Genomic DNA, 121,896 nt, shown 5'->3' on the forward strand with positions numbered 1-121,896 from the left:
ATGGTGAATTTTGCTCGTAGCATGAGATCTGTTTTGAGAGATCAACAACTGCCTCTCCCAGTCTTCTGAGTACACACCAGTGTGACTCAGAGTATAATTTGTTTGCTTATGCATAATTAGTTGAGTAGGTTTGAACTATTCCTTTTCATTGTGGAACACATATCTGCTCTAGCGATACTTAAATTGTAATCTGATGCATGCTTACTTGGGACTGAATTCTACTGAGTGGGACTTAATTCAGAGTAAACTATCAAAAGGGTTGTGTTATGCTATGTACAAGAACTGCATGACTTGAGCAGGAGAGCCACTCAGGGAGAGCACTCGCCACTGCCTGTGCAAATGAACAAATCTTCCTCCAGGGTCAAGTTCAGGAAAATCTAGTTCTACTAGGGCTGCTACTCTAGTGTGCACTACAGTATATATAGCTTTCACTGTGGGAGGATTTTGCTTCTTGTCTGTTGATGCACCAACAGTCAAACACAAGAGCGGTAGTCAGGAACAAGACTTGATTTTATACTAATCCCCACTGGCTATGCTGCTTATGGCATCTGTGTCAAATTGGGTGGAGGGGGCACCTGTAATCTAGAAATAACTGGCATTGTTCTCATGGTATTTGTTCATTATGAACAGATGTCGTTCAAAAGGTTAAAATCCTACAAGAATGATACAGGTGACACTTATTGGCTCTATTGTTTCCAAACTGGATTACTGGCATCCTCCCCGAATTCCATACGATCAACTCCTGCGCGACCGTGGATATGCGTGGCACTGGGGAATTATAAAATTCAAACCCAGAAATGCCAGGAGACAGCTGGAGAGTCCTCGTGGCTTGCAAGGAGACCCTCCGCAGAGCACAAAGAGGACGTCAGTGAGGGCAGAGGAAGCCCTGAAGGGACAACAGGGCGTTGTTTACGCTGCTCAGCCTCCCTGCCTAACAGCTGGTGTGTGGGGCAGCACAGCAGCCACTTTCCCATTTATCCTCCAGCTTCCTACCGGCCCCAGAGCTTCAATTATAGCTGTAGATATTTTGGATACAGTACTGTATTAGATTGAAGAGAGAGTGGCAGAGAGGGTGTTTAAAGGGTGTCTAGAAGGTGCCCCCCACTTTATGTGATTTCACTTATGTGTGTGGGCCCCCCAGAATGCACTGAATGTGGGGGCTATAGATGGCCTGCAAATGTCAATTAGTGCAAAATGCAGCCCCCTGAATCCAAATAGGGACCCGAAGGCCTAAACATTTGATCTCACTTCTGTGCCAATTGCCCTGGCTACCAGTGTCTTTCTGAACTAAATTCAAAGTGCTTGTATTAACCTTTAAGACTGTGTATGGGGATTGGTTCCTTAAAGGACTGCCTGCACCTGCATGACCCTGCCCATAATCTAAGAACAGTGTTGGAGGTCCTTCTGCTTGTGTGCCTACTTGTGAAATTGGTTAGGCATGAGACAGGGCCTTCTTGGTAGTGATTCCTCAGTTGTGGAATTCTCTTCCAATTAACATTTGCTGAGTCTCTTTAGTTATGGACTTTCAAGAAAGCCTTAAATATTTTTTTAAAAACTATGTCCTTGCTTTTGGAGAGTTATGTGTTCTAATTCAGTTTGTCTCATGAATCTATTTGTCTGTATCTACTCACGTCTTCATATTCTACTACAATGGTTCCCAATTAGCTGCAGACCCCCTGTTTTTCAAAAGCCAAGTCATGGACCCCTTACTTAAACATTTTTTGATACCTCTATGGTAGTTTTTGTTATTTGACTGGTGCCACGGTCCCTCTGAGTGGGTTACGTGGACCCCCTGGGGTTCATGAACCACCATTTAGGAACCATTGATCTACCATATAGTCAATTGCTTTTATTGCTTTCTGTACATTCATTGTGAGAGTTCTGCTGTAAAAAGGGACAGAAAGATAGTAAGTTAATTTGTTGAATTGATGTGAATAGTAATACTGCTGCTACTGCTGCCACCACACAGCTTTGCCTTAAAAAATATAAAGAACTAGCTGTACCCAGCCACGCGTTGCTGCGGCTCATCCCTGTGACTCCCCCCACCCCGTCCTGACCCATGATCCGTCCTGACCCTGTCCTGCCCCCACTCCCAACCCAGGCGAGCCTCCACCTCCATTCCCTGCAAACCTGAGGAGAGCTGTTTTGGAGAGGGAAGCTTTTCTAGCTGCAGTACCAGTGGAGTCGCTGCTAGAGGGCGATGTTTTGCAGCCCCTCCTGTTCCAGTTTTTCCAGAAAAGTATGTTTTTGCCTGTGAGAGGTGTCACATTTGTATAATCTAAGTTTATACAAACAGTCCCATATTGGACCGTCAACGTTGTGTCAAAATTTCAAGTCAATCGGTCAAGCGGTTTCGGAGCAAGCTGAGCACACACAACCTGGCATTTTACATTTTTATTTATATAGATAGATTGATAGATAGATAGAGGGACAAGAAATAATTGAAATGAATGTTATAGCACCATCTTTCCATATATTTATGATTGACTTTAGAAGCCATTAATCAGGAGTTATGAAACAGTGTTTCCCAAATGGTAGATTGGGTCTAATAGCATATCATATATATTTTGTGACTAATTCATCAATCAAATAGCAGTTGAAGTCAATCTAAAAGCCATATGTTATAGTCAGAGGGTGGTAGATCAAGCTATGTCCAATCCTTAAAGAGCTGGACCAACGGAAACTCCACTGAATTAAAACCAGTTTGTACAGGAAACATACAACTCAATATCACATATTAGCAATTGTGTAGCAAGCCACTCCATGCAAGTAGGCAAGCTCATGTGCAAAGTAGTTTTCAAAAGTTAATCATACCACCCAATCTCATTAATAAACCAAGACTACAAGATATTCACATCAATCTTGGCCAACCGCCTAAAAAAATTTCTATACAAGTTAATAGCCCCAGACCAGACTGGCTTCGTCCCAGGTCGCAATATAACAGACCCCATCAGGAAACTACTGAATCTGATTGAACACAGCAAGACAACTAAATTCCCACTGACAATTAGGTCCCTAGACATCCTCAAAGCTTTTGATTGCCTAGAATGGAAAAACCTACCGGTACTAGCAGTACTAACTAACATGCAATTTGGTCCCAACTTCTTACAAACCCTCAAACAAATCTACTCTCAAGCCTCAGCAAAATGTAGGACTAACAGTATGACTCTAATACCATAGCAATCCAAAGAGGCACAAAACAAGGATGCCCACTGTCTCCCTTCCTACTCACCCTGGCTCTGGAACCTCTAGCAATCCGAATCCGAGCAGCCACAGACATCAAGGGAGTGGAAATAAAAAGCAGAACCTATAAATTAGAAATCTTTGCAGACGACCTAATTGCAACATCAGACCCCATAAACACAGCAACCTTCCTAATCAGAGAACTCGACACATTTGCAATGGTGTCAGGCCTACAGGTAATTTTGCAAAGTGTGAGGCTATGTGCTTCAATACCCACCCTCATACCCCAAAAGAATTCTCCAACATCACCATGATAAAACTTTGCCACACCAAGTTCACATACCTAGGGGTACAAATAACCAGAAACCTCAACAAATTATACCTCCACAACTACAATCCCTTGTGGCGACAAATCAACAAAGACCTGAGGAGATGGAACAACACCAACTTCACTCTCTCAGACAAGATAGCCAAGATCAAAATGATCATCCTCCCAAAATTAACCTACCTATTCCAACCCCCCTGCCAAATCTGGATTATCCCTGCCCAACTTCGCAAATGGCAGAAAAAAATTCATTCATTTATCTTCTCACACAAAAAGCCAAGCCCCAAACACCTGGACTGCCCCTCCTCAGAAGGAGGATGGGGAATCCCCAACACAGAAGCATATTACATCACATACACAGCCCAACAAAACAACGAAACCCCGCCAACAGCATGTGAATCAATCTGGCTAACCTGATTCAAAAACACTCACACACCCCACTCACACACGAAAACAAATTTCACTACAGCCCATCAAAGACAACCAACCACACCCTAGGCCACCCCCAACCTCTCTCACCATCAAAGAAATACAAGCGAAAAGTAAAGAGAACCCACACAAGTGACGCTGACACAAAACCCCACACATACAGTAAGTAGAATAGAAGCATTGCCACCCACTCACCATTCCCCTGTTGCTCGGTCCCAGCTCCTGCCAACCTAGCAGTTCAAAAACACATCAAAGTTCAAGTAGATAAATAGGTACCACTCTGGCAGGAAGGTAAATGGCGTTTCCATGAAGTGGATTTTGCCAGAAGTGGCTTAGTCATGCTGGCCACATGACCCGGAAGCTGTCTGCGGACAAACGCTGGCTCCCTCAGCCTATAGAGCAAGATGAGCGTGCCACCCCAGAGTTGTCCGCGACTGGACTGAATGGTCAGGGGTCCTTTACCTTTATAGCTTGTTTATACAGTCCACAGTGTGGTAAAAAATGTTTCATGCAATCAACAGCCTGGGAACATAAACAGAGTCTATTCTGGTAAGGTATACCAGTCAGTCTGCCATTTAGGCCTTCAGATGGGAATACATTTAATCTAGCTTTGGTAAATGACAGTAACAAGGTACTGACAAATTTGTAAGATAGGAGGGTAATGAGAAAACATGCCCATACTGAATTCTGGATGCAAATGGTCCTCAGGTTACATATGACTGATAATGAAGATCGCTGTATGCAATATCTGCCATAGCCTCTGCCTCAAGGATTTAAGGGCTATCTATATCATAACCCAAATGAGATAAAAAGGATGGTGAGAGCCCAGTTGAGGAGGCTTTCTGGGCCATACTTTTCAACCAAGGTCTGATAAGCCCCTCATTGGATAAATGTCCCAGAAATCCCTTATCCAGGCCGAAAACTGACATCTTTAACCAGTTCAGTTGTACCTTGGTTCTTGAACGCAATCAGTTCTGAAAGTCCGTTTGACTTCCAAAACGTTCAAAAACCAAGGCACAGCTTCCAATTGGCTGCAGGAGCTTCCTGCACTCAAGTGGAAGCTGCATTGGACATTCGGCTTCCAAAAAATGTTCCAAAACTTGCTTCTAGGTTTTCAGTGTTCGGGAGCCAAAACGTATGAGTACCGAGGCGTCCGATAATCAAGGTATGACTGTACAGTGGTACCTTGGTTTTCGAACAGCTTAGTTCATTAACAACTTGGAACTCACACACTGCAAACCCGGAAGTAGGTGTTCCAGTTTGCAAACTTTGCCTCGGAAGCCGAATGTCCGGCACAGCTTCCGACTGGCTGCTGGACGCTCCTGCAGCCAATCGGAAGCCACGTCTTGGTTTCCAAACATTTCGGAAGTTTAACGGACTGTTTGAAAACCAAGGTACGACTGTGTTTCAAAACAGCCCACCATGCTTGGATGGAAAGAAGACTCATCAGTTTCCAGAAACAGAATTGAATCAGGAACACAATTTGGGATCTGAAATAGGGATCAAAATAACTTTGCCTGGAACCTCTCTAGCTTTGGAAATGAACCGTAGCGTTTAGGAGTTAGGAAACAGATTTTGCATTAAAAACTCTTACAACTGATGGAACATACTGAACTCCATTTGAGGGGGGTGGGAACAGAGCATCTAGCAAGTTTGCTCATCTCCATCTTCTGACAGCTAATCTGCCAGAAGAAATTCCAAGACTTTGTGCGGTGAAGCAACTTGGGTTGCCAGACTCAATAGAGGACAGGACCTCTGTGCCTTTAATTGCCCTGCTCTCTTTTGAGTCTGGAAACCTTAAAGAGAAACCAGCAGACCCTTTGCTTGGAAATTAAACAAAGGGTCTGCTGGTTTCTCTTTAAGGTTTCCAGACTCTAAAGAGCAGGACAATTAAAGGCACAGAAGTCCTGTCCTCTATTGAGTCTGGCAACCCTAGAAGCAACAACCCTAAGTACCGGAAACATTTAGTCTGTTCTAAATTATGGCTGTCTAATACCTAGCAGTTCGAAAGCACGTCAAAATGCAAGTAGATAAATAGGAACCGCTCCAGCGGGAAGGAAAACGGCGTTTCCATGTACTGCTCTGGTTTGCCAGAAGCAGCTTTGTCATGCTGGCCACATGACCTGGAAGCTATACGCCGGCTCCCTCGGCCAATAATGCGAGATGAGCGCGCAACCCCAGAGTCGGTCACGACTGGACCTAATGGTCAGGGGTCCCTTTACCTTTACCTAATACCCATTTAGAAGGAGAATAACTTTCATTGAAAACAGGTGCTAGGAGCACCCTTGGAGGTAGCTTCAGGCAGGCTTTGCATGTCATTTGCCTGAGTTCTGTGAAAAAGCCCCACCTTCCACAACTGGAAGCAAGTGAGAAAACTAGGCATGTCGCCTGGTAATATGTTATTTCTGAATGAGCACCTCACTAAGTACAAAATTGTGCATGTGTACAAATCTGTTGTCAAAGCAAATGTTCCTGTAAACAACTTCAACAGCATCTGTATGTACCCTCAACACTTTCTCATAGCTGCTGTCTTGAATAATTCTAGGCACATCTCCTTGTTACCCTTACGCCAGAACCTTCTCCCTTGCCCTTATCCATCTCTTATTTTTAGGTTTAGGCCGTCTTAACCATACGCGTTACTGGCGTGGGGAGCCAGGGCGCTGGGCACTCAGGGGCACCTGGCCGAGAGTCCGATGCCGAGATTTGGAGTCTGGGGAAGAGCCCGTCAGAGCGCCGCAGGCTGTTCTGCTACGGGCAGCTCTGCTCGAGTTCGGGGTGGGGGCAAGCAAGGCAAGGTGGTCAGCCAGCTCTGTCCTGGGCACCTGGGAGGGGGAGGGGGAGAGAGAGGCGGTGGTAGGACTCTAGCCCTGTAAGTACATAAAGCAGTGAAGGGCAGGACTTAGCCTGGCGCTGATTTAACAGGAGTGGGGGGAGCTGCCCAGCGGAGCATCCAATTGGTTAGGGTGAGGGAAGGACTGGGAGAATCCTGCTCTGATCGACAGGCGGTGGGGCGGGGCTTGAGCAGAATGGTGGCAGCTGTGGCTGCAGCTGCAGCAGTGGCTCTGGGCAGTGGGTGGCAGTTCTGAGGTCCATTCACAGGCTGCGGCAGGCTGCTCTGCCCAGGCGAGCGCTACTGCATGGAGCTGCTGCAGCCTGCAAAGAGCTTTCCCCCGCCCAGATTCCTCCTACTCGGGGCTCAGATTTTTCATGAGCTCCCTATCAGTAGATTCCCCACCCCCCATTAGATGCAAGGATTTCACATTTTAGGGAAAGTGAGGAGAAGGAACAGGGAGAATGCAGGAGAAGCAGCACGCGAGGCTGCAATCTTACACCTGCTTACTAGGGAGTAAGTTCAGTTGAGCACAGTGGGGCTTACTTCTGAGTAGACATGCTTGGCAATGAACTATCAGTTTATTAACATTACACTAGAAAAAGAAGCTGTCAATAGAGTACTTTCCATCTTTATAAGTACAGTGGAACCTCAGTTTACGAACACCTCGATTTATGAATTTTCAGTAGTGCTGAGACCCACTGTGGGAGAGAGAGTTATAGCTCCTTTCCCCCAGAATTATAGTATGTTAGAGTTGGAAGGGACCCTCTTGCGGGTCATCTAGTGACAGTCCGACCCTCTGTGATGCAGGAATATGCAGCTATCCCATCATTTTGTTGTCAGCCTCATTTTCCCTTCTCCTATGTAAAAGTTACATATATCTCTCCCTCCCTCCTATATATATCACACATACAGGTTACCTACTCAGAGTCCTACTCAGAGTAGACTCACTAAAATTAATTAAAAATCCAAACATTAATTTCAAAGGGTCTGCCCTAAGTAGGTTTTAGATCAGGGGTCCCCAGACTTACCGGCGTTTGGGCCGGTTCCCACCGCGCCGATCGCGCGGCGGGCCAGAGGACGGTCGAGCGCGCGCCTGTGCGGGCCGGCGGGCGGGGGAGTGCGCATGCGCACGGGGGCTTACTGGCGCGGCGGCGCGCTTCCAGGGTGGAAAAAGCGCCGAAAATCCGTTGTGCGCATGCGTATGGGCCTCCCCCGACCCGGAAGTGCACCAGAAATGACCTCTTCCGGGTCGGGAGAGGCCCATACGCATGCGCACAAAGGATTTTCGGCGCTTTTTTCCTGACCCGGAATAGCGCTGCCGCGCTGCGTGCCATAAGAGCGGGCGGCGGGGGTCGTCGCGGGCCGGATTGGCAGGCCAATTGGGCCGCATCCGGCCCCCGGGCCGTAGTTTGGTGACCCCCGTTTTAGATGGATGTAGCCTGTTGTTATGACCAAAGTATCTCACCCAAAACTATCTGCACAAACCAGTTTACTTGAGTGCATTATTCTCAGGGTGGGGGGGACTCATTTATTTATAATTGCACAATCATATGGGACTAAATTGCATTATGTTGTAAGGACCTTTTATTAAATCTTAGAATTGTAAAGTTGGAAGGGACCCAAGGGTCATCTAGTCCAACCCACTGCAATGCCTAGAACCTGGCGTTGGGCTGCAAGAATGTACAGTGGTACCTCTACTTACGAATTTAATGCATTCCAAACGCACATTTGTAAGTCGAAAAAATTTGTAAGTCGAATCCCATAGGAAAGCATTGGGAGAATTACAGCAAGATTTTGATATTAGGATTAGGATGGCAGTGTTAACAGCGTTCTAGAATCCCAGGACTTTGGAGCATGGGGAGTCTGATTTTTTTTTTTTTAGGATTTGGCATAATATTTGGCTTAATTGATATGTATATGTATAATTGGATATAACTGAAATAATTGAATTGGGTTTTTTTAATTGGAAAATTTAATAAAAAGTATTTTTTTAAAAAGGAATGCATTGGGAGAAAAAATTTGTAAGTAGAAGCAACCCTATCTAAAAATTCGTAAGTAGAAAAAATCCTATCTAAACCGCATCCAAGATGGCGGACGGAGCTCCATTCATAAGTAGAAACATTCATAAGTAGAGTTATTCGTAAGTAGAGGTACCACTGTACTGTAACTATCACATTTTAAAAACGTCTGATAGCCAACTTCCACTACTTTTCACAGGCTGGGAATAGTGGCTCCCTCAGATTGTACCCACTTTGGAATTAGACTTGAAAAGAAAGTTTGTGTTGTGGATATGCTACTTCCATAGTTTACTTGACATGGTTCAGACTGACCAATGCATTGTTTTCAGTGACAGTCTGTAGCAGTTGAAGCTGTGAAATGTGCCAGAGGCAAGCATTTTTGTTGTTGTGGATTCTATTGGTTAACGTTATCTGACCAATAGTATGCAAAATCTCTTAACTGGTATTTGAAGCATACAGTATGTGTTAATGAGATGAAAGCAAACTAATGGTGGCTCCAATTGAGAAAATGTTTGATATACAGTACATTGACTTTTAGTGACTTTTTTTGTGGGTTGATTCATTTTCCACATTGATCAAAAGGTCGACAGCTCTGGGAAACCTTTCCTAAAAAAGGTCAACAACTTTGGGGTTCCACCCCTAGAAAAAAGTCAACAACTCTGGGAAACGGGGGTGGGGTGGGGCAGAGGGATCTTGCATGCTTAAGACGGCCCTGCCCTTATCTCTGGCTTATCTCAGGAAGCTTCAACTCTAACTATAGGCAGCTACTTCCACCGCCCTCACTGACGTTATGACACTCACTTCTCCCCCTGTTTCTGATGGCTACCCTCGTATCTTCCTTTATTATTACTTCTATTATTACCAGTAGTGCCCATGGCCCATTACGGAGTCACTCAAAGCAGAGGGATTCCTGGGATCTGTTATGTTCCGCTCTCCTGCAAAAACTTAGCCCGCGTCACCTGCTCAGTGAGGAAAGACTTCGCTGGAGGCATTCATTCGCCTTTGTCCTAATATTGCGGTGCAGCTTCGACAGGTTTTTTAATGTCTACACATGGTTTGAATGGATGCAGGAATGGTAAAATGCTTAAAACACATGTTCAAAAACTTGGGCTTACTTGTGAGGAAGAGAGAGGTGGTTGCACAAAGCGCTGCCGTCCTATGTCCGCTTCTTACCACGGGAGTAATGCCACTGAACTGGGGGTTGGGGGTGGGGTGGGGGTGGTCTGACTTGCGAGTTAGCGGAAGGCGCCTCAGTCCAGGAGAAGGCAAGCTCCTCGGGGCAGAGACCCTTACGGAAGCCACGAGGACCCAAAGGCTCTCGGCCGCTGCGCGAGCGTCTTCCTCGGGATGGCAGCGAGGGAGCGAAAGGCGGCGCCGGCGCCGGGAAACGGACGGACCCCGTGGCGGCTGCCTCTTCTTCTTCGCCCGTCAGGGTCGCCTCCTCCCCCGCAGCCCCTTACCCCGCCTCCTCTCTGGCGGAGCCGCTGGAGGAGCCGTTAAGGGCTGCGCGCCTCCCCACGGAGGAGAGAAAGGGGTTCCCGAAAGACACAAAGGCGGAGGGGGGGAAGGGGGCGGGGCGACTCTCGCCGGAGCCGCGCGCGAGAACAAAGAGCTTCTCCCGCCTCCCTTTCCCGCCCCGCACGTGGGGGGCCGAGTAGGCGCCCCGCCCCTGGCCCCGCCTCCCGCGGCCGCCGGTTGGTGGGCTGTGCGGCGCGCGGGCGGGCGGGCCCGTCCAATCGGGGCGCCGGCAGGCCCTCGCCAAGGAGCGCGCTGCCCATTGGGCCGCCGCCGCCGCCGCCACCGCCGAGTTTGCCGCTCGCGCTCTTGTCCTGGGCGGGAGGAGGAGGAGGAGGGAAAAGGGCGCGCGGGAGACGCGGGCGGAGAGCGCGCCGGAGGGGAGAGACCGAGACCGGCGGCGGCGGCAGAGGGCGCGAGGGTGAGCGACGGGCGGCCGCCTGAGGGGGCTCGAGGGGGGGCACAGGCGTCGCTTGGGGGGGCAGGGGGCCCTGAGGGGCGGGGCCTGCCCTCCGGGAGAGAGCGCCCCTCCCCCTGTAACTGCCATGGGGCGGGGGGGGGCAGGAGCGAGGGAGTCTCGGGGCGCCGCCTCTTCTCCTCGGAGCAGCAGGTAGGGAGGCGGGCGGGCGCCTGGCCAGCCTAGGGCATTGGGGGGGGGGGTCCGGAGCCTCCTTCCCTCCCGGTGTGGGGCAGACAGGGGCGCTTCCTCCGGGGCGCCAGGCACTGCCCAGCCCCGGACGCGGCGACGGCGACGGCGGGAGGGGAGGCGCTGGGCTTCGGCGCCGAACTGTCCTTTGTTTGAATGGGCGCCGCCTCTGCCCGCGGAGCCTCTGCGCGCCGGAGGAAGCTGCCGAGTGGGAAGCCCGGCTCCGGGCGGGAGACGTCCCTTGCCTGCTTCATTCCGGGTCGGTGGGTGGGTGGGTTGGAGGGTGGGGGACCTCTTCGCACCTTGCGGGCGCACGGAGCAAGGGGGGCTTCCATGCATTCGTTGTGCGATGGCTGCTCCTCAGACGTGCTCTTTTTCAGTGTCAGAATGCTAATCGGTCTAATCTGGATTTGCCTTTTCTCGGGGGGAATCCAGTAAGTGTAAATCCCGCCTCTGAGTCACTTCAGTAGTGCCCCCGCGTCAGAGCACCCCAGGACGCTTCAACCTTTTGAATCGAAGGTGCTTTCCCACTTTACCAGAAGCATGATGGGTGATGCCAGTGGAAGAATTTTGAAGAAGTTGTTGCCGCCGCTACTATTTCCAAAATTGAAAAGCCTTGCCTATCAAAGCAGAATTCCTATACACGTGTACTTCAAAATAGACATGCATAGGATTGTGCTGCAAGTCTTTTGTGTGACTGGTATTGGTAGAAAAGATTAATACAGGCATCCCCAAACTTCGGCCCTCCAGATGTTTTGGACTACAATTCCCATCTTCCCTGACCACTGGTCCTGTTAGCTTGGGATCATGGGAGTTATAGGCCAAAACATCTGGCGGGCCGCAGTTTGGGGATGCCTGGATTAATATACAATTTTGTTAACTCAAAGGATGGATTTAAGTAGATTCAGTCCTGCTGATGGCAGTGATAGTTCTTAATTTTTTTGTGGCTGGTGTGAAGCCTGAAAATGGCGTGTAGCCCATTCTGGGCTTTCACTAGAATTTTCATCAGTGGAAGTCCTGACATTCATGGAGTACCATCTGATGGCTGCAACTGTGTTTGAAGGTGTCACCTGACCAAACAAACAATGGATGGATTTTTTGTCTGCAAATAAATGAGCAACATGGAAAGGAAAAGAAAACATTTGCTTTTAGACAATGCCTGTATATGTCACAATAGGTACCATCTCAGAAGAAGTATTTTAATTAATAAATAACCGTGTGTAGAGTGGGGAGTGATTGGTTTTGTTTATTACGATGTTAGTATTCTTGTTTTTATATTGTAAACCAACCTGTGATCCTCAGGTGAAGGGTGATACAGAAATTTAATAAATAAAGCAAAAATTTATTGCTGTGTATGTAAGGTAAGGAAGAATTCCTATTCTAAAAAGCTAGCTGTCATCAGCGGTTTTTGTAAGTTTTATATGAAATAGAAATCAGACTGGAGTCCTAGGCATACATTACTTCAGAGCTTTCCAAACTGTGTGTCATAACACACTAGGCTGCAGTGTGTAGGTGTGTTGCGCAAATGCCCCCCCCCCCAGGCTAGAAAGGTGTTAGTTAACCTCTGGTTTGCTGGTAAAATTGAATTACTGTGTCAAGAAATGATGCATGTCCTAAAAGTGTGTCACCAACATGAATAGTTTGGAAAGCTCTGCATTACTTGCTAAGGAGTAGGCCTTACTTAAGAGTTGACAGGTGTATGGTTGTATTATCAGTTTCTTTAAAAAAATGTGCTGCCAAGTTGATCAGGAATAATGGATCAGAAATTTTTTGGTTGGTCAACCAGTTAACAAACATTGCAAGCTTTATTAAACTGGTATCACTTTCTAGCCCAATTTAATATGTTCCCACAAAGTTTATTCTTGCACAATATAAAAATATTTTTTTCTCCCCCCAGTATGTTTAATAGGTATAACAATTTGATGCTTTTAAAATGGGTAGGCTAATGAAATGAACAAAATGAGCAGGATACTTAAAAGGAAATAGCACGTCCAACTGTCTTTCTTTGTGGTTTTTAAAGGTACCACATTGTGAAGATAGACATTACTTTTCTTAGGCAGCAACACTAATATTGAGAGAAGCCAACTTAACTGTGTCCTAGTGCCACTGTTACTCATTGTGGAAAAGTCACAAGGAGGATGTTTAGTTTTATGCACGTTTATAAAGGTAAAGGGACCCCTGACCATTAGGTCCAGTTGTGACCAACTGGGGTTGTGGCACTCATCTCACTCTATTGGCCAAGGGAGCCGGCGTACAGCTTCTGTGTCATGTGGCCAGCATGAATAAGCCGCTTCTGGCGAACCAGAGCAGCACACGGAAACGCTGTTTACCTTCCCGCCAGAGCAGTACTATTTATCTAATTGCACTTTGACATGCTTTTGAGTTGCTAGGTTGGCAGGAGCTGGGACTGAGCCATGGGAGCTCACCCCGTTGCTGGGATTTGAACTGCCAACCTTTTGATCGGCAAGCCCTAGGCTATGTGGTTTAACCCACAGCACCATCCGTGTCCCTCCTATGCACGTTTATAGGGTATGACTAATTGGCTGTGACTTTCTATCATCTGATATATTCCCAGTATATACTGCCAACATACACACGTTTCACTTGTGCAAATTCAGCTTGGCCAAATATGTATGCATACTGTATGCATCTTGGGAGAGCATTCAGAGGTGCAGGTAGAGTACATTTTTTGACAATATGCAATTTTGGCTTTGTGTGCTATCCCTGGAACATAGCCCCCGTGTAAAATAATCTTAAATCCAAAAAGTAGTATTTTATAAAAAGAGCAGGTAGAGACACTTGCTTGATCAGCTGCTTGTGCGGTGGATTGGTGCAGAAACAAAATTGAGCACCCTATGCATGCAAGAGTTCTCCACAGGTTCCCCTCTCATGGACCTGAAGCTTGCAAAAAGCAGGATTGAAACCCCTTTCCACCCCATCAGCTGCTGCATGCAAAGTTCAGCTCTATTTGGTTCCTATCTCCCTCTGCCCTTGCCACCCAACTTTGACAGGTGGGGCCCTGCCTATCCAAGTTGACCAGTGGGGTGAGGGGAGATAAGGATCTGGATCACCAGGGCCAAAATATTCCTTACCCCTGTTTGAAGTGTTTGCATGCTAAACTGTGTGATCATTGTTGACCTGAAAATACTTATGCAAATCCACTATCCTGCTTTCTCTACCCCAACAGTTGCAGTCTTTTTTCTGACCACTGTACTGTAAAGCAGGTGTGCCTATTTAGTTACCTACCATGTTGAACATATTTTGTGGTCTGCCAGTTTTTTGATGCCCATCCCCCAATTTGGCAGCCACAAACGTGTGGCCAAAACAGAAGGTTTATCAAGACCCTTGTAGGCTGCCATCTGTGGCTGATAGACTGCATTTGGATTTGGCAGTCACAAATTCTGTGAATACATTCGAAAGCAACTGCATTCATTTCACGTCACAGTTTCTCATTTAGGGGAAGTTTTTGACAATTGCTGAGTATTGCGGGGCGTGGTGGCATCTTTTGATGCTAGCCCCATAATTCCTATTGTGTTCTTGACTAACATCTGTGTTCATAATCCACTAAATCTTTTTAAACTTGATGGTGTAATAACAGAGCTTCCTTTTTCTAAATAATCAGCAAGCTATTATTGTAATAAACTGAAAACAAGTGTACATTGCATTTTGGTATGCAAGGGGAGCGAGATCCATAGCACCCAGAAATTGCGTCCTGTTTTCTCTTCCATATTTTCCCATTCTTCTTGGTGGTAACGTCAAGATTTGGGTCAGAATCCAGGTAGCAGTACCTGGCCCTCTTGAAGCAGAGTGATAATTTAGCTAGCTGATGTGACAAAATGGCAGAGTTCAAAGTATGACTTGGTTGCTTTTGGATAAAGTGTTTCTGTATGGAATTGGGGGAGAGGAAGGAATACAGACTTAATGGCCAGTGGGGTGTGCAGAGAACAAGAGCCGGAAGCTATTAGTTTATCACACAGTTTTTGTAAAAATATATGATCCTGCTTATTCCAAGAGTATGTGTGTAGGTAGTTTTAAAAAGTAGTTTTAAAAACTGTTAGTCATATTTTAAAATCTGACAAACCTTGTTTAAAATGAGCCTTTTAAGAGTTCCTTTAAAAAAAAGAAGTCCCTTGTCTTCTAAATTTCCTTTTCTTTCTCTTTTAACCTCTCTTCTATTTCTTTTTAAAAATATCTCTCTTACTCTATTCCTTTCTTTTCCCCACCCCAATGTTTTTATTGTATTTGGATCAAAATCATAGTTTGTACAAAAAATGGGAAATGATATTTGATATTAAGTTTTGTATTTTTCTCTATAAAGCCTGATAAAATGGTGTGTGTGTTTTTTAAGTGTTTCTCTTGGAGCATACCTGTGTAGTATTTCAAAACAATTGAGTTCCATTATCAGGATCTAACTTGTGCCTAATAGGAGCAAAATAGAGCTTAAAAGGGAAGGGAGAGAAGTTGTTGGCTTGGCCCCTGTTACTAGTTGTTAAGTCTGGCATTTAGATTTTGCTGCTGTTAATCAATAGTCTGGACTGCATGGTGTTGCATTGCGAGCCACATACAGCCTCTGGTGGTCCCGTTTGTTGGTTGACTCAACATAGCATACATGTGGTGGCCATTAGGCAGGGTTTTTTATTCTTAAGAAAAGCAAAACAAATGGCTGAATATTTAAGGTGAACCAGAATGGTTATCGAAATTAAGACAGCATGGCATGTTAGACAATAGTTGTTCTTGCAGTCATGAGATGTGCAGATTTCAGCCCAATAAGTATGCAAAGAAACAGTACTCCCAAGTACTGTTATTGAAAGGATAATCACCAGGGCCAAGAGTTTAAGAAGAGGGCATTGTGTTTCTTTGCATATTTATTGGGTTGAAATCTTGCACATCTCATGACTGGAAGGCCAGCAAGTGAAATTGAGCCAGGAAATGAATAGGAACTTAGCATAGGGTAATAAAATAAGGTACCTAGGGATCTTGATTTGAGTTCTTCAGTTAACCTACACTGCTGGTTGTCATTTCCAAAAAGACCTATAATTGTAATTTTAATGAAATAGCATTTCATTTTATCTTTGTGTCTGTTTTGGACATTCCTCAATCTGTTCAAATAAATTGAGCAGCTCAGCGTGCATCAGTGGTGCAAGCCCCTATACTAGCTGCTTCTACCACTGTATGCCAATTCCATATATTTATTAAAATAGCTACCAAAACTTGCTTATTTCAGATGCAATTATAATGTCTTCGTTATTACAACCCAGGGCATAGGTTGGGGGAGGAAGCTGAGTCCCTGAAGCCTGACAGAACATGAAGAAGCAGATCTACTAATTACATAGTCATTAATGTGTGTGGCCTATTTCAATTTGGAATCTAATTAGGAAAGAAGCTATATTCCCCATACTATGAAAAGCTTTCACTTTTATCATCCCTTTCCAAAAAGGTAGCAGCTGCCTGCAGTCATACTGTATGTTTTCAGCTACTCACCTTCATAGAATCATGGAATTGCACAAATTGGAAGGGACTACTAGGGTCATCTAGTCCAACCCCCTGCAATGCAGGAATCTTTTGCCCACATGGGGCTTGAACCCACAACCCTGAGATTAAGAATCTCACGCTCTCCTGACTGAGCTATCCCAGTTCTCAATTGTAGGTAAAGTATTATCTTAATATTCTTATAAAAGCCTATTACGTTTAAAATAAATAAATGAGGGGTATCAGCTACTACCATCAGATCACTTATTTTAAGAATCTGAAGGAAAGGCTCGTGCACTATCAACTTTTTATTTATTTATTACATTTATATACCGCTGTTTTCTTCCAACGAGCTCAATGTGGTCCACATTTCATCCTCACAACAACTTTGTGAAGTAGGTTAGACTAGATGATGACTGGCCAATGTCGCCCAGTGAGCTGCAGGGCTGAGTGGGGATTTGAACCCTAGTCTCCCATGTCCTAGTCCAACACACTAACCATTATGCCACACTGGCTCTTACCGTGTTATTCTTGCTTAGTTGTAATGAATTTAGTTTTGAAAAGAAGGCAAAGACTCTGAGCTCTTTGGAGATAGATGGGGTACATGTAAAATACAATGATAATGTGATATCCAGTTATATTTATTATTGCATCTCAGGCCATATATATCTTCCAGCATTCCATTGTTTGCTTACTGTATAGGATTTAACTTTAAAAATTGTTACACATACCTTTCTGTATCTGTACAGAAATAAATTTACAAACGTTAAAGGTAGTCCTGTTTTCCCATAAGGGGGGAAAAAAATCAAAATTCATATTAGCACAGTAACTGTTTATTTGCTCAAAGCATGGGCAAGATAAAGAAGTGAGACCTAAAGGAATATCATGACAGTTCATCTCCTTCCCTGTTTGTTTTGAACATGCATATTTTCAAGAAAAAGCAGTTGCCTTTCAGATCCTGTTGAAAAGTATAAACATAGTATATGCAGAACTTTCAAACACCTATCATACCAACTATTTACATTAGAAAAAAATCAAATTAATTCTGGTACCTTTTGTAGTCTACATCTAAAACTGAAAACTTTTATTCTGATGAGGTTTTATTGCTAAAATTGGTATGTCACTAAAAAGGCACCAACCTTCTCATTGCTATTGCAGTCGTCACATAGATCATTTGCATCTTCTGCCTTGGCCACTGTCTCATCTTTCTTTTATCTTTACTGACGGACTTCCGGTGGAGCTGCGGCCATCACGAGGAGCGCAGAAAAACCTCTCAAGGGGATTCCGAGTGATACATTGGATTTAGGGGGTCTTGCCAAGACCAGGCAGACCTGGTTGCTTCAGGGGGAGTTACCCTGAAGTTCGGGGTACCAAGCGGCGTCCTTGGCAGCTCTCCTTCTTGGGTTCCTGGCTTAGGAGCACGAGGGGGGATCGAGCAGCAAATGCGAGGGGGGTGCATCGCCGAACCTGTATCACACAGTCTCAGGCTCCAGATGAAAAGCAGCCCACTTCCGAAAAGGAGAAAGCTGGAATTATGATAGATTTTCTATATACCTGAGGAATTTACTTGACCCAACTGGAAAAACAGTGGGGCGCAAAAAGGGATTCCTTCCTCACATTGGTGTTGAAAATCAGTGGGAGGTTGCAGGAAAAAGCTGACTAAGACGTTCCTACGAAGTGTGAGTAAGAACTTTACTAAAACTCCAAAGACTTATTTGGGTCTTGGGGGGCAAGGAAGGAGGCTGAATATCCCTTTTACTGTGGTAAAAGGAGATTGAGAGACTGAAAAAAGTTATTTATGAAACTTACTGCGCTTTTTGAGAAAAGAAAAGACTACATACCGGTATTTCGTACTCTCCTAGGATACTGAAGCCATATATAATAAAGACTTTAATGCATGGACGGCCCACGGATATAAAATGGAAAAGAAATGATTGACAGAATTATAAACTTTTTGGGGGGAGACAGCCAAAGAAGACGTGCTAAAGGGACATTTAGAAAACGAAGAGGACGATTTAAAGCGAAGGACTTTTCCCGGTTTATTTCTCTGTTTCCTGGTCCTTAGGAGGTCTGATTGTGGGAGGCAGAACTGATCACAGAGCAGAAACACTAAAGAACTTAACTTTTATTTACACCTCTTAATTGTACTCTCCAACTGCAAGAAACAAGCAAAGTCATCAAGATATAAAACACGTTAAAGCTTGCAGAGGAGACGTCACTGGATAAAAACTGAGTATACAAGCAGCGGGGACTTTGGGGGGGGGGGAAGACTATAAACGGAACTTAATCTCTCCAGGGTACAGCGGGGTTGGATTGGGGAAACTGTCCTGGAATTAAAGGCATTTGCAATGTTTGTAACAAGCAGTGTATGAAGACTAAGGTCTGGTGATACAAATGTATTACAAAGTAATTGAGGGTAACTCGTGGGGAGGGCAAAGGAATATAGAGGGAAGAAACCGAAATTGAGTGCCATCTAGTGGACATAGACATAATTGCAACTGTTATCTGAAAAATTAGAGAAATTGCGACCCCTAGTGGAGAATATAAAATAACAGAAAATAAAATGAAGGGAGCAAAAACAGCAGCAACCCCAGGAGAAAGAAGGGCATCTAGACAGGAAGAAGGTAAAGAATGGGAGGGACTCCTAAATGAGATTAGGAAGGTAATCAAGCAAAGCTCAATAGACCAAAAATTTGAAAAAGTAGTGGGGGAATTGTCTCAGCAAATAAAGGAAATAACAGTTAAATCTAAAGCAATAGAAACTACTAGAAGGGTCCAAAGAGAAGTAAAGGAAACAAAGAAGGAGACAGATTGTACGAAAGAGGAGATAGATAAATTGAAAAAGGAAAAGGAATACATTCTAGATAGTATAGCCTTAATGGAACTGAGGCAAAAACAACTGAATTTAAAATTCCGGGGGCTCCCAGAAGAGCCAAATGAAAATATTAGAGAGAAATTGACTGTAGAAATAGTGAATTGGATGGGTCTGAAAATAGAAGAAATAGAAGTTGCAATTATGAATGCCTTTAGAATTAAGGTAAAATCGGCAAAAGCAAAGAAACTCCCGGGAGATTGCCTAGTGATATTTAATTCCATGGATATGAGAAATGCAATCTTGAGACAAAGTTTTATGCAGAAATTAGTTATTGAAGGGAGAGAAATAATCATATTTAAAGAGGTCCCGACAAGAATGTTGTGCAAGAGAAATAAATTCCGAGAAATTACAGGGGGTTTGATGAGAGATGGAATCAGCTTTAGGTGGGAAATACCAGATGGGGTCTCCTATTTCAAAGAAAAAAGATTTACAATTAAAAATCAGCATGAAATTGATACATTTAGGAGAAAGTATGAGCAAATACTGGGGATGGGAAGGAGAAAGGAAGAAGGTGTGGTAGGAGGGGAAGAGAAGAAAAAATGAGAAGAGGACGAGGAGAGTGCAGAAGAAGGAGGAGAAGAGGAAATAAATATAGAAATGTATAATGACACCCAGTCATAAAAATATAAGAAGATAGATATAATAATTGAATAAAAATATGGCATTGAAAATCAAGTCTTGGAATGTGAATGGTTTAAACAGTAAAAGTAAAAGGAACAAATTTGAGTATGTACTGACTAAAGAAAATTTAGACATAATATGTTTACAAGAAATGCATATTTCAAGGAAACACAAAAGGCTATTAATAAATAAAAAATTGGGCATAGATTTTGCAACTTTAGATGAAAAGAAAAAAAAGAGGGGTAGTGGTATATATAAAAGAGAAATATGAACCAAACCTGATTTATAAAGATGAGGAGGGAAGGGTAATAATAGTCCAAATGATGGGATGGGGGGGGGATTACTGATAGTAGGAGTGTATGCTCCAAACCAGAGGAGGACGGAATTTTATAAAAAGTTGGAGAAAAACTTATTGGAATATATGGGGGACTTAAATGGAGTAGTAAGACCAGAGATGGACAGGACTACTAGAAGGAAAGACACCACCGAAGGTAAGCTACCAAAAACTTTTTTTACGTTGGTGGAGAACTTAGGTTTAGTGGATAGCTGGAGGTATAAAAACCCGACTGCTAAACAATTCACGTTCTTCTCCGAGCCCAATCAAAGTTCGGGGAGAATAGATTATATCTGGGTATCTAAAGAATTAATTTCAAGAATAAACAAAATAGATCTACCCCCGAGAACACTCTCTGACCATAACCCAATTTATTTGGAATTACAGAAGGAACAAGCCCCTTATAGGTGGAAAATGAATAAATGACTTTTTAATGACAAAGTGGAAAGAGCAAAGGAGACAATTGGAATATTTTGAGCTGAATGTGAACAAAGGAACACACACAAACGTAGTCTGGGATGCTGGAAAAGCTGTAATGAGGGGTTTTTTGATCCAGCAGAACAGCATTAAAAGGAAGGAAAGAGAGAAGAAGAAGGAAGAAATAATGAAACACCTTATGGAGAATGAGAAATTGTTGATCTCCAAACCAGGAGATTTACAGATAAAACAAAATATTAGGATGTTACAAACTCAATTTTCTATGTTAATAAATCAGGAGGTGGAATGGAAATTAAAATGGATAAAACAAAGAAATTTTAAATATGCTAACAAAAGTGGCAAATTGCTACCTTGGCAATTAAAGAAGCAACAAAAACAAAATACTATAAACAAAATAAGAAAAGAAGAGACTGTAACTGAAAACCCAAAAGAAATTAGAAAAGTATTCCAGAAATTTTACAAAGAACCGTTTCAAAAAGGAAAGGAGGATGAGAATGAAATGGAGAAATATCTAAGAAATCATAAACCAAAAATAGTCTCAAAAGAACAGAGTAATCAGATAAATGTTCCAATAACCCCAATAGAATTACAAGAGGCGATAAAAAGAACAAAATTAGGGAAGGCCCCAGGACCAGAAGGCCTACCAGCAAAATATTATAAAGAACTAGTAGATCAGGTAACACCAGTGTTAGTAAAGGTGATGAATGATATTTTGGTAAAAGGACAAATACCAAAATCATGGAAAGATGCCTACATAACCCTAATACCAAAAGAAAACACGGATCTGCTGAACGTAAAAAATTACCACCCAATCTCTCTCTTAAATATCAACTATAAACTCTTTGTGGACATTAAGGCAAATAGACTGAAAACGGTCCTAAATGAAACAACCCATAAGGATCAATCGGGATTCTTGCCAGGTTGGCAGATGAGGAATAATGTAAGAACGGTGGTTGATATAATTGAATACTTAGAGATCAGAATAGATAAGAAGGCAGCGTTGATATTTGTCGACGCCGAGAAAGCCTTCGACAACATATCCTGGAAATATATGAAAAAATGTGAGGATATAATGGGTTTAGGAGAAAGCTTCTTAAAGGGCATCAATGCAATATATTCAGAACAGAGGGCAAAGCTGATCGTAAATAATGCAGTAACGGAAGACCTAGAAATAACAAAGGGCACCAGACGGGGTGCCCCTTATCACCTTTACTGTTTATAACAGCGTTGGAGGTCCTAATGGAAAGCATGAGGGAAAACAAGGCCATAAAAGGGATAAGAATTGGAACTAAAGAGTATAAACAAAAAGCCTTTGCGGATGACCTTGTATTAATGCTGGAAGAACCACAAAATAGTATGGAGGAGATGATGAAGGAAATGGATGAATTCGGGAGATTGGCAGGTTTTTAATTGAATAAAGAAAAGACTAAAAAGCTGGTGAAAAATTTGAGTAAAAAAGAGACCGAGGATCTACAAGAAAAATTTGGCATCATGGCTGCCAAAAAAGTCAAATATTTAGGAATATGGCTGACCTCTAAAAATATAAATTTATTTGACAACTATATAGTAATTTGGAAAGACATTAAGAAAGACCTAGAGACTTGGAATAATCTGAATTTATCATTATGGGGAAGAATAGCTACCGTCAAGATGAACGTCTTACCGAGGATGTTCTTCTTTTTACAAATGTTACCTACAGTCAAGGGGACGGGACAATTTGAGGAATGGAGGAAAATAATATCAACATTCATTTGGCAGGGGAAACCACCGAGAATAAAACACAAACTGCTGAAAGATAAGAAGGAAAGAGGTGGTTTCACCCTACCTGGTCTAAAAACCTATTTCGGGTTGTGCTGCCTGGTATGGCTAAGGGACTGGATAACATTGAGGGACACGGATTTACTAGACTTAGAAGGATTCAGCAATTTATATGGGTGGCACTCATACCTGTGGTATAACAAAGTAAAAGTCCACAAAGGTTTTCTGACCCATGTAATAAGGAAAGCACTGTATGAGGTGTGGCAAAGATATAAAAATTTACTGGAGAGAAAAACACCCAGGTGGTTGTCGCCCACAGCAGCACTGACTATTAAAAAAAAAAGAATATGGAATCCAATTGGTTAAAATATGTGACCTGGCTTGCCCATCCATCGCCTTCCTCTTTTTCTTTAGAGCCCCAACAGTGAAAGAGGGTTTCGTGCGTGTCTTCCTGTGTTCCAGGGGTAGCCCCTGTGGGCACCCCGGCTTTGTTGGGCACAGGGATGGTTCCCTGGGCCTGGATTAGTAATGCCCCTTCCTCTGTTCCCCTTGCAGGCACTCTTCCCATTGGCCCAGCAGCCTTTGCGAACCTAGTGGCTGGGCTCCCTCTGGCTGCCTGGCTGCCTTCCCTGGCCGCCCTCCCATAGCACACACCAATGCTGGTTCTCATGCTGACACTGCTCTGGGTAACCACAGATGCCTCCAATGCAGCTGTGAGGCACAACCTGAGTGGCCAGTGGTGACTGTGGTAGAGTTGCACAGAGACATTGTGGTGGGGCTCTCTCCTCGTTGCAATGGGGGGGGGGGTTCTGTGGTAGGGGAAGGTGGTGGTGCCATGCCTGGTGCTGAGCAGGCTGTGGAGCCAGGCAATAGTCCACATTTGCATGAAGCATTTGTTTGCAGTAAAGGCTTGTTTTTGCATTGACCCCTGTGAAGTGACAGGTTTCCTTGATCTGATGTGGGGATCATTGAGTGCTTGCGCTGCTGGCAGAGCCATGTGCATGATTTCTGCGTGTGCTGATGGTTGGCCACATGTGTTTTCAGTGAGGCAAGTGTTCCTATTAGGTGGTGTGTTTGGATTGGCTGGCAATGGCAGCATTGCTGTGAATGTCATGGGCCTGTATTTGGGGCTTCTGCTGAGCTCTTAAGTTTTTAGCTGGCTTCAGATTCTTTTTTTCTCTGGCAGAGCGCATGATTTTTTTTAAAGCAAATACTAAATACTAAAGGCCCTTGTCTGTTTAATTGATATATCCTAATATTTTAAATTTCCTGTAATTCAAACTTTAAAAGCACACAGGCTTACTCAGCTCTGCAACCTTGTAAATTTCTGTTGTACCTTTCTTTCTAACACAAGCTTCCATGGCAGCTATCAACATTTCTTCAACAGTAAAAAAATATATATACAAAACTTTAAAATGATTTATAATTGGGAGGCCCAGATTAAGTTATCTAGTAGCCTTAGCACTGAGCTCATCTCATGTTTAAGAGTGAGGATTAATGTTCATTATATCTCTGCTAATAGCAGGTGCCTTTCCCCCACTCCTTGTGAGCACTCTGCATTTGTGACTAATGAATTGCTGGCGTTATTTGTCATGACCAGAAACTGCAATCTCTTATCAACACGCAACCCACATTTGTAAGATTTGCAGTGGTGAGTCTAAGGAACAGAGCAGAAAGCAGCTGCCTCACACTGACCCTCAACCTAAATGTCAAGGATTATATCTTGATACTTCTGTGGCTTCTGGAACCCATACTATTAGGATGGAGTTCCTAGACTTACTTACTACTAAGGCAGGGTTAAGGATAGGACTCTGGAGTATACTGTCATTTGAATTTTCCAGTGAAAAAGTAGCACTCTAATTTTGGAAATGAGTGCTACAGACGGGCTATAGCCCATTTCATATATAGACTCCTTTGCATGCATAAAGAGGCCCTTGGCCATAGAATAGATACCAGCCACTTAGTAGGCCTGACTGTGTTTGATCTTATATCTAGGTTCTATTCCTTGCAGGGATAATCATGGGTCAGACCGGAAAGAAATCTGAGAAAGGACCAATTTGCTGGAGGAAGCGTGTAAAATCAGAATATATGCGACTTAGGCAACTCAAGAGATTCAGACGGGCAGATGAAGTAAAGGTAACTAAGACACCTAATCCCAATAATAAGGTATTAAGATGACTCTTTTTCAGTATGAATTTGTTTTTATACTGTAGTTTTGTAGTAAAATATTTTATTTTGCTTTTGACTTTCACCCTGTATTGGTTCTGATAAAAGGGCAACCATGAGAGCATTCAGTAATAAAATGAGGCTGTCTCTCGTTGAGTTTCAACAATTGCTCATGTTGTGATCTATTTAGTTCTGATGACACCCTGACTCTGGAATACCCTCCTAGGGAGTCTTAACCAGTGCTGGCATTACAATTTTTTCAGAACACTAGGTTAAAAAAGTTATTCACTCGGGCATTGTAAATTGTTGTTATGGCCTCTGTTCTGCCTTTGTATCTCTGTTCTGTTTTGTATTTTTATTGTCTCCCAATGTTATCAATGTTTGAGGGATATTCTGTTGCATTAGAATTATAATGTATTTTTATTGTTGTACTTTGTTGGTAATATTGTGCCCTGAGCAACATTTGGTGTGTGCCCCCTCCCCCATTTCTTATTTTCACAGTAATTAATTAATTAATTAATTTATTATTATTGCATCCCCTTGGCTCGGTGTCCTGTGCAGGGGAACTGCTTGCACAACCCTAAATCTAGCACTGCCTAGGATCCATTTGAGCAAAGGGCAGTCTGGACATTTTAAAAATATGTAAATAAATAAACAGCTGTTTTCCATTCAGTATTGTTGTCCCTTTTAGAATGATTCATATACTGTATTGGCATTAGAAAAAGTTTTGCTTGTATATGCAAAGTGCATAATATCTTACCACCCTCAGTATAGAATTTGGATTTTTGCAACAGAACAACTATAAAGAGCCCAGTGGGATTTCTGACTTTGAAGAGTGGACACCCATGCCGCCATATTGCAAACTACTTTTGAAAGTGTTGTCAATTTCTGAAGGGCTCTGCTAAGTGCAATGCAGGGCTGCTGTTTGAAAAACACAATCCCCAAGGGCATCTTGGGTTCATTGGCCAGCCCCAAATTATAATGGCCATATAATGCTAGTGGAGTAAGCTGGATGAATGGTGTCCTGCAAAATTTCATTTAAAATATTATATTTGTTGAACACAAATTTAAGTACCTTCTAAAGGTGATGCTTTATTAAAACAGCTTTCATCTTTTCAAACTGTTTATTCACTTTAATATTGTTTGGAAAGAACTACTTTTTCTGAATTGTTTTGGTGAGGTCAGATAAGCTGCTTTGCAAGATTAATGTCCACATTATAGACCACCTGTGATTATCTCCATAAAGTTCTCCACATTTTGCTGGATCAATAGAGCTTCTGCATGTACTGTGTAACTTTTCAGGACCTATTTCCCATAACAACAGTCAACCCTCCCGTTGCCAGTTGCACCTAGAAGTCTGGGAACATGGAGTGGCACCTGGTACAGTGTGAGGGGCTGCGGTCAGAAATCAAAGTTGTAGACAGTCCAATGCTCTAGGTGCAAACATGTGTTTCTTTAGTCATTATCTTAAAACAATAACCCTGATGGTAAGCTAATATTACCCATACAGTATATTGCAAGGGGTGTGGGCTACGAGAGAGGGTTGCCCAAAGCTGCCTGGAGAGATTCCTAGTTCATAAGTCATGTTCTTAACTCTACATGACACTAGTTCACACTTGGTTTTGCTGTCTATAGCACTGACATAATGAAGTATGGTATTGTATGTGCATAGCTCTTGTTCCATCTTTATATGCTGCTTAGCAAGTCTTGCAATTGTTCATAGTAGAATTCCTAAATTAGTTTATCTCTCATTTTGTCAGATGCAATGAAAATATTCTAGTGGACTATTTTTGAAAAACGGTGTGTCTGAAAATCAGTACGGGTCAAGAGTTCTTAAGCATCACTGTTTTGAGGACCTTGAGAACTTGAAGGGTGAAAGATAAGAATCCTCACGGTTCTGCACATCTTGTTTTAAGCTCCTGGAGTCCAGCATTTTGTCATTATTTGCTTTTGAAAAATATATTAGTTGTTTTCTTTCATTTGTTTTGTTGTCAGAGACCATTTGAAAATATACTGTGGGCCACAGTTTAAGCACTCTTAAGGTAGATGATAAAATACCCTTGCCTCCTGAAATAGCTGAACCATAATGAAACCTCTAGCAGGTTTGGTTAGATGCCTATGGCATAGTCTTCAGAAGCTGCTTTATGCCGAGTCCGATCATTGGCCGTGGGTGTCAGGGCTGAACCTGGGTCTTCTGTGTGCAAAGCATGTGCTCTACCACTGAAGTCAAACTGCAGTGGTTCAGATGAGAGACTTTCCCAGTCCTGCTTGACAATGTTGGGGCTTGAATCTGAGAGCTTCTGCATGCAAAATAGATGTTCTGCTGTGGAGCTATATCCCTTGCCTGTCTTTCACAGTCAGATGAGCATTGTTTTTAGATACCCAAATAACTTTACAAATGCTTGTGGGTTCTCGGTTCTTAAAACATTATTTTATTTCTAGAGCATGTTTAATTCTAATCGTCAGAAGATCCAAGAAAGAACAGAAATATTAAATCAAGAATGGAAACAACGCCGGATACAACCTGTGCACATCATGACTTCTGTGAGCTCATTGCGTGGGACCAGGGAGGTTGGTTAACATGATGTGTTTGCTTGAAATGTTGTTAGAAAGTAGGCATTACCTATGCTATGTATGGTGTGCGCCATACCTAAGGAACAACCCTATCCGAGTAAAAGCAAACATTTATAAGCACTTTTCAATGTTAGCATTTCTTTTTGAATTAAAACTGTTCACTTTATCCCTTGGAAATGCACACCTTTGTTTGTCAAGTCAGGTTTTTGCTGCTGTTTGAAAACAACGTACTACTAGTAGTGTAATTGTATCTCTTCTTCCAGTGTTCAGTCACCAGTGACTTAGATTTTCCAAAGCAAGTGATTCCCCTCAAGACTCTGAATGCTGTTGCTTCAGTACCCATAATGTACTCTTGGTCTCCCCTTCAGCAAAACTTTATGGTAAGTGAAATACGGACACTAACACCCCTGACAATAAATAAAAAAATCATCCATTAAAACCAGCATAAAACTAAACAGAAAAAATGAAGGGCAGTATGAAATGTGTAAATAATGCTGGAGTTACCATGTCAGTTGAGCAGCTTGCAATAGATAAAACTGATTTATAGAATTGCATTGACTGTAGCAGGTATATAGTTTTGGTTTAGAAGAAATAAGCCAAATGCACCCCTTTCCCTTTTCTCTACATATACAGTGGTACCTCGGTTTAAGAACAGTCCTGTTTACGAACGATTCGGTTTATGAACGCTGCAAAACCAGAAGTAGTGTCCCGGTTTGCAAACTTTACCTTGGTCTAAGAACGGAATCTGAACGGTGGAAGGGCATCAGGGAAAGTGTGCCTCAGTTTAAGAATGAACTTCTGGAATGGATTAAGTTCCTAAACCGAGGTACCACTGTATAGAGAAAATTTATTTGAATAAAGGTAGCAGCACAAAAAATAGTATAATCACAGAATAAATATTTTATGCAACATTTTCAGTAAGGGCATTCCTTAATACAGAGGTATGGAGACTTTCGCCTTGTGGGATCTACTTTATTTATTTTCCCCAGAACCTATATAGAGAAAAAAGAAATACATTTAGCTGTGTCCAGGTATTTTGTTTTGTTTTCAGGAACTGAACTGAGCTCAGTCATCCCAAGCAAAAATCCACTTCTGGTTACCACTAGCTAGCAGTATAATTTAGAGCAGGGAGACTTCAGCTGGGAGTCCTTGCTAATCTTTGCAAATTACCTAGAGATCTATCAATAAATTCCAATCTACCTTCTGCTCACCCCTACCTAAATAAATATGTTTTTAAAAGCATTGTTTAACTATACTTTTATGTATTCATAGACAAACACACACACACACATTCGATTATAAAATGCTATATGCCTTTTATGTCTTAATATGAGTACAGAGCTGTTTAATATATGCAAATGATTAACTACAGAAGGTCAACCTTCCCTCACTCTTCCCGCAGGAACACACACAGAAATGCTGTTACATGAGCTTCTGCCTCACATGGTGCCTGTATACTGCATATGACTTCTGTAATGCACATGACTATGGCATTTGGAAAAAAATTCCACTGAAATGTCTGCTAAAGAAATTGCTCTGGCCCTTTGTGTATATTCTACAAGATCACTCCTGACTCCACCCCTTCCAATGTCCCTCCTGCACTTTTGTAGGGTCACAAAGTATGAACTAAGCAATAGTTTAGCTTATAAAACAGTTCATTACAGTGAATGCTCATTGCGCAGCAATATCTACCACAAGCCTAAAGGAAAACGAGTAAAGACCATTTAGGCCATTGCCCAATCCAGATTCTAGCATGTGTGCTGGCCTCTTTGTTTCAATGGGAAAATCTCATCCATGTGTACAAAGGAAGGTGCAGGTGGCTTTGCTGATTCTGTTCTTAATGAAAGGGGCATCGCTTTCAGATGAGAGGAGGAAGTAGAGATGAGGTACTATTCTTAGGAGACCTTGCTATATAGAAGTACCATATATTACTGGACAGCCATGGAATTTTGATTTAGTATCCATGGAATTTTTGCTTTTGATGTGACTTGTTGGTTGCTTTGCTTTTTGACTTTGCCATGCCAGGGATTGATGAGTGATCAAAATTCGTGCTTGTGGTGAGAGACTATTATTATTATTATTTTATTATTATTTTATTATTATTCTTACCTTATGTCTAGGTAGAGGATGAGACAGTTTTACATAACATTCCTTACATGGGAGATGAAGTGCTTGACCAGGATGGAACTTTTATTGAAGAATTAATCAAAAACTATGATGGAAAGGTGCACGGAGACAGAGGTGAGTTAGGATGTGTGCGTTTGTAAGTTGCCTGCTACTGATGGCCAGTCTGGGTGGCCTGTGCTGGTCGACTGTGCTGTGCTGAGCTTAACTACCTAAAAAGCCCACCAGGATATACAATCACAATTATTTTGCTTCATACAGAATGAGAAACGCATGATTCAGTACAATAATTATGCCTTTGGAAATAAACATCAATTCTCATATTTAAAAACAAGAATGAGAAGTAATACATATTTCCAAAAATGTAGTAATTATTCTAAATCACATGTTTTCAATGAAGCAAAATAATTCCAGATAGTTGGCTCCACCTGCAGAATACAGGAATATACCCTCTGCAGAGCTCATTCAAGGAGCTTGTAAAACCAGGCTAGAGTTTCGACATGTGCCCCACCTTTGTATCCCTTCAAAGCAGGTGGTTCTTTCCTTCTCACTTTTTACCACAGCAGTCGCTTGTTCAGAAAGCACTTTGGGCCTGGAACGTTCTGAGAAGGTTCTGGAACGTTCTGCACCCAGTCGGCTGAGAGTGCTTTCCCATGGCCAGTGTTGATGATGTCAGAGTCCACGGCCGGCCCAGTCAGCTTCTGCAGCATCTTATCCTTTGCCTCAGGAAGCAAAATGTCTTTGTCCAACCTTGTCATTTACCCATTTGCAGGGACAATGAGCAACTTTCTTGGTGTGAGTTTATTTGGCAGCTGTTTCTGTTCACAAGCAACATTTTAGTTGTAATAGCATGTGCTCTGGGAGCAAGTGAGGTCTGACCACTATAACTTTGCTCTGTATTGGGGTGGAGTGCTTGTTGAGACCTGGCGTTTTCCTCCTCCTAAACCTTATCATTGTTCCTCCTCCCTTGTCCTACCCGTATTTCCTCAAAGCCTGGTTTTGGACATAAAGAGGGCTTTAGATAACTTGGATCTGAGCCCTCTTTTTACTTGGATAGGATTGATGTGTTAGGGGGAGTTGGTGGCAGTTCATCTGCTATGAAGATGGCAAGAAGAATGAACCTCTACCCAACATTTTGCTTCTGGATTTAATTGAAGGTTTACCTCCACAATGAGCTTGGCAAAGCTCTCTGTTCTGGAGCAAGTCTAATCTTACTCCACTAGGGTGTTTTCCTCAAGAGTCCTGCTGATGGACTTCTGCTGTGCTAACTCTGTCAGGAGTATGGGCAGGAGTCAGGCTCTGGGGCCTGTAGTGCTTTGCAGGACTGGGGCATGCCTCAACTTGTGCTGGAGAAGCAAGGCGTGGCCACACAGGTGAAGTCCTCAGCTTGTGCTGGAGAAGCAAGGAGTAATCACCCAGGTGAGGCCACTTGAGATCTCACTGCACCTGGTGGCAGGAGCTGGGAGGGATAAAAGCCCAGCATTTCCCTTCAGCTCTTTGCCACAGCAACGCTATCCCTGCCTGGTTGCATCTGGCCTCCTGTTCCTTGGACCCTTGCCTTGTTGCTGCCGTGCTTCTTGGACCCCTGCCTCACCTTCGCCTTGCTCCTGCCCCGTGGACCTTTGCCTTGCTTCTCGTTCCTGGATCCTTCGCCTTGCTCCTTGCTCCTTGGACCATTGCTTCGCCTTCGCCTTGCTCCTGCCCCGTGGACCTTCGCCTTGCTTCTTGTTCCTGGATCCTTCGTCTTGCTTCTTGTTCCTGGACCCTCACTTTGCCTTCGCCCTGCTTCGTGCCCCGTGGACCTTCGCCTCTGCCTTCGACCCTGCTTCTTCACCACCATCTTGCCTCTGGTCCTGACGCCCGCCGACCGGACCGTGACAAACTCTAGGTTTCTATTGGAAAATAATATATATAATAAGAATAATATAGGAGATAACTGGGTATTGAAACTTGCTTAATCTAAATCATATATCCCAGTTTCCAGCGGCCCTTTAAAGTACGCTTCACGCAGAGTATACGCAGTCAGACGTTGACCTGGCTAAGAAAACACCACCAAGAACATAGGGTATTATTTCCCTTATATGAAACCCCTTACTAGCTGCACACTTGTAAAAGTATACAGATGAAAATACAAACGGTTGGGTTTCTTTAACTGAAAAACAAACTGAATCTAAAGAGACTTTAAACTAAAGATAAATGCTTTCTCCCACATTCCAAACCTCCCACAAACTCCCACATAACTCCCATTAAACTACCTGAGAATTAACAGCAAACTAGCATTATAACTAAGCAATCGTACTAAGATTCAACTAAGGAATCTCTTAAACTGAGAACAACTGAGAGAGTGACCTACGAGATGAATCAAACTGAAAGATCTAACTAAGAGATACAGAAGGCTTTCTGGCGGTAGAGCCTTATATACAAGGAGCAGAGCCCACGCCTGTGAGCAGAACAGAAACACTGGCACCTGTTTCTCTTAAACAGACAGTATTTACATTAGACCGGCTCTAAAGTAACTTGACTTCAAAAAATCCAACAGTTTCAGCCTTTATTCATCTGCCATTTCTGACTTTATCTGAAAACCTGGGCAGATGACTTCTTTGAAAGGACCATGCTCAACTCTTTCATTTCATAACACGTGCCTTGCATCTGGTAAGTGAGCTTACTACTGCACCTGTATATGGGGCTAGACAAAGACCACGAGAAAGAATACATTGCTCCCTTGTCTATATACAGGTGAAACTCTGAAAATTAGAATATCGTCGAAAAGTGCATTTATTTCAGTAATGAAACTTATTGTTTTTTATTTTTATTTTAACTTTTACAAATGCTTTCTTTTGGAAATTCCACAGGAATAAAACAAATAGTTACAACAATACAAAAATAAACATCGCTATTACATTTCATTAATTACTTTCCATTTATAATTGACCCGTCTAACGACAAATAATCACAATGACAACAAATAAAGGCTTGATATATCTTGCTTTGCATGTCATGCATCTATCTCATAGATTGGTTTCACCTTTTAAGTTGCGTTACTAAAATAAATGCACTTTTGACAATATTCTAATTTTCTGAGTTTCACCTGTAGTTGCACAACCCACCTGCCTCACCCGCTGCATGTGCTGCTGTGCCTGTTGCCCTTCCACTCCCTCTCCTGCAGGGCTGCTATGTCAGTCCAAAAATGGAGCTGAGTGGGGAATTGGGAAAAACACTTCTTAATGCATGCACATGGAAGAGCCAGGTGGAGTTCCTGTCAAAACTCTAGCCCAGTTTTGAGTTCTGCACAAGCACAGAACCCATATCATGGCTAAACAGATGACTGCTTTAATAACTAGATGTACAACCTGTTCTTTATAGCACAATCCTATTCATGTCTGCTCAAAAGTATGTCCCATTAAGTTCAACAAGACTTATTCCCAGGTAAATGGACTAGGATTGCAAAAATAATGCTGCTCTGAATTATCTGTGATTAGGGATAGCAATGATAATGAAATATTAAATATCTTTCTGTCTTTGGCTTGGCTGCTCTCTCATTTTCTGCAAGAGAATTGTCCCAGGACTCAGCTATAAAGTTGCAAATATAACGTTTTAAGTGCATTATACAAATGTGACACTAGATGGCGATGGTGAGCTAATGGGAAATTCAATATACAATATATATTACAACTTTTTCTTTAAAAAAGGCATGTTCACAGTATTTTTATATATGTCTAGATTCAGCCCAAATAAAGTTCTCTCTTGTGTCCTGAAAGACTAAAAAAGCATAGTTGAAGAGCAAATAACTACAATATTTTATCTGTGTTTCCAAAGTTAATTTACTTTTATTTATTTTTCTGCATAGTGAGCTATGCTACCTGAGGATATGCACAGCCTGTTAGCAAATGCATGACTCTTCCATTTATGTCTTTACCTGATTTCAGAATGTGGGTTTATCAATGACGAGATATTTGTGGAGCTGGTCAATGCTCTTGGGCAGTATAGTGATGACGAAGACGACGAAGATGACGACGACGATGGCTGTGGTGAAGACGACAATCTTGATGGGAGAAATGAAAAGCAAATGAACCGAGAGGCCAGCAGAATAGGTAGGTTAATAGGGTGCAAATACGTTTCAATGCCTTTCCCCTTCTGCAGAGGTGGGAATGTATTAGAATGGTCCGCTCTCAGATGGTGATGGATCCAAATAATTTTCAGATGGCTCTGGGGGATTTTCCAGCTGATATATATGGCTGGCTCTCCTGTAGAAGCCCTGGTTGATTTGTGGAATACAGAGGACCTAGACCAGGCATCCCTAAACTGTGGCCCTCCAGATGTTTTGGCTTACAACTCCCATGATCCCTAGCTAACAGGACCAGTCCAAAAACATATGGAGGGCCGAAGTTTGGGGATGCCTGACCTAGACCATGGACATAATTGCTTCTGAAGGCCTTCCTCCTGTTGGATAGAGCCTGAGGGGGGCCTGAGCTGAGGGCAATAAAACAAGCTGTGAGAAGGGTTGAATGTGGGTGGAGCAAAACACCAGGTGAATGCAACCAAACACCAGTGAGGGCTAATTATTGAGCATACTTGGTGACAGCGAAGACAATGAAGAAGAACCACTTGGTTGTTTTTATTGCTTTGTTCCTATGATGCCTAGAGTGGCTTTTCTTGGTAGTACAGGGCCTCTTACAGTCTCACCTGAAGGGGAAAGGAACTGATGGTGGCCTGCACTGACTTCTTTGTGAAGCATTTGGAGGACATCTGCTGGGACTTGAGTTGACTGTTCCATCAGATGAATTTCCAGAGGCATCTGGAACACTTTCTAGGCTTCTTGTGTTGGATAAGTTTCAGTTAGTATGGCTTGAGGACACAGACAAGTTTCGGTTAACTGCTTCTGATCTTGCCCCTCATGGCTGATTAAATCTAGCAAGGCGGGACCGCTTGTTACAGTCAAAGCCTCCGTTGGGGAGGTTGTCCCTGCCTGCCTAAATCAGGCAATGGTAAGAAACTTTCAGAAAACTTCTATGGACCAGAAAATCTAAGCAATCAGTTGCTAGTGTCCCCTTCTTGGACAAGGTTCTTGAGTGTGTGGTCACAGGCCACATCCAGGCTCTCTTAGATGAGATTTGATATTCTAGATCAGGCAACCCCAAGCTTCGGCCCTCCAGATGTTTTGGACTACAATTCCCATCTTCCCTGACCACTGGTCCTGTTAGCTAGGGATCATGGGAGTTGTAGGCCAAAACACCTAGAGGGCCACAGTTTGGGGATGCTTGTTCTAGATCAACTTCAATTGGAGTTTCAGCCCTAGTCACTCTGTATTATTATTTTTGTTGGGAGTGTATTCCTGTTAATTCTCCTTTATCTCTCAACGGCTTTCAATACCATCAACCCTTGTATTCTTCTGCAATGATATTCATTGTATTCTTGAATGGGTGGTTCCAGAGGTTCCAATCCTACTTAGATGGCTGTCTCCAGGGGTGGCGCTTTCAGTATGGAGTGCCACAGGGGTCGATTCTATCCCCTATGCTGTTCATTATCTACACGAAACTTCTGAGTGGGGTCATCTGGAGCTTTGGAGTGCGTTGTCAGCGCTATGCTGATGATACGCAGCTCTATTTCTCCTTTACATCTGCAGGTGTAGCAGTGGAAGTGCTAGACCGGTGTCTGGCCTTGGTAATGGACTGGATGAGAGCCAGTAAACTGAAGCTTAATCCAGGTAAGGCTGAGGTGCTGGTGGTAGTGCGTAGTTACTGAGACTGGATAGGTTTATGTTCAGTCGGCTCTGGAAGGGGTTACATTCCCGCCGAAGGAGCAGGCGTGTTACTCTGGAGTCATGACTGTCACTTGAGACACTAGTGGCCTCTGTGGTGTGGAGTGCTTTTCATCTGCTTTGACAATGGCCCAGCTGCAACCCTGGCTGGTCAGGGTTAGCCTTGCTTTGGTTGTCTGAGCTCTCCAGTAATGGAATCAAGAAGATACCAATGTATTATACCTGGGGTTGCCTTGGAAGACCCTGCGGAAACTACAGCTAGTGCAGAATTCAGGGGCCAGATTACTAACTGCGATCAGAAAGCTTGAGCATATTACACAGATTCTGACTTGACAGCACTTGCTATTGATTAGATTCTGGGCTCAATTCAAAGTGTGTGCTTGATGTATAAAATAGCCTTATGCTGCTCAGGACTGCACTGCCCCAAGGAGCCCCTTTTGTCACATGAACCAGTCTGGACCCTGCAGTCTTCACCCGAGGCTCTTCTTCCTCATGGGCCTCACCTGAAGGGGGTGCAAAGGGTGGCTTTTTCAGTGGTAGCTCACCATCCTTGGAATGCTTTCCCCCGGAAGCACACCCAGGGCCATTCTTCTCAGACATTCTTATTTGCCCAGGCTCTTTGTGGTTAAGTTGGCCTCTACGTCTTGCTCCTCATTAAGTGGGGTGGGGGCAGTACTTCTCCTTCCTATTGTATTGTTGGATGAGCATTTGGGGAATTTTGAGTTATAACTTGAAACATGGCTTTAATGGATTTTATCTGTTGATATTTTCTTTGGTTAAGTTGATTTGAGGTACTTCTTTTTTGTATAAAGCAATTTACAATGCAATAAATAGTAATAACAGTATGCTGACTTGTCTAAATACACACATTCTAATTTCACTGTGTGACAAAGACCCTCAAAAAAATTGTAACATGCAAAATATGTAGTACGTCCTTACAAAATAGAGTGCTGAACTTGGAAATGACTTCAAATTTTGTCTGTCATCCACTGCTATTACGCTATAGAATTTAATTTTAAAATAAGGGGAAAAAATCTGCGGCCCTAATTAAATTATGAACACATCTAAATTTTTGATGATGTTGTTATTCTATAGCCAGATGATTCTGTAGTTTGCTTCTGGAGGATCCCTTACTAATGTGCAGCAGAAATCTACAAGCATGCCAGGACTCTGCTTTTCCATGGTAGAAATACCTTGGTGAAACCGCTACCCATATTCATCACCCATATTGGGTGGCAAAAAAATCTAGATATGATCCAAGAAATGTATTTCTAGAGACATGTTACACTCCATAGGTTTATAAGCAGCTAGAAGTTTGCTGACAATTGTTTCATAGTCTTGGGTCTTAAAAATTCCAAGAAATTGGTAACAATGTGTTTAAATGCTTTCCATTCTCAGCTTTTTCAGCTTCGTCTAGCATCAAATGCATTGCTTGCTCTTAGTTGTAGACCTACAAATACCCTTTCCTTGCTCATCTTGGGAATTTTTCTTTTAGGTAAAGGAAGCCATTGCTTTGACAAAGGCAGGAATATATTGTTTTAGGATGAAGCAGTGGCACATTGGCAACATTTCTTTGACCAAGCGGTCTTAAAGTAGATGGCTAATTCAGATATTGTACAGAATATTTAGATTATGACCTAGTATATTTGTCAAGCAGAAATAGCAATTTGTGATGTGGTCTTTCAGCTCACTTCATGACATCATTACAACAAACTGCATTCTATAAGTTCCATCTTTTAGCCAGGCTGTCAACAGTGTTACACATGTTTTAAAACATATACAGTATGTGGGGCCCATGGTTTGTCTTGATCTCCTACCTTGATACCAAAATAAAGTTCACACATGCCTTTTGTACAAGTGGAGTAAATTTAAATTCTCCAAACAAATAGCAGAAACTCAGTGATTAACGCACATGGCTTTCTAGAATTAGAGGACAATGAAAGCCATTGGCCCTGCCATATAGGGCCAATGACATGTTGGGACAGCTCCATGGTCATCATGGCAGTCATGAAGTCCTGAGCCACCCCAGAGCCAGTCACCTTGGCATGGACCCTCAGAACCAGCAGTCTGGGGCTTCCGGTTCCAGCTGCCTTAATGGAGCCAGCTCCCACAACAACGGGGTGATTGAGGGTAATGGTCCTTGCAAACTCCCCCAGGGACAGGGGGAACAGGCTGCACTTGCATCTTGTCATCTTGTCTGGGTACCTGGCTTTTGCTCCGGCATAGGAGGCAGGGAGGCGCTTGCCTGTTGGCAACCTTCCCACGACATCATTAAGAAGCAGGGGTGGTTCTTAAAGATTATTTGAGACTAATGTACAGACGTATGCTGGAGAAGTTGGGATAAAATCACAAACTGTTGAATTGAAACAGCTACAGGGTTGTTAAGATTTGAATTGGAAAGAAGACTTCATTCGATGCAAAAGATGGTATGTGGGCAGGGAGCCTACAGCTTTTTATATATATCTTTTGTTATATAAATGACTCAGCAACCTTATACAGCAAGTGAATATGAGGGGGAACAGGAGTACAGATATGGATTACAATGCCAAATGGAATTTTGTGTGTGAATAATAGAATAAAATAATAGAATTATTTTAAAAGGACTTGGAATTCTTAATAGCTGGACAGAGTTAGCTTTCACTTTATCTCTGGCTGAGTGGAGAAATGATTGGAGCTTGAGGACTTGCCAAGGCTTTGGCGGGGTGCCAGGCTACTCCTTTAATTAGATTGAAAAGAAATGGCGGAGAGTGGTGAGATAGTTTTGCAACTACAGCTAGAGGTGCTGAAAACAAAGGAAGAGAGATTTCTTTAGAACGACATTGAGACAACAATGGCGCAAGGCATGGTGAGGATCAGGAATAACCAAGATAGACATAATATTCGGCAAGGACAAAAAGGAACAATATAGTTAAACACCCATACAGGAAGAAGAAAGGAGTTCACTTGCAGATCATAAATTATGTTGACACAATTCATGTGTCAACATGAATTGAAGTTAAAAACATTGTAGCTGTTTTGTAAGGAATTATTACTAAAATTGGATTGTAATTGGATTGAATAACAGTTTGGAACAGAATTAAAGGGAATTATTAAACCTTGAATTCTAACACATGGGGGGCCCACTTAAATTGTGTGATTGGATATTTGACTGATTGGTGTTTGAATTGGTATTGTAATTCGGTATTGATATAATAAGGCTTATATTGAATTTTTGTAATTGAAAAGTAATATAATTTTTTTTAAAAAAGAACCAGCACTCTGTGAGTTCTCAACACAGCCTCTGAGACCAGCTCAGGCAGGGAGGCTGCTGGGCAGCTAGGCGGGCAGTAATCAAGCAGAATCCCCAATCAGTCCCAATTGCTTAACACCAGGAACACACATTCTAGATCTCGCGCCCCCCTCCCCCCCCCAAAAAAAACTGGATGGAGAGCCTGGCAAGAGAAAGAGAATCTCTAGACCACAGCAACTCCCCTCCCCGATCCTCAAGTCTGACCTAATGCTGCACTGAGTACCCAGGGCACAACTGTTTGTGCTGTGTGCCCCTTGCCTGGCCTGCTCCACATTCTGTATGTTCCTCCCCATGCCCTGAACCATTGCAATGCCCCCTCCGCTCTCCCCAGCTCCGCTCCTCCCAGACACATCTCTTCTCCCTCAATGAAAACAAACAACAACATTAAAGGTATTACAGTGGGAGTGGGACGCATATCATATAAACTTAAGGCATTTGCAGACGACCTGGTAATAACGGTAGAAAACCCCTTGGAAAGTATACCAAGGGTTTTGGATAAGATTAATCTATTTGGCCAAGTTGCAGTTCTCAAACTGAATAAAACTAAAACTAAATTGTTGGTAAAAAATATATGACAGAACAGAAGGAAAAATGATAACAGATAACAGAGCTGGGCATAGAAAAGGAGAAATATTTAGGGGGGTGGCTGACAGCAAAAAAAATATTTTTAAAGATAATTATATAAAAGTGGAATGATATTAAGATAAATATGGAAATATGGGGAAGAATGAAACTATCATTATGGGAAAGAATCTTGGTAATAAAAATGTATTGCCAAGAATTTTATTTTTATTTCAATCTATACCGTTAGTCAGCGGAACAGGACACTTCAAACAATGGTAGAGAGATATCCAAGTTTATTTGGCAGGGGAAGAAACCCGGGATTAAGTATAAGTTATTAACAGATGCGGATTTGCCCTACGGAATTAAAATTATATTATGAGGCTTTGCTGGCTACAAGAATGGATGGCTTTGAGGAATCCAGATATCTTAGATCTAGAAGACCATGACAGTAGATTTGGGGGGGGGGCATATCTTTGGTATGGAAAATTGAAAGTTCATAAGGGATTTCTAAACCATATTGTTAGAAAATCAATTCATGCTGTTTGGGGAAAATATAAGAATTTATTAGAGAATGAAACCCCATGGTAGATATCACCATTGGAAGCGTTGTCAGTTAAAACAATAAATATGGAAAAAGAATGGGCAATGTATAATGAGTTGTTAACCGAGGAGGGAAATCAATTGAAAGTGAAAAAGTTTGAAGACATAAGACATCTGTTAACTGATTGGCTCCAATATCGCCAATTAAATGACATCTTTAGGTTGAATAAAGGAGTTGGTTTTGGTAAAGAATTTTCGAGATTACAGAAAGAACTGTTGGGAAATAATGAAAAGGTTCTGTCGAAAATGGAATTGGAAACAAAAGATGAGGAAGTAAAATCTGTAATGATATACTGGGCAAAAGATGTGGGATATAATATACAACTTGCTTCATGGGAGAAGTTATGGAATGAGGATTTAAAATTTACAGCCTGCTGTACATTAAAAGAGAATTATATGAAAATGATATTTGTTGTTGTTTAGTCGTTTAGTCGTGTCCGACTCTTCATGACCCTATGGACCGGAGCACGCCAGGCACTCCTGTCTCCCACTGCCTCCCGCAGTTTGGTCAGACTCATGTTGGTAGCTTCGAGAACACTGTCCAACCATCTCGTCCTCTGTCGTCCCCTTCTCCTTGTGCCCTCAATCTTTCCCAACATCAGGGTCTTTTCCAGGGAGTCTTCTCTTCTCATGAGGTGGCCAAAGTATTGGAGCCTCAGCTTCAGGATCTGTCCTTCCAGTGAGCACTCAGGGCTGATTTCCTTCAGAATGGATAGGTTTGATTTTCTTGCAGTCCATGGGATTCTCAAGAGTCTCCTTCAGCACCATAATTCAAAACTGAAAGTACTCAAAGCGAAGCGTACTTAAACCGAGGTATGACTGTACCTCATTAGGCAGTCACGTGATGTCTGCAAACTTGACTCACACACTTCTGTAGCCTTTGCTACAGAAGATCCTTTCTCCTACACACAGCTACTTAACCTGTCCATCCAAAGTTAAGTAGTGGATATCCCATTGGGAACATAACTGAATATTGATTCTGATTTCAGTTCCTTGGAGGTGTTGAAGGCCCACCTTTGTAGGTGCCTCCAACTGATCACAGGGACCACTTTTCTGGATCAGGGTCTTGAGCCCTCAGTTTTCTCTCTGTTTTCACCTTTCCTTTTCCACGGCTCCAGTGCCTCCTGCTTGGCTTTCATCCAAAATATTACTGTAAGTCCAGCCCAGGGAGAGGCTACAAGCAACAGTAACAACTCCCTGACCTCCTTTCCTGTCTTCTGAGGCTGCTCATAAGACTCTTCCCAGGAATCCACCTTCACAATAGGATTCAAATAATCCTGTCTGGGCAGCTCCCAGTGGCCGTGGTCTCATGGTGATGGTTGAGTGCACCTGATCTAGGTATAAAACGTGAACTTGCTGTAACCCCAGAGGATAGAGTGGGACACAAATTCTAATAAGTGTGCTCATCTGCGTAATGAGATGAGAGTTAATTAAGCAATCGGCTGTTTTCTATATATATAAAAATGTAGGCATTGCGCGCGCAGAGGTCACAGCCTTTCTCCGTAACTGCAGAACCAAATTGCATCAAATTAGGAGAAAGCGTACCTTGTCCATCAGTGAGGGATCTGGCATAAAAATTTTAAAAAATCCAAAAAAGCACAGCTTTCATACCTTAAATAGTGATTAAACGCAAAAAGTGGCGCACAAATTAGACATCACTAGCAAAAGCTCTGAAAACTCCAGCAGCATCCAATAGAAAGGCAGATTGCATGCTGTCACCAGCAAAAGCTCTGAAGGGTGGTGCCAAATAGTGACATCAACCAAGCACCTGAAACCACTAAGGCGGCCATTACCAGACCCCTAGGCCCCTGCCAGGCTGCTAGGCCACCACTAGGCCCGGGGGGGAGGGCGAGCGCCCGGATCGAAGGCCGCAGCACGGCCTTTGTTTTATGTAGGCCCCTGCCAGGCCGCCAGGCCCCCACTGGGCCCGGGGGGGTAACCCACAGCAACGCACTTGGGAGCATGGCAAGGGGTTTTTACTTTAAAATTTAGCGGGCGTTGTGTCACATATGAGGCTCTGGCGGCTATTTTAAGTAAGGGCAGTCGTTTTAACCTAGGCTTTTATGCTATGACTGATTGCAAGCCTCTGCGTCTTTAAAAACAACCACCACCATGCACTTTCTCTCCCCAGTTTAAGTCCTCGGATATTTGCAGTGGCCAATTCCCCCCCCCCCCCGATTTACAATCTCCTACCTTTCCCTTGCCACTTCCTGGGTTTTTTATGGACCCGAACAGCTCGGGCGCTTCGGAACTCGCCTTCTGTTGCTATGGGGCTGTGGGTCTTCACTATTTGATCTCCCCCCCCCCCCGGGTTGGGATTATTAAAGTAGTTCTCTGGGTCACCTACCCCAAAATTTAAAAATCCAAATAAATAAATAAATTAAAACACACAACCCCCCCCAAAAAACACAAATCATACAGTACCCACCAAAATAAATGACAACCCCAAAAATAAAATTAAACAATAATAACTTCTGCTTCTCATGTTCTTATTTCAAAAAAGTTAATCTAAATATATAAAAATGTTCACGATGCGTGTGCAGGGGCCAATGTATGGAGATACAGCGGGGAGGGGACAACACTCCGGGGAAAACAGAGGGAAGGGTATCCTACCGAAACACAGGGATGAGCCAGGCGGTTGGAGGGAGGAGGGACGGGATATGTCATGGATCGGGTCAGGGTGGGGGGAATCACAGGGATGACCCACAGCAACGCGTGGCCGGGCCAGCTAGTAGAAGAATAAAAAGAGATTGCTTCTGATACCTCAAATTCTCATTTTCTCTCTCTCCATCAATGCCATGGCAAAACAATAGAATAGCTTGGAACTTTGTCTGAGTGTTGGCATAGGGGAGCAAATTGCCCATACTCCATAGCAACTCTGTCAAAGCAGTCATAAGTCAAGGAAATAAGAACAGGTAGGGCATTCTTTGACAATAAAAAAGCCAGATTGCTTGACTACGTGTACCTGGTCTTGCCCTTGTTCTGGAAGGCACAGATTAAAAGCAAGCGGAATGAGGAAGCCAAGCCCTCTGTCAGCAGCTGCCTTCAGTTTCTAAAGTAGGGGAAAAGCGAATGCCTTGTTCATTCCTAGCACTTCCATTTTTGTTGACCCTGGGGTGAATGAGATGTCAGTGTGGAATTCTGCGTCTGACACAATTCAGCTTGCCTGCCCCTTTGAGAAACAATGTGGGAAGATTCTATTCTTTTTATATATATATTTATTTATTAATTTTCAGTGTTTTACATACTGTTGTACAATATCTATATACAAATTGTATTTTCCCTTGCTCCTTAGAGCTGGCTTCCCTTCTTCCGCCTTCTGTCTTTTTAATAGCATCTCTTCCTTATACGCATTATTTTAACATTCATGAGAATCTGTCTCATTCTTTTAAGTGCTAATTACATAGTATTAATTGTGTCTAATATACCATTCCTGTACAGTCATCTATCTGTTACACAGTATTTGTAGATTCCATTTGTGCTTTGAAATGTATTCATTATATAATATCTTATTATTATTCTTTCAATAAAAATAATTTGAAGTCCAGTTGTGAGGTTTGATTCATTCTGCTGGCAATTATTGCTTTAACACATTTGAGCAATACAGTCATACCTCGGTTTAAGTACGCCTTGGTTTGAGTACTTTCAGTTTAAGTACTCCATGGACTGTCTGGAACAGATTAATCCACTTTCCATTACTTTCAATGGGAAAGTTCACTTCAGGTTAAGTATGCTTCAGGTCAGGGCCGGCTCTAAGGCAAGGTTGGGTGGCGCAATGCGCAGGGGGGCGCCGTGCTGCGAAATGGGGGGGGGGCGTCGCCGGAGGGATCTTCGCACCAGGGCGCCAGATAAGTACAGACTTCCGGAACCAATTGTGTACTTAAACCGAGGTACCACTGTATAGTCTAAAAAATTTCCCCATTCTTTTCGAAAGGTTTCGCTGCCCTGCTGCCTTACTTTTGCAGTTAGATTAGCTATTTCCATATATTCAATCATTTTCTGTCGCCACTCCTCCACTGTAGCTGTTTGCTGCTACTTCCATACCCAAGCCAATATTATTCTCGCCCCTGTTGTTGCATAGAGGAACAATGTGGGAAGATTCTAAGCTTTAGAGAACATTAACTCATTGCCTGTGTTTTTGTTTCTATGTAGATAAAGAGAGCCATCCTCCTCGGAAATTTCCTTCCGACAAGATATTTGAAGCCATTTCCTCAATGTTTCCAGATAAGGGTACAGCTGAGGAACTGAAAGAAAAGTAAGATGTATTTTATTTATTTCATAAAATCTATACACCGTTTGAACATGGGCGTAGCCAAGGGGGCAGGGAGAGGCAGCTGCCCCCCATTAGTAAAAAACCTCATTTTTAATTTGGAATTGTTGACCAAGTTTTGTACAAAGGTTTACTTTGGTATGGAATATGGAATATAAGTAATTGTGAGGTGACTGGGTAGGGAGTCACTTTAATGGAACCCTGTTTAGTTTTATTCTTTTTTAATTAAAACATCTCATGGGTGCAGCTGTATCCTCACAAAGGCTATTTCTCTAGATTTATTAAATTACCAGAATGAATTATTGCAAGCAGGCATGATCCAGCAAAGTTAAGGAATTCAAAGGCCCATTGATATTGATAGGTTGCTGAGCACCTTTATAATTCCCTCCCCCGAAACAAATAGAATTTGGCTATAGCAATGCCATCCTCATAGCATTTAAAGAATGTCAGTGTTGGCTATTTGATTGGGCAACTTCTTCCCTTTTCTTTACAGCATCACAGATCAATGAAATAAGCAGTGATGTTAATGGTTTTAGCCAGACAAATGTCATTTATGTCAATGCATTAACTGCATAAGCTGTACTTTTCCTGCAAGGACAATAAAGCCAGGCTTTTGGCATATAAAATAGGAACGTTTTTACTACTTCCGTAGATACAAAGAACTTACAGAACAGCAGCTTCCAGGAGCTCTTCCTCCCGAGTGCACACCAAACATAGATGGACCAAATGCTAAATCTGTTCAGAGGGAGCAGAGTCTACACTCCTTCCATACTCTCTTCTGTAGACGATGTTTCAAATATGATTGCTTCTTACATCGTAAGTACTAAAGTATTTAAGTCTGTCCCTTGTATTCAAGAAAGTTGAGATATTTTGCTTCATCTGCACCAAGCCTTGGGCTGCCTATGTCCTTTTAAACATGTTTGTGGGAGGGGATGTTGGTTTGTTTTTGTTTTTATTATGTATTTTTAATTCTCGTCTTATTTTTTATGTTGTGAACCAGCCTGTGATCTTTGGATGAAGGGCAGTATAAAGATTTAATAAATAAATTTTAAGTAAGCAAGTCATGGCTACCCCAGCTGTTAAAATCAATAGAAAAGGCTGTATATTAATTGGAACCTTTAAGTGTGCATGATTTATGTCAGCTGCCTAATCGACCCACTTTTGTGAGATGATTAAAGTTTGATTTTATGCCCTTTCCCAGAAATAATAATAATAATAATAATAATAATAATAATAATAATAATAATAATATATTTATACCCCACCCATCTGGCTGGGTTTCCCCAGCCACTCTGGGCGGCTTCCAACAGAAGAATAAAATAATCTATTAAACATTAAAAGCCTCTCTAAACAGGGCTGCCTTCATATGTCTTCTAAAAATCTGGTAGCTGTTTTTCTCTTTGACATCTGCTGGGAGGTCGTTCCACAGGGCGGGTGCCACTACCGAGAAGGCCCTCTGCCTGGTTCCCTGCAACTTGGCTTCTCGCAACGAGGGAACCGCCAGAAGGCCCTCGGTGCTGGACCTCAGAGTGGACCGCAGAACGATGGGGGTGGAGACGCTCCTTCAGGTATACTGGACCGAGGTCATTTAGGGCTTTAAAGGTCAGCACCAACACTTTGAAATGTGCTCGAAAACTTACTGGGAGCCAATGTAGATATTTCAAGACTGGTGTTATGTGGTCTCAGTGTCCGCTCCCAGTTACCAGTCTAGCTGCCGCATTCTGGATTAGTTGTAGTTTCCGGGTCACCTTCAAAGGTAGCCCCACGTAGAGCGCAAGTACTCCCCTACAACTGTATATAACAGGTTAAAGTACAATATATCTTATCTTATATATATATAAAAGTAAAGGGGGCATGTTTGTGGGTCTCCACCTTTCACCGAAACCGCTTGACTGATTGTGTACAAATTTGGACACAACATCACATGCAATTGGGCAAGGGACCACATACCGTTTACGTAGACAGATGCCACAACTGTGACATGTAAATTAGGAAAAATGCACTGTTTCAGACCTCAATACTCAGAAAGCCAGGGATGCTGGGAAATTCTATCCAGAACCTCTGCCCTCTCAACACAGTGTCATCTATTGGCCAATTACTATAATACATGACTCAGACAGCTCCTTTTCCAAGGGTGGGGGGCAAGGTATGGAGATGCACTCCCCGGGGACAACAGAGGGAGGAGTATCCTACCGTCCTCCACTGGGGTACGGGGGCCTTGACTGGGCCACAGCAACGCGTGGCCGGGTCCCGCTAGTGTTAAATAAAAGAAACAAAAATCCCACAATCAGTTATGCCGCACAGTGTGATGTACAACCAGAGAAGAGAGAGAATGCATAAAATCTGGGAGCAAAATAAAAGACAAGTATTATAAAAAGCCTGATTGAAGAGGATGGTTTTCACTTTTTGTCAGAATGAGGAAAGAAAGGAGGCTGAGGGAAGGCATTCCTGAGCCCAGCAACTGGGATAAAAACCTCACCACTGCTTTCTGTCTCCTACTTAGGCAGGGCACAATTTGATGCAGGGTTGGATTCTTTCTTCACGAGCAGGGAACCACACATCCCTCCAGACCACATCCAGCCTTTCACCCTAGAAAATGGTCTAGAAAAAAAATGGTCTAGAAAAAAACACACACACCCCACTCAGAGAAACAGACAAACAACTCCACAAATAAAAGCATTGCCAATTTTTTTTAAAAAATGTGTTAAAAGCATACTGTGGAACAACTGCATGGTGACTAGCGCTGCATGCGGGGGGGGGGGGGCTTTGCCACAGGAAAGCCATAATGAAAAACCGAGCGGCACTTCCAGCCTCTTACTTTCTGTGAGGATGCTGTGTCACTGGGTTTCACAGATCACCTTTAACTGCTGTATCAATAAACAACAGTAACATCTCTGGCCTGAGATAATTACCTTTAGCTGCTAGATTGATGAAAAATGTGAGCATCTCTGATCTGTGACTTTTGACGGCTAGTCCCAGTTATTATTCTCTAATGGGGGAGAGATGCACTCCATCTGGTCCCAAATGCATGTATCCGTTGCTGCTTTTGATGCCCCATATACAAACAGGGCCGTCTTAAGCGCCCCTGGCGCGACGGATCCCTTCGGCACCCGTTTCCCAGCGCGGCGAGTGGGTGTCGCGCGCAGCGCGGCTGTCACAGGCGCTGCTGCACGGCGGGCGGGCAGGCACAGCGTGGTTGCCGTGGGCGCAGCTGCGCGGCGGACCAGCCGGCCAGCGGGCGGGCAGGCGCAGCTGCGGGGCCCCCCTGGCGGGTGGGCGCCGTGGTGCCCTGCACCACCCAGCTTGGCCATAGGGCCAGCCCTGTATACAAAACCCTCTAATTCAGAGCAAGCTTGGGCTTGCTCTCCTGGGTGTTGAATCAAGTCAAGGTGTGCATGTGTGGGTTTGTAAGGGTGTGTGTGTTTTGAATCAAATAAAGGGGGTGTTGAATAAACTCAAGGGGTGTGTGTGTGTGTGTGTGTGTGTGTGTGTGTGTGTGTGTGGAATCAAGTCAAGGTGTGTGTGTGTATTTGTAGGGGGGTGTTGAATCAAATAAAGAGGTGGGGGTGTTGAATAAACTCAAGGGCTGTGTGTGTGCTGAATCAAGCCAAGGGGTGTGTGTTTTTGTGTGTGGGCCAGTAAATGGGTGTTGAAGAGAAGCTCAAGGGCTGTGTGTGTGTGTGTGTGTGTGTGTTGGGGGAGCCCTGGGCTGAGTCTGTCCCCCGTGTTCAACAAAGAGCAGCTGCTTCCTTTGAAATCCTGTAAATTTCCGGGATATCTAACAATCCGGGATTGCAGCGGGAAATGGATTTAAATCCAGGGGTTTCCCGCCAAAAATGGGAAGGTTAACAGCTATGGTTAAAAGCTTTTAAGAGAGCACATCGTGTTTTCTTGACTAAACCGATTGGTTTACTTAAATGTTCCTCTCAATTTTTTTTTAAATTTTTTTTTCTTCATGTAACCATATTTTGTTCACTTGTTTGCCTATTTATTTAAAACATTTGTAAACTAATGTTTTTAAAAATCTCTAAGCAGTATACAATATAAAAACAATAAACAATATAATTAGAAGAAAAATAAAACATAACATAAAACCAGTAAAATCCTAGTATAAAGGCATATACAGTCAATCCTAATTTTCCGCTCCAGACCCCTGTCCATGTCAGCAGGGTGCACATAAGCCCTCTCTGGCACTTTGCATGAGATTTTATGACCTATTGGGGCTACTTCTGGGTTTGGCATGTGTTTGCAGTCACACATCATTTGAACACAGCTAAACAAAAACAGTGCCCAATCTCTTGAGTGAGGAAACGTTGGAACAAAAGGCTACATCTTGATCAGATGCCTCAAGCGTCTCATGTGCGGCAGAAGGAAGGACATTCTATGTTACAGGGACAAGAGTGGGAGACTCCCATTTTGGGGTCACCAACCTAGGACATTTTATGGAGCACAGAACCACAAGTCGAATTTGGATCTTCCATCAGGGGTGGCCATTGGGGGGGGGAATACCTGCAGGTGCTGTTGGACTACCACTTCCATCATTCCTGATCTTTCACTCTGGCTGGGCTGATGGAAGTTGCAGTCCAGTAGCATCTGGGGGAAACCACCTTGGCTTTGCTCAGTCCAAGTGTTATTACCGTTCTGTACCATTCTGCTAGGTGGTCTTCCAGGTAATTTCACTTTTAATATAATTTCTCCTTACAGATATTAAGTTTGTTCTTCCTTGCATCTTTCAGCAAGCAAGTGCTCATGGCCAACACCAAGAATTAATTAAACAAACATCACCGCCACCCCCAGTTCAGCTGGAGGCTTCTCCATCAATAATGTGGGGCATAGCTTTTCACAGAAAGATGCGTTAAAGAAAACGATTTCTAAAGAAAGAAGGGAAGCTCTGGATTGTAGCTTGTTATGCAAAGGGTTTTCTTAAAATTGTGGTGTAGCCATTATTATCCCAGCAATGCAAAATAGCCTGTAAAATCCTGGGTGCCTATAATTTATTACATTGTTTTTATACTGTTTCATGCTGCTTGGAGAGAGACTCTTTGTTTAAATGAAGATTCATTATCAACTTTTTCAGTATTATGGTCTTTGAAGGTAAACGGCTTATTCTTCTTTTTAAACAATTTTCTGTAGCATTCCATGCAACTCCTAATACTTACAAACGGAAAAATACGGAAACAGCAATAGATAATAAACCTTGTGGGCCACACTGTTATCAACATCTGGTAAGACAAATGTTCCTTTGGCTTGACAGTTAATTAGCTTTCTTTTTCACTCTTGGAATAGAAAGAAAGGTATAGCTGATGATAAAGTTGATTTTATTTAGCTGTCCCAGGAAAAAAGTGTTGGAATCAAATAGGATTTATGATTTGCTGAATGCTAACATCTTTATGTGAAAATTCCTGAGGAACCTCCTACGGGCTTTGAACAGTATCTTTGCCTTATCCTCGTGTCGATTGAGCTTTCATTTGGGTAGAGATGGGGCTGAATAAACTAGCACCGTTCTTCTGATCATTGCGTGTTGCTGTTGCTGCCAACTAATTTGTGAATTCTTCAACAAAAACTCAAAACTCTGTATTTTTCAAATTCTATGGTTAGGATGCATGATTTTAAAAAAGGTTGACCTAATTTGGCTTACACCTCCCACTTTCACACTTTGGGGTTTTCTTGACCATGTGCTGTCTGCACATGGTCAGAGAGACCAGTATGTGTTGATCCTGGGATATTTCTTCAGAGCTAGGGCACACTTAGAGTTTTGTGTTGGCAGTGTTGGAATACCAAATTTTGTGATGAAGCTAATATTTACCGTTGCTTCTTTCCTGGTACGGTAGCAGTGTGTGTTTTTCTGAGCTAAACCATTTCTCACTCATAACTGATTCATATTACACTGAGGGTATTTGTAGGAATATAAAGGCAGTAATATTTGTAGGAATATAAAGGCAATATACATTGCAGTGCTTCTTATGCAAGGCTAGGTGGCTTTTCAGTTCCTCTTTTATTTCAGCCATTTATTTGACCAGCAGTAATCGTCTTCCTGCTTTGTTTAATCCTGAAGGCCATGATCCATTCATTCTTCTCACACCCAATAAAAATTCTGTAGCTCACAAACTGAACTCTCTGGGTTACCCCTCCTACTTATCACCTTTCTATAGGTTGATCTGTGTCTCATGACCCCCCCTTGGCTTAAAACGTTTTACTTCCAGATTTTGTATGTGCCCAAAACAACAATTTGTTCTTTAGAGAGAAGAGAAGAACAAATGAGCTGTCTTCCCTTTGTCCTTGTGGAGGCAGCATGTCAAGTGGCTAAGTCTGAAAAAGCAGATTTCATGCTTTTCTGTCTTAAAAAATCTGTCATGTGATGAGAGGAGTATCTTCACTTTCAGTAACAAAGATATGATGCCAGATAATCTTAGTTCTTTGGAAGGATCGTTCTCTCGTCAGAGTTTCACCACTTTCATATCTTCCTTTCTATACGAGGGATTTGCTTTTCATTCTTCAATCAGTGAGATCAGATGGTGTACACTAGATGAAAAGAAATTACCGACAAGTGAAAGGGCCTGGAAAGTAGCTGATCACAGGAATGCCCTCCCATTGTCACTTCAGCTGCTCAGTAGTTCAGACCCTGAAAGCCTCCTAACACTGAGGCTTCTAAGACTTGAGAAGCCTGGACTCTCCTTGTATGACGAGACTGGACTGCTTTTCAAGAACTTCATCAGCTTAGGGCGTTAATGAGAATCACCCCATGTGTTGAATGAACAAATCATGCAGCCACTTATATGAATAGCATTTATACTGAACTTTTATTTGTTTGTTTTGCACAAAAATATTGCTCAGAACATAACTAAAGAGAGAATGTAGGGGGACTACTAAAATGAAAGCTACATAAACGAATATTTCTTAATAGTGCATACCTCTTGTGTAGCACATATCCTTGTGAGCATGAGGTTGAGTGGCCATCTGACATGGATGCTTTAGTTGAGATTCCTGCATTGCAGGGGGTTGGACTAGAGGACCCTCAGGGTCCCTTCCATGTATACAGTTCTAGGATTCTATGAAAATTATCCTGAGTTGAAATTTAGCTAAGCAGTTGCATTTACAAGCACTCAAGATTTGCTGTCTAAACAATATAACTTCAGCCAAAGAGCTGACTACCACTGAGCAGCCAAGGAAGGTTGAACTTGGATTTTTCATGAGCAGTGTTACATTTTAAGGTCTGGCATGGAAGTAAGCATCTGTTTTCCAAAGGGGCAGCAAGCAAGCAAGCAAGCAGGAAATCACCCTGGGCACCTGTTGTAGCTCTTTAGCTCTGGTCAGCCTATTTTCAGCTAGGATACATCAGTCATACTTTTTTCTCCTTTCCTTAAAAATCCATGTCGTGCAAATGTTTCTATTCCTACGTAGGAAGGAGCCAAAGAGTTTGCAGCTGCTTTGACTGCTGAGCGAATAAAAACGCCGCCAAAACGCCCAGGAGGTCGTCGAAGGGGAAGGCTCCCAAATAACACCAGCAGGCCTAGCACTCCCACTATAAATGTGCTGGAATCTAAGGATACAGACAGTGACAGAGAAGCTGGGACTGAAACAGGAGGTGAAAATAACGACAAGGAAGAGGAAGAGAAGAAAGATGAGACTTCAAGCTCCTCTGGTGAGACAAATGTGGAGGGTTGCTGATTTTACCAAAAATAGTCATATTTTTAAATGCTTGTTTCTTCCAGTCATAACAACAGCTACAGTTTTATTATTTGTACCCCGCCCATCTGACTAGGTTGCCCCAGCCACTCCATATTTGGTGTGTGTGTGTTTGATGGACGGGAGGTTCCCTACAGATTTTTATATTCAAGAAACTTTAAAATTGATTTGCAGCACTTTAATTCCTTGCATTGTCTTGCTATAAATTCTGTAGAGAATGAGAGTTTGAAGGGCTAAGTTGAACTCCAGACAGTTCAAGTTTATGTTTCAGGTTTCAGTGCTCCAAAGGATATGATCTCCTTGTGTACAGGGCCCTGAGTGAACAGGAAACTCTTCCTGGGATGCTGAGGTTTAAAACCAAGAGGTCAAGTATGGCAATTAGTCCATGCAGATCTGCAGGGACTGTCAAAAAACTAGATTAGTCATTCCCCAACTGTGTATTGAGGCATGCAAGTGTGACTTCAGAGAATCATAGAATCATAGAGTTGGAAGAGACCACAAGGGCCATCCAGTCCAACCCCCTGCCAAGCAGGAAACACCACCAAAGCATTCTTGACATATGGCTGTCAAGCCTCTGCTTAAAGACCTCCAAAGAAGGAGACTCCACCACACTTCCTTGGCAGCAAATTCCACTGTCGAACAGCTCTTACTGTCAGGCCACTCTTCAGTAAGAACCTCTGGGGTACCATGAGAAATCAATTTAATTACACACTTAAAGGTTCCCCATAGACTTCAGCCATGCCTCCTTCTAGTCTGACTCTCTGAATCTCTGAATCAGGTATGAATGAACAATATGAGGATTGTCTCCCACCAGGGAAATTGCTGTGTCGCTGCTCTGGGTGTGCTGCCAGTATAAACTCAAAATATTGTGTCCCTCAGCTGACAGATGTTTTGGGAACCCTGAGCTGGGCTACCTTTTAGGAGCCCAGCTGGGGTCAAAGTCAAGTCAAATCATGTGCTTTTATATATGAAGCAGCAGCCTATTCCATATCTGGTCTCTGTTTTTTTGTACATGGGTGTTATTTCGGGAGTCTTTTAAGAACTGCGTCAGTGTTTTGTTTTTGATATTACAGAAGCAAATTCCAGGTGTCAAACACCAATCAAGATGAAGCCAAATATTGAGCCTCCTGAGAATGTGGAGTGGAGTGGAGCCGAAGCTTCCATGTTTAGAGTTCTCATTGGAACCTACTATGACAATTTCTGTGCAATTGCGAGGTTAATTGGGACCAAAACGTGTAGGCAGGTAAGAGTAGAATGGTAACTAAAAGAGAATGTTTTCCAACTGAGTAGTGCCTTGATACTTTGCATTTTTTGTAGAGTACAAGCAAATGACACACTGTTTAAATAAAAACCTAGTTGTTCCAGGCTCTAAAGCCACTGTTCCCTCCCTGCCCACCTCTGCTCCCTAGGGCTGTGTAGTTGCTCCACTCGGTAGGTCTGCCTCTTTCTTTGCTGCCTCTGGGGTTGTGGTGAGTTTCCTCCTGCGACCGCTGCTCACTGCTGCTCTGCTTGCCTCTCTCCCACCTGTCGCCTTCTGTGGAGGCAGAGGCTGTGTTAGCGAATTCATTCAGTTCCTGCAGCCACACCAAGTCCCTTCTGGTTTACACATGCCAGATGTAGCACAGTGCGGTGATCAAGGTCACCCTGGATACCTCCCCAAAGTAGAGAAATAACTTTTAACAACAGGATTAATTAATAGAATTAATTAATTCATTATGTTAATATATTGCCCATGTAAATATGCAGTCTCAGCCAAGGTGGAAGAAGCACATATATGCTCATGGGAATTGGCTGACTTCTGCCATTGAGGATCTACCCCCCGGTATGTTTGTCTTTACAGGTTTATGAATTTAGAGTAAAGGAATCTAATATTATTGCTCCTGCACCAGCTGAAGATGTTGATACTCCTCCAAGAAAGAAGAAGAGGAAACACAGGTAAACCAATGGACTGCCGGCTTCCTGGCAAACTGAGGGCTAAGGCTTTTTAAGGGGAAAGAACAGCACTGAAAAAGTAATGCCACAATCAAACAGGTGGGGGACTAAAAAAATATTAACTTTCCAATGTTGAAAACACATTTTTAATTGTATTTGCATGTTTTATGGCCTGATCACAAAACTTTCTGTACATGAATATAAGTGCCTTTGGTAGATCGGCCACAAACCTGCCCATAAAATGACCAATGCAGTGTTTGTTCAGGCATTGCAAGCAAATCCTAGTGGGATTTTTGTTCCCGGAAATCCCAACTTATGTTTGTGGTCTTGTACCGGTACTAATATTTTTTCTCTTTACGGATCACTGCCTTGTCGTGGCGAAGGGGCTTGAATAACTCAGAGAAGCTATGAGCTATGCCATGCAGGGCCACCCAAGACGGACAGGTCATAGCTGAGAGTTTAGACTAAATGTGATCCACCTGGAGAAGGAACTGGCAAGCCATTCCAGCATCCCTGCCAAGAAAACTCCATGGACAAAGACAACAGGCATATAAAAGTTATGACGCTGGAAGATGAGCCCCCCAGGTCGGAAGGCGTCCAACATGCTACTGAGGAAGAGCGGAGGACAAGTACAAGTAGATTTAGAGCTGATGAAGCGGCTGGGCCAAAGCCGAAAGGTCGCTCAGTTGCGGATATGCCTGGAAGCGAAAGGAAAGTCTGATGCTGTAAAGAAAAATATTGCATAGGAACCTGGAATGTAAGAACCATGAATGGAGGTAAGCTGGTGGTGATCAAAAAGGAGATGGCAAGAATAAATATTGACATCGTGGGCATCAGTGAACTAAAATGGACAGGAATGGGCAAATTCAGTTCGGATGATAATCATATCTACTACTGTGGGCAAGAATCCCATAGAAGAAATGGAGTGGCCCTCATAGTCAACAAAAGAGTGGCGAAAGCTGTACTGGGATGCAATCTCAAAAATGATAGAATGCTTTCGATACGAATCCAAGGCAGACCTTTTAACATCACAGGAATCCAAGTTTATGCACCAACTACCGGTGCTGAAGAAAGTGAAATTGACCAGTTCTATGAAGACTTACAACACCTTCTAGAAATGACATCAAAGAAGGATGTTCTTCTCATTACAGGGGATTGGAATGCTAAAGTAGGGAATCAAGAGATAGAAGGAACAACCGGCAAGTTTGGCCTTGGAGTTCAAAATGAAGCAGGGCAAAGGCTAATAGAGTTCTGCCAAGAGAACAAGCTGGTCATCACAAACACTCTCTTCCAACAACACAAGAGATGACTCTACACATGGATATCACCAAATGGGCAGCATCGAAACCAGATTGATTATATTCTCTGCAGCCAAAGATGGAGAAGCTCTGTACAGTCAGCAAAAACAAGACCTGGAGCTGACTGTGGCTCAGATCACCAGCTTCTTATAGCAAAATTCCAGCTTAAACTGAAGGAAGTAGGAACAACCACTGGGCCAGTAAGATACAATCTAAATCAAGTCCACTATGAATACACAGTGGAAGTGAGGAACAGGTTTAAGGATTTAGATTTGGTGGACAGAGTGCCTGAAGAACTATGGATGGAGGCTCGTAACATTATACAGGAGGCAGCAATGAAAACCATCCCAAGGAAAAGGAAATGCAGGAAAGCAAAATGGCTGTCCAACGAGGCCTTACAAATAGCGGGGGAGAGGAGGCAAGCAAAATGCGAGGGAGATAGGGAAAGATACGGGAAACTGAATGCAGATTTCCAAAAAACAGCAAGGAGAGACAAGAGGGCCTTCTTAAACAAGCAATGCAAAGAAATAAAGGAAAACAACAGAATGGGAAAAACCAGATTTGTTCAAGAAAATTGGAGATATAAAAGGAACATTTCGTACAAAGATTACCATAATAATAAAGAGTGGAAAGGACCTAACAGAAGCAGAAGACATCAAGAAGAGGTGGCAAGAATACACAGAGGAATTATACCAGAAATATATGGAGGTATCGTACACCCCAAGTAGTATGGTTGCTGACCTTGAGCCAGACATCCTGGAGAGTGAAGTCAAATGGGCCTTAGAAAGCACTGCTAATAACAAGGCCAGTGGAAGTGATGATATTCCAGCTGAACTATTTAAAATTTTAAAAAATGATGCTGTCAAGGTGCTACACCCAATATGCCAGCAAGTTTGGAAAACTCAGCTTTTTCTGCTTCATTGACTACGCAAAAGCCTTTGACTGTGTTGACCACAGCAAACTATGGCAAGTTCTTAAAGAAATGGGAGTGCCTGATCATCTCATCTGTCTCCTGAGAAATCTCTATGTGGGACAAGAAGCTACAGTTAGAACTGGATATGGAATAACTGATTGTTTCAAAATTGAGAAAAGAGTACGACGAGGCTGTATATTGTCTCCCTGCTTATTTAACTTATATGCAGAATTTATCATGTGAAAGGCTTTAATTGATTAATTAATTAATTGATTAATTAATTTAATTGATTAATTGATTAAGGCTGGAATTGATTAATCCCAAAATGGAATTAAGATTGCCGGAAGAAATATCAACAACCTCAGATATGCTGATGACACAACCTTGATGGCAGAAAGTGAGGAGGAATTAAAGAACCTTTTAATGTGGGTGAAAGAGAAGAGCGCAAAATATGAAATTAAAAGATGCCTGCTTCTTGGGAGAAAAGCAATGACAAACCTAGACAGCATCTTAAAAAGCAGAGACATCACCTTGCTGACAAAGGTCCGTATAGTTAAAGCTATGGTTTTCCCAGTAGTGATGTATGGAAGTGAGAGCTGGACCATCAAGAAGGCTGATCGCCGAAGGATTGATGCTTTTGAATTATGGTGCTGGAGGAGACTCTTGAGAGTCCCGTGGACTGCAGGAAGATCAAACCTATCCATTCTGAAGGAAATCAGCCCTGAGTGCTCCCTGGAAGGACAGATCGTGAAGCTGAGGCTCCAATACTTTGGCCACCTCATGAGAAGAGAAGACTCCCTGGAAAAGACCCTGATGCTGGGAAAGATTGAGGGCACTAGGAGAAGGGGACGACAGAGGACAAGATGGTTGGACAGTGTTCTCAAAGCTACCAACATGAGTCTGACCAAACTGCGCGAGGCAGTGCAAGACAGGAGTGCGTGGCGTGCTCTGGTCCATGGGGTCACAAAGAGCCGGACACGACTAAACAACAAAATAAGAGAGGAAGCCACCAGCTTTTTCTCAGCTATCTAAATGACTCTGTCACTATCTTTCTCATTAACATTCCCTATCCACTTTGGAGAAGCAGAAAATTCAAATTAGTACTCTGATTTTGATGTTTAGGCAATCACTGCCAATATCAATTTGAATCTGACCAGGAAGTGGTCTGACTATGATAGTGAGGTCATCAGAACCCGCCTAATTGCAGAGCACCTCTCCCCCGTCCTGTGGCAAACACCAGATAAAGGCACTGCCTGTGCTACATGTTGGAGCCCTGATTTACGGAAACAGCTCTCTGGCATCCATGGAGTCCTAAAATAGCCCACTGAAGGCATCCTTGGTGTGGATGCTGCAGTCCCTCAGAGCAAGCTTGTAGCCACCCAGACACTTTATGGAGGGGCAGGACAAGGACCTGACTGGCCTGACCCAGCTGCTGGGTCAGGAAACTGATATTAGATGAAACATTCAGCTGAGGCTCCCCAATCCCAGTGCCACACCACAGCTGTAATAGTTCTGATAGATCCTCTTAGTAAATAGGAAGCAAGTGCCTACGCCACCAGCATCAGAGGGCACCATAAATATTCTTAAAATGCAAAGCTCAATAAAAACTAATTTGCAGCAAGCTATAAAACAGGCAGTAAAGTAAAACTAATTTCTGGGCATCAGGGATGGTGGCCAAAATGTTAAACCAACTAGCATACATAGATATACACATACACAGCTATGCCACCCATTCCAGCAACATCCAATTCACCCTTTCTTTCCAGGAGATCCCCTTTCCCATTAAGCCCCTCACGCTTACTAAGGAGACAACGAATCCCAGTCACTGGTTGTGCTATAAGACTTTCACCCTAACAGGCCTCCTTCAATAGGACAGGCCTCTCACGCCTCCACTTCAGATATCCTGTCTGATTTTGAGTGTAAGCCAAATCAGAGAAGGCTTGCGTGGGTGGAGAGAACTTTAGAGACACTATTGGTTCAGTAGATACTGTGTTGATATGACTTCTTTTCTTTATAACGAGTAGAAAAGAGTGCAAAACTCAGTAACGTACCTGAAAGCAGTTTGATATGTATCTTTCAATTTCAGTGCTTAATTCATTGTCCAACCAAGTAAAGTGCCAAGTATGATGTAAATAAATTAAATCTGGCTTCATAGTTTAGGAAATATTATATATAAGATGCCATGTACCCCAGGGAATCCATCCATAAAGTTCCATGTCTGTGTTGATAAACTTAAGTTTTTGCCTCAATTTCCCAGCTGTAGAGTTAATGATTTATGATAGCGTTGACTTTCAAAGAGGAAGACTCATATACAGTGGCAACTTCCGGTTGCGCATGGGTCAGATCCCGAGGTGTGTGTATCCGGAGATGCTGTTTCTGCGCATGCACACGCATATCGAAACCCTGAAAAATACTTCCAGGTTGGCCGCGCACGTATCCCGAAGGATACGTAACCGGAGGTGAATGCAAATAGAGGTACCACTGTACTGAACAAGTATCCAAAGTGAAGCGTATGCTTAAATGTGTTTAAGCCCACTGAAATCGATGGACAAGCATCCCTAACTGAATTGGATTGTGCTTGAAATGACTGGTTCAAATTGTAAGAATATTAAGATATGCACTGAAGATATTACACCCACAGCATACAGAATCATAGGACTTCCTGCTTCCATTTTCAGTCATCATTCTATTCAAACATTTATTGTTGTCTTAGTACATTTGTATAGCCAAGGAGAGACTGTTTGCATAGAGAAAGTATTGTGTGATCTAGCCCTGTATTGCAGCGTTTCTCAACCGCTGTTCCACGGCACACTACTGTGCCGCGAGACGCGGGCTGCTGTGCCGCCACGTGCGGCGATGAGAAGGGCGATTTGCAGCCCGGCCAGGTGGCAAGCCATGTCCCGGTACACATGGCTGTTGCGAAAGTTGCCGTCCAAGGCGCTCTGCACATCCGCCTCCCCCCAGATCTCCAGCAGAGCTCGAGTCTCCAGCGCGATCGGACGGGAAGGGGCGATCAATGGCAGGCAGGCGGGGGCCAGCCGCCCGCCCGCCTCGCCGCAGCCCCTCCTCCCGCAGCTCCCCCTCTCAGCGTCCCCGGCAAGGCGGCAGTTGCGGCGGCCGAGATCCCATCCCTTCTCTCGCCTGGCTTTCCTCAGCCTCGTCTGCGGCTGTCGCTCCCTCGCCTCAGGTGGCGGGAGCTCGGTGGTGCTGGTGGCGGCGGAGGGGGCTGCGCTTCGAGGCCCATCGCCTTGCGGAGGCCGCGGGGCTCGGAGAAGAAGCAGCGGCTGCCGAGAAGAAGGCGGGCGCCGAGGCTGAGCAGCACCGGCGCGGTCTCTTTCCCCTCTCCGCTCGCTCCCCGGCGGGCCCAAGCCGGCCCGGCGTCAGCAGCGCGCATTGCGCTCCAGCTGCCCCCTCCCCTTCGTGTGCGCGCACACTCACATCAATCCACACACACACGCCAGTTGCCCAGGTTCACACACAAAGCAGCGAGGGTGTCTGTCGCACAACTTCAGTGGTGGTGGGAAGAGGGGGGCAGGATGGCGAGAACAATAGGCAACAGTCTCGTCCCGAGGAAAAGGCGTCGCGTACCTATAGGGCGGCACAGAGTTGGTGTGCCTCGTGATTTTTTTCATGGAACAAGTGTGCCGTGGCCCAAAAAAGGTTAAGAAACACTGCTGTATTGAATAGAAAGTTGACAGAATTCTGCACCCCAAAAAAGGTGTCCCTGTTCATTTGAAATATTAACTGATGGTTCCTGGGTAACAGTGTTTGTTTGTTGAAGTTTTTTATTTACTAGTAAAAATACATATACAGTATTCAGATAGGTTTCTTTAAAAAATGGAACCTATTGAAATCTCTTGGTATCTTGACTTTATTTAGGCTAGCAAAAATAAACTAGATATGTAAATAGAAATTTTGTTGTTGTTAGCTTCGAGAACACTGTCCAACCACCTCGTCCTCTGTCGTCCCCTTCTCCTTGTGCCCTCCATCTTTCCCAACATCAGAGTCTTTTCCAGGGAGTCTTCTCTTCTCCTGAGGTGGCCAAACTATTGGAGCCTCAGCTTCACGATCTGTCCATCCAGTGAGCACTCAGGGTTGATTTCCTTAAGAATGAGGCTCTCAAGAGTCTCCTCCAGCACCATAATTCAAAAGCATCAATTCTTCGGCGATCAGCCTTCTTTATAGTCCAGCTCTCACTTCCATACATCACTACTGGGAAAACCATAGCTTTAACTATACGGACCTTTGTCGGCAAGGTGATGTCTCTGCTTTTTAAGATGCTGTCTAGGTTTGTCATTGCTTTTCTCCCAAGAAGCAGGCGTCTTTTAATTTCGTGACTGCTGTCACCATCTGCAGTGATCAAGGAGCCCAAGAAAGAAAGAAAGAAAGAAAGAAAGAAAGAAAGAAAGAAAGAAAGAAAGAAAGAAAGAAAGAAAGAAAGAAAGAAAGAAAGAAAGAAAGAAAGAAAGAAAGAAAGAAAGAAAGAAAGAAAGAAAGAAAGAAAGAAAGAAATACAAAGGGTCAAAAGCCTTTTCATGGTTGAACTTTGAAATCTTAACCTCTAACTTAACTTTAGTATGATTAAATGCTGCAGAATAGTTTGACTAGTGAAAATATTTATTCAACCTAACTTCAGAGCAAATTTAGATTTCTGATAACATTTTAATAAATTTTATCTTTACAGGATATTTTATTACCCACATGTAGAAAATGGTAATTTCTCTCTGTGTTTAGCTTGTTGTTTTTCTTGTGCAAGATGGACTCTCAAAGACACTTTCTGAGATTCAGCTGGACAGCTGTATTTTCCAGCTCATTTTCCAGCCTGCCAACCTCATGGTCCGTTTGTGTTTTTACAGGTTGTGGGCTGCTCATTGCAGAAAGATACAGCTGAAAAAGGGTAAGCATCTTTACATTCTACTTTATGTCCAGAAATTCTCAGATGCTGTTTCTTTAAAAATAATAATAATACTAACAACCTGGGGAAGCAGAGCTTACAAATCCCTCTTCCAGGGAATCCTTGTAAACCAGCGTTCTCCCTTTCACACATGGCAGTTTCCTGCCTCTGAGGGCTTCCCAGTTGATTTCAAGGAAGGAAACTGTCTCTCCCTAGGAAGGAATGTTTGCATAGGAACGTGGGTCCTGGTGAGCGGGAAGATTTATATGTCTGTATTACAGGTGGGGTGCTGAATTGCAAAGAGGTGGTAGGCTTTAACGATAGTTTGAGAGAGATGAAAAAGTGTAAGATGCTGTCTTGTTAATTGTGACTTCTCTATATATACATGTGTTCTGCCTCTGTAGGTTTTTGAGTCTAAAAATAAAATTGTGGCTTTGTCATCTAGATTTGCCTTATCTATCTGTTATGCTGCATGTACGCTGTGAAATAGACGTGTTTGCAGCCATTATGTTAATTTACAAACATGAAAATGCTTTGTCTGTAATACATTCATAACGGTGTAACCTTAATACAGTGGTACCTCGCAAGACGAAATTAATTCATTCCATGAGTCGTTTTGTGTTGCAATAATTGCGTCTTGCAAAGCGCGGTTTCCCATAGGAATGCATTGAAATTTAATTCATGGGTTCCTATGGGGGGGGAGCGCAAAAAAAGGTGCCGACTCACCCGCCACAGCCGGAAGTTTTTCAGGGGGAAGCAGGAGGAGGGCCAGGGAGAGGCTCCCTCCTTCCCCAGCAGCCGGACCCTCGCGCCCAACCAGACAGACAGCCCGTTCGCACACAGGCAGGCTTAAGGTGAGGGGGGGATCCGGCTGCTGTGGAAGCCGGGCAATGGCAGCGGCGGAAGCACGAAGCGGGTGGGCTCTGGGCGATGGCGGAAGCGCAAGGCGGGTGGGCTCTCGGTCTGACTTTCTCCTCATGGCACCCTGCTTCATCTTGCGAAGTTTTCTATGGCACGGTCTTGCAAGTCTGCCAAAAAATCGCAAAACGCTTTCGTTTTGCAATTTTTTCGTGCCACGAGGCGTTCATCTAGCGAGGTACCACTGTACATTGTAAAGTAATGAGTCCAAGACAAATAAACTCGGTTAAAGTCCCAAGTTCATTTTAGAGTATGTTCATCTGTTCCAACTTGAAACTGTTTAAGTATTATAGCTACAGTTTTCAGAGGATCTTTTCTATCAAATGCCATTTTCTTAAATTTGTCTTAATGTTATTTTTTTATTCAGATGGGTCATCCAATCATGTTTACAACTACCAGCCATGTGATCACCCACGTCAGCCTTGTGACAGCTCATGTCCCTGTGTAATTGCTCAAAATTTCTGTGAGAAGTTCTGTCAGTGCAGTTCAGAATGTAAGTCATTTTAGAAATGGGTATATTGTATGAGAGTCAAAGCTTCAATGAATTGGTAGAATTTAAAAGCTCTGGAAAGTTTCATGTCTTGTAGGGAGGGAAGTGTTCAGACCAAACTAGATGTAATGTGATATGTAACCAAATATGAAGACGGCTCCAGCTATGTACAGGCAACTCCCCATTTGCATGTGTTCAAGGCACACACAACCACCGACATGTGCACTGTTTCCGGATCCGGAAGGGGTGGGAGGAGGCGGGCTGACACACATGGTGCCTCAGGACACAACCCCCACGCAAATGGAGAGTTGCCTGTAGATGATTGCCACCCCAGCATCTGGGGGGCAGAGGCCTGATAGTTGAAAAGACAGTCTGCCACTTCAAAGATTTATCAGGTCTCATGTTGCATGAAATAAATTTACTGGTGTGAAAGTAATTTTATTTTAATGTGCTAAGCATGTCAAATTGAAGCTTAAATGACATTTGTAACTTTTCAGATGACAAAATTCAGGTACAGGGCAGGTCTGTTCCATGCAAAATACAATGTTGGCCGAGCTGCTCATTCTTCCTGCTTTGTTCTTCTTAAAGGCCAAAACAGGTTCCCCGGGTGCCGCTGCAAAGCTCAATGCAACACGAAGCAGTGTCCTTGCTACTTGGCTGTACGTGAGTGTGATCCAGACCTTTGCTTGACATGCGGAGCAGCAGATCACTGGGACAGCAAAAATGTGTCTTGCAAGAACTGCAGCATTCAGCGAGGATCCAAAAAGGTGCTTCCGCTTTTTATGCTAACCCCCAGCAGCTCAGGAAAATGCCTACCACGTATAAAAGCAGGGGGGCTCAAGTGCTTTCTTGACCCAACAGTTTGGAATATGGCTTCTACTTAAACCAAATTGTATAGCGCCACGTAGATTGCTTTAGAACTTTCACATGGGCTGTTTCTAGTTTTTGACCCCAAGGGTGATTAACACTTGTAATTTATTTCATGGGACCCTGGTAACAGTGAATTGGGTATTTCCTCTCACATGACCTCAGGCAGGAGCCAAGACTTGTGGGAGGCTGGCACTTCCTCAGTTTTTTCTCCTGCCTGACTCATTGGTATGTTTCGCCTGGCTCTCCTGCTGCTTCAGATAAGTTTTTCAATTTGGATTGTTGCTTTATTTTATCTAATCTTCCTTAGTTTTAGCAACTTAACCCCTGTCTTTGAGTCTTGCATGCATACACACACAAAAAAAAACACACAAAATATTTTTTAGAATATATATCTTCCCCCAAAAAATATGTTTTTTCCTTTAGCAACCTTAGTTCTTCTCTTTTTTAGTTTATTTAGTTTACTTTATTGCAGAGTGTCCCTGTATACAGCTCTCCTACAGGGTCGCTGAATATGCTCGTTTTTCACACCCTGTGGCTCCATTTTGCCGTGTGCCATTTTACAGATCAGAATTAAAGATAAGTGGGGGGCGGAATCCTGTTCGAGGTTTTTTGCGATCGCAGCTCACTTTCAGTGGTGGCTGGCTCCATATCACAGATATTTCTTTGGAGATTTCTACAGCCTTTAGACATTATTTTCTGTATCATTTAAGGTTTCATAAGGCTTCATATTGACTGCACTCCTGGTCCGCGGTACGGCAGAAGGAGTTGGGGTTATTGTTCCTCAGCAGTATATTCTCCTCCCGGTTCGCAGTTGTGGCGATGGAGTGAGCAGGCACTGATAGACTGCTTCTGAACCTCCTAGTTAAGGAGTGATTCATTCATTATTATTATTCTTTACACTTACTATTCTGTGGCTTGCAGTCTATTTCCTCCTAGTCCATTGAAGAGACGTATATTTGTGCCTTTTCCCACAGTCCACTTTTGTGGTATTGGAAGTGAACGCTACTCAGTCTGCCCTGTGTAGCTGCGTTCAGAACACCTTCATTTATTTCCATTTATTGATTTATTATGGAGCCTATACAAGGAGCCTCTGAACCTCTTCCCAAACACACTAAACAAAAACTTAAACACATCCTGCCCTCTAAGGGAAATAGATGCAGTGAAGCTTCTACTACTTCTGGTTCCCCAAGAAAAAATAGTTCAGCTGCAGTTTTATTGCAAGCTAATGAGCCTGGCCCTCAGTCTGTGTGTGTTGCTATTGATTCTGCTCTTCCACCCTATGTTACTGGAAGGCATGTTATAGAAGATATATTTGATTCTGAACCAGAAATGTTAGGATTCACAGATGTCCAAGAAACCCAGGGTGCAAAAGGGTCTTTAACATCAGACTCTCAGACCAGGCCGGCCTCCTCAGCTACCCTTTCCAGCCACTCTAATTGAACAGTTGAAATAGGCACTTGTTGCTTCATTATTAGAGGATTTACAGCTTAACATGCAACCTAAAAAATCTACCTCTGTGGTTAAAAAGGTGATCTCCTCTCAACATGTGGCTAATTCAAGGGGGGGGCTCTTCACCAAATCCATTTACTTCTATGGGGGAGCATTTATCTGATGCTGAGGATGTAGCACTTTCTTCCCAAATATCTTTTCTAGAGTCAGAAATTGAGGCAGAGTGGGGTGATAGCTCTGTCCAAGAGGAATCTATTTCCACTAGATTGTTCCAGGAAACTAATGTTCCTGTTTTAAAATGCAAAATAATGCATGCACTGGAAATGGCCCCCAAACCTATCACAATTCCCAGTCCTGCCTCTAATAGAGTCCAGTTACTTTGCTCATTGAGAACCGCACAAAATCTAACTATATGCTAGTTCCTTCAGTGCTAAAAACAGTAGTCAAATCAGAGTTGGATTCCCTTATGCAGCCCAAAAAGAAGTTATCTCTAGCAGGTAAACTATATGACCTGGATCCTGACTCCATGCCATATATTAAGACACATAAAGTAGACAGTCCTGTTTTACTTTTGTCTTCTTGGAATCTTGTTCCTAAAGAAAGAGACGCCCAATTGAAGGATATAACTGATAGGAAGTTGGAGTTTGCACTTCAAAAAATCTGTGCTGCAGCTGCCCTATCTCTAAGGGCATCTTGCGCAGCATCTTCCTCTGCCCCCCCTTGCATTGTGTGGCTTGAGGACCTTTTGCACTCCCTTCCCCCAGGTGCCATTCGCCAACGCCAAACCATTTCTAAACTTTTACAAGCACAAGCCTTTATGGCAGATGCAACTATGGACACACAATTTGCAACTAGAGCTATGGCCTCTCAAATAGTGGCACACTGCACACTTTGGCTTAAGAACTGGCAGGCTGATGCCGCGTCCAAAGTAAAGCTCTCTACTGTGTCCTTTCTTTAGGAGCTAGAGGGATAAGGGTGTGCATTTTCTTAGCTCATGATACTATGAAATTGCCCCACCCACCTCATATTTTGCTCATTTCTCTGGGTCAGCCTCGACTTTTGCAGCCTTTATGTCTGATGCCACTTTAATAGAGATTTGTATGGCAGCCACTTGATCGCCTCCTTCCACTTTCACTAGGCGTTGAAAGTTAAACTAAATGTCTTCAGCTCAGGCGGCTTTTGGCCATACAGTGTATACCAAGTTTGGTAATCAGTGCTTCAGCAGTGTGGACCCACCCAGTTATAGGGAAGTTCCCTGCGTCCCATGAAATAAATAGAACGATTGGCTTACCTGAAGTGTAGATTTGTGAAATGGGGATGTGGGGACAATGGAAACCTCCCTATGATGGTCTGCAGTCAGACTGGTTTTTTTCCCCTTTAGGAGGGGTTACTGTTGACTCAGTTTACTCTATTTATTGATTTATGAGCCGCGAAGGGAGGCAGGCTGCTATTCTTCTTTCAGGTGCTTTGGTGAACATTGCTGCTTGGCAAATCCAAAAAACTGAGGAAGTGTCTGCCTCCCACAAGTCATGTGAGAGAAAATGCCCAATCCACTGTCCCCAGTGTCCCCATTTCACAAATCTTTCTTTTTAACTGCTTAATTATGACAACAGCAAGTGGTGATTTGTACAGACACCACTACATGTGATTGTAGTTTCATGCATGTGTGAACTGCTTATGTGCAAAAACCACCTGCACTCTAATAAGGATTGGTCCATAATACTGCCAAATATGGGATAACTACCTCCCCATCCAAATTTAATCCTAGGCCATCTGGGGATGCAGGTGGCGCTGTGGGTTAAACCACTGAGCCTAGGGCTTGCTGATCAGAAGGTCAGCGGTTCGAATCCCCGCGATGGGGTGAGCTCCTGTTGCTTGGTCCCAGCTTCTGCCAACCTAGCAGTTCGAAAGCATGTCAAAGTGCAAGTAGATAAATAGGTACCGCTACAGCGGGAAGGTAAACGGGGTTTCCGTGCGCTGCTCTGGTTCCCCAGAAGTGGCTTTGTCATGCTGGCCACATGACCTGGAACCTGTACGCCGGCTCCCTCAGCCAATAAAGTGAGATGAGCGCTGCAACCCCAGAGTCGGTCATAACTGGACCTAATGGTCAAGGGTCCCTTTACCTTTACCCCCCCCCAATCCAAATTTAATCCTAGGCCACTTCTGAAGAATTTGTTCATGATAGCTCATGGTTTGTCTTGCTCTAGATATAACATGAGCAGTAAGCAAGGTTTGTTCTTACAACTTGAGGTTTCTGGGGACAGCAAGCTTGGGTTCAGGTGTAATGCTAAGACAAGCCATAAACTTTAGCCCCAGGTAGAATGGCCTGGGAGGGGGCTGCTGCTGCTGCTGCTGCAATCCTTGCTCCAGGAACCCACAAATGTGTTTGTTCACACCAAGCTGTGGTTTGTCTTATTGTTATGTGTGAACTGGGCAGGAAACTGGGGGGAGGGGAGCATTCAAGAACCGGCTTTGCACTTGCTGTTGAATTTCTGCTCCCATCAGCCCCAGCCACTGAGGCCAGGGGTCAGGGGTCAGGGCTGGTGGGAGCCGCAGCCCATGTCAGGAGAGTCACAGATCCCCTGCTCTACATTAATTTCAGCAGAAATTAGCAGATTCCGAATTCTTGTAAACAGGTAGTTCTGAAGTAACATAACTACCGAGAAGACTGCTACCTAATCTTTCATTTGTCAATTGCAATGCCCTTCCTCCATCCCCACTTACTGCAGCGCTAGAGATCTCTACAGCAGAGATGCACAGCTCAAAAACTTCTAAGTTTCGTTCATTATTTAATGTCTGAAAAGTTGCCAGACACTTTTTAAATAATAATTTTATGTATTTAAATAAAACCAGAATTAGAGGTTATGGCAATATAATTCACATATGATTAATGTCCAGATACTGATTTTGGTGGGAAAATGAAATAAATGACGGTGAAGCTGTGAACACACACAGCCGCAGAGGTGAGCTAGTTTTATAAAACAAATGCTATACAGTGCTAGAAGAATGGTCTGTGGCCTGCCTTACATGGGAACATGCTCTGCAGGGATTAACTCTTGGGGTTGTTCTGTAGCACCTGAGACAGTGGTTGTATGCCCACCCAGGCTCCATTCCTGGTGGCGTGGCTTGCAGAGCAGGACTCATTCTAGCAAGGAAGCTTTGGGGAGGAGATGCTCCTATGGAACATGCCAGCCTTTCTGTGAGTCTCGACCAGAGTGCGACACTATTCACCTGAATAGACTGATGACAGGAACATTTGTCTGAGCAAAGCAAGTGTTAATTTACTCCAGCTGGTTTCCTTTTCTGTAACAGCCGCATAGGTATTTGGATAGAGTTACATCTTTTCTGCATGTTTAAGGGGCTTCCTTTTTCATTCTTGCTAGCATTTGCTGCTAGCACCTTCTGATGTGGCAGGCTGGGGCATTTTCATTAAGGATCCAGTGCAGAAAAACGAATTCATCTCTGAATATTGTGGTGAGGTAAGAAACAAAATTTGAATAAAGTTAGTCTTTTTGTATACTACTTCATAATCCAATCTTCAGGAAAGTCCTCTGTATTGCATGTCTCTTAGTTAATACAGTTGACTCTCCAGATATGAACTTAATTTGTCCCGGGGGTCCATACTTACCCCAAAAAGTCCATATCCGGAGGTGCCACTTCTGTGCATACACTTCCGGGTTTTGCCGCGTTTGTAACTCGAAATTACGTTACCAGAAGGTAACTACCACTGTAATCCTACTGTAAGTCAAGCTGCAGTTCTCCAGCCCTTTTTCAAATAAATCATGACTTTGAGGGACAGCAAGGACAGATGTCAAAAAGAGAGTAAGTTTATTTTTATGCTGCTGGTGCAGATAGCCTAAAGCAGTAGCAGACTTGCAAATGCTGACGGAATGTAGGGGTGGAGGATGATAAATTACTATTTTTAAAAAAATCCCACTTTCCTATTTACATGATGGTAAGATGCCAATAAGCAATACAGATCTTCAATAAAAATGTATAACTTTATTGTTTTGACACATCAGCATGAAGTACTGCACGCCAAGGTTTAAACTGAGTATTAGGATACCCTTTTCCTATAATCTTATAAAAAGTCAATTTTGGCATGCAACTGCTGGAAATATCTAAATATAGTGTTACCTTGGTTCCCGAACTCAATCCATTCTGGAAGTCCGTTCGACTTTCAAAACGTTCATAAACCAAGGCGCGGCTTCTGATTGGCTGATTGACTCTGGAAACAATGCCAATAGCTGAAATGGACATTCGGGTTCCAAAAAACGTTTGCAAGCCAGAACACTTACTTCCGGGTTTGCGCCATTCGGGAGCCAATTTGTTTAGGAACTAAGCTGTTTGGGAACCAAGGTACCACTGTATCTGAATGCACCTGCTTAGAAGGCACACGGGTTTGATCCAGCTTTGAGTCCTGTGAGACTTTCTGCAAAAGTTGCCAAAAGGCAGTTTCTCTACTCAACTGCCGAATCAGCAATCGTGTAAAGATAGCTGGTACCGTAATTTGGGGGATGAGAGACAGTTCTGTTTGTGCATGTTACCAAAACAATGTCAAATAAATATTCCTTTCAGATCATTTCTCAGGATGAAGCAGACAGACGAGGGAAAGTATATGACAAATATATGTGCAGCTTTCTCTTCAATCTGAATAACGGTATGTGTGTTAATCCCTCCACTATTTATCCTCTCTTGGGATATGAAAAATTGCTTGTTTTCATGTGAGGGGCATGGGATCAGAACAGCATATATATTTAAATAAGCTACCTTGTTGGGGGTGTCAACATTTAGTCCAGACTTGCATAGATAGTCATATCAAAGCTTTTTAGGTGGTGTGATAAACAGGGCTCTTATATCAGGAAAGCAGAGCAGTGATGTAGCCTATGGGGGTGGGGGGCACAGGAGTGGTTGCTGTTGAAAACAGCTTCTCCATGACCAGGAAGTGACCTCTCCAGACAATGGAACACCTTTTCTTATCTGCGGTTGCAAACTCCTGGGTGATGCAGATGCCAGTTAGGCAGTTGAATGCGCAGGCGCACTCCATCCGTTTCCCTCCCACCCTCTGAGCGGCCCTTGCCCCTGGCAACCCAGGCCGCTGAAGCAGAGAAAGTGTTTCATTAAAAAACATCCATTGCCTGAAATTAAAAACTTTTTAAAACCTGTGTAAGATAAGCCTCTTGTATAGCTTTAGACACATATGTAAGATTACAAGTAAACATTTTCATAGATAAACTGGCTGTGTTCAATGTTATTACAAGTTAAGCCAGAGACAATAGCATTTTAACTGTAGTGACAGTCTTCCAGATAGCAATTTCAGTGAATATTGCCATAGTATCCACTTTTCAGTCTGTTGCAAACATTTTAACAACAGCTTTTTTTATTTAGATTTTGTGGTTGATGCAACAAGGAAGGGTAACAAAATAAGATTTGCAAACCATTCAGTCAATCCCAACTGCTATGCAAAAGGTGAGTGTTTATACATTTTATGGGAGTATAGCTAAATGAGCAAGGAATCCAATTAGCACTCAAGATATTTAAAAAGGAGAGAGGTTTATAAAGCCTTGCACCAACTTCACTTTTTGTTTTACAGTTATGATGGTTAATGGAGATCACAGAATAGGTATATTTGCTAAGAGAGCCATTCAGACTGGTGAAGAACTGTTTTTTGATTATAGGTACGTATAGCATGTTCAATACCAACCACATTTCTCATTCAATGGCCCAAATTTATCAAGTGTTTCAGCATTTAGGTCTTGGGAATACAACCTGCTTATTATTTTACCAAGAAGGAAATGCCGAAAGTGTGGTAGCCAAAGAACTGGCAGATGACAGAAATTATTGACTACAGGAGTCATTTCTACCGTGTTTCTCCGAAAATAAGCCATACCCCGAAAATAAGCCATAGTGATACCATACTTAATATTAAAAAAAAAAAGACATCCCCTGAAAATAAGCCGGTTTTGTGGGGGGGGGGGGCGTTAGGAAAAATAAATATAAGACGGTGTCTTATTTTTTGAGAAGCACGGTATGCCATCCAAAAAATGCTTCTGCCCTCTGACACCCAACAGCACTTGCTCCAGCCTGGAGCAACCGCCCTGCTAATCTGACTTGACATGTGTAGAGAATTTGAGTGGTAAACTCAAATTGCAGACAATTTGCTTTCCGTTTGCCAGAAGCGGCTTTGTCATGCTGGCCACATGACCCGGACGCTGTGCGTCGGCTCCCTCGGCCAATAAAGCGAGATGAGCGCCGCAATCCCAATCAGTCACAGCTGGACCTAATGGTCAGGGGTCCCTTTACCTTTACCTTAACAAATGATTTTGTACTTTGTTTCAGATACAGCCAGGCTGATGCCCTCAAGTATGTAGGCATTGAAAGAGAAATGGAAATCCCTTGATACCAGCTACCTCTTCTGTAAAACAGCTGCCTTATCTTCAGAAGTTTCTAGTACTGTGGGCAATTTTTTTGAAGATTGACTTGATGCAATTTCAAATGCAGAATTTGCAAAGTACTGTACCTGTAATTTATAGTGACAAATTTTAAATCAACTTTTTATTGCCTTCTCACCAGCTGCAACCCTGTTTTGTACCATTGAACTTTTGCAATAATGCAGTATGGTACATTTTTAAACCTTGAATAAAGGATACTTGAACTTTGAATTTAAGTGGTCTACTTCTATCATTAATCCAGGTCCAAGACTGGATGAAAGTGTGTTCGAGCTTTTGGGTGAGAAAAAGCTCATGTTAGGTACTGGCCATGGCAGATCAAACTGAATGTAATGGCATTCACCTGTAATGGCATTCACTATCATTTGCAGCTACTGGTAGCAAACTTTAACTGGCCTGCCTCCTAAAATGGAAGAATGTTGAATCAAAAACATACTTGAGTTTACAGCCGGGGTGGATTCAACCTAAGATTACAACAAGAATCAGTATGCTGTGGCAGAACTCGGAGGCATAGGTTCAAATCCATGGGCCCCCATTAAACTTTCACCGGCAACCGCCCTTCATTTGATTTTTTTAAAAGCAGAGGTTGGAAGGCCACCTGTCCTGGATGCTTTAGTTGACGATTCCTGAATTGCAGCGTGTTGGACAAGATGACCCTCGGGGTCACTTCCAACTTTGATTCTATTCTTACAGGTTTGCAATTTTCATCCCTTTCCCCATCTTCAATCAACAGCACAATGAGCAGTGAGGGCCTCAAATATAGATGTCCTTTTCTTGATCACACAGCTGACTTTGTCTCCCTAAACATCTGCTTGATTGTAGAGGGGCTAAAGTAAGAATAAATGTTTTCATAATTTTGTGGTATTTGACATTTATCCACTGAACTTAAAAGTATCAATGCATCTTTGTGAAGACATCTCTGTAAAACACCCAACAAATAAGAACTAATTTTAAATCTTCCCAGAATACCCAAGGATTTGTGTATTATCATAGAATCATCCAATCTCTTCATAAAAACCTCCAAGGCACTGGCTGTTGACGTTCAAGAGCAGGCTGGTTAGACTTGGGCAAACTGAGCGGGCATAACAGTGGAGTTATTAACATTGGAATACATAATAGGAGCTTGAAGAAGGGCTAGCTGCAGATTCTGGATAGACTCGCACAATTTGGCTGAGCTTGCCCCAAGAAATGCCTCCACCTTTGTAGTACTTCTGTAGTAGTAAATGAGACAGGAGGAGGAGGAGGAAGGCAAGGCATCAGATCCACGACAGGCTCCCTGTTGTTACTGGGAGGATCAAAGCAGCTGATGCTTTAGAAAAGGCAAATTTGGAGTGTGCTTTGGTGGCAGCAAGCCTTATTCCAAGCAGTGAGATTGGGAGTATCACAGCAACCGTGTTTGATGCTGCCACCATAGCAGGCCTCACAGATGACCAGGGCTGCTCAGGGCTGTTCTAGAGAACAAAGCAGCTGCCATTAAGCTGTTAAAAACAAGTGTGGCTGCTGCTGCCAAGTCAGCACACACACTTGAGACTCATGAAACACACAGTATTAGTCCTAAGGACTTAAGTAAAAAGCAGACTGAAAAAACCAGCTGCCCTGATAAAAAGCAGGAAATGGACTGGGGATATTCAGTGGCCCTACTTCCTTGAATATGTGTGCATTTCCTGCCTTGGACGCTAGGTAGCCACAATAGCCCCTTTGATGGACCATCATCCACTAAGAATGCTCCAACCATTAAGTTCGATAACCTGAACAATCTTAATCAGCATGGATTTATTATTAACTGAAATAGTTTTACCTTGTGTCCAAATTTCTACCTGATTTCTATGCAGTGTTTATATGCAACTGACAAACTTCAAAATTTCTAAAAATTAGAATTGCAAAGCTGTCTCTGTATTTTAATGACCATGAACTGTGTTCATATCATCTTGTCATGAGTCACTATGCTTGAATTTTGAATCAACTGCAATGCCATGCCACAAACATGTCCCTGTATCTGTAAGTAATCATGGTGTGTTTCCATATACAGTACCATGCTGCAGCTTTAAAGACACTGTGTGTAATACGGCCAGGCAGCTGCTTTGTGTGCCCCACGTGCTAAATATCACATGCCGCCTGTGGGGAGCACGAGATAAAGAACACAGCGGGAGACAGAATGTGGATCGGAAGGTCGCCCAGAATGAAAGCAGGCACCCCCTTTTATTGTAAAGTTTCAGAACTGTCAATGATTAACTAGAGGTGCATCCTTCATCCAATGACAAGTGGTCAACTCCAAAAGAGGTGGTGTCCTTGCATAGGTCACATCCTGCCAACACCCCAAAACTCCGCCATAGAGGAAGTGCCTGGTCCTCACATACTCCTCAGACCTCGCCCTGTCACATGCCTACTCCTCAAACATCCCCCTCCTCTCAATCTTGTGATCCTTGGGGTTTTTCCACCACTCTGCCATTTTCCCATTGTCTTCCTCCTAACCTGGGTCTGACCCTTCAGGCTTGAACCAGCCTCCCCTGTTCTAACCTGCTCTAACTGGTTCCATCAGGATCCTCCCAACTCTGGCCAGCCCAGTAGTGACCTGCTGCCCTCTAATGTCCCCCTGACCCAACTTGTGGATGCGTGTTTGTGCATACTGACGTACAGGAAGGTTTGCCAGCACTGTACGTTGTGTTGATAGCTGAGGGTTTTGATAGCTAGCTTTTATCTGATGCGGTTTGCCAGCATCAATCTAAAATCACTGCTACACCGCCATACCTGGTAATTATGATGATGGGCATAATTAGTGCTTCTATGAAAGTGCATGATTATTGGGGAAAACGTTGGGTTCGTAACACCAATATTAATTTCAAATGGAAGATGGATTTTCTGGCCAAGGAAATATTCCTTTAACCCCCCACTCCCACTTTTCACATTGCAATAAAAGTTTTGGGCAAACTTCACTTTTCCAGTACCTGCAACCAGACTTTGACATCATTAGAAGCAATACAACAAGCAAAACAAGACTAGTTTATCTGGCTTTCATAATTATACCTTTTATTTACATTTAAGAAAGAACTCATGGAACTTAACAATAAAACCAAATCCAACTTGTACAGAAAGTTTTAAGTTTTTATTTATCACACATTAAAAAATGAAACACACTATACAAATGATTTTATAGCAGATTACACATGGGCCAAATTAGACTCTCTCAAACTGCTGCCAACATGTATGTATAAATGCTGCCTGGCAACAACTGTTTGCTGTGTAGCCAATGTATTGATTTAAATGCAAGTAGCATGCAACCTCCAAGGGAGGTTTCAGATTCCTTTCTGTTCTTAAATTAGGTTAAATGGCATTGGTGTCCATATTTACATACTTGAAATGTATCAATCCTGAGCAGGTCTGATGTAAGTCCAAGACTGGCAGATGGAAGTCCTAGTCTTGGTTATAAAAATGGAGGTCCAGACGGCAGCAGGCCAACAAATTCTGTTCTCATTTTTTCAATGACTTAACTACTCGCCACCCAGACAGCTGCTGAGAACCATTAAGCCAAGTAACTGTAGGTGTCCTTCTCGCCATCCACTCGCTCCAAGTATTCCTTCTCTATTAGAATGTCAATGCACTTCTGAAAACGGAAAGATGTGACATTGTTCATAGCCATCTTAGGGGGGGGGATAAAAAGTACCGTATTTTTCCATCTATAAGACAGAATTGGGGGGTCATTTAAGAAAATGAGGGAAAATCTTATCTGTGTATATGACACCCCCAAACTTTGGACATTATTTTTTAGGTAAAAAACCTAGTCATACACGGGAAAATACAGTACGTAAAATATAGCACTATGCTGTAGTACAACTTCAGTATTGTAGTATTTTTTTAATGGGACTTGGGTAGCAATAGAGGGGGAACAGGCTAGACTAGGCAGTAGCACCAGCATCCCAAGTCTGGACCAAGTTCAGTGTCCTAAGAGACGACAGAAGCGCAGCAGGCACTGCAGGGAGCCAGGGGGTTCTGCTGGGTCTCATCTCCTGAGCTTAGACGCATTTAGCCTGTGCACATTCATTTTCACATGCAAAATAGTAATAAAATGAAAAGAGGGTGGGGATCTGGGGAAAAAAGACTGGGCAATCCCACCTGCCATTGCTCCCAATATATTTTGACTATACACAATTTTGGCTTTAGGCACAATCCCCTGTGTAAGTTGAGGGCTTACTGTATTCAAAAAAGAATTTACAGTCATGGGAAAAAGAAAGCACACTCTTGAATTCTGTGGTTTTACATATGAGGGCATAACAACAACCATCTTATTCCTTAGCAAGTCTTAAATTTAGGTAAATACAACCTCAGATGAACAACACATGACGTATTACACTGTGTCATGATTTATTTCCCCAATACTAGCAGTCATCTGCATTTGATTCTTCGTTACAGCTTATAAAAAGTGTTTGTAAGAGTGCATAGAGCAACTTTAATAAAGAAAAAACACAACAACAATCATGGCTTTCCAGAAGAACCATCTATGTAATTATAGTAGCTATGAAATTATATAATTATTGTGCACACACAAACGGGGGGAAGGGAGAGCAAGATATTTTATAGGGCAGGAAACCTTTCCAACTTGGGTGGCACTATTTTTCCTGATTCCCTGCAAGGCATCAGACGGAATACTGAAAAGAGTGAAGTCCTTTTTGAAATCCTCCAAAAGGCAGGCAACTTTTGCAAAAGAACAGCTGGTGCTGTTGTAACAAAAAATAGTCAAAGACAATATATTGGGAGGTAAGGAACGGTTGTCTCTATGTGGTGCTCTTGCACAAGAGCCTGAGGTGCGTGTCCAGGAGTCACCTGATCCTAGGTCAGATTGCCAAAACTGCAGTTTTTCCTTGCCATACACCGTGGGCCTGGTCCATTTTTAAACAGCCACCCTTTATTTCACTGCCACTGCCCCATGACCCCAAGCACTGAAATGCTAGACGAAGCTGCCTTATAGGAACACCTTATAGCATTGGTGGATCTACCTCTGTCTTTGTCTACACTGACCACCAGCAGCTCTCCAGGATTTCAGGCAGGATTCTCCCCCCAACTGACCAGGAGATGCTTCTGGGGGGTTGGACCTGGATCTCCTTGCAAGGCAAGCGCTCGGCCACTGAGCTACGGCCTTCCCAAAACCTGAAGTATCTACTGTGTGGGGATCTTGAGGAAGCAGCTCCTCCAAAAAAGGGCTGCTGAAATTTGGAGCTCTCCTCAGGATGAAGGAATTGGTGGAAATGGGCACACTGGGCAGCTTGTGTCCAAAGGAGGAGCAAACCGTGGTAGTGTGGAGAAAGAGGTCACCCTGAACTGTAGCCACACGTGACCAACCCCACCAAAAATGCACTAACCAGCTTCTAGACAAGCACAGACTGCAGATGCTGATTTTATTTCTTGGATTTGCTGCAGGAAGGGAAAATCCCTATTTAAATGGGGCAGTATGAGCTGTGATTTGGATGAAGGTGGTGTGAGATTAGACACTATGGAAACCTGTCATGTGGAAGCACCCTTTAAAGTGTTGCTGAAAGTTTTACACTGAAATATAATGAAACAGGATCAGACAGAGTCATAATTCTACTTGAAGCTTGGCGTATTTTATGCTAATCCCTATTTTTCTGTATGTGGAAAGGGCTGCAAATGTGTACTGGTACTTCAGAAGAAAGATTCGTTTTTCCAACTACAAGATGGCTCTTTAGACAAACCTTTATTACTGGAACTCGTGGCTTGAACCTTGATGATAGTTGTGTGAGAACTTCTCCCAGTAACTGCTGGTGTTTCAGGACTTTTCTCATCTTCATAATCCTTACAATGGCAGCCTAGCATGCAAAGGGGGGGGGGAGAATCATTTTAGTTATCCAAGATCAGCCACTGACTACCAAAGACCAATCACCGAAAAGCTTTCTTAGTTGTTATTATGGAGACCGTGTTTTACAGCAAAAAAAATCTATTTGGCTGTAGGAACATTTCAGCAGAAACAGCCAATCTTATAGATTTTCCCCCTTCTTACTTTATTTCATAAAATTTATATACTGCAGTTTAAATGTTGCTCACTTATGTGTTTGGAACACACAATCTTAAACTTCTAGATGGCAGAATATTTCCTATATAGTATCACCTGAACGAAGTAAATTTAAAAGCCAGCTCTGCATCAGATATCCCACAAGATCAATGAGCAATTCCCTCAGTCTAGTCAAGAGACTGACCTTCCCCCTGGCTGTTGCATGGAGGAACCTGCCCTTTGGGACGGAGAGCTGGAAGTTAATGTGGGAGTCACTACCTGGGCAAGTGCCACCATTCTACTGCCTCAAAAAACCTTGGTTTGTTTGTTTAGATAAGCTGAAGCAGACATGTGCTTTTACATGTGCATATGCTTTTAAAACTGTTGGTATTTGTTTTGTCTACTTTTTCTAAACTGTTTTCATTGCCATTTTAATGAGCATTTTCTACCATTTTATAAAACAGGTAGGTAGCCGTGTTGTATCTGAAGAAGTGTGCATGCACACGAAAGCTCACACCAATGACAAACTTAGTTGGTCTCTGAGGTGCTACTGGAAGGAATTTTTTGCATTTTATAAAAGGTATTTAAATCCTGCAGGCATGTATTCTGCCCCATGAACAGTTCTATAAGATCCGGGGCACACCTAGTTGGAGGCCTCAGGCAGCTGGCCTGGGAAAGATTGGAGGTTTTCAAGAGCCCGTCTGAATGGACTATCCGGAGCAAGACGGAGCAATGGGTCCAACTATGGCATTTTCCTTCCTGCTTATAGCCATGAATCTGTACACTTCTGACACAAACCTCTGCCCAATGTGTTACAATCCTGGGAATTGAAGCCCCTTTAGCTCTTGTGGGGCTCCTCCAAAAAGAGTCTTCTGTAATTTCACTTTGCTAATCACTGATATTAACCATTGCAGAGGTAAGTTCTGTTAAAAGCAAAATTATTTCATAATTCTGCCAGCCATGAGAACAAGGAGAATCTCACTAGATAAAGATCAGCAATATTCAGAACTTCTGCACATGGCCCAAGTTCCTGAGCTACCTATTGCAAGTCACCTGGATTAGTAGTTTTCGATCTTCCTCTATATTCTTATGTGTAGCTTCCTGTTCTTGTTTCTGCTCAGTCTTCATTGGCACATTTATGTTCACTCGCAATTTTTTGCTGCCAGGAGAAAGGCAGATAAATAACTTTACAACGCACAAATAAAGAAAAACAACTATAGAACTGCCTGGAATTTTTACTAGATAAAAAAATGTATGAGCCTACAAAGTTATTTTCAAATATGACTAAACAAGGGCATTCCCAGTGAAGTTGTGGAACTCCCTCCCCAGAGGTGTGTCTAGCACCTTTGCTAAACAATTTCCTGCAACTATACCTTGAGGTGTATATTTTTATTTTTTATTTTTTATAATTATTTATTAAATTTTCCAAAATAAACACATTTAAAACATTATACAAGACAAACAAACACATAAACAAACATTCAAAAATACAAACATCCCAAAAAAACATGCTCCGCCGAGCTTGACTTCCCTCCCTCCCCTCAAAAGGTTTTCTAATCAGTTCTTATCTCGCAGTTCCTTTGTATCTAATCTTTAGGGTCAATTCGTAGGATTTATTTCACGCCTGCAAGTGTCTTTAAACCTTTACAGTTCATTTCCATATAGTCCACAAATTTACTCCAATCCCTTAGAAACCTTGTCTCCCTCTGGTTTCGAATCCTGCTAGTCAGTCTCGCTAATTCTGCATATTCAATCATCTTTGTCTGCCAGTCTCCAATTGTCGGTAAGTCCTGGGTTTTCCATTTTTGGGCTAATAATGTCCTCGCCGCGGTTGTCGCATATAAGAAAAGGGTACTATCCTCCCTAGTTATCTCTTGGCCTATCAGTCCTAACAGAAAGGCCTCTGGTCTTTTGGGAAAAGTATATTTAAATATCTTTTTCAGTTGGTGTATATTTTTAGGACCTCTTCTACTTTTGTCATTGAAATTTCTTTTAAACTGTTTTTTAATGCTGTGCTTGAAATTGTTGTGGCCTGGCACCTGTACCCAGGGCACCTTAGGGTGTAGGGCAGGTAACAAATCAAATTATTAATGATAACAGTAAAATAATAATAATAATAATAATAATAATAATAATAATAATAATAGCAGCAGCAATCACTAGTCTTCCAACAAGTAGCATTTGCCAGAAGCACTAATCCACCCTATGGCAGATTCAAAAGGCTTTTTATCCCATCATTATATTATTATTATTATTATTATTATTATTATTATTATTATTATTTATTAAAATTGTAAAGGTAAAGGACCCCTGACCATTAAGTCCAGTCGCGGACGACTCTGGGGTTGCAGCGCTCATCTCGCTTTACTGGCCGAGGGAGCCGGCGTTTTCCCGCTGACAGCTTCTGGGTCATGTGGCCAGCATGACTAAGCCGCTTCTGGCAAAACCAGAGCAGCGCACGGAAACACCGTTTACCTTCCCGCCGCAGCAGTACCTATTTATCTACTTGGACTCTGACATGCTTTCAAACTGCTAGGTTGGCAGGAGCTGGGGCAGAGCAACGAAAGCACACAAGGTATTTCAAAATTAATTGTAAAACAGTATTTCAAATTCTAAAAATATACTGCAACAAATTACACAGTTCTAAGAAAGAAATCTTCTATGGTTATGCATAAATGGTTTATATTAGTTGATCTTCCTTACTTTTTGTAACCAAGATAAAGTTTTATTAAGGTATCTGGCTTCAACTCCACCTCGTCGACATTTGCATTTTCATCTTCCAACACCTACAGACAATAGAAACAATGCAGGAAAATGTTGTCAACAAATCATTTCTCTCATATCCTACCCCAAGAAATCAAGAGGACTTACCAGCAACTTTGACTTTAGCAAAATCTGTAGAACTTGTCCCAAAATATCCTAAAAGACGAGGGGAAGGGGAAAATATTACTCCTTCATTCCATTTATAGTTCGGAGCACACATACTTATTTTGAAGCTGGTGGGGAAGAAAGCAGAGCACTTCTCTGCAAGTGCATAGCTGTGTTTATGCATGTGTTAGGTTTCCCTCCCTCAAATATTATATCCTAAAGAAAGGCAAAATTAAGAAAAGCAAAATGTCATCCTGGGCTCTGCACTGTGAAGAAGGGCTGGATATAAAATGAACAATAATAAAATTTATGCTTGAAGGTAACCCAAATTCAACATCAACAAAAGTGGAATGGTGCAGATTAAGTATTTTACTTCACTTCTACTACAGTAGATATGGGAAAGGTCAAAGAGTTCATTATCTAGGGCACTCCAGATGCATCTTCCTCAACCAAATCCAACAAGAACCTTTCATGGCTTTGAAGGTTTCCCTGATCCTTCACCATATTATTATTTAATAATAATAATAATAATAATTATTATTATTATTATTATTTATTTATACCCCGCCCATCTGGCTGGGTTTCCCCAGCCACTCTGAGCGGCTTACAACAGAATATTAAAATACAATAATCTATTAAACATTAAAAGCTTCCCTAAACAGGGCTGCCTTCAGATGTCTTCTAAAAGTCTGGTACAGTGGTGCCTCGACTTACGAATTTAATCCGTTCCGAAGGCACCTTCGTAGGTCGAAAAATTCGTAAGTTGAAAAGCGCCATTGGAAACGCGGTTTCCCATAGGAATGCATTGGAAACAGAAAAATTCGTAAGTCGAAGCAACCTTATCTAAAAATTCGTAAGTCAAAAAATTCCCATCTAAAACAGCCGCGGTTTCCTTTCGGATGTCGAGACATTTGTAAGTGCACGGCCATTTGCCCCATTCTCAAGTCGAAAAATTCAGTTGTCGAGTTGTTCGTAAATCGAGGTACCACTGTAGTTGTTTTTCTCTTTGACATCTGCTGGGAGGGCGTTCCACAGGGCAGGCGCCACTACCGAGAAGGCCCTCTGCCTGGTTCCCTGCAACTTGGCTTCTCGCAGGGAGGGAACCGCCAGAAGGCCCTCGGTACTGGACCTCAGTGGCTGGGCAGAACGATGGGGGAGGAGACGCTCCTTCAGGTATACTGGACCGAGGCCATTATATTAATGTTTTTCAAGTCTGCCATTAGTCATCAGAGCTAAGAAGCCTGTTTTCTTTTTAAAATGAAAGACAAAATTTTATTCCCATTGTCATTGGAATAAAAAAAAAGCCTCCAAGAGTGCAATAAAAGCAAGGATATTGTTGGGTTTCCAGAGGCTACAGTAAAAACAAATGCTTGGGAAACCTACTGTGAACGTAACAAACGCTGCTTACCATTTTTATCTGAGTACTGTCTGTCAGTTGTTGAACAGTGTAGGCATCTTCTGTGTTATATTGCAGCAAGATTGCCATTTGGAATGTAGATGCCTTCAAGAAAAAAATGGGACAAATGTTGTATTTGAAATAAAATCCAATTCAAGCAACTCAGAAATGATTTTACTGCTTCATACGAAAAGCAAAGCAAACTCTAGAACAAACCTGTTCTCCTAGACTCAGCTGTTCTGCTTTTCGTACAAATCCCCTTCCTCCTAGGAACTGATCATTATATATAAATATATAAACTGGACATGTGGGTTAGTCTCAACTTTTCTTCAAAACCGCTTGACCGATTGCGTTCAAATTTGGACACAATGTCACATGCCAATATGCGAGTGTTTGTATGCACTTTGTGTAGACAGGTGTCACACCTGTGGCAGGTAAAGCAGATAAAACCCAGTTCGGCACACAAAACAGCGCCCTCTAGCGATGGCTACACTGGTACTGCACCTAGGAAAGCTTCCCTCTCCACAGAGACTGGGCCGAGGGGGCGGGATAGGTCATGGGTCGGGACAGGGTGTGGCCAGTCACAGGGATGTGGGGGGAAGAGGGGGCAGAATAGGTCATGGGTTGGGGTGTCACAGGGTCGGGCCAGCTAGTTATGAATAAAAGCCTATTCATGAAATGTTCCAAAAGACTTTCTCTCCACCAAGAGCCTCAGGACACAAAGCAGACAAATGAACAGAAGAGCTTGTCTGCATTTCAGTCCCTTTCCAGGGGCGTCCAAACTTTTTTCAGCGGGACAGATTCGATGAAGTGAACATGCCAAAGTTGTTAACCTTTTTTAAGGATTGAAGTTGGACATGCCTGCTTTTATCAAACAAATGGATTCAAATGAGCCAACTGGAAGAGTCAGCTATTTTGGCTTTACAGAGTACTCTTCGCCAAGGACTCCTAAAATGGGCACATGGGTGCATGTGTATGCTCAGGGCTTTGCTATCAAGAGCCAGCCAAGAGCCTTATAGAAGGGAGAACGATGCGGGGGGGGGGGGGGGGAGAGAAGAAAGTAGAAAGTGGCTATTCAAAGCTATTAACGGGCAGTATAAAAATGAACACGGGGAGAGCTGCAGCTCCTGTCTCTCACTCCTTCACATCTAACCAGACCTCACTCCTCATTCCAGCCTATAGATTTCCTTATTCTGGGAGATAAAGCAGCTTCCGCACGCTGCTCTCCCTATGCAAATGTAACTCTAAGAGCAGCAGTCAAGTACAGATTTCTAAATTTGTGGAATGGACTCTCACAAGAGCTAGTGGCCTCTCCTTCCTTGGAGGTTTTTAAGCAGAGGTTGGGTGGTCATCTGTCCTGGATGCTTTGGCTGAGATTCCTGCATTGCAGGGGGTTGGACTAGAGGACCCTTGGGGTCCCTTCCAACTCTACATTCCTATGATCCTACGAACTCTGTACTCAGTTACTGATTACTTGTAGAAGCTTCATATCAGCAGCACAAGGGGTACCTTACCTGTAAAGTGTATCTGTTTTTGAAGCAATTGGTAACCAGTTCCCCTTTGGAGAGCTGATACAACCAGGTCAGTTTTCTTCCACTATGGCGACTAGCATAAAAAGCAGTAAATCTCTGGTAACTGCGCTCCAGCTACATATTGCAAAGCAAAGCAAAAACACAGCCATGTAAATGTCACATTTTCAGTCTTATTTTACCAACCTAGTTTTAAAATCAGATTAGACCTTTTATGAGCGTGTGAGTTTAGACGAGGCATAGGCAACCTTGGCTCTCCAGATGTTTTGGAACTACAACTCCCATGATTCCTAACAGGGCCAGTGGTCAGGGATCATGGGAGTTGTAGTTCCAAAACATCTGGAGAGCCAAGGTTGCCTATGCCTGGTTTAGACTTCCCTTAAAATACCTGCTGCCATTAGCCACTGACTTAAGATAGCAGAATTCTCCCTTTATATTTTTACTCCAATACACAGCTAACCCAGACAGTTGGAGAGAGAGAGTCCCCTTGGAATCCACCCAGACCAGAAGACAGTCAGTTCCAAATAAATACACTAGTTTAATGAAGGAGCCTAATTACATTCAGAATATGCCTTCTTTACACAGTTACTATAGTTCCAGATTCCTGATCTAACATAACTGCCCAGCTTATGTCACTGACTATAATAAAAAGGATATCTTAGGTTTCAGAATAGCATCCTATTTAAAATATGTTGTTTCACCCCCCTTCCTTACAGCTACACTTTCCAGCCAGTTGCTCATTTTGACTCCTCCCCACATCCTCTTCCACTCCCCCCTATTGTGAAACATTCATCCACCAGCAATTCTGCAAGAACTGCCTGGTTCTTTCTTGTTTTTTCAAATGATATTTATTCGTTTTAATCAAAGAAATCAGACAAAGGTGTTTAAGGAGCAATTTAGACGGCTCTCATCCAGACTGAACATATTGTAGTAAGTGCTCACTGAACTGTACACCTCATAGATGTGGGAAGCGGGGAAGCCACCTGTCAGGGGGTCTCTTTATAAAGAGCCCCCACCTATCATTTTCACCAGCTCATCACCCAGCGTCAGCACCAGTAGCGAGTCAGAGGAGAGGAATGCGGAAATGAGCGGAGTGGAGAGAGGGCTGTCATATTCTACAGAGCCCTTGCACCACTCTGAGGGAGAGCTAGGGGAGGAGGAGCTAAGAGAGCCTTCGGACACAGGACATCTGTTTCCCCCAACACCTGAATTGAGGCGTGCTAGCACCCGTACCCGTAGGGCAAGGGGGGAGTTTTGGGGGGCCCAAGCTGTTATGCTGGGCGAAGACCAGGAAGAAGCCATTGCGAAGTTCTGACACGGACTGAGCAGTCATGTTTCCTGATACTTTTGCACAGTAAATAGCATGCACAATAAAACTCTGAAAGAAACGACGGAGTGGAGCGTCTTTGTTCATGGGTAGCCACAACCTTCTCTGACACCACCTTTATAAACTGCACAAAGCACCTTGGCTTAATCAGACTTCATTGGTCCCACAGATTACAACTCTCATGTAAATGGAAATGCAAGCTTAAAACACAAATACACCCACCTCTGAGGGGAGAGCAAATGCACAAGACATTTGGAAGGGCCAAGATCCGGAGCTCAGAACCTGTATGCTAAAGTCCACTGGAAGAGAAAAAAGGAAAACACATAAACACTCTTTCTTTCAGTATTTATATACTGAATATATAAAAACAGAGCCTTCTATTCTTTCAAATAAAGATTAAATAAGCTTATATTTAAAACTTAGGGTCTAATAGATCACATTTTGAATTACAATGGCTCTTGCCAAATTAGACCAAATATGAGCCAGTTTTAACAGCTGCACAAATAATATGCCCAATGCACTTCTGAGTTAACCAAACCTACAAGACGACCAACACCTCTGGCACGAGAAACTTTGCTCGACTCAAACACATTTTACCAACACTTGAGAGCAAGAATGGTCATTTCTTCATCAATTGTTCACTTTCATCACATAAAAAAAGAAATATGGCTACTCAAGGATTCAGGTTTTAAAACAAATAGTTAGATTAACTTACAATCCAATGGCTCCGAATTGGACAGGTGCTTTTTAAACTGTTCATTCAAGTCTTTGCTTACACCAATATCTTGGAACATCCTCTGAAGCTTTGAGGTGTATTCAAAGCCACAAGCTTGCTGTAATTAACCACAGAACAGTATATAAAAGAGGGGGAAAGACCCACACATCTTACAGCAGGACCCAGTTTCCAAAATTATCCAATGGTAGAAACTACCGACAACAAAACCCACCTATATAAAAGGCCGAAAATTCCAGAGGTAAGGCAGCCCTAGCAAAGCCAACAGAAAGAGCTTCCACACAGCGATCAGTTTGTAACCTGTCATGGTTGAGGTCTACCTCAAGTTGCAGAAGACCGACACACAAGTGTTATGATCCCCCCTCTTGTTATTTTGTCCCCACCAGTCACTGGGCTAGAATGGGTTCCCCAAGGGCAAACCTAATGGGAAAGTTGGATTGTTGCTTCACCTCCCTCACTTTTGCTTTTCACAGGCATGTAGACAATTGAGAAAAGCCCAGACTGTCACTTTTGTGAGCATACTTGATATGCCGTAGCTCAGTGGCAGAAAACGGGCTTCACATGTAGAAGGTCTTTAAAAAAAACCCAAAATGGCAGGGCTGGAAAATATCTCTGACTTGAGACTGCAGAGCTGACACCAGTCAGCATTGACAGTTTGATACTATACCTAAGAGCTTCATGGTTCATATGCTGTTTAATTATCCTGAATAAACCCCAAACTAAGACCCCAGTGTGGCAGCCACTGTGCAGGCTCTTCCCAGCCATTAGCAGCCACACAAATGAATCACCAGGAGTCGCTGTGTGACAGAATTTGTAGAGGCTCTTTGGCCTAGGGATGCTTCGGCGGTTTGGAGGCCGATTACTATTCAACAGCCATCGAACTCTAGTAAAGGAAGTATGTAAGAATCCCAGTACATAAAAAAGAGAAAATCCAACCAGCATGCTTATGTATTTTTCTCGGGGAGCCTTATTTGTCTTCCACTAGTCTCCACCAGCATAGCTGACGGTCAGGGGGATGGAAACTGCATTCTAGCACCTTCTGGAGGGGCTGCTTTGCAGTGTAATCCTGGAAAGGAAGGTGGTGAAGCAGAGGGAGAGGCCCAGGCACAACTCACCTTCAATTTGGAGATCATGCTTGCCTCAGCATCATCACTAGCACTGTTCTGGTGCACAAGCCGTTTTGCCAACATTTTGGCATAGAATTTTTGAAATACATCTTTGTCTTCAATATACTTAAAGACAACCATCTGGAAAAAGCATGTATTCTTAGCATTAATTTCTAAATGCAAACTATTCAAAAGTATTCAAAGGCAAAATCACAACTTTCAGCTCACTAAAATATTATAACTCTTTTAAAAACATTTAAGAAGGGAAATCTGGTGTTTCAAATCATTCAGAACATGTAGCACAATATAAATTGACATAAATGTAAGCATACACAAACCAATGTTCACTTTAATTATTTTTAAGGGTTGTGACAAATGGTTTAAAACATATGCACGGATGTTGATAAGTTTTCTTCCACGATTCTCTCAATCTTCATTCAATTTTCTTTCTAAAGAAGTCTGCAAAAAGAATTACTTGAATGCAGAATACAGCTTGTGAGTAAAGAGTGAGTAAGAAACTTACCACTTGATTGAGTGTGTCTTCAAGCTCGGCTTCCTCTGGATTCTTTGAGCTGTGGTAAAAAGGGCATCATTTTTGTTACAGTTCAGCATGCTTACCATTTGGACTCATAAAATCTCCTTTACTTTCCAGTACAACAAGCTTGGGATACGCACAGCTTAGTTGCAGCAATAAAACTCTCCAAAAGGCAGCAGGTTACAACAATTAAGCTGCATCTAACCGTTCCCAAGCATTGTACCAATAGGAATGTTAGTCTTCCCCAGACAGACTGGACACTGATCTCTCAACTGAACTGCTGCTCCTTTCCCTACCCTCTTTACTGCTGTGAGTCATGAATGAATGAACCAGGAAATCCTGCAGATATTTTAGCGCAATATTGTTCTTAATCCTGGAAGACTGCATCCTCATTAAAGAGTACACAGTTTCAGTCTCTCCCTGGGGAAAATCCTGAGTCAAAGAGGGGCCCCAGAAAGGTAATGTAGCTGAATATTTCTAACAAATTTTTTCTGTGTGTAAGGGATTGAAGGAGGTTAACATGTAGGAATAACCAAACTGAAACCTACAAATACGTTTTCACAGCTACAGGCAAAGATTAGAAGTCTGCACAAGATTCCTTGATCAACAGTTAGAATGGCGTTTCATTTCATGAATGGTGTGTGAACAACTCTAGTCTACTACTAACTTGCAGAAGTCACAGAGTTCCCCATGGAACACATACCTTTTCTTTAGCAGAGAGTCACAATACCGTGCCAACAGCTCTGGGGATTTACTGGATGACTGGGCCATTTTTGTCACTGCGTTGTTATTTATAAATCGACCACAAGCCTGTGATACACACAAAGAAGTTAAACCTGCAGAAATCCTCAAATGAGTAATTATCAATAACAACTACAAAGTTTAAGTCCATTTACCTTGTCTAGAGCAGCCACAAAGCCAGCATCATTGTTGAAAGCAGACATGACCAGTGCATTGTATTTCTTATGGACATCCAACACGGTCTGAACATACATTTTGGGATCCTAGAAATTAGAGGGGGTGATGAAAAACTTGCCGTATGTTCAGAATACTCTCACAGCTACAGATTTTAGGGCAACATTTTCAGCACTTAAACAACTATCAAACAATAAAGACATTTCAAAAGCAGCACCCACCCTGTGGAACGCCCTCCCAGCAGACGTCAAGGCAATAAGCAATTATTTTACTTTTATAAGACAACTGAAGGAAGCCCTGTTTTGGGAAGTTTTTAATAATAATAATAATAAATAATAATAATATATGATTATGATGATGATTAAGCAGTAATTGAAAATAAGAAAATGCTTATAGCCACAATATCTTCAACGAGTCACTTATCTACCTCCTTAGGGCAAGTTCACTGGCCAAGGATCTCACATACAATGACCCCCTTTTTATCAAAGAAAAAATGCTCAAGGTTAGATGAAGTAAGAACATCAGTCTATTATCAGGCAGAGATGCATTTAAGCTTTTTAAAGCCGTATTTTGAAGCCATCAATTCTATGTAGCTCAGTTTGTATCACAGCATGAGACTACAACCTGAGAGGTCATGGGGCACCCGCCCCCCCCCCCAGCCATAACTCCCTGCTTGCATATACTGTCACCGCCTATTACAGACCCAGTCCCGAATCAGCAATGTTTGAAGTCCATGTAGATATTCCTGACCCTGCAGGAAAAGTCTAGTAATTCTTACACTGCAGTTGGTCTCTCTTGCTCTTTCAACTCCTTATCAAACATATGGTGAATCTGGGAAATGTGCCCAGATAATCAAGCTATCAAAGTTCCTTTCGAAGAAATACTTGCATTAAGAGCAGCTTCTCCACACTTTTCAATGGCAGAGAGACCCTGGCTGTGGATGTGTGTTTCCAAAAGTCTTTTCAGCTCCCCAAGGCCATCTTGGATTCGAGACACAAGGCTGTACATGCGCCCCAAGTCTGGAAAAGAGGAAACAGATCCTTTCAGTTGTACGAACTTCAGTTCTGCATCTGAGAACTGCTCGGGAAACGAGCAATACATTTGCAAACATATCAGAACCATCTAAACCATTGCGACTCCAAAGCAGGACAACTTTAAAACCTTAAAGCTTAAATTTAACTATTGTCAATGTTAACCAAAATCATGAATAAGGAGGTACCACTGTATCATATTTTGTCCTCCTTACTTAATTCGTTCTGGAGGTCCTTTCTTAAACTGAAACTGTTCTTAACCTGAGGTAACAGGTTAACGGGGCCTCCCGCTACCGCGGTGCGATTTCTGTTCTCGTCCTGAAGCAAAGTTCTTAACCTGAGGTACTATTTCTGGGTTAGTGGAGTCTGTAACCTGAAGAGTCTGTAACCTGAGGTACCACTGTATTGAGTTTTGACTTGATGACAAATGACACGAGTGGTGCTCCATATAACACTAAGGGTTCCCCTCCCAATAGCAGAATCCTGATAAATTTAAGGCAAGTGGACAGGCAAGTGAAAGAGATGCCTGCCAACAAAATCCTTCAGTAGGTCTAGAGCTAGCAATCAAAAAACATTTTTAGGAAAATGTTGGTTTTGAGGGATATAAACTTTGTAGTTTTTAAAAATCAAACCACCAATGTTGTAAGGCAAATGACTAAATTCTATAAGCCCACATTAAGTTTATTCATCCTTTTATGGATAACTATTACATTACATGTAATAGTATTGCTCAGTACTGCTCCACACAAACACAGTGGACTCAGTTTTAAATTGCTCAAAACCAGTGAAGTTGTGTGGAAAACTTTTAGAGGTAATACACATTGCTTTCATAAAATTTACAGTGAGGGGATCCCCTAGTAAATTTGCCCATTTGCCCGCTGACGACGAAATGACCAGTCCATAATTCTAATGGTAGGTTTATTTTAGCTGTGAGAGACAGCTTAACAACAGGAAAACCCCCAGAAACCCAGAAGACAAGAGTCAGAGATTGATGTGCATTATGAGTGAAATAAGTATTTGATCCCCTATCAACCAACCAGATGTCAGGCTTCCTGGTATCTTCACTGTATGTAACAAGCTGAGATTAGAAGCACCTGCTGTAAGGGAGAGGTCTTACCTGTAATCCCAGCTCATTACAGTACCTGTACAAAAGTCACCTGTTGGCAGAAGCAATCAATCCAGCAGATTCCAAAGTAGCCACCCTGACCAAGACCAAAGAGCTGTCCAAGGATGTCAGGGACCAGATTGTAGACCTGCACAAGGCTGGACTGGGCTACAAGACTATTGCCAAGCAGCTTGGTGAGAAGGTGACAGTAATTTGCAAATGGAAGAAACACAAAATAACTGTCAACCTCCCTCAGTCAGGGGCTCCATGCAAGATCTCATCTCGTGGACTTGCAACAATCATGAGAATAGTGATGAAGCAGCCCAGAACTACACGGGGGGGACTTGTCAATGATCTCAGGGCAATAAAACTACCATTACAATTATGGACTGGTCATTTCTTCGTCAGAGGGCAAATGGGCAAATTTAGCAGGGGATCAAATACTCCCCCCCCCCAATTGTATTTGCAGCATAATGAATGGATATAACATGAGTCAAACTAGGCAATTACAAAGTATACAATACCATTCAAATCTAAATTAAAACATAACAAACTTTTCAGATGACCATCCCTCCAAAACAAACTTTGTTGTGCATTACTTTTTAGTATGAAAAACATGTCAATGTTTTACAGTGCCTTAATTTTCATCTTGAAAATTTAAATTATTCTGTCATGTCACGGGGAAATGGTGGTCTAAACCAGTGTTTCTGAACCGCTGTTCCGCGGCACACTAGTGTGCCGCGAGACGCTGGCTGGTCCGCCGCAACGTGCGGCGGCGAGAAGGGCGATTTGCATTGTCACGTGCCTAGCGGCCGCCAATAATCAGCACTGACCCGCCGGAAAGGAAGCCGGCCGGGTCACGATGCGGGGCGAGCGCAGCTCTCAACAGCCACCACCACGGGAGGGTGGTTTTAGACAAACTTAAAGAAGCTGGCTGGATGAGCTCAACCTGAAACTTGCTGAGCAAAGGATTGTGCTGGCAGAGAAATCAGCGGCTTGTGAAGCCTTATTACAGGAGATTGCAACCAACACAGCAATTGGCAAGTGTTTCTTACAGTCATAATTATATAGTCAATATAGGGTGGCACAGAGTTAAATTTTTTAACTTTTTTAATGGTGGTGTGCCTCGTGATTTTTTTCATGGAACAAGTGTGCCTTGGCACAAAAAAGGTTGAGAAACACTGGTCTAAACTACAGAGCTAGGGCTTGCCAATCAGAAGGTCGGCAGTTCGAATCCCCGCGACAGAGTGAGCTCCTGTTGCTCTGTCCCAGCTCCTGCCCACCTAGCAGCTCAAAAGCACGTCAAAGTGCAAGTAGATAAATAGGTATCGCTCCGGCGGGAAGATAAACGGCGTTTCCGTGCACTGCTCTTGTTTCACCAGAAGCGGCTTAGTCATGCTGGCCACATGACCCGGAAGCTGTCAGCGGGAAAACGTCGGCTCCCTCGACCAATAAAGCGAGATGAGCGCCGCAACCCCAGAGTCAGTCACGACCTTTAATTTTCATCTTGAAAATGTAAATTATTCTGTCATGTCTAAAAATGTTCAGAAATAGTCCAATAAAAATGTTATTTGCATGAAAATCTACACTACACTAAGTGCATTTACAGTGGTACCTCGGTTTACAAACACAATTGGTTCTGGAAGTCCGTACTTAACCTGAAGCGTACTTAACCTGAAGCGAACTTTCCCATTGAAAGTAATGGAAAGTGGATTAATCCGTTCCAGACAGGTCCGCGGAGTACTTAAACTGTAAATACTGAAACCAAGGCGTACTTAAACCAAGGTATGACTTTACTGAATTTTATCCTAATCACATATTTCAGTTCAACTAATTTTGGCTATGGAAAAAAACTTGAAATATAAATAAATGAATGTAAAATGAACATGGCATCCGTTTTAAACTTGTTACCCCAAACCAGACATCCCCAAACTTCGGCCCTCCAGATGTTTTGGACTACAATTCCCATCTTCCCCGACCACTGGTCCTGTTAGCTAGGGATCATGGGAGTTGTAGGCCAAAACATCTGGTGGGCCGCAGTTTGGGGATGCCTGCCCTAAACTATATCCACTCACTGATTAATTTTATGGAAAAAATGTGGTTTTGAACAACTGCAAAATATTCTGCTGAAGAATTCTGCATCAGAAACATTTCCACCCCACCATCACTGACATCTGATGACATGGCAGGTGACCTAAAACCCATCCTATAGAAAGTGTCTTCACAATTCTTTCAGGCCAAGCTATAAATAACACCTTTAGGTAAACATTTTTATCGCAATGCCTTTTAAACAGCCTGGAAAGTCCATCATGTCTAACAAATACCCTGTTTCTCATATTTTAAGACATACCCATAAAATAAGCCATAGCAGGATTTTTAAGCATTCAAGGAATATAAGCCATACCCCGAAAATAAGACATAGTGATAGGCGCAGCAGCAATGCCGGCCGCGGCAGGAGGAGGAGGAAAAAAATAAGACGCCCCTGAAAATAAGCCATAGTGTGTTTTTTTGAGGAAAAAATAAATATAAGACGTGTCTTATAATATGAGAAACACGGTACAGTGGTACCTCTACTTACAAATTTAATGCGTTCCGAACGCACATTTGTAAGTCGAAAAAGTCGAAAAAAATTGTAAGTCGAATGCACTGGGAGAAAAAAATTGCAACCCTATCTAACAATTCGTAAGTAGAAAAAATCCTATCTAAACCGCATCCAAGATGGCGGACGGAGCGCCATTCGTAAGTAGAAACAATTGTAAGTAGAGTTATTCGTAAGTAGAGGTACCACTGTACTGAAGTTTTCAATCAGACCCATGAAACTAATATCCTATACCACACACATAAAAATCCCCCTATTTGCATATTTTAACCCATTTTCCTATGCTTAGTGTCTGGCAGTATTTATAGCTAGGCCAAACTGAATTTGTCTACTAATGCAAGTGATAGTTAGCTTAAAATCCTTGCCATTTAATTTTAAAAGCTATTAATCACAGAAATTGAAAGTAGATTTTTCATATGGCAAAATTACACTCCTATGCATTGTAATTCTTTGAAAAATTGCAAATCAAGTGTTTTTAAATGTGTTCTTCTCCCCCACACCCAATTTTATGTACATTTTAAGCAAAGGAAACCACCCTGAGCAAAGGTCTATCACATTATTCCCATTACTCATAAATGTCTAGAAGTCAAGCTCGAGAACGCTAACCTTCATTTTTGTCAGCATCCAACAGGTTCTGAAATTCTGTATGAAATATCTCCAAGTGTTTTTCAATCAGTACTTGTTCACATTTCCGAGCTAGCTCATCTTGCGTGCTCTCGTGGAGATACACCTGAACCCTCCTCTGCTCCTCCAGGAGGCGGGCTTCGGCCTGCAAATAAGCAAAGACTTAAAAGCAAAGTCTGAAATGGTCCTAATGTCCAAGTTGCAAGAAGTTGCAAGTAGTTCTGCTCCTCTTTCTATGATGAAATGCTATGAATTAATATTTGAAGAAGCAGAACAAGTTTTCAAACCCTTTCCCACTGGCACTTATATGTCCCTACCTTAGACTCAGATCACTGATCTATCTAGCTCAATACTGTTGAAATGGAATCAGTTTTCAACAAGTCTCAGGATTTATTATTGCTGTTAATTATTTATTGATTATATTTCTAAGCTGCCCTTCATCCCAAAAGAACCCCAAGGTGGCATATAAAAAGGAATAAATACCAAACAGGTGGGGGTAGGGGTGGGTATGAAATAATGGGTGGGGAACCTGATAGAACATGTGTTTCTAGAGACAAACAGGAAATGGCCATTACCCCTCATGACAAGGTTGTGACCTTCTAAGGCAGGCGTCCTAAAACTACGGCCACGTCGGGGTTACCTCAGTGCGCGGGGACTGACTGAGGCTCTGAAAGCACCTCAAGCAGCAGCAACTCTGCCAATGAAACACCGTGGTGGGTTGCATAGGAATTCGATCATATTTGTTTCAAAATATAGTCCGGCCCCCAACAGTGTCTGAGGGACAGTGAACCGGCTCCAGGTTTAAAAAGTTTGAGGATCCCGGAGTTAGACATTTGGGGGGGGGGGGGGAGACAGTGCAACAACAACAACAACAACAACAAAACCTAAACTACAGGAATTATGAATAGAAGATGAGGGATTCAGCTTGACTAGAACTAAGTAACCCCTCGAACCTCTACCATGCAAAAACAATCCTATTACTTCTAATACCATAAGCAGTTTCAAGATCTAAGCAGCAAGTACTGCAAGTGTACTTACTTTTTTCATGTATTCTGTAACTGGATTCTGTTGCAAAAATTCAGTGCTCTCTCTTGTGTAGAACCTCTCTGTGTCAGCAAGAAACTGAGACTCAAAGGACTCCTTATACACTGTCAGTGTAGGGCCCTTAGCAAAAGTATCATCTTCATTCAGACCTAGCTCCACTAGAAACATAGGAACAAAGCAAATAAATAAATCATACAAGTGTGCATGCACACGACAGCTCATACCAATAACAAACTTAGTTGGTCTCTAAGGTGCTACTGGAAGGATTTGTTTGTTTGTTTCTACTATAGCAGACCAACACGGCTACCTACCTGTAAATTAATCATAGTTATTCTGCTGAATAGGAAAGGTTCTATGATTGTACCTATGCCTAATGAACTGCAAAATTATCAATCCATTCAGAAAGATTCCATCAACTTTATCTAAGAATGCCAAAAGTGGGTTGAAGAACCTGCAACTAAAATTACAAGATTGCACGCTTCTGCAGTTGAAGCCAGTCTCACAGCACAGCATATCACCATGGCTATAAATTCTAATACAGTGGTACCTCTGGTTAAGAACTTTATTCATTCCGGAGGTCCGTTCTTAACCTGAAGCACCACTTTAGCTAATGGGGCCTCCTGCTGCCGCCATGCCTCTGGAGCATGATTTCTGTTCTCATCCTGAAGCAAAGTTCTTAACCCGAGGTACTATTTCTGGGTTAACGGAGTCTGTAACCTGAAGCGTTTGTAACCCGAGGTACCACTGTAATTTTGTTTTGTTTGCAGAGGTGTTTTTTAAAAATTCAAAATGGTAAATATTTTCTCTTTTAAATTTAGACAAAGTAGTTTTCATTTGTGGCAGCTGCATCACAACATGTTTCCTCCCAAAACAACCTTGTTTATCAGGCAAAAGTGGCTTCCTGAAAAGGCTTTTCTCTGCCACATACCTTTATAGTGCTCATGTCTCTTGCTTCTACATCTAAAGCGAGCTCTGTCTTCCACATCATAGTTGAAGCTGTCCACAAGGCTTAGCGCAGAAGTGTGTAACTTTTGCTCCAATTCTTTCTTTCAGCACAATCCTAGCCACGTCTACTCAGATGTACTACTGAATTCAGTGCTTACCCCCTGGTAAGTGGGGTTAGGATTGCAGACTTTTTCTTCCTTCAATTCTCTGTTGCTCTATTCTAGGCATCCCCAAACTTCGGCCCTCCAGATGTTTTGGACTACATTTCCCATCTTCCCCGACCACTGGTCCTGTTAGCTAGGGATCATGGGAGTTGTAGGCCAAAACATCTGGAGGGCCAGAGTTTGGGGATGCCTGCTCTATTCCTACCTCTCTCCCCTGCTGTTTAAACTCTTCGATGGATCATTGTTTGATTTACAGTGGTACCTTGGTTTACGAACTTAATCCGTTCTAGAAGTCCGTTCTTAAACCAAAGCGTTCTTTTTTTGGGGTGTTATTATTATTAATTATAACAATCTATACAATCCATCTTATACATTAATTTCAAAGAAAAAAATACCAACAAAAATATAATACAAGCAAAGAACATAATACAATACACCACCCTCCACCATTCCCCCTCCCCCCTCTGACTTCCCTCCAGTCTACTCGACTTCTGTTTCTATCATTATTTTAATTCTGTAAATTCTATTATCTATATATTCCTATAAATATATATCTCTGCATGCATTCTATTTTCATATATTTCTATATCTGTATCCTTTTTATCTCCAATTTTATCCTCTTGTGTAACTTCATATCTTTCATTCTAAGCATGAAAGCCTATTATCCTTTGAATGATATTTTTTCATATATTCATCATAGCATTTCCATTCGCTTCTTAGCTTTTGTTTTGATTGACTTCTCACTGCTGTTGTCAATTTAGCCATCAATAAATACTCAGTGACTTTGCTAATCCACTCCTCCTTTCTTGGTATTTTTTGTGTTTTCCAATATGTGGCTATTACCATCCTGGCTGCTGTGCTAGCATATAAACACAATTTTTTATTCTCCTTTGGTATCTCCTCATTTAATAGTCCTAGTAAATAAATCTCTGGTTTTTTATTATTGATTTTTTCATCTTTTTTTTAATACCTCGTGCACAACTAGCCAGAACTTTTTGATTTCTTGACATGTCCACCACATATGTATAAATGTTCCAGGTTCTTTGTTACATCTCCAACAAAGATTAGTTTTTAATTGATATATTTTAGCCAATTTTGTAGGTGTTAAATGCCAGCTATGGTAGATCTTAACGAAATTTTCTTTTATGCTATACGAAGCTGTAAATTTAATATCTTGACTCCACAATTTCTCCCATTGATCTATATGTATTATATGGCCGAGATCCTTAGACCACTTGATCATTTGTTGTCCCTTCTTCCATCAAATCCCACTCCAATAGGAGATTATATGTTTTGGATAATAGTTTCCTTTTGTTTTGAATCACTTCATTTCGAATTTGGAATTTATTTTTGCAAAACCTTTCTTTTTATCTGCATTAAATATACTAATCAACTGCATATATTGCCAATTATCTATTCCAAAAAAATTTAAATTTTCATATGTCTTTAATTTATAATCACCTTGACATTATTCTAACAATTGTCTATATGTGGGCCAATTTGTCCTAGTATTCAATTTCTTGATAGCATGAGCTTCTATTGGTGAAATCCACCACGGCGTATGGAATTCTGCATATCTTTTATATTTGTTCCATACCTTATATAACGTGCCTCTTAATATGTGATTAGAAAATTCTTTATTTATTTTGGCTTTTTCGTAATTTAGATATGCATGCCAACCGAAACCAAAGCGTTCTTAAACCAAGGCGTGCTTTCCCATAGCAGCGGGGGACTCAATTTACAAATGGAACACACTCAACAGGAAGCGAAACATGTTCTGCTTCCAAGGCAAAGTTCACAAACCAAAACACCTAGTTGGATCAAGCGTTCTTGATCCAAGTTGTTCTTAAACTAAGCTGTTCTTAAACCAAGGTACCTCTGTACTGTGTTTAGCAAGCAGCCATTACACACATAAAAATAAGAAGAATACTGCTAACAATAGTGGTTTACATTTCTACTCCCCGAGTTTTACACGAAAAGTAATTTCCCATTCCCCCTTTTAAGTTTTATTACACAAATTGGTAAAGTCTTGGCAAGAAATTTGTATGGTCTAAAGGTGCTGTGGGTTAAACCACAGAGTCTAGGGCTTGCTGATCAGAAGGTCGGCGGTTCAAATCCCTACAATGGGGTGAGCTCCCATTGCTCGGTCCCAGCTCCTGCCAACCCAGCAGTTCGAAAGCACGTCAAAGTGCAAATAGATAAATAGGTACCACTATGGCAGGAAGGTAAATGGTGTTTCCGTGTGCTGCTCTGGTTCGCCAGAAGCAGCTTCGTCATGCTGGCCACATGACCTGGAAGCTGTACGCCGGCTCCCTCGGCCAATAACGCGAGATGAGCGCTGCAACCCCAGAGTCGGTCACGACTGGACCTAATGGTCAGGGGTCCCTTTACCTTTACCTTAAAGCAGTGGTTCCCAACAGGTGGTCCGCGGACCCCCAGGGGTCCGCGAGCTATGCCAGAGGGGTCCGCAAGATGCTATTAGAATAAAAAATATATTAAATATATTTCGTATGATAGCAGATTTTTTGTTTGGGCCGCTTCCTGCATGAGCAGAGTCTAGCGCAAAACTAGAATTAGATAGAGGCAGTAGTTCTGCTGTATGCCGTTAGGTGGAGCTTTACAAACACTACTGTTTTGCAAAGAGGCAGCGCGCACATTCTACTAACGCTCACCTCCCCAAGATGCTTTGCGTGCGTCGGCTTCATTTGTGCGCTACTGCGCAGGTACCCTGTCTTCTCCATTCCCCTCCCTCCTCCCTGGCGCGCGCTGCCTCTTTGCAAAACAGTAGTGTTTGTAAACAAAGCGTTGTTCTTCGCGGAAGCTACAGTTCGCGTAGTTAAAAATGGACCGTTGGTTAAAAAGTGGTTCATCTCATTAAGAACTGAAAATTTAAACTAACTGTATACTGATGGAGTACTCTGTTGTAACTGTAAAAAACGTATAAATATAAAATATAAAAAGATTCTTAATTTGGCTCTCACTTTTTAATTTTAGGATTAGGAATTAATGGGGGTCCTTGTCACAATAGCGGCTTGATGAGGGGTCCTCAAGAAAATTTTGTTGGGAACCCCTGCCTTAAAGGATATATACCACTCTACATTAGACAACAAAAAACAGGTCTTTGCAAGAGATGTCCTTTCCTTCTGCCATCTTAACAATGGGTGGATGTAATTGTTTCTAAGGTCATTATAAAAAGGGCATTCAATATAAACAACATATAAAGCTTTCACTCTCCCAGCTATTTACACACCGAGAGTAGGCAGGTATATTGAACTTCATGACAAAGCAGGCATTAGACCCAGATTGTGCCATACAGTTTGTTGTTGCAATGAAGTCTTAAACACGAGGCTATGCAACTTAACTGATTGGCTGAAGCAGCTGAAAAAGCTGATATTCTGCTAACTCTTCAACTCTACAACTCTAACACCAGGCATGGGGTGGGGAAAGGACTGCAAATAAGGGCTGTTTCAAATTCGTCCACAGGGTTGCACATAGTTTGGAGTTGTACAGGTCTGGCATGGAGAAGTTAGCAATAAAAAAATATTTTACCATAAGACTGCACAACTCCACTGATCAGTCTTGTATTGATTGTTTCACCATTTCTTTCCTTTTCAATCAGCTTCAGCACAGCATTTGTTACCTTAAAAAAGGAAATTAAGTGAAGACAAACTAGTTATTTAAACAAATTACAGAGAGCACCCATGCATACATTTGAAAGCCTAGGGTCACCCAAAAAATCCTTACAGTTCAAAATCAAATATGAATATTAATTATTTTCATCTTTATTGTTTTCCTCTGGAACATGTTTAGCTCTCTTGAATCATGTGTAACCATCCAATCTTCAGAAGCATTCTGCCTCCAGGTAGATGGCATGTGACTCAAGTGGCTGCTGGGGAAGGACATCGCCAAACACTGGCCTCCCATCAGCCATGCTTACTGGGCTTACTGGGAGATGGGGGAGGTCCAGAGCGGTGCAAGCACAGCAGTGGAGTCAATCTGGTGCTACCACCTCTACACCAACCTCTCCTCCCCTGAGAACAGTAGTGCGGCTGAGGGAGACCAGTCCCATGGCAATGCCCCCTTCCCATGCCGACCCATTTCAGCCCTTTCATTCTTACAGCTTCCTATAGGGATATAAGGACTGAAAAGTAAAATGATTAAAAATGCATTTCCAAAGTATGCTGGTATCAGGAGCTATCAAGATGCCTATGATATAAAACATATTTGTTTTTTGTTTTTAAAACATTATAGTTAGAACTATGAACTTATATAACATTATTGTATGCTATTAATAACACAGAATACTTATGTACAATCAAATGCAATTAACTACTTTTTAAGGCAGCTATTAACTATATGCATAATGATAAACTACTTTTCAGCAGACAATTTTTTTAAAGATTTAAATGAGAACATTAACATTAATGCAAAGATAGAGGTTAGGTGTGCAAGGATATAACCAGCTAATCCTTATTCTGCATATCTCTTTTCTGGGCAAGATACTGACTTATTTGACAAGTTATAACTTTTACTTAAGGAATATGGAAATATATATATATACTATTAGTCCTATAAATAATCCATTACTCCTATAAATAATTAAGGCAAACCTTATAAGAAAATACAGGAATCACTGCAAATACCTACCTGCTTATTTAAAGGCCTGAACAAACAGTCCCTCCAGGTGACAAGGGCAAGCTAGGATTTAACAGAAGAAAATAGAAGTTTGTGAGGTCTACAACATAGCTTGCGCTGCACACTGTGCTTTTCAGAACTTTCTTCTTTCAACAAACATTTTCTAAGGAGCATTGTCTTTCAAGGGATTCCCAAGTCCTTTAAAACTGTATGGGGGCTGCCTACTAAGTGGACTTATTGAGCAACACCTCTGCCTTAGGGCAAGGCTGGACAGACTGCAGGCTTTCTGGAATGTGGGGTTTCTTTGTTTTTAATTAGAACCCGATGTTCTATCACCTACAATCAGGTGCAAAATAGTGAACTGCAGGAGAAGGAAAAGGGAGTGAGCATAAGCTTGTAGTACAATCCTATGTATGCTTACTAAAATGTCCAGGAAATTGTTTTCAGTGTCTGAATTACACTTTCACAGAAAAAACCAATTGTGGCCTTTCCCTTAAGCTTTCTGTTTCTCCAGCCTAATTTCGGAGGCACTTCATGCACAAAACCTATGCCATAATGCATTTATTATTTTTCGAGAGAGAGTACAAGACTCTTTTACTGTCACATATCAGTGAATGGCCAAGATACAGAAACTCTGCAAATTACCCAGAGATTCAACAGGAGGTCCCAATGATGTTCAAATGCAGCCACTGAGAGGTCCAGAAGACAAGGAACATAATTGCCCCTCTCATGCCAGTAGTGCATGTTCTATTTTATAGCAGAAGTGTGACCCTCCAGGAGTTGCTGAACTCCAGCCCTATCAGTGCAAGCCAGAATGGCCAATGATCAGGGATGAGCCCAAAAACTTGTGGATTGCCACAGGCTAACCGCTCATGTTTCATAGCGGTAGAGCATTCATAATAAAAAAAAATTATGTGATGCCGTAGTAGAAACAAAGCCACACAAAGCTCTTGTGTCTACCCATTTAAAAACAAACAAGTTACCCCACAAATACTTTTCCATTGAAAGCTACCACCTTCTTGGAATACTTACTGAATAGATTTCATATATTCCCTTGCGGCCTTCATCACACTCACGACGAACCCAGTGTCGATTGAGGTAGGCACAAATCCCATTCAGCACTTTGCTTGAAAACCTATAATCCTCCCATTGTTGAGTGTAGAATTTCAACACACTTTCATCCATCAAGTCTTCACCATCCTGAAAGAGAAATGCGGGGGGGGGGCATAATGCCAGACACAAGCAGGACGTCGGTGATATGCCCGAGGTCAGAGTACAGCAGGAGCCTTAGCAATCCTTGATTGCTTCTCACAGTGATTTGGATCAGAAGGAGACACATTTTCCAAGGCATGAGACCATGTCCATCTTTGCTTCTTGCAAAGTCATAGGCTTATAGAATTTCTTCAGTTTTTATAATTTTGGAAAACCAGTTCCAACTCTCCATCATCTCAGATAGCCAGAGATGTTTCTGCAACTGTTGCCATATTATTTATGTGCTTAAACCCCACTCTCCACGTTAAGCATTTCTTTGTTCTTATAATTAAGACCAGAGGGCTTACTCCGAATTGACACTGGGAATGCACCCACTGGGCAGAAAGGTAGCACCAATTTTATGAGAGACAACAGACATCTTAATACTTCTGTACCTGAGCAGAACAACGACAGTTCAATTTAAATCATCTTTAGGAAAGTGCCTCTTTAATTCATTCCAACTGGAATGGCAAAAGCTTGCTGGGAACAGGTCTGTGAAGAACAGACAAGCATTTGAAAAAATGTTTGGTGGGATCAACGTGTACCTATTTAATCCTATTGCTGAATACTATGTTTCAGAGCAGTCTATGGACCAGGAGTAGGCAAACTAAGGCCCGCGGATGATCTGGGAATCAGCGTTTTTTTACATGAGTAGAATGTGTCCTTTTATTTAAAATGCATGTCTGGGTTATTTGTGGAGCATGGGAATTCTTTCATTTCCCCCCCCCCCCAAAAAAAGTCTGACCCACCACATGGTCTGAGAGACGGTGTACCGGCCCACAGCTGAAAAAGGTTGCTGACCCCTGCTATGGACTAACGAGAGGCGCCAAGCACTGTAATTCAGAATCTGAGATTCCAGAGACTGGCAGGCCCAGAGCAGGTGTTATGCCAAACCACGATTGCTATGGGCCCAAGCAGTAGCGGCACAAGGCACCTGCTCTTAAAACCAATACAGTAGAGAGTTTCTCATTACATCCAAATTGGGGGAACTCTGAATAATCTAAGCAGGAAGCAAAAGCCTTCTTCTGGTATGCCCCACAGAGGACCTTACGGTCTGCTAACAACACCTTGAAGATCCCAGGCCCCAGGGAAATTAGACTGATCTCGACTAGAGCCAGGGCGTTTTCAGCCGTGGCCCCAGCCTGGTGGAACACTCTCCCACAAGAGACCAGGGCCCTGCGGGATTTGACATCTTTCTGCAGGACCTGCAAGACGGAGCTGTTCTGCCTGGCCTTTGGGCAATATTGTTGATCCAGAGTAGATTTCAATGTATAGTTAGCAGAGTAAAAACTTAAACACGTTGCAGGATTCCCAAAAAGTAGACCAGAGGCAATAGTATTTCATTCAGCAGAGCTTTGCTGCTACTGAAGGCAAATGAGCATAATGGGTCACAAATCCAATACATTCAGGATTTGCACTGTCCATAGGAAATCCAGTTGTAGCAGACTTAACTTAGACTTATAATAACTTATAATAAGTCTAAACCTTAACACTATACAGTGGTACCTTGGGTTGCGGACCCGATCCATTCCGGGGTGCCATTTGCAGCCCAAAAAGTCCACAACCCGAGTGGCGCTTCTGCACATGCAGCGAAACCCGAAAGAAAAAAACACTTCCAGGTCCGCCGCATTCACAACCTGGAAAAACGCAACCCGCAGGGGACACATGAGGTATGGCTGTATACAGAAACCACAGCAGAAGAGATAGAAAGAGAAAGTGAAATCCAGGCTCCTTCTGGCCCTACTTTTATAGTCAGCATGACATGGACAGAAGAGATAAGAGAACTAGTGTAAGTCAGCTGTACTCAGCTTCTCTGAAGGAATAACCCAAACATCATGAACCTTCTGCTTGTTTCTTTCACACAGAGAAGCTTCCAGAAGCCTCTTGAATTAAGTAGAATAGGAAGTATCCTCTACACATCAAATCAATACTTCCTGCACTAAGAAATGCAAACTGACATATACATCAGGATGAACTTTCAGGTGGTAACAGCTGTTCTGACAGTGGAATGGACTCCCTGAGGAGGTGGTGGACTTTCCTTCCTTGGAAGTTTTTAAGCAGAGGTTGGATGGTCACCTGCCATGGATGCTTTAGCTGAGATTCCTGCATTGCAGGGGGTTGGACTAGAGGACCCTTGGGGTCCCTTTCCAACTCTATAATTCTATGATTCTAAGCCTCGGGAAGTAGATACTTTAAATAAATAATAAAAGGCAAAAATCTGTATAACTTCAGGCTTATCACCCACTGACACCAACCGCTTTTATTTCACTCCATTCACAAAATAATCTTTAATTTAGCAATCTCCCATGAAGTAAGGGAAGGTGCTTTTCACCAATGACCCTTCCACAGTTCGGGCCTTAAACAGGGCTGTCAGACCCTTTGGAAGAAATTAAGATTTGGTATGAAGGGTTGCAGAAGGGGGACTCTGAACAGATTGCCTGTCTTTCACTTCCATCCACACAACACGCTGTTGGATCAAAGTGACCTAACCTTATGTGTCCCCTCCACTGACTTCAGGCAGTTATCAGCCATTTCTCAATATGTGGCTGGCTATTTATTATTCTTTCAAATAATTTCCTCAGAGCCAACATCAAGTCAGGCTTAAAGTTTAATGCATTACTGCAACTCTTACAATTTTCATAAGAATACTGATATTAAAAGCTTAGGCATTTTATCTGTAATCCTATTTAAACAACATTTCTGGTATTATTTCTTCATTCTAATTGCATGCAACCCTGAATTTTACTGAAGAGGAGCCTAGAAATGTCTTTAAAATACTTATATGCTATCAAGAAGATCATTATTCTGACCTTTACAATATATATCATTTCCACCTTATAATTACATGTATTTTAAAAGTGACAGCAAAAAGCTCCACAGAGGTTTAAAGGCAACTTGTGCACTACCTTAAAGCCTTAGCTTTTGAGCTGATACAATTACTGTCTTACCTTAAGAAGATTTGTCAAGTAATTCTTCAGAAATTCTTTAAGCCGCTTGTACAGTTCCAAGCCAACAAACTGAGCTCCTCCAGGTGTTTGGCCTTTTTTAGACTTAGAAGTCGGCACACCAGCCCCTCGTGCTTGATTAGACTGGTGGACACTAGTACAGTAGTTATAAACATGACTGGTAGAATAGTTAAGGAATATGCAGTGTAGACTACATGCTATAATCAATTAACAAACGAGTGTGAAATTAATACTTTCAAATATTCAAAATGGTTCACCTACATTATCTTTTAAATCTTGAAAATAGTCATATATAAAGGTAAGTCAGCACTATCCCTTTATTGCAGAAGAGCTGAAGTAGGTGGATGTCCTGATTCATACAACGGCGTACTTTTAGAAGGTTACAGTATGGCAGACTTAGATTGGGGCATGTTTTCTAACAGCAAGAGAGCTATGGAAATAGGATGTAGGGAAAACCTGCCTTACCTTATTTTTGGAGAAGGAAATAAAATGAACATCTGTTGAGGATAATTACTTTTGCTTTTAACTACAGCAATGATATGTTACCTTCCAGTTCCAATTCACAAAGAGAGTTCTCTATATACTATTGATTTGAACACAGTCTCAGCTTTGTTGACCAACTTTAATTTATCTTAGGAAGAAACAATAAATTTACATGCACTGAGAAGAGTCAGTGAATATGTTAACCTAAATAGAAGCCAACAGAACTAACAGAAAACCCAAGGAAAGTAAAACATGGGACAGCAAACCAACATTGCTAAATTCGTAAGTAGAGGTACCACTGTACATTTAAAACATATTTAAAGCACATGGCTTTCCCCAAATAATCTTGGAAACTGCAGTTTACATCTGCCAGAACTACAATTCCCAGCACCCTTAAAAAACCACAGTTCCAACTTCCGGTCTACCGCCATTGCTGACCGGCGGGAGAATCTCGAGCTCCGAGATTCTCTAGCGCTGTGAGGGAGGGGGGAGCCGTGAGAGTGCCGCGGACCCCCAAAAGACCTCCAGATCGAGCGTTCTGGAGACGTGGGGACTCAGCTGCACCTTTTTCTGTCTCCTCCACCCCCCAGTAAGGGAGCCGAGAGCGAGCAGAGTTGAGACATGGTGCCTTGAGTCAATCTGCTACCCTTGCAACATGAAGCTCCGAGATGGCAGCCTGTGGAGCAGTGGATTTTTCCAGATTCAAAGGATTTGAAAACATAGGGCACCATGAGTAAAGGAAAATGATTTTTTAAAAAAGTTTTAATTCAAAAGATTTGGACACGGGGGGGGGGAATTAAAAGAGGAAATCGATTTCCCCCATTGAGCGAATTGAGACACAGTTAACTTGCCCGAAGCTGGGAAGATGACAGGAAGTTTTTAATCACCAAAAATCGGACTTAAAACTTTCCCCCTAAGGCAGGGTCAAGGGGAAAAAGGTTGAACTTCGCAAAATCCCTATAAAGGTTCTTTTATTTGGTCTGGGGAAAGTGCCCCTGGGAGCTGGAGTCGGGACCCTGGAGGGATCAGCGAGCCACCATTATGACATCACAATAGGATGGAATTTGTTTACCTCTTTGAGGCTGAAAACTGTCAACATTGAAGAGAGCGTAAAATATAAGGTTGGGAATAAGAAGTTTGACAGAGGTTTTTTTCTTAAATCGATATATGAGTTTTAAGATATGAAGAATTAGAGAGTTTGTAACCAGATCAGGCATAATTTCTGTTTCTGAAGATTGGAAATATGAACTGAAAATAATAAAGAAATCAGAAGGACTTCCATATGTCAGTTTTGAGTTTGAAGAGGATTCAAAATGTGCACTCCAATATAACATCTAGCTGTTTCTCACTCTGCTAGTCGGTGTTCTCCTAATTTCAGCCCCAGACATCTCAAGATTATTCATTCCTTATTCCACCCAAAAAGTCCAAAGAGAGGCTCTTCTTATTATTATTAAATATCAAAGATAATCCTTCTCTGATCCAATATGAGGAATTTCCTTCCAAGGGTTCCAACAAATCTAAACAATATACAGTGATACCTCTACTTACGAATTTAATGCGTTCCGAACGCACATCTGTAAGTCGAAAAAAATTGCAAGTCAAATCCCATAGGAATGCACTGGGAGAAAAAATTCGTAAGTCGAAGCCTATCTAAAAATTCGTAAGTAGAAAAAATCCTATCTAAACCGCATCCAAGATGGCGGACGGAGCTTTGTTCATAGGTAGAAACATTCGTAAGTAGAGTTATTCATAAGTAGAGGTATCACTGTAATAGTCCGTAATTATTTACTTCTCTAGTCATCATTAAATTGTACCCAATTCCATGTACAGTATTCCAGCCCCATTTCCTGTTAGCCATTCTTCTCCATCTTAGATAATAAGTCACACACACCCCTTTTTTTCATTCACAAAGTTTGGAGGCTTTTCTTCTTCACTTCAGCTTGTACACAAGGCCCTTTCTCTCTCAAGCTCTGTCTCTGCCATCTTGTTGTTTCTTACTGTCTCTGATTCCATTCATCTCTTCCAGCATCCCAACAGTTTCGGTCCTCCAGAGAGCTCTATGGCTATCCACTCAGTTTCAACTTCTGCTGTTACCCAGCTTGCCTTTGTCTTCTCAAGTTCAGGCAGGCCTAGGTCAAAATCTTTTCCCACAAGTTCTGTGCATTCTTTAACCTGTTGTTTCTTTGCTGGAAATGCATTTACCATTCTGCACATCTCTCAAGTTGTGTCAGCTGTTCATCTAACAGCTGCCGCATGAAGCCACTGATCGATGAAGCATTCATCAGTATCTTTGCCATATTGGGTGCTGTTCATCTCCCCCTTGGCAGTCTCTGCTTCTAGAAATTTGGGCCTGTCTCTTCAAGCCAGCATTCCATTCCCCACTGATTAGCTGCAGCTTCACTTTTGCAATCATTACCGCCCCCCCCCCCAAAGACCAGAGAATCACAGGTAATATAAAAGATTTTATACCAATTAGAGCTGCCTCATGTGTTATCATCTTCTGTAGTAACCAGTAAAATAAGCCTTTGAGTCTGCTCCTTAGCCTGTTGATCAGTACTTTTTCACCCTCCAGCAGTCTGTTTGCTTTCTGCATGCCAATCAAGTGGCAGATAGAAAATCCAAGTTGTGCTTAATTCCAGTCTTGAAATAATCAAAAGGTGGTGGTTTTGTTGACCTGGTGCCCTGAATTATGCAGTGTGTGGGCCCAATGAAAGTTCCTCGCTCAAGATGTTCTTCCATCCCTGAAAACTTCTTGTCTCTGGTGTGATTAAGTTGATCCCTGACCTCCCTTATTTCAAAATGGAGTTTGGTAACCAAGATTTATACCTTGATTACTTTTAATCACTGCATAAATATTTGTATCAATGGGAGCATCAGCAGTCGTTGTAGTCCACCATCATTCCTCTCCGGAAGTCCGGAGCCAATGCATGTTCAAGAGATGTAAGGTGCCGCTGGGACTCAAAAACAGACTTTGTTTCTTCCAATTCCTACCCACACCACTATGGCAAAGGGCTTAAATATAAATGGAAACAGATGATCAGAGAACGTTTCAATATACTTTCCCCCAAATATTTAATTTGCTCTTATGGAAAGAGGCTGTGGTTCTGACAACAGACTTGTAGTCATTTGGCATGGAGGACGGGTGAAAAAGTCTAAAGACCCTTTGATTGCACTGAACTAGTTCTGTAGTTCAAAATCATTGCTATACAACAATCCCACTCTACTCAACAATCATTCCTACTGTAACCAACATTAAGCTAATTTTTGCCATGCCTGCCATGTGAACAAAACCACGGATGAAAGGATTAAGATGTAAATAACCCATTAAGTGGTTTTCAGTTAGCCAGCTACCCAGTAAGGAAAATACAGAAAGATTAAGCATGTAGGAAATCACCTAGAAGGCACATAAAAAGTAGCAAGCAAATCAGACAATCCATGCTTTACATGCACCATTCACACAAAAGCTGCTCAAGGCATTTTCGATCTAAATGCTAACACACTTAAGACTACTGCTCTTATAAAACTTTTTATATTAAATATCCAAATCAATTACTTGTGCAACTGATGTTACAGTCTTCTGCCATCTGTTCTGCCTCAGTTAATGTCACAAGGACTGATTTAAAAACAAAACAATCCTAGTATCACAAGGATATTCAAAACAACAGAACATGTAATCTATCTGCAGTGTAGCAACGAAGTACACTGCAACTAAGCCAGAAATTCCAAGGAGTCCTATGAATGTTGATTTGTGCCAAAAAGCAGCACATATTGGAACTCCAACTCTGATGCAAGATGCTGATTATCCTAAATTTAACACTGTCCAATTAGAAGCTAGATAGCACATTAGTAATATGTCCCTGATAATCCTCTAAGGACAAAATCCTATGCACATTATTTACTCAGTGGAATTTGCATCTGTGTAAATATGCATAAAACCAGGCTGTCAAATACGAAATTTTGCCTGCTTACAATAAAAATCCTCAATATCTGAGCAAAGAAGTTTGGATTTCAAATATGAATATCCTTTAAGTATTTGCCATCTTTTTATCTTTAATCAGCTCTGAAGTATTTTTTTATGTTACTATTTGGAATTCTAGTAATAATATTGCAACACAAATAGGGAATTTCAATTCAATATTAAATTTTATTTTAAGTTTCTTTTTTATATTTAGATTGTAAAACTCCATGAAGCATGGAGTTTTTGCTCTCTGGTAAACACCATTCCTTCTTACAAAAAAGTAAAAATGGAGGCAGCTGGTGTAAAATATTTGGATTGCTTACTCACAAAGTTGTCACCAGAGCATTGTCATCTTGCAACAACCATTCCTACCTACATGAACTCGGAAGCAGCATGCCATAACAAAGACAGAATAATTTAGGATGAGATTTATACCAAAGAGGATAACCCTCCTACTTCTGTCATTTAACAACTTTATTTTTACAGAATATCAAAGGCGAGCCAAAGACTCTGGTTTTGCCAAACGGCCTCCAAGTCTCTCATTTAAGTTTATAGGTCAAACAGTGAACCTAAACACAAGCAGAGGTTCAAGGGAAGTCAAACATCCTTTCTCTCTCTAAACCCAAATATTGAGATCCCAGGCATTCAAGGCCTGGTTGGAAAAAAACTAATTAAATTGTATCATTATAAGCGAACAATTAAAGTTGCCCATGTAGAATAATTCTACATCAACAGTAAGATTAATAGTTGATTGTTTAGAAATGTGTTAGGATACGTGTAGAGTTCCATATATCTGGACTTTGCCATACTTTGCCTTGTATAAACTTGCTGAATTCCAGCTCTAAGGTCATCCCATATCTGGTCAAGACCAATTTGTTTAAGTCCATGTGGGTTCTGACTCCGATTTGATGACATTTTGTATCTCCTGTGAAGTCTTTCAGTGCAGGAATGAGAAATCTGGTTATTCCTCCATCAGAGGCAGAAACAAACCAACATTCCAAGTTATGCCACAGTCACTCAGAAGAGATGCTCTTTTCATATGCAGGCTGATATGGACTCACAAGAAACCCTGCAGAGGAAGAGAAAGGGGGATGTTTATTCAACTGTCCACTTAATTTCACCAGTAACTAATATAAAGCTGTAACATATTTGCTTTAATACCAAATGGAAAGATGTCCTGGAACATTTGCAAGTGTCTCTGGTTATTTTAAAATCGTGTCTCCCCTGTGGTGGTCAGATATTCTGTTCTCAATGTACTAATCAGCATATTATCGAACACAAACCAGTGAAATCAGAATAGCTGGATTTAAACCACATTAGCTCATCTGATTTGAAACAGCTTGTGAATTACCGCCTACAATTTGTGCAACGATACACAATTCCAAGGCATTTTAGTAGCAAGTCAGATGGACCACACCACGGGCTTACTCTCAATTCACATAATCAAACTGAAAGTAAATATGAATTTGGGTAAGGGTAAGTGATAAGATTATGGTCTACACAAATACCCCAAGGTATAATCTCTCTGTTCATGGCTACTTTATAAAGACAAAACAAAAATGAGAGAAACTCTCAAACTGGCGTTCACAAACCAATATTTATTCATGCAACTTAAAGAGTACTCAAATGGGCAGCATTAAATAAGTTACTGAGCACCATGAAGCAAACCAGCATTCTGTTTACTAAATATCCTTGCTTGGCTACCTAGGAATAATTTGTATTAGCTGCAAGCAGCTAAGCAACTGATCATTTTACAAGCCTAGTTTTATCTATTTCTTTTAAAAAAGAAGAAGCTGAGTGATAATCATTTAATACTTGGTTACCTGACTCTCCTCTATTTAGTACTTTATTACAACTCCAATAAAAAGCAGATAAAATACAAACTGGCCACCTACTCATTTATGATGGATCCAATTCTAGGGACAGAAGAGGGGGCAGGGAGGAGAGGCTGGCAGCTTTGCTACCTTTAGCCTTCTGCACTGACTCCCACACTATTCTAGCATCCCCCCCAACCCTCTGTTAGGATTTTGAGTACCCGATGCTGGGTAGTGTGATTGATATAAATCACATGAGATGTCTGAGAAGAGTGTGGGAATGGAAGACTGTTTTATCTCTTCCGTCTGAGCATGTATTGTTGTATTACTTTCAGTTCTGCAGTATGCAACAGTCTTGTTCTGCCTGAGCTGGAGAACACAGACGTGATTTTGGATCCTCTGTATATGCAATGGTGCCTCACTAGACGAAATTAATTCATTCCACGGGTCAATTCGTGTAACGAATTTTTTGTCTAGCGAGTCCCAGTTTCCCATAGGAATGCATTGAAACGTAATCAATGCGTTCCTATAGGCTCTGGGGGACTGGCGGCGGCATGCAACGGGGCTTTGGAGAAGGTCTCCGAAGCCCCGTCTGTTGCCGCCTGTGTGCAAGGTGGCGGGGGGAAGAAGCTCTCTTCTCCCAGCCACTGCCTTCCCTGCCTCCCCCGACACGGAGCGCAACTTCGGAGGTCTCTCTCTTCTCCCCCCCCCCCCGCCACCTCCCGCCTGTCTTTCCCGGTGGTGTGAGGCAGTGCGGTGGCTCCAGGGGACAGAGCCAAATCGCAGCGGGCGCTGCTTGCCCCTGCCTGTCTTCCCCGAGCCAAGGGGAAGACAGGCAGGGGCAGCCGCCGCACCGCCGTGTTTCGGTTCTATCCCCCCTGGCAAAGGAAGATTAGCTGTCAGCTTCCCGCGCTGACAGCTGATCTTCCTTTGCCGCTTTCTATGGCCGCGCTTCGTAAGACGAAGCGGCGGTCATAGAAAATTTTGTCGTCTTACAATGCCTCTCGCAACGCAAAACTCTTTCGTCTAGCAAGTTTTTCATTGTGCGAGGCATTCGTAAAGCCAGGCACCACTGTAGTGTGAATAAAACGTAGTTTAGACCTATGGGTGTCTTCTTCTTCTCGCTGCGAAATGCCAGAAGACCTATGTGCACTTTTTCCAAGGAGGAGTGTCGCAGAGAGGCACTCTGGAGTGAAGGGGAATGCCATTCCAGAGACGTGCCTTCCCGGATACGCACATTCCGACACCCTCTTCAGGGGCTACCAAACCCCGAGTGTCATATTCAATAAGGAGAACTCCAGTTAAGAAACTCTGGATTCAACCCATTCAGATGGTATTGCAATAGCACCAAATTAGGGAGGTGGTTGAACCCTTGGATGACAGGCCCTCCATACCACACTCCCCTGGCTTGTGTCCCAGAGATGTCACTGCGGTGCTGCTAACACAGCAAACATAACATGGGAGGCAGCAGTTACGGGTTAACAATCTCTGTGTGAGTGCTCCTGCACCATTTACCAGGAAGTGCTTTCCTTTACAGAAATAGAAACATTAGAACTGAAAAGAATCACATGATGTGGGCATGAATGGACAGAATGAGACAATGCCCCTCATGGCAGCTCCACCGATCACAGAAGTTGTGACTGCAAACTGAAAGAAAAAGGTTCTTCCCAGTGAGTGGTTAGTGTCTGCAGGACTAGGATCTGGGAGCCAGGGTTCAAATCCCCACCCAGTTCACTAGATGCTACTGTCCTATTCGTGCCTAAACTTAAGCCCGACTGTGCTCTGTGGTTTGCTATGGCTGGTTACAACCCTCCAAACAACACAAATTGCAAAAAGAACAGAATAAATCATCTATGCAAAGAAGTTGTTCACAAATTTATAAAGACACAGGTTTTGGCAAACTAGCCACTCTAATTAAGTAAAAGACTATTGGTTTTTACTTTTGCTAGAATGAAACTGCAGTCACATTTCTCCTAGACTACTTTTTCCCTTGATTGTTTGTTTTAAAAGAACTTTTCTTTTGTGCACAGCATTTATTCCATCTTCAGCTAGATCCCCCATCTTGTCTTCAATTGCTTTGTAATACAGTAGTGTAAAAATAAATGTGCTGAGACATATTGTCATGGCGACTGAAAGCTAGGTTTCAGATGCCATTTGGCTCCTAGCTTTTATATCTCAGTTTCTAACACTTGAAAAAATATAACACTAGAACTCGTGGGCATCCACAGACATTAGAACAATTGGTTAAATCCTCTTTATAAGGGAAAGATGGGAAAGTGGGAAAGATGGAGGGCACCAGGAGAAGGGGACGACAGAGGACGAGATGGTTGGACAGTGTTCTCGAAGCTACGAACATGAGTTTGACCAAACTGTGGGAGGCAGTGGAAGACAGGAGTGCCTGGCGTGCTATGGTCCATGGGGTCACGAAGAGTCGGACACGACTAAACGACTAAACAACAACAACAGTAAGTGCTATTTTTATGGCAAAAGAGGTGCAGGAACTCACCATGAACAGTTCCCTCTTTCTCTTAGAATGGCACTTGCACCCACCATAGAGGTGCCAGAACTGAGTTCCGGCGAGTTCTCCCTGAAAAAAGCCCTGCTTTGTATCAATAATTCAGTCTGATATGCAGACTCGGAGAAACGAATGAAAAAAAGAATTGGAGGCTTCAGGTGAATGTTATATAGCGGATGCTCGGGTTGCGAACGTGATCCATGTGGGAGGCACGTTCGCAACCTGCAGTGTTCGCAACCCACGTCTGCGCATGCACAGGTTGCGATTCAGTGCTTCTGCGCATAGCGTGATTTAGTGTTTCTGCGCACGCGCGCACCGAAACCCGTTCGGGTACTTCTGGGTTCAGCGTGGGACGCAAGCTGAAAAGACGCAATCTGAAGCGTCTGTAACCCGAAGTATGACTGTAGTTTCAGTAGCAAAGTTGTTAATTGACTTTAAATTGTATCTTATACAACAGAAAACAATATTTAGAATTTATTGGACTTCATAACATTTGTACAGAAAGGGACTAAGACAACACGCTGTTAGAGATGAAATAAGGATAATGCTTCTTTGAAACATATGCAACATCTAATCCAGGCTTCCTCACTCGGCCCTCCAGATGTTTTTGAGACTACAATTCCCACCATCCCTGACCACTGGTCCTGCTAGCTAGGGATCATGGGAGTTGTAGGCCAAAAACATATGGAGGGCCAAATTTGAGGAATCCTTATTATAATCCTTAGAAACTTTGGGGAGAAAGTACTATATTGTATAAATATAGTATACTATCATAGGATAATAATATTCTAAATTATTTACCTACTATATGGAATTTGACAACTTGTCAATGTAAATGGATTCTCCGCACCCTCCCTATGGCTAAAAGACTGATACATATTGATCCAAATCTGTGGCCCTCATTAATCAATGGAGAGAAGATACAGTGGTACCTCGCTAGACGAATGCCCTGCTAGACAAATTTTTCGCTAGACGAATGGGTTTTGCGATCAGAGGTTGCCCCGCAAGATGAATTCGTTTTGTGAAAAATTCGTCTAGCGAATCGCAGTTTCCCATAGGAATGCATTGAAATTAAATTAATGCGTTCCTATGGGCAAAAATAAAATAAAAAATTCAATGCATTCCTATGGGATTCACGAACTGACTCACAGAACCAATTAAATTCGTCTTGCGAGGCACCACTGTATATGACAACTCTTGAAACATACAAAGGAAGGGGAGAATACGCTTGTGCTTGAATCATGTTTGCAAGTTTCCTACAAGCATCTATCTGGCTGGCTACTGTGAGACCAAGAAGCTAACCCATTCCCACAGGCTCTTCTTATGGACAACACCACCTGGCCAATGTAACTGGATTGGAGTATCATTATCCTGGACTAATTCCAGTCGAATTTTCTGACTATCACCACTTATGTAGCCATGCACAAGATGGCAGCATCAGCAGACATAAAGGGATCCTGTGGTTTGCATTAATACTAACTTTAAAACAAAAACAAAAACAGCCCAATGAGGACAGAGAACACTTAGTAGCCACAGAATGCTGCCTGTTGGGAGGGGAAGAGGAGCTGGGTGGCAGGTTGTGTGAGAATGGCTGTGCGAGATTGATAACCCATAATCAATAGCATTGGTACACTTATAATCAATAGCTTAAACTATGCTCATAACCAATGGTTTTCATTAGGGCTACACAAGATCTGTTTTTCAACATCGCGATATATTACCAGCTAAACCCAGTGATGTACTGATATATCACAATGTCTGAAATAAGGATAGAGCCATGTAGTGGCGAACAGTAGGGCTGGAAGATATCTGGTTTTCAACTTTGTGATAGATACTCTTCATGATAGAAACCAGCTAACAACATGATATACAGATATATCAATATAATGTCTGAAATAAAGATGGAGCCATGTGGAGGCATTGGCTGGCTTCAAGTTTTTCCCTTCATAGTGAATTTTGCGTTTCCTCTCTCTCTCTCTCTCTCTCTCTCTCTCTCTCTCTCTCTCACACACACACACACACACAGAGAGAGAGAGAGAGAGAGAGAGAGAGAGAGAGAGAGAGAGAGAGAGAGATTCACAATATATTTCCAGGTCAAAAAATTATGAAACCAATATCACAATATACCAGTGTCGAAGCATGGCAATTTTGAGTGTACTGTACTTCATCTCCCTTGTTAATATTCTAATGTTTAATGCTGGCCTCAAATATCATACACTTCAAACCCTTGTTTAGAAAATACAGAATAAAATATCCTATGTGCTTGATGCCTATGTAAGGCAACTGTTGCTTAGACTGGAATGCAAGACTCCAGAACCAAACTTAATATAGTTTAAGTTTAAGACAACTGAGTGCTGTGTGTTTTTCTTTTTCCTGCCCCCAAAGGGGGTGGGGAACAACACTAGAAGCAGAGCAATGCTTCTCTGATTTCAGAACTGCATGTACAAGCTCACATGATACTGTGTAGAACAGTATGAATACCAAGGACATGTATATTAAGCCTAACATGCAATCTAATGCCTTTTGAACACAGCATTGCTTGCTACTTTCTACAAAAAGGTTCTCTCTATTATTTATAAGATTTGATGCTTACCACATTTTTTCTCAGCGCAGCCTGCTTTTTTTTAAAAAAAGAGAACATATAATTTCACATTTTAAATGCACCAGAAAATTAAGGAACATTAACTAACAGTTAACTATACAGTTACATTGGCCAGAAAATTAACTAACAGTGTTCATCCTGGAATAATATAAAGAGGACATTCTTAATTACATTAATGGGGGGGGGAGCTCATAGTGTACTGATAATTGGGAGATTTGCTGCTCAATTGACACTCAACCAATACACTGTTCTGCTCACTGACCAGATTAGGTTCCAATCTCACCCTTTCCCACATTTTCACACTTCATAAAGGTATATGGGCTACCCAGGAGTATTTGCAAAGCAAGACATTTTATGCAAAAAGGGTTCAATGAAGAGTCAAAATCTAAGTGTCTCTGACAATATGCACATTGGTTTGAATCATAGAATTGTAGTTGGGAGGGATCCCAAGGACCATCTAGATTCTAGTCAAACCCCCTGCAATGCAATAATCTCCACACACAGTCCCCATCCAATTTGAAGCTAAACACCTTTCTACAGATTGCCCATTGTCAGTTTGCCTCCGTTATATGCATAGAAGGCTACAATCCTGCACACACAAGACAGTACCAGTAAGTCCTCTGAGACATACTTCTCAGGTTTTGAACAATGGGCGTGCATGTGAATCGATGGGCGTGCATGTGAATTTTAGCATCAATGAACAAAACTTCCACTAGTATTAATAGAATGACTGATTTAGAAGTACAGGCAAATCCCCATGTGTGCATACTCTATTTGCACACGACCACCCACACATATGTACAGTGTTGGGATCCCAGAAATGGGGGGCACGCTGGAGAGTCCTCCGGGCTTGCAAGTAGACCCTCCCCAGAGCCCGAAGAGCTCTCTCCTCGTGAGCCACCAGGACTCTCCAGTGTGCTCCCCATTATGTGTGATTTCATGTACACACACAGGGGCCCGGAACAGAAGCCCCACATAAATGCAGTCTCATTCCTTAGTAAACATGGTTAAGAATATGCTTCGTCAGGGGCCACCCTATGTAAAAAAATCACTTGTCTGAACAAATCCTACAGCAGTTCATCTGCAAACATTATGTGAAACCACAAAATATGTTATAGGTACATAATTTCAGGACTGATTTGGTATTTACAGGGGTTTGATAGGTAACACTGCTATCTAAACTTGAGGGACCCCCCCCTTTGCACATGAGAGTCAGCCCAAATGGCGCTTCTACATCACCTCCATTTGCCCTGCAGCTAATTAGTACAGTGCTACCTCGGGTTACAAACGCTTCAGGTTACAGACTCCACTAACCCAGAAATAGTACCTCAGGTTAAGAACTTCGCTTCAGGATGAGAACAGAAATCGTGCTCCGGCTGCGCGGTGGCAGCTAAAGTGGTGCTTCAGGTTAAGAACAGTTTCAGGTTAAGAACAGACCTCCAGAATGAATTAAGTTCTTAACCAGAGGCACCACTGTACTGTCGGATTTTTTTTTTAGCAGTGGGACCTTGTGGCAGGCCGGAGAAGCAGCACCGCACTGGGGGGGGGGGAGCTGGAAGAAGAGGCGAGGAGGGCAAGTAGTTCTCCCCACCCCCAGTGCTTACCTGCCACTGCCACCGCTGCTTCTGCTTCTCATGGGTAGGCAGAGCGAGCTGATTCACTCCATTCTCTGTCCCACAGGAGCACCAGAGCGGCGGCAGTGGCAGCAGCGGAGGGAACATGAGCGGCATGAAAGGGCTGGCTCCAGAGAGGGACTGCTTAAAATGGCGCTCAGCCAGCTCAGCCCAGTCCCCTTCCTCCTCTAGGCAGGGCAAGGGAAATCCAGGAGGGAGGGTGGAGGCGCCGCCGCAGTGTGTGTGAGGGAGGAAATGGAATGACGCGGGGGGGGGGAGAATGGCGCAGCCCGAATGAACAGAATCCCCACACCGAACCACAGACAGTCCACAGGCCGGATCCTGAAGGCAATTGGGCCTGATCCAGCACGCGGGCCTTAGTTTGCCGACCCCTTGTATACAGCAACCCCTTTTATTTAAGAAAAGCTCATTTTTAAAAAAGTACAGTCAAACCTCAGCTCCCAAACACTTCCGTTTTGGAATGTTTCAGCTCCGAAACACCAAGAACCCGGAAGTAAATGTTCTGGTTTTTGAACGTTTTTTGGAAGCTGAACGCAGCTCCTGCAACCAATCGGAAGCCGCACCTCAGTTGTTGAACATTTTGTTGTTGAACAGGCTTCTGGAATGAATTACATTCAAGAACCGAGGTTTGACTATATTTACAAAAACTGCAGGTGCTGTCTCAGAAGATGGAATATATTTTCTATTGTCCATTTATACTTCACCACAGTCAAAGTTTGCGTCTTCTTCAGTGCAATCACTTTATTAAACACACATTCACGTAAATTTGATCAATCTATTACAGCTATAATTTATTAAGCATTATTTATTTAAATATGTAGCCAACCTAATTTAGGTGCAAGAGAGGTTGTAAACCAGTAACATATATTTTCAATGCTGAAACAGATGGAATGTCCACCATGCTTCAGAAACAAAAACGCAAGTGAAATGAAATGAAGAAACCAAGAGAGGAGAAGATGCACAAGAACTGGTAAGGTCAAAAGGAGTCATGGTAATAGATCCAGTAGCCTATGCTGCACTGTTAAGAAAGCATTAAAGTACTTCAATAGTGGTGTCTTATTTCTTATTTGCAGTTTTTTAAAGGAGGAACTCATCTGAATACAGAAAACGTGTAGCAGAGCAATGAAAGAAAACCCTTTCTAGCTACTGTTTTGTGTTAGTTACTGATTTGTGTTTTCAAGTCTCCTTCTGAACACATATACCACAACTCAGATCCACTGGCCCTAACCTACTTGATGGTGTATTCAGAGAGTATTATTACATCTTACATATCAATGTGATCATTTGCAAAATTATGCTAACACTTGATCCACTGTAGAAAAAGAAGCAATTATTTAATACATAAATAAAAAAGAATAGCTTATAAACAAGTCATCTAACATTCCTCAGAGCAAGTTTTGAGCAAAGCAATATAGGAATTGATTAAAAAGTACCCCAGGAACAACAAGTGTCTGTAATAAAGAGGTATTTATGAAGAAAAATAGCACACATTTCATTATATATACATGTTTCCCCTGGTGGTTCTACCGAGATACTCTTCTATGACAATATAATTTATTTACAGTCTACCAACTACAAAGCTACACTCAACTTAAGATGCTGATGAGCCATTTTATGTTGTACTTTTTTTAGGTAAATCTAGTCTCTATCACAATACCATTTTGCTAATAAATTTCAAATGAGTGAACAAGCAGCACATTTTGGAGGTGGCAGTTAATACTACCCCAGTTCATGCTTTTATGCAAGTGACATCCTTAATCAAGCTTGCAATTAGATTTCACTCAATTTGTCTAATCAGGACTTCCTCGTTTTCTCCTGCTGAAAACAGAATGTCAGGTCTCAGGTTCTTCCAAAATGCACTAGCATCTCCCCCTCCCCCCTTTAATACTGTACAGAAGTGCAAACTACCGTGTTTCTCATATTATAAGACACGTCTTATATTTATTTTTTCCTCAAAAAAACACACTATGGCTTATTTTCAAGGGATGTCTTATTTTTTCCCTCCTCCTCCTGCCGCGGCCGGCATTGCTGCTGCGCCTATCACTATGTCTTATTTTCGGGGTATGGCTTATATTCCTTGAATGCTTAAAAATCCTGCTATGGCTTATTTTATGGGTATGTCTTAAAATATGAGAAACAGGGTAGAGACTGAATGATACCCTTATCAATGCAAGTTACATGCAAATGTTTTACCACAGTGCTGTTTAAAATTTAATTTAATCAGTGTCATTTACATACAGTGGTACCTCTACTTACAAATAACTCTACAGTACTTACGAATTTTTTTACTTACAAATGGAGCTCCATCCGCCATCTTGGATGCGGTTTAGATAGGATTTTTTTCTACTTACGAATTTTTTCTCCCAATGCATTCCTATGGGATTCGACTTACAAATTTTTTCGACTTACAAATTTTTTCGACTTACAAATGTGTGTTCGGAACACATAAAATTCGTAAGTAGAGGTACCACTGTAATTCCCTCACTTATCCATTTTGTCTTTGCAACAACCCTGAGGCTGAGTAAAAAGAAAACCCTCCCAAAGCCTCATACGTTTGTTTTCTCATACTACAGAAATCAATGTGCTATAATCAAACTTGTAATCATTAACAAACCATGAAATTTTCACATGCTACCTATTCAGTTAGGGTACATATAACATGTTCAACTCCCGCCTGGAAACCAATGTCCCCACTGTGGAAGGACATGTGGCTCCAGAATTGGCCTCCACAGTCACTTACGGACCCATTGTTAAAACCGTGTTTATGGAAGATAATCTTACTTGGCTACGAGTGATCACCAAATAAGAAGATATAACATGTATACTGGCTAATTTTGTTTCATTATTGAAATACAACAAATTTCAGGGGTTTGTATGAAAAACTTTAAACAGGAACTCCACTAGGAGCTACAAAAGTGCACTTTTAAAAGAACATAAAGGTAAAGGGACCCCTGACCATTAGGTCCAGTCGTGACCAACTCTGGGGTTGCGGCACTCATCTCAGTTTACTGGCCAAGGGAGTCGGCGTACAGCTTCCACGTCATGTGGCCAGCATGACAAAGTCACTTCTGGCAAACCAGAGCAGCGCACGGAAACACCGTTTACCTTCCCGCCGGAGCGGTACCTATTTATCTACTTGCACTTTGAAGTGCTTCCGAACTGCTAAGGTTGGCAGGAGCTGGGACCGAGCAATGGGAGCTCACCCCATCGTGGGGATTCAAACTGCCGACCTTCTGATTGGCGAGCCCTAGGCTCTGTGGTTTAACCCACAGCACCACATAATCTTAAAATAGCACAATACAGTATAGCTTTCTCCTCACCAGTCTCTCAGCCCGCACTCTTGATTAAGGGGTCTGGCAGATGAGCTTTCAAACATCAATATTCTCTCTCAAAATACAGCTACGTATTAGGACAGTTAGAGCAGGGATTCAATGAAATGAATTATTAGCAAATATAAGAGTAATTGCGCTTGCAGAGATGCGCTTGCTTCCTTAGGGAAACGAAATTAAGCAGTCGTGTTTCCTTCCTGAGCGTGCGCCTAAGGAACGTGCGGACAGAGCGAGCAACGCGGCGGGTTTCGAGGGGGAAAGGGATCTCTGGGCGAGGGAGGGAGGCCGAGCAGACGCCCTAAACAGAGCAAAGGGGATCCCGAGGCGGGCGCAGCTGAGACGGGAGCCTTGGAGTCACTGCGGAGAGCCATGGGGGACCAACAGGCGGGTGGAGGGGGGTCCCTAAGGGGTCCCACACTGCGCACCCTTCCCGGATCCCCAGGGAGGGCTTTCCAAGAGAGCCACAACTAAGTGAGGGCGAGGCCCGGGGCCCCCGATGGCTCCTGCCTGGGTCAAGAAGGCGCCCGAGGGAGGCCAAGGCAGCGCCGACGGAACGCTTCCGTTCTCCGCGAAGACACGGGACCCACGAGCGAGGGAAGCTCCAGGGGCCGCCGGCGCCGCCGGGGGACAGCCACGAAGCCCAAGGAAACTCGGGGCGGACGGAGGGAGGGAGGCTCCCGCGAGCGAAGGCCAGTTTCCCGCGAGGCCTTCCCCGGCGGCGCTGCGAGCGGGAGGAGATGCCGGTTCCTGGCCGCCCTCGCCGCCTCCTGCGCCACCAGACTCCGGAGGGGGAGGGAGAGAAGCGGCCCCGGCCCACCCCCGCCCTCCCCTCGGCGGAAGCCCGCGCGCGCCCCGGCCTCTCTCTCTCTCTGGCTGCGCCACAGCCCCGGCCAGGCCGCGCCGCCGCCTCCTCCTCCTCCTCCCCCGGGCCTTCCCTCCCGGCCAGGCCCCGCGCCGCCTCCCGCTCCCAGTCGAACTCCAGCCTCGCCTGGGCTCCCCAAGCGACGGGCCCCGCGGCGGCGACTCACCGGCCCCATAGCGCGCGCCTCGCAGAGTCCGTCAGGCAGGCAGGGCCCGGCGGCCTCGTCTCCACACAGGCCAAGCCTCTTCCGCTTCCGGGTCGGGCGCCGCCGGGGAGTCGCGTCACCGCAGCGTCATCTTGCATCACGGCCCCGCCGGGCGGCCTAGCCGGCTCTGCTCCGCCCGCGCGCCCGAGGTAGGGAGGCCGGGAGGGGGTCTTGGCCAAGGCAGGGGCCACTGCGTCGCGGGCCGAGAGGCCGGGGCGCCGGAGACCCCATGCCCTGGCTGGGCTCCCCTCGCGGCAGGAGGAGCTAGAGGATGCTGGGAGTTGGAGTCCTCAAGTGCCTCTCCCCCCCCCCAAAGATGATGGTGTATCTGTATTGCGATTGATGGGCTTTAGGCTGACTAACTGCCCTTCATCCCAGAACCTCAGCCTAGAAATGCATGGCGTCGTCATCTTCATCATCTTTGTATGCCACCTTTCCACAGTGAAAAGTGCTCCAGGCGAGTTACAGCATGGCAAGAGTTGCACCATTGCAACCACAACAGAAGCCACAATGGAAAATAAATAAAACACGCCAGAAAGCACATAAGACAATGTAATCATAAGCTATCTAAAATTATATATATATATAAAATATTACATATATATATGTGTGTGTGTGTGTGTGTAAACTGGGCATGTGTGTTCGTCTCCAATGTTCAATGAAACTGCTTGACCGATTGCGTTCAAATATTGACACAAAAGTCAAATGTGACTACGAGAGCAAGCCCATACCGTTTTCAAAGACAGATGTCACACATGTGCAACATAAAACCCCTAAAACCCCGTGTTCAAAACCTCCCCACTCAGTCGAAAGTGCATGCTGGGAAATAGAACGGAGAAGCAGCGTCTCCATTAGCTGCAGACAATCGGTGACATCACTAATTTCCACTGCAACCAACTGAAAACCGGCCTTTTGCAGCAACAAGGCCCAGCATTGCCCAGCTGACTGAATAGGCCACAGCATTGCCCAGCTAGGAGAACTGACTAGGTCACAGGCCACAACCAACTGAATATGGGCCTTTTACAGGGCCGT

At 42.7% G+C, this 121,896-nt stretch overlaps 2 protein-coding genes across 6 annotated transcripts; one reads left to right on the forward strand and one right to left on the reverse strand.

Annotated features, from left to right (window-relative positions):
• The first annotated feature begins 10,627 nt into the window (after nucleotides 1-10,627).
• EZH2 (enhancer of zeste 2 polycomb repressive complex 2 subunit) lies at nucleotides 10,628-70,716 on the forward strand. 5 transcript variants are annotated; one of them, XM_035101378.2, is made up of 20 exons: nucleotides 10,628-10,724; nucleotides 24,456-24,610; nucleotides 27,053-27,181; nucleotides 27,448-27,564; nucleotides 29,305-29,425; nucleotides 33,235-33,399; nucleotides 43,672-43,774; nucleotides 44,442-44,605; nucleotides 48,923-49,014; nucleotides 51,191-51,431; nucleotides 52,549-52,718; nucleotides 53,316-53,410; nucleotides 60,475-60,515; nucleotides 61,798-61,923; nucleotides 62,509-62,687; nucleotides 67,623-67,718; nucleotides 68,818-68,899; nucleotides 69,628-69,708; nucleotides 69,833-69,917; nucleotides 70,579-70,716. In XM_035101378.2, exons 2-20 carry the CDS (start codon nucleotides 24,464-24,466, stop codon nucleotides 70,637-70,639), a joined length of 2,295 nt encoding a protein of 764 aa, XP_034957269.1. In that variant the 5' UTR covers nucleotides 10,628-10,724; nucleotides 24,456-24,463; the 3' UTR covers nucleotides 70,640-70,716. The 5 variants fall into 5 exon arrangements, with proteins under 5 accessions (XP_034957269.1, XP_060136525.1, XP_034957270.1 ...); XM_060280542.1 differs by having other exon boundaries at nucleotides 24,456-24,580; XM_035101379.2 differs by lacking the exon at nucleotides 10,628-10,724 and adding an exon at nucleotides 10,868-10,913.
• On the reverse strand, nucleotides 70,569-120,921 carry CUL1 (cullin 1). Its single transcript, XM_035101380.2, has 22 exons — nucleotides 120,826-120,921; nucleotides 108,679-108,972; nucleotides 103,445-103,619; nucleotides 100,278-100,445; nucleotides 99,258-99,308; nucleotides 98,160-98,250; nucleotides 93,496-93,659; nucleotides 92,440-92,602; nucleotides 87,987-88,117; nucleotides 87,080-87,187; nucleotides 86,887-86,993; nucleotides 86,172-86,220; nucleotides 85,658-85,789; nucleotides 84,525-84,642; nucleotides 84,032-84,108; nucleotides 82,468-82,599; nucleotides 80,966-81,058; nucleotides 79,561-79,608; nucleotides 79,393-79,475; nucleotides 77,743-77,848; nucleotides 76,394-76,507; nucleotides 70,569-74,289 (listed from the first exon to the last, which is right to left on the reverse strand). Exons 2-22 carry the CDS (start codon nucleotides 108,816-108,818, stop codon nucleotides 74,209-74,211), a joined length of 2,331 nt encoding a protein of 776 aa, XP_034957271.1. The 5' UTR covers nucleotides 108,819-108,972; nucleotides 120,826-120,921; the 3' UTR covers nucleotides 70,569-74,208.
• Nucleotides 120,922-121,896: the final 975 nt, after the last annotated feature.

This window comes from Zootoca vivipara, chromosome 12 (genome assembly GCF_963506605.1).
Source record: "Zootoca vivipara chromosome 12, rZooViv1.1, whole genome shotgun sequence".
NCBI classification, from domain to species: domain Eukaryota; kingdom Metazoa; phylum Chordata; class Lepidosauria; order Squamata; family Lacertidae; genus Zootoca; species Zootoca vivipara.

What these genes read in the sequence shown, in the direction of transcription:
- EZH2 (XM_035101378.2), top strand. Translation starts at nt 24,464, where the DNA reads ATGGGTCAGACCGGAAAGAAATCTGAGAAAGGACCAATTTGCTGGAGG. An exon ending in ATATGATTGCTTCTTACATC is followed by an intron (nt 44,606 to 48,922) that starts GTAAGTACTAAA and finishes AATTTTCTGTAG; the next exon opens with CATTCCATGCAACTCCTAAT. An exon ending in GGACCAAAACGTGTAGGCAG is followed by an intron (nt 52,719 to 53,315) that starts GTAAGAGTAGAA and finishes TTGTCTTTACAG; the next exon opens with GTTTATGAATTTAGAGTAAA.
- CUL1 (XM_035101380.2), bottom strand. Translation starts at nt 108,818, where the DNA reads ATGTCATCAAATCGGAGTCAGAACCCACATGGACTTAAACAAATTGGT. An exon ending in GGATGCTGACAAAAATGAAG is followed by an intron (nt 88,118 to 92,439) that starts GTTAGCGTTCTC and finishes CCTCTTTTCCAG; the next exon opens with ACTTGGGGCGCATGTACAGC. An exon ending in AAAACAGATACACTTTACAG is followed by an intron (nt 81,059 to 82,467) that starts GTAAGGTACCCC and finishes TTTTTCTTGAAG; the next exon opens with GCATCTACATTCCAAATGGC.